The 143,783-nt window shown below is 42.9% G+C and overlaps 1 protein-coding gene, 1 non-coding gene and 1 pseudogene across 3 annotated transcripts; all 3 read right to left on the reverse strand.

Annotated features, from left to right (window-relative positions):
- Positions 1–2,903: 2,903 nt before the first annotated feature.
- On the reverse strand, positions 2,904–73,471 carry IPO7 (importin 7). 2 transcript variants are annotated; one of them, XM_056116041.1, is made up of 25 exons: positions 73,228–73,471; positions 49,781–49,862; positions 46,438–46,591; positions 45,512–45,670; positions 38,114–38,270; positions 36,093–36,182; positions 30,565–30,659; positions 30,365–30,449; positions 28,372–28,506; positions 25,926–26,025; positions 24,817–24,893; positions 24,576–24,692; positions 22,530–22,619; positions 21,913–22,078; positions 21,428–21,588; positions 19,855–19,983; positions 17,637–17,703; positions 17,431–17,556; positions 16,877–16,974; positions 14,476–14,571; positions 12,467–12,687; positions 12,171–12,376; positions 9,919–10,122; positions 4,977–5,093; positions 2,904–4,292 (listed from the first exon to the last, which is right to left on the reverse strand). In XM_056116041.1, the coding sequence occupies exons 1-25, from the start codon at positions 73,309–73,311 to the stop codon at positions 4,195–4,197; spliced, it is 3,114 nt and encodes a 1,037-aa protein (XP_055972016.1). In that variant the 5' UTR covers positions 73,312–73,471; the 3' UTR covers positions 2,904–4,194. The 2 variants fall into 2 exon arrangements, with proteins under 2 accessions (XP_055972016.1, XP_055972015.1); XM_056116040.1 differs by having other exon boundaries at positions 9,919–10,125; positions 73,228–73,470.
- On the reverse strand, positions 22,157–22,342 carry LOC130025632 (small nucleolar RNA SNORA23). The gene has a single exon (XR_008792762.1). It is a non-coding gene; the product is annotated as a small nucleolar RNA SNORA23 (small nucleolar RNA).
- Positions 59,203–59,348, reverse strand: LOC130025626 (uncharacterized; annotated as a pseudogene).
- Positions 73,472–143,783: the final 70,312 nt, after the last annotated feature.

Consider the following 143,783-nt stretch of genomic DNA (forward strand, 5'->3'; position numbering starts at 1 on the left):
GAATCTCGAAAATGGACAGTCATATGTAAGTAGTCATATCTAAGTTCTGGGTGCTGACCTCTGATGAGGTGGCAGTATGTGCTGCACTATTATAGTACTGATTCTTAAAATGCCTCGTCCGTTGTTAGCTTTTTTCTCTGTGTGTGTGTGTGTCAAGTGCTAATTTTTACTGAACAAATTTGCTTAGATGTGAGAAGATAGGGGGAAATGTATAGTTTTCTTCATAGTGGAAATAGAGAAACAGACAAGCAGGAGATGTTTTCAAGGGAGAGCACGGGCTTGAAAAGCAAGCTGCCTTGTCTGCTTTAGTGTCCCAAACAATATTTTTTTTTTCAGGGAGAAAAAGATCACTTAGGACTCCATTGGAAATTTACCTTCTTTTAGCAAGTATATAAGTACTTTGTACTTATTTAAGTATAAAGTAAAGTAAAGGCCCTCCCGTTGATCATCGATTTGCTCGAGCGGGCCCAGTAACGTCTCTATCATGAGACTTGTTACTGTGTTTGGCATATTGAATGCATCACGGGGAGCTTGCCAGGTTCTGCCTCACGGGCGAGATACTCTCAGTAGCTTGCTGGGCTCTCCGAGAGGGGCGGAGGAATCGAACTCGGGTCGGCCATGTTGGCTGTGTGCAAGGCAAACGCCCTACCGCTGTAAGTATATAAGTACATTTGTACTAAAGACTGCCACCCCAGCAGTACCCTTCCTCCATCATCCCCTCTGATCTATGTGGAACATATAGTACTAACATATAAATAAGTGAAAGGCCTAGAGTCTTATTGGATTAGGTGGAGAAGGGTAATGTGTTCATTAATTGTCATTTACAAATGAACTTAATCTTATGTTAACTAAGCAGTGTATACAAAGAACACCTGAAAGGAGCCTTCTCTTGCTTGAATCTTATTTTATCTGACAAATTTGTTAACTTTTTCATCTCAGATATTATATATAGTAGTCATCAAAAGCACCTTCTAGGGGCAGGTAGGGCGTTTGCCTTGCACGCGGCCGACCCGGGTTCGATTCCCAGCATCCCATATGGTCCCCTGAACACTGCCAGGAGCACTGCACTCCTGAGTGCAGAGCCAGAAGTAACCCCTGTGCATCACCAGGTGTGACCCAAAAAAAAAAAACCCAAAAGCACCTTCTATTATAAATAGATACATAACCTTCCTTTATAATAACGCACCATAGTGTGAAGTACTATTTTGCAATAGTAGCCAGCCAACCTAAAGGGTAAAACCTAGAATTCAGGATCAAAACTTAGAAACTATATAAAATGGACATTTTTATAACATGCTTTAATTTTATATATTCATTCTATGAACGTTTATGTAATGCCTAAGTGCTTAAGGCATTGTGCAATATCTTCCCACAGACCTGGGTTAGTTATGCTAATACAGTTCTCAATGACATTTTCCTTATGCTTGCTTCAAAGACTGCATCTGGGAGTGAAAAAGCAGTATATAGTTTATAAGGCTGTGGTTTTGCCACATCTGCTCTATACTCTGTCCTCTTCCATAGGTGAGCATAGCAGTCACTATCTTGATAAGATGTGTAGATTAGTAATCACCATTTTATAACCTGCAGAAAACAGATTAACTTCCTTTATTTAATGCTAATAAGAAGATGGGTGCCTTAAATATACAAAAAAAAATCATCTATACTTTTAATAGTCAAATACAAAATCCCAGACATCAGAATGAGAACATAAATTTTTAAAACTAAGCTGTTTGGGAAAACTTGGGGGTGGAGGTAGGAGAGTTGTGTGCTTTAGAAAAAAATCTACATGCAACAAGTTGTATTAGATTTATAAATACTGTCCATTACCCTAAAATTCTTACTGTATTTAGACATGTCAAAAGTCTATCCAGACATGATCTATCAGAACTTAATTTTGATATCAAGTTCAAGAAACACCAAAAACAACTGTGGTACATATCTGATCTATATGTAAGGCAAAAGTGTCTTTTAGCTGCTGTCCTATTGTTCCAGCCCTATAATCTAATTTTATTCTCTATTTAAAAATCTGTATGTGGAGATGTTTGAATTGTATGACACAAGATAAAACTTTGTCCTCAAAGACATGCCAATACATTTTTCTTGAACAAAACCTCAGCAAACGAAAACTGTCATATTGTGTATGGGGATAACTAAAACCTTTATTACATACGGTTTTTCAGTAACAATGTGAAAATTTGAAATATCAATTGAAAGAGCAGTGAAGTCTGAAATTTAAAAAAGTAGACTAAGAGGTAGGGGGAATAAAAGGTGAGGAAGACAAAAATGGTTAATACTATTCAGTATCTCCTCTTGTACACAATGTTGTATAGATACAACTCATTTTAATTTTATTGATTTTTTTTATATAATAGTGAAATCCGCTTAAGTAACCTAAGATATACAGATGGTGTCCAACTTGGGGGCTTGGGGAGTAGAAACACACTTGATTAACAGTTTTCACCCACACATTTTAGACAGTATTTTAATCTTTTTTTGCCAATATTTTCATAGGAAATTCATAAATATAGGAAATACTTTCACTCCTTCAGTGTTAAAATAGAAAACCAAACAGGGCCAATAGTAGTGGCTTAATTACCAGCATACAAGAAAAACACAACACCAATGGGTTTTCTTCATTATGCATTTTAAATATCAATATGTGCATGTTTCATTTTTACAGTTATAAATTTTCTGGTCTGTTATAGACAATAGCACTTAATAGTTCTGAATCCATTGAGATGTTTCAATTTGAAATATTTTGTGTACATATGTATATAAAAAAATAACCCAATGTATGACTCATCTGATAGATGTTAAGATTAATAAAGGCTTATTTTTCAACATGCAGTCAGGACAAGACAGAGGGAAGCAAACTAGCCTCCCTACACTGTCTTGTTACTGGCTTTTTCTTTTTTGCAGTGGTATCAATAGTGGTTTTTGGAGGGAACCATGTGCCTTCAGCATATCTGCTTAAGATCAGATACCACAAAAAGGATAAAGGAAATGGGGGGAGGAGGGTAGATAATGTCTAATTTAAAAATGGCATTTTGCATATTTTGTAGATATAGGATAAAAACAGGCCGATGAAGGGGAAATTTTATAGGAAAAACTGCAATCAAATAAGACATAATAGCCGAATTAAGTTCTTTTAATAGATTGCATATATAGATGTTTAGCCATACTCTGATCAACTCTTTTAAGTTATATATTTTATATAACTTAATTTTATAAAAAAGTTCTTCAAGGAATTTTATATCCAATTTACATGTTTCAAATACCACCTTTCTCATTTCTTACAGTAAGGTCTCGTATCCAAATATTCACTTGTACACTGAGAATTTTAAGAAAAACATAGGACACAGAGGGAGTTGCCATTTTTTAGCAGCAATGAAGTATCACTAACCCCTTTTAACATACCGAATTCAAGTCACTATAAGAGGTGAGTGCACCACAAAGTCACCAGGTACAAAATTGCTAAGTTCATTTTTAAATTAATAACTTGAAATTACCCATCCCCCCTCCCCATTAAATCCCTTCTTTTTATAAACAGCAAACATTTTGCTATTTTATACATAGGCTAGCAGGCTTGTTTCAATATGAAAGTGCTAATTCATTTACAGATTTTTTTAATCAGTTATGTAGTGCTACAATAAATGTCCAATAATCTACATAGGAACAATCTTTGATGAATGAAAATGAAGACTGAATAAGGCTATCGATTACCTTATCTTATTTACATATAAAGAATAGGTTTCCAATGGTGAGGAAGAGACAGAAATCAGACAAATACTCATAGGTGTAAAAATTACATCTACCTTTGCGCTTATACTGTAAATGAGACATTTTAAATAGTCCTGTAGCCCATGCCTATTTTTTCCTCAGAAAAAGAAAAGCTGCCTTCATGACATCCCCTCATTTCAGATTTCCACAGTGTCACTTGAACTTTCAGTCAGAATCTTACTTTCTTCCAAAAATAAAGAAAATACCCTCCCAAGATGCCCCCCATCCCGCCCCCCAATCCCTCTGGTTTCTTTTTCAGTGCCAAGTTGCATGATCAGGTCCCACCTCCTGGGTTTTTCTTGTCCATCTATTGATCAATTAGTTTAGAGTAGATAACATGAACCAGTTCTGGAACCGCTACTAGGAGGAACACAAGCTCTTCACTACAATCACAGCAGGAAAGAAAGTGATAACTCAATTCATCCCTGGTGCCGGGCCTCCAAAATTGAAAGAACTTGGCACAACTGGAGCACTGAATTTGTATCCTCCGTGCTTCTCAATCATTTTGGATTCTAGAAAACACATGTCAAAGTTCAACAGAGCATTTTTATCATCATAAGATTTTGGAGGACATAAGAAACAGACATTAACAAGTTTAGCAACTAGTATTAGCCAGGAAGTTCCAAAGTTGGCCTCTTGTTCTCCCTCCAAATGTGTAGGAGCAAGAAGAGTGTATATGTAAGGAAGACAAACCCTCCTGTTGTATGTATGTATATTACAGACTTGCTAATCAACATTCACTTCCCATTAAAAAAAAAACAAAACAAAAATCTTTAATTCATTTTGAGTGAAATATATCACGCAGGATCTAATATCCAAATAAAGCTAATAAATCTTCAGGTAAATTAGAAGCTTTCCTTATTAGGACAAATCTTTGAATATGACATTAATTTGACTAATGGTATTAGGACACAAAATTCAAAGACTGTATTATTCAAAATGTTCTTTTTATAGAACTTTCTACTATCATCACCAGGAACAAAACCAACTTTATTATAGTTACTACACACTGGAAGTAGTCTTCAACTATAATCAAAAAAGCAATGCCAAAATCAGAATTCACTTTATTCCTTTAGACTTCATTTCATTAACCTGTAACTCTATTTTATACAAGTTAAAATTATTTAATATAAAAATGTAAAGCTACTATCAAGTCATTAACTGAATTTAAGAGGGATTGTGGTCAATTAACATACCATGGGCTGCTCTTCTTTGATCAGCTAGAGTTGCTATATCCTGTAACTGTTTTCTTTGTTCTTCATTAAGACCATGAGTCAGAGCCTGATACCAAACAGGATTACGATTCTGTATAGCTGATAAAAAGTAAAAGGAAACAAGGCAATAAGAAGAGAAACTAAATTGTTCTTTTTTATTCTACTTACTCTATTGCATCTCCCATTCTGAAATTCTGCCCCAATAATAGTGAGTTACTTGTGAAACAAAAAGAAATAAAATGGAAAGCCCAATTTTATCATTCTTCTGAAATGAATTGAGGTAAGCATGACGAAAGTTGAGAAGTAAATTTATGCGAAGAAAAAGTTCTACAAGGAAATTAGACGCCCCACAGTATTGAACACATAAATGCAAAATTGTCTTACAGATACAGAAAATTTTAGTGCTCTGGACAGAAGATCAAATTAGTCATAACATTTCCTTAAACCAAAGCTTAATCCAGACCAAGGTCTTAATTCTTCTATAATTAAGCAAGGTACAGCAGCTAAAGGAAAAAAAAACACTTGATGCTAGCAGAATTTGGCTCATGAGCTACAAAAGTTTGAGATGAGGGAGCAATTGCTGGTGTAAAAGCTCCAAGTGATCTAGCAAGTCTGATTTAAGGATTTGGTAATTACACATTAACAAACTGCTCATTAACTATTATATTGTTTTCAATAAAAGGAAACTGGTTTTGGGGCCAGAGATGGTACTATAGGTAGAAAAAAGTTGCCTGGCTTCAAAGGACAGGCTCTGGGGTCAGAGCAATAGTACAGTGGGTTAGGGCATTTGCCTTGCATGTGGCCGACCCACGTTTGATCCCTGGTATCCCATATGGTCCCCAGAGCTCCTGAGTGCAGAGCCACCTGAGCATCGCTGGGTGTGACCCAAAATGCAAAAATGAAGGGAAAAAAAGTCCAAAAGACAGGTTCCTTAGCAGATAAATGTAAACAGTGACTTGGTTTTTATTTACTGTTCTGAAAAAGATGCTAAGAATTATGCTAAACGCACAATGCATACTTTGTAACTGTGACTTAAAAAAGTTAGGATGAAAGCACATCTATTCATAATACAGTTTAATATTTAAAATCTACTATTGAAACAGTCAGCTTTCAGGGAAAAAAATAAAGATTCTAGGACTGAAATAATAGTACAGTGGGTAGGGCATTTGCCTTGCACATGGACAACCCAGGTTTGATCCCTGGCATCTCATATGGTTCCCTGAGTTTGCCAGGGGTAACTCCTGAGTGCAGACCCAGGAAAAAGTTGAGTTCTATTGGGTGTGGCTCAAAAACGGGGGAAAAAAAGGATTCCTGTCACCCAAAAATTCTAAAGGAAATCAATGTTTTTCATGCCTGTTAACATAGACCAAGTAATTATTTTAGCTTTCAGATCTTATTACTTAAAAAATACATTTTGGGGACTGGAGAGATGATAGCACAGTGGGTAGGGCATTTGCCTTGCACGCAGCTGACCCGGGTTCGGTACCCAGCATCCCATATGGTCCCCTGAGCACCGCCAAGAGTAACTCCTGAGTGCAGAGCTAGGAGTAACCCCTGAGCATCGCCGGGTGTGATCCTAAAAGCAAAAAAAAAAAAAGGGGGGGGGGGCTGGAGAGATAGTACATCAAATAGAATGTTTGCCTTGTACAAGCCAACTTGGGTTCCACCTGAAAATGGCTGGATGTGACCAAAACAACAAAATACAAAAAATTAAATAAACATTGGGCTAGGAAGCTCAGGACGCACAGGCACATGCTTTGCATTTATGCAAAAACACACAAGTTCGATCCTGGCACTGCATGGCAATCTAAACAACTGGGGGTAGCCTACTACCTGGACATCTTTTGATACATTTGGCCGTCAGAAGTGAGGCCCAGAATTCTGGAGCACTATTTTCCCACCCCACCCCCAAAAAACAAAAACAAACCCAAAAAGGATTTTAGGATTTTAAGACTTAAGATGTGTATCCCACAGAATATATAAAATGCAGCAGGAAAGGCACTTGTCATGAATGCAGTTGACCCAAGTTTGATCCCAGGACCACATAGGGGCCCGCCCCTACCCACCAGAATCATATGGGGTGCTTCGGACTGAACCCGAATCAACCTCAGTTTAGGCAAGTGCCCTACATGTGGTACAATTCCTAGAACTCCCAAGAGGTTTTGGGGGTTTCTTGGGGGAGGAGGGGGCCACACCTGGTGCTCATGCTGCTCAGGGGACATATGAAATGCAGAGGATGGTCTCTGCAGTACAAGTACTGCTGTACTATAAAGCTCTGGGCCCCGTCAGTTTTCCTCCCTCCCCCCTCCCCCAATACCTTCCTTCACTCCAGCCTGCCATGATTTTTCATAGAGATACTGAAAGGTATCATGTATATCCCTGTAACTACTTTCAACACTCAGGCTTTTTTTTTTCTTTTTGGGTCACTCCGGCAATGCTCAGGGGCTACTCCTGGCTCTGCACTCAGGAGTTATTCCTGGCGGTGCTCGGGGGACCAAATGGGATGCTGGGAATCGAACCCAGTAAGTCGCGTGCAAGGCAAATCCCCTACCCGCTGTTCTATTGCTCCAGCCCAAGAAAGGTTTCTTACAGTGCAATTTAGTTGTGGTAAATATGGGGAACAATGAACAAGACAGGACATTTATGTAGAAAAAAAAATACAAAGAAATTTTACAACAGATTATTAAATAAAGCTGGTTTAGAACAAGTCTCTCAATGTTACTGGGCCTGCTTGAGCAAATCGGTGGACAATGGGAGGACAGTGACAGAATAAAACACATTAGTGGCCTAGAGCATATAGTACCATGCGTAGGGTGCTTGCCTTGCATGTGGCTGAAGGCTGACCCAGATTTGATCCCCAGCATCCCATATGGTCCCCCGAGTACCACCAGGAGTAATTTATGATGGCAGAGCCAGGAAAAGCCTTTGAACATTGTTGGGTGTGGTCAAAAAGCTAAACAACAAACCCCAAAAAGCAGATTTTAGAGAAATGACTTCACTTTTCAAAGTGGATAACGATCCTACCAAATAGCACTCTGTCATTGATATAGCTCAAAGGTAAGAATCTCAGCTACAATGTAGATTAGTTCCTGGGTTAGACTAGAAAAGGATCAGGAAGATAGTTTAAAAGAACTGCAGTACATGCTTTGCATACCAGAGGCCAGAGTTTGACCACCAATCACTCTACACTGAGAGAAAAATCTAAGCTACATCAGTTGTGGACTCAAGCCTCCAAAAGAAGTACACAAAGAGCACATGAATAACAAACTTTACCTAATTGTGTGTGTGTGTGTGTGTGTGTGTGTGCGCGCGCGCGTTCTACAGCCTAATGTTCAGGAGAACATATGGGATGCCAGAGATCGAACCCCGGTTGGCCAAATGTAAGACAAACCACTGTACTCTCACTAAGGCCCCTTTACTATTTTTGAAATGAAGAATCAGCAGCTTGCTCTCTCAAGCCTGGGTTCTCTCTCGAACAGGTATTTTGTCTCTTTCCCCTCACATGAAAGGAAATTCCGTTCAGTAAATCCTTGCTTCATGGCTGGGTGCTGAGAACCAATCAAAACAATTTTGTAACTGTGGATGTCACAGTGATTCAATTGAAAAGAAATCTTGCTTCAATATTTTAAAATACATTATGACTGCCACCCCAGTTTTAGCAAGCAACACACTGATCAGTCTACTACTGTCTTGAACTGACCTTCCACCAGCAAAAAGAGCCCTCTCTGAAGCGTCAGATGGTGGCCAAACATTTTTCAGCAATAAAATACTTTAAAATTAGGATATCTCTATATAGTATTTTAGACATTACCTAATTACAAACTAGTGCAAACTATACTCACACTGCCACAACTGTCACCATGTCAGTGGCCTGACGACACAACCTCAAGACCTGCAGAGACGCTAAACTGCAGAAAACTTCAGATGCATGTGCTTCGGGATAAGAACTCTGGGGTCTTTCTGGAGTGGTTTTTTTTTTAACTGAAATATATTTTGATAACTAAATAGGCCATTTTAGTTGTAACAAGCAATACAAAATTATTTTGTGCCTGCTAAGGGGAAGGCTTGTGGGTATTTGAGAGAATGGGGATAAAGGTGGAGGGGACTCTCACTGGTGGAGGGATGTTGAATGTCTGTAACAAATGCATCATGAACAACTTCGTAAACCAGTTTTAAATAAAGGGGAAAATTTTGTGCAAAGTTAACTTTTATTTATATTAAAGTGAAACAAGGTGGGGGGTCAGAGTGACTGAACAGGAGGTAGGGCACCTGTGTCGCATATGGCCCAGGTTCAATCCCTGGCACTCTATATGGTACCCCAAACTTCAGACATGAGTATGACCTAGAAACAAAGCTAAGCAAGAACTCTGGGGTGTTTTCACAGTCGAAGAGGAAAACCTACCCCCCACCTTCCTGTACTTCCGAGTTTTTACTGAACAAAAACTTGCTTAAAAGCAAGATTTTATTGAACGAAACTTGCTTAGACAAGAGACGAATGGAGTAAATAAAAGAGGAAATAGTACTCAAGAGAACACAGTGAAGTCAGTGAGAAAAGAAACAAAGACAAGCAAGCAAGGTATGTGTTGAAGGGAGAACGTGGGTAAAGGATTGGGTGCAGCACGCAGAGTGTTGCCTTGTATGTGGCCATGTCAGTTTTGACCCCTAGCCCCTAACACATGGTTTCCTGAGTCTGCGCGCGCGCACAAACACAGACACACGCGCAAGAACATTGGGGGTGAAGAACAAGCCCACAAACTTTTTACTTTCATACACAAAAACCACTGGTTTGGAACAAAAATATCCATAATGTGTGCATAAACATAAAAATCCCTCAAGGCAGACCCCCCAAAAAACCTAAAAACCAGATTGTAACAGAAAAATGAATCATAGTTTTATCTGAATTACATACAATAAGTTGACTTACTTTGAAATATAGCTTTAAATATCTGATACTCATCAACAGGGTTATCTTCATCATCAATGATTGTGGAATAACCCTCCAGAGCAGTTTCTTCAGCATCATCTTCTTCCCAGTCTTCATCATCTCCATCCTCACCTGCTTGCTTAGCTAGAATCTCTAAATATTCTTGCCCGTCTTCATCGATATCATCTTCATCACTACCCAATTCTTCTGCCAAGTGATAAAACAGGTGTTTTTATTAATAGTGAACCATTTTATTACTCGACAAACTTACAGTGAATTCAATCATATTTTTGTTTGGGGGCCACACCTGGCTCTGTACTCAGGAATTACTATCAGTGGTGCTGGGAACTGAAACCAAGTTGGCGGAGTGCAAGGCAAGCACCCTATCTGCTATATTACATTTCTCCAACCCCTGAACTCAAATCTTTTCAAGAAATAAAATTCTCACATAGGTTTGTGTAAACAGTGACTCGAGGGGTGGGGAAGAGTATTTGAATGAAACATGGACTGCTAGGAGCTACTCCCGGTGTTACTCGGTATTGTGTGCTAAGAAGAGAACCTCAAAATGCCAAGTACATGCTCCAGCCATTTCAAATATCCACCTGACTCCAAACCATGGATGGCTTTTAGTACTAAATCTCTATTGGTGCGAAAAAAAATTACCGCATAGCAACTCTGTATGTGCTCTCACTTTATGGTCCATGCCCAAATAATAATAGTAAAAAACTGGTATAGTACTTGGGGGGGTGGGGAAGTTCAACCCAAAGCTTCAAAAGTGAGTGCAGGGGCTGGAGCAATAGCACAGCGGGCAGGGAGTTCACCTTGCACACGGCCGACCTAGGTTCGATTCGCAGCATCCCACATGGTCCCCCCAAGCACCGCCAGGAGTAATTCCTGAGTGCGTGAACCAGGAGTAACTCCTGTGCATCGCCCGGAGTAACTCAAAAGGCAAAAAATAAAAAAGAAAAGAAAAACCCCCAAAGTGAGTGCAAGCCCTACTGTGCTAACCCCTCCCCCAAGAAAACCTTTTTTGGATATGTAAACCTCTGGCAAAATTAGTAAAGAAAAGCCAAAATTTGCAATATTCATATTATACTATACTTAATTACTATTAATTACTCTTTTTGAGGAAGGGTGGACTTGGGTTATCACCCGGTGTCATCAGAGAATACATGTACAGGATCAGCTGCAAGCAGGGAAAGCGCCTTGATCTTTGTACTACCTCTCCACCCCCTCACATTAAGTTCACTTAACCTTACGCTCTTGTAGTCTTTGCTGTCTTTTAGGTAATTATATTAGCGAGATTTAATTATTCTTATTGTGCAGGTGTATCTCAATGTTCTTGATTTGGGGGCTGTAACTGGCAGCACACGGGCTACTCCATATTGGCGCAGAGATGACCATTTTATGCCAGAGATCAAACCCAGACTTCCGACAGGCAAAGGAAGCATTCTGGTCTGTTGTACTATTGCTTCGGCCCTACATTTTTCTTTCTCTTAGGGGTATATTTGGTTCCTCTCAGCACTGCTCGAAGATAAATTCTAGCTTTGCCCAGGAGTCATTCCTGGTGGTCCTAGGCAATCAAACCGAGCTTGGATATGTTGCAAGGCAAGCACTTCATTTCTGTATTAGTCCTCCATACCAAACTGTAATTTTTAGAGTAGATTATCTGCTAACACTGAAAACTGCGTGCCTAGAACTGAATTACAGATTAGAACCATAATTGAAGGTTCTGTCTTCAAGGGCCTCGCACTGTCTACTTATAAGGTAGACTTTCATTTTTGTTCTATAATAAATATGCATGATTACAACCATGGGCTGGAGCGATAGCACAGCAGGTAGGGCGTTTGCCTTGCACGAAGCCAACATGGCTGACTTGAGTTCGATTCCTCCACCCCTCTCAGAGAGCCCGGCAAGCTACCGAGAGTATCTCGCCTGTACGGCAAAGCCTGGCAAGCTCCCCGTGACGTATTCGATATGCCAAACACAGTAAGTGTCACAATGGACACGTTACTGGGCCCATTGGAGCAAATCGATGAACAATGGAGGACCGTGATTACAACCATACTTTCTTTGGGAAAACTTTACATAAATGTTAATTCCAATAAGTTTTCTTTTTCTGGGGAAGAGAGGGGAAGTGTCTTTGAGTCACGTCCAGCAGTGATCAAGGAAATATGTAATGACAATTATCTAACCCAGATATCTTTACTATCTCTTAGGTAACTAATTTTTATCTGTCACAAATCCCTTACCCGTTTCATCATCATCTTCAGCTTCATCATCGTCATCACTGTCATTCTCATGTTCTGCATGGCAGGCATATGCTCTTTTTAATCCATTAAATAAAAGGATAAAGGCTGGCAAGATCTGTCCAGAAACCTGATTTAAAACTTGTGGTATTTGTTCCATGTCAATGAGAGCACATAGACCCAGAACACACATTTTTCTGTCATGAAGCCTAAAAAATACACAATAAAATAATTTTTCCCCTTTTTCATTAGCAGAATACCCTATAAACCCAAATAAAGGCCTGATTCATGTCACTCACCCCAGGAAACAGTCAACATCATTAAGCCACTGAGTAATAAAATGATTTGTGACTGGTTCGACATTATTAGGGAAACGAAGATTTTCTAAGGTGTTCAGAAGTAGATGTGGATTATAATACAAAGCTGCAATGGCAACTTGCAGGCACATTGTTCGCAGTTCACTTGTCTTTACTTCTCTTGTCAGTCTCTCCAAAGCTGCTTCCACAAATAAAGGAATGCACTGTAAAGAAAGAGCAAATATTCCAAAACTGTAAGCAATAGCTAGCTACCCCCTAAAATACAGTAACAAACGAATGTCAACCGAACCTCATCCTTATTAGATGATCCTGCATATCTTATTGAAGATGCATTTTTCTGGGAAATTTAATTTCAGAAAATGGTGGTGATCTGAGAAATCAGTACTATAACACCAGTCACGGATTCACAGTATTTCTTCCAATCACAGTTAAAAAGATAGTTATAACTGAGTTTCAGGTATACATTGTTCTCACACCAATGACTTCACCAGTGTCCACCATCCTCCATTAATGTCCTGAGTTTCTCTCCAGCCCCGAAGCCTGTCTCTGCAGCAGGCACGTTCCCCCTCCCTCATTGTCCTACTGTTCTGTTCTCTACCATACACTCTCCACCCCAGCTTCCACTGCTTTGGGCATTTGATATTCCCATGTTTCTTCATATTCCTCGTATGAAAGAAATCATTCTGACTCTGTTCCTCTCCCTGATTTCACTCAATAGGATACTCTCAATATCCGGATCCATCCAGAAAGCAGCAAATTGCATGACTTTCATATTTTCATATGGCTGAGTAGTATTCCATTGTATATGTGTACTATAAAAGCTTTATCGAAACACCTGTTCTTAAGACATTTGGGCTGTTTCCAAATCTTGACAATTGTGAGTAAAGCTGCAATGAACATAGGAGTGCCAATGTCTTTTCTGCACTGTGCTTTGGGACTGGCAAGGGTATTATTTCCATGAGTGGAATTGCTGTGACATACAGAAACTTAATTCTTAATTTTTTGAGTATTGTCCATTTTGTCTTCCAAAATGCTGGACCAGTCAACATTCTCACCAGCAGTGAATGAGGGTCCCTTATACTCCACATTCTTTATAACACTAGTTTTTTTAGATATATGCCTGTCTCTCTGGAGTGAGATGATATCTTGTCGTTTTGGTTGACTAACCTCTTTCAGGCAATTTAGCAACTCATACAACATGACAGTTAAAAAAATAAATTCTATGAAAATCATACGCCATACACCTCTAATACAATTTCAGCCTATTTGGAAAGTAATTATAACTCGAGCAAATTGATGAACAATGGGAGGACAGTGACAGTGATGATTAGGTTTGTCTGACTGTACAATTTGGGCTGGAGCGATAGCACAGCGGTAGGGCGTTTGCCTTGCACACAGCCAGCCCGGCTGAGCCTGGTTCAATTTCTCCGCCCCCCTCAGAGAGCCCGGCAAGCTAACGAGAGTATCTCGCCCATGCGGGAAAGCCTGGCAAGCTACCCACGATGTATTTAATATGCCAAACACAGTAACAAGTCTCAAAAAAAATGGAGACATTACTGGGCCCGCTCAAGCAAATCGATGAACAATGGGAAGACAGTGACAGTGACAGAGACTGTACAATTTTATGTGGCAAAAGATAATTAAAACAAACCACAGGGCCGGAGAGGTTGTACAGCAGATTAAGTGCTTGCTTTGCCTGCCCTAATCAGGATTTGTTCCTGAGTACCCCATAAGGTCGAAGCCAAAAGTGATCTTTGATCATAGAGCCAGGAGTAAGCCTGAGCAAGCGGGTGTGACCCAAAAACAAAAAGTATTAAAAAATATAAGTTAAAAATTTCCTTGGATGGAAACAAGTATAATAATAGCTGTCAGTCAAATTTCAATACACATTAAAATATCCCTAATATATAGCACAATTATAATCCTAAAAAATAAATCATGAAAAATTTATCCTCTGTAGACTCCAATATGAATCATCCTGTTTCACTGACCTGGTCAATGCCACGTCCTTTACACTGTAAAATGATGACTTCTAACAATTTTGCTGCGTGACACTCTGCATCTTCTCCTGCAACTCCTGTAAGGACCTGATCACAGAAATACATATTTTAATCTTCAATTTATATATCACCTAAAAACCTTTAACTGAAAATGCCCATCCCAGGTCCATAGTCTCTGGAAGATTTTGTAAGATATTCTAATTAGGACAGAAAGACAATGCAAAGGGCAGGGCATTTATCATATAGGCAGGCAATCTGAGTTCAATCCCCAGCACCTGGTATGGTCCCCCCAAGACTACCAGGAGTGATCTCTGAGCTCAGAGCCAGAAATAAGCCACCACAACCGCCGGGAGTGCCCCTACCCAAAGATATTCTACTTAGTATAAATGGCCGCAATATTAACTACAGGATTAGTCTAAGCACCTCAGAGGATGAAGTTATTTATATGTTACACTGCAGCATCCTAGTGTCTTGGTCTTTACACTTCAATGTCTCAATCTTTTCCTAATTTTGCACCCCCTCCTCCAACACTTTTGTTTCTGTGGCTCTCCTGCTCTTCCTATCAATTGGTCCTCTAGACTGATGCACAGCCCCACTCCCACCCCCGCTGGTTAAATAAATTATACTGTCCTCCCACTCACCAGATAATCATCTAGATAATTATCGTATGGTCTCCATATACCTACACCTGCAAGGATTTTCTTCATAAAATGTATCTAAATATTCCTATCCTCTCCAAAGTTTCTGATTTCTTGCAAATTCTAGCAAAGATGAACCCAGAGAGATAGGGCAGACAAAGCGCTTGTCTTGCCATGTAACTGACAACCCGGGTTGGTCGCAGGTAGGGCGTTTGCCTTGCATGCAGCCAATGGTTTCCTAGGCACCACCAAGAATGAACCCTGGGTACAGAGAAGTATTAAACAAAAACAAACAAAAAAAACACACAGGCTAACAAAATACTCAGATCTCAGGAATATAAATGTCATAATGCAATTATTAACTCAATTTTAAAGTTAAAGCAAGGCAAGAAACAAATAATTGTAAAAGACAATAATGCAGAGGTGGAGAGGTAATACAGTGGGCAGGTAGGCCTATCTGTCACCCTCCACTCAGATGCTGATCCATGTTCTACCAGGATTGAGCTCTAAGCAAAGAGCCAAGAGTAATCCTTAAGCACGACAAGGTGTAGCCCACCCTAATATTTTTTACACATTTTATTTGAAGTTTTTGATAGAGAAGTTTTGATAGAGACAGAGAAGGGGTGCGGGAAAGGAGGGAGAGGGACGGAGAGAGAATATTATGCTCAAAGAGAAGCCCTGAGTGGAAAGGGAACCCCAGTACATATCACAAGTATAAAGGTTTATGAAAGTACACATCTTTATTTTTATTTTTTTGCTTTTTGGGCCACACCCAGTGATGCACAGGAATTACCACTGGCGGTGCTCAGGGGACCATATAGGATGCTGGGGACTGAACCCTACCCAATGTGCTATTTCTCCAGCCCCCAAAAGTACACATCTTGAGGGGAGATGAGAGCTATATGAGCTTGGGATGTACTATCTCCCTGGCCCCTGTTATAACTTTACTGTGCACATGGGCTGAAGCGATAGCACAGCAGGTAGGGCGTTTGCCTTGCTGCAGCCAACCTGGTCCACCCGAGTTCGATTCCTCTGCCCCTCTCGAAGAGCCCGGCAAACTACCGAGAGTATCTCGCCTGCATGGCAAAGCCTGGCAAGCTACCTGTGACGCATTCAATATGCCAAACACAGTAACAACAAAGTCTCACAATGGAGACGTTACTGGGCCCGCTCCAGCAAATCTGTACAACGGGAGGACAGTGCAGTACTGTGAACATGGATAAAATTGCACAAACACATGTCATACATACTGTACGACCTTTTCCTTCTGATTTAACTTTCTGTACACCACCCCCAACCAACTTTTATCAAACGAATACATTTACCATCACTGTGGTACCATGCATGTTCACAAATACATCCTAGACCAGGAATACTCATGTTCAAGGTGTGTACTTTACCACTGGGCCTAAACTACATATTTTTATAGCATAATTTACGATATAGAGGCTGGAGTGATAGCACAGTGGGTACAACATTTGCTTGCACGTGGCCCAACTCGGGTTCGATTCCCAGCATCCTATATGGTCCCCCGAGCACCGTCAGAAGTGATTCCTGAGTGCAGAGCCAGGAGTAAACCCTATGCATCGCCAGGTGTGACCCAGAAAGAAAAAACAAAGAAACATATGCATATGTATATATATATATGTATATATGTATATATATAGGTGTAGACATACTGAAGCCTCAGAATTACATACTTTTTTATAGTATTAGTCTCATGCCATGTTCTAGTATATCTAAAAAAGACCTACCTTTTTGCACATACTGTATATCATTTCAAGATACTTGGTATCAGACAGAAGTGTGTCTGTATCAACTGTTACATAATTATGAAGTAGAGGCATCATATCTGTATTAAAAAAAAGTAAGTTAAATATCTTTTAAATATCTTAAGTTGCTTTTCCCCTGAAATATCAACTTAGAAGAGATTCATGGTTCTTAATATTCGCACTTTGAAAGTATATTCATCTATGACTTTACATTTATTAGTTGAACACGATTATAGATGATACCCAGTAGGAGGATGACAATGTTAAAAAAGGGGGAAACGTGGAGTTCATGCACAATTCAATCAGCTAATCAGTGGCTGAATAAATAGCAGTACTCCTATGTAAAAAAATTTAAAAAAATAAAAAAGGGAAAAAAGCACTAACTAAAAACATTTACTAAAAATGCTATGTGGAATCAGCTATTACCATAACCAAGTCAAAGAATTTCGTTAAAATACCACAGGTATATATTGTTGATTTACAGAAAGTGTAAAATGAAGGGGAATCCTCAGAATTTAAATAATAACTTTACACACCTGTGAAGTAATCAAAGCCATCTTGTTGAAAAACCTCAAATACCAAAGGAAGCAACTGCCACATCTGTGGAGACACTTGTTGACACGTCAAACTATGTGCTAAAGAGAAGATTTCCTCATAGAATTCTAAAAGAAAATATATGTTATTAGGACAGTGTCTGCTGATGTGAAATAGCATTCATTTTTTAGCAATCAAAGTTCTGTACCTAAGACATGCTGTTGTAAAACAGTTCCAATGACTTGTAAGCAGATTCCCTCAAGTTGTTGGGTTATCTAAAAAAAAAGGAAAAATTTATATGGAATTGCATCACACTGTAATAATTACTATTCAATGATATGAAATACTTAGCTTAAATATTTATATTGAATATTAAAAGTGCATTCTGCAACTACTGCATTCAAATATGGTCTATATTGTTAATAAATTGTTTTGTGTTTTGAAATGTAATCAGGGGTTGAAAGTTTATTTTTACTTCAAAAAAAAATCAAATAGCCAGGGGTTGAAATTTAATAAAGTATTGTCACTGTCACTGTCCTCCCATTGTTCATCGATTTGCTCGAGCGGGCCCAGTAAGGTCTCCATCATGAGACTTGTTACTGTGTCTGGCATATCGAATACGTCACGGGGAGCTTGCCAGGCTTTGCCGTGCGGGCGCGATACTCTCAGTAGCTTGCTGGGCTCTCCGAGAGGGGCGGAGGAATCGAACTTGGGTCGGCCATGTTGGCTGCGTGCAAAGCAAATGCCCTACCGCTGTGCTATCGCTCCAGCCCAATAAAGTACTACTACTTTATAAAGTAGTAGTGTGACAAATGACAAACAGCAGAAATAACATGTAAGTTAGCTAGGAAGAAAAATAAACTAATATCCTGAGAAAATGCACATAGTTGTAAAAAATAAAGGAGCCACAATCATTCTGCCAAACAATTTAAATTTGTAAAGAGATTAATTCAGTGGAGATATAATTGAAGTCACACTCTTACTAGATAAAAATTACTTGAAAGGCATTATTACTGCCACCACTCCTAATAATGAAGTCACCATCATTTATATAAGTGTAATACAATAAACAAAGCCTTCAAACCAATCAAAACTAAAATATAAATTCTGATTTAACTCTCACTTTGGTCCTCAATTGGATTCCGACTACCTGAAAACTCTCAGAATGTTTTATAGGACTCATTCTGGTAACTACAATAAAATTTACCAGGAAGCTAGCTCAACAGGTTAGAAGGCACATTTTGTATACAGAAGGCAAACACAAGCAAAATGTTTGGAAGTGAATAAACCCCACCCCGCTCTTCACCCGGTACTGCTTGGATGTGACTCACAACCCAAACACAACAGAGCCAAAAAAAAAAAAAAAAAACACTTTACCATAAATTTTAGGTTGAGGAGACAGTATACCTCCATATAAGTTAATAATAAAACTATCACAGTTAAAAGAAGCAATTTAAAATAGAAAACTTGCACCTAGAGAGATGGTGGGGATAAAGTAAACAGGTTCAATACTCAAAACAACATGGTACCTGGATTACTGCCACAAAATGATCCCTGAGTAAGTTTTGGCAATGTAGTGTGTGTACCGTAGGTAAGGTGCTTGCCTTGAACTAACCGGGGTTCGATCCCTGAATTCCATGATTCCCTGAGCCTGCCAGGAGTGATCCCTGGCTAAGAGCCAGGAGTAAGCCCAGAGCATCAATGGGTATACCCCCAACCCCCTGAAAAAAAGAAGGGAGGAAAGGAGAGAGGGAAGGGAGAGAAGGGGCCAGAGAGCTAGTTCAGGGGTTAAGTTGCTTACCTTGCAGGCTGCCTATACTTTTCCCATCTTGCCACCATATACAGTCCCTCGAACACCATGAGTGATCCCTATACTCAGAGGAATAAGTCCTGAGTGGAGTACCACTGGATGTGCTCCCAAAACAAAAAAAGGGAAGGGGGGTGGTGAAGAAAAGGGGGCCGGGGAAGGAGAACTTGAATGAATATATTTTCTTAGAAACAAGCACACTTCTGAAATCTGAGAAAGAGAAACAAAGAAAAGGCAAATATCCTCAGCCTCAAGAAAAGAATACAAGTAATTCTCCTTCCTATACCTTATGCTAGGTTGTCAATCATTATGTTTGTCTCATTTTGTTTTTGGGTCACACTCAGCGATGCTCAGGTTATCTCCTGGCTCTGCACTCAGGAATCACTCCTGGTGGTGTTCAGGAGAACATTTGGGATGTCAGGGATCAAACAGGTCAGGCACATGCAAGACAATTACCTGCTGTACTATCACTCCATCCCGTAGGTATTGAATTCTTACTAAAGGAACTCATTTAACAAGACAAAGAAATCAAGATGTCAGGGACCCTTCAGAAAAGCATTGAATAGTTGATGACTGGTACAAAAAAAATCCTGAATCCAGCAACAGAAATTTTACTTACCTCTTTATGATCCTCAACTACACTGAGAAGTGTGTCAATAGTATTTAGAATTCCCATAGCAGTAACAGCTTTGTCATCACTTCCCTCTTCATCTGGCCCTGTCTGGATGACTTGATTAAACGTCATTGCCTAAATTCAAAGAGAACATAATTTAGGTTTGTATTAGAGTTGCATTAATTCACTGCAGTCTAAACAGGTTCCCCAAAATAGTGTTTCCCTCATTCTAGGGAGGAATGGGTGCATTCTGAAAAGAATCATGGAAGCAACATAAGCTACATGTGCAACTGGATAAGACCAGGGGTTAAAAAAATAATTGAAACAATATGTGGGGGTTAAAACAATAATTTTTTGGGTTTGTTTTTAAAATTTCAGTCAGGAGGGGGTAGTGTTGGTGACGGAGATTCACTCCACGGGGAACTATACTAAGGATCATGGGATGCAGGCCCTTAACAGATTTTAGATCTAAAACGGAAGCATTTTGAAAGATGCTCTGACGAATAAGGGGTCTTGCTTAATTATGAGCTTAATCTATTGTAACGATTGGGTTGTGATGGGGATTAGCATGTTTCACAGGTGTGAGTGCCTAGGTTTGACCTTTTGACACCAAAGGTGGCTGGGTAGAGCAACTTAATCTTCTGCATTAACCTAGATATAAAAGTACATCTATATTCATTTGAAATTTCCTCACTAGCTTCAATATCAGCTGGTAATTTTTTTCCATAACTCTTTAGACTTTATTAAATCCATAGAAAATACCAAGAGTTAATATTCTTTAAAACCTTAGTATTGAGCAGAAAACTTCATTTAAATAAGAAATTGGGATTGGAGCAATAGCACAGCAGGTAGGGTGTTTGCCTTGCATGCAGCTGACCCAGGTTCGATTCCCAGCATCTCATATGGTCCCTTGAGCACCATCAAGGGTAGTTCCTGAGTGCAGTCCCCTATGCACTTTTGTGGGTGTGACACACACACAAAAAAAGAAATCATTGTATAAGGAATGCAAATGAATGTAATATATAATTGTTCAGTATCTATTAATGCTTTCCATTATCTTTATTTACACTTAGAAATTGGAACTGTGTAAAAAGACCACCTGTAAAACCAACTGCTAGTTACACAAATATTCATTTAAAATTATTTCTGGAGTTGGAAAGATAGTTCAAAGGGTTAGAGTATGTAAGTTGCATTCAGGAGCCTTAGGTTCGAAACCTAGCACTGTATGCTCCACAGAGGATAACTGGGAGAGTAGCTTGAGTGCACTGAGTGAAGGCAAATGAAAAAGAAAAGAAAAAACCCAACAATAATATGTATTTATAAAAAAATATCATATATTCCTCATCTATCTAATGACTTCCTTAATATAAATATATAATACATTAAGTACTTGGTTTAAAACCTGTAGGCCCTAGAGGTGGACCTGGTGCCAAAATATAGTATGCCTAAAATTCAACTATGAGTAACTTTGTAAGTCAGTGTCTTAATAATTAACACAAAACAAAACAAAACAAAACCACCTGCCATAAACTCTTTGAACAATTAAGCGGGTTGTTATTTTTTGCTTTAAAAAACATACCAAATGCTGTGTCATTTCTACTGCAATAGGAGTAACTTCTTCACTATACTCGCAGATCATTTTCTGAATTACATTGGTAAGATCATCATTTTCTGTTTCTCGTATAATATGAAGAAGAGCCTGCATTACAGGTCTTATGAAAGGAGTAATATATTCCTTGGCTGCAAAGAAGAAAAATAAGTTAGCCAAACCAGCGGAAACTTCTTAAAATCTATCCACTGTATAAATGAAGTTACTTTTACATTAGTTTTCTAAAATTATACCTTGTGGGCTAGAATGTACTACAGTGAGTAGGGCGTTTGCCTGACACGCGGCTGACCCAGGTTTAATCCCAGAGTCCCATATGGTCCCCCAAGCACTGCAAGGAGTGATTCTTGCAGGCAAAGCAGGAATAATCCCTGAGCACAGCCAAGTGTGACCCCGAAAAGCACACACACACACACACACACACACACACACACACACACACACACGCTATCCTTTACCTTTTTCCTGATTGCTGATCAATACTTGGAGTGCAATGGCAGCTTCGACTTTTACAGGCATCTCCCTGTCATCAATCAGACATCTTCTTGTCAGCTCTAAAGCTGTTTGTAGATTCTGGTCACTTTTGAACTTAACTTCACAAAAATAGTGAAGAACCCAGCATGCCTTTAAACAATTAAAATAGCAGTCAATTACTATAGATACTTATAGTCCCCAGAAGTAAAAACTTAAATTCATGAAGTTTTATGTGTGGGAATTTGGAGGCTGGTCAGTGGGAATTTATGTCCCAAGAGACAACACTAGACCAGTACTATGATCCCAAGTTTACTCTTTGGCTGCTTGATGTATGTGTGAATAACAAGATCTGAATGCAAAACACAAACAGATACTGCTATCATACACAGATGAAAACTGTGCACACATTAAAGCAGCCATTTAAGGATGTACATTTAAAAAAAAAAAGAAGCATGAAGTGAAATGCAGGCTATAATGTAAACTTTAAATTCCAATAACAAAATACATCAAACTAACATTGTCACAAAACAGAAGAAAAATTTAAGAAATTAGCAAAATTCAAGAAATATTATAAATCAATACAATTAATTGTAAAACATACCCTTGCTCTCATGTAGCCTAGTTCACTACTGAAGAGAGGGAATACATGATTCTGTAACATGTACTCCATCTGATCTTTATAGATCTTTTTCTGTAAATAGAAACAATTACTTTAGCAACAGTTCAAAATATAGTTTTCTCAAATACTATATTCCTGTGTTAAAAATGATTAATGATTCTGAAGATGAGACGGTTCAAAGGGCTGAAGAATTGCTATGGGAATCCTACATTTGATCTCACAGCATTCCCCATATACTGTAAGAAATGACATGCAAGCATGTGGCCAGAAATAGCCCCCAGAACTGTCAGATGCAACCTCAAACAAAAAACAAACAAACAAAAAAACTCATACATAACTATGTAAGATATAGCTATTCTGGTTTCTTACCTACAGTATCCGTATCAGATTTTCTAACCTATGACCATTATTTCAAATTTACTGAATATTGGGGAAAGATAGTACAGCAGGAAGGCATGTGCCTTGCTTGAAGCCAGCCCAGGTACTCCATATGGTCCCCCTAGAGTGATCCCTGAACACTGACATATATGACCCAAAACAAAAAGAGAACAAAAGAAAACCCTGAATATTCTTTCCCCCAATTGTAGTCATACTGTACTTCAAAAGTAATACTGTCTGAGTAATGATACGTGCTAAATTTTATTCTTCTGGGGAAGAAACAATAGTACAGTGGGTAGGGCACTTTCCTTGCATGCAGCTGGGCTCAATCCCTGAAACCCAAGCCTCAGAAGTAGGGATCCTTGAGTGCAGATTCAGGAGTAAACACTGAACACTTTAAAGCATGGTACACGGGGGCTGGAGAGGTAGCACAAGCGGGTAGAGCGTTTGCCTTGCACGCGGCCGACCTGGGTTCAATTCCCAGCATCCCATATGGTCCCCTGAGCACCGCCAGGAGTAACTCCGGAGTACAGAGCCAGGAGTAACCCCTGCGCATCGCCAGGTGTGACCCAAAAACCAAAAAAAACAAGTGCCAAAGAACTCACTGAAAAGTTCAGGTGCTCATGACAACAAATTATTTCTCTTTATTTTCTTTCTTTTTTTTTTAAAATAAATTAAGGAGTGGAGGTTGCCTGTACACAGAAAAGCTAAAAGATACACAAAATACATGCAAACTGATCGTAATGAAGCATTATAGAAGTGTGGGGCCACAGATGAAACTGGATTCTGCTTTAACCCCTGTCCAATCTTTCCAGCCCAAGTTCCATTCTAGCTCTAGAATGAATCCAAAAGAACCATTCTCCACATCCCACCCTTTTTCTGTGTGCGTGGGGGGGGGGGGGGGGGGGGGGCGCGGCGGGGAGAGGCAGAAGTAGGGGGACAGCCCACACCCAGTAGTAAATCTCAGGCCTTAGTCCTCTCTGTGCTCAGGAATTACTCCTGATATATGAGATGGTGAGGATAGAGCCCATGTCAGCCATGTGCAACATAAGCACCTGGCCTGCTCTACTCTCTGGCCTCCAGTCAAGCCATTCTTTAGAAAATGACTAGAAAACGCATCATAAAACATGATGCTCCCAGGCATTGGGAATTCACAATTTTTCTTTAAAAATATTATCTTTTTTTTAAAGAAGAAAACTTTTAGGGGCTAGAGTGATAGAACAGCATGTAGGGCATTTGCCTTGCATGCGGCCGACCTGGGTTCGATTCCCAGCATCCCATGTAGTCAGTCCCCAAGCACCACCAGGAGAAATTCCCAAGTGCAGAGTCAGGGTAAACCCTATGTATGCATCGCTAGGTATGACCCAGATAGCAAAAAAAAAAAAAACAAAAAAAAAAAACCCCAAAAAAACCAACCTTTCAGAAAATATCCTATAATAGAGACAACAAAATAAAACTTATAAAGGACTCAGAGAGCTTTAGTATACTGGGTAGGACACTTGTCTTGCATCCTGCCAAGCCAGGTTTGATACACAGCAGAGTAAGAAGTGTTCGGAGAGATCTCTAAGCATTGCTTGGAGAATCCCGCTCATATAAATAAGCCATGAACTGATTCATATAACAGTAACAATATAATGAGCAAAGAAATACCTTCAGAAGTATTTCAGCTAAAGACCCAATCATATGTAGGGCACCATCTTTTTTTCGAGGATCAGCATTTGGTTCTGTAAGAATCTGGTAACAAAATCCCATAGTCTTTTGCAATACCTATATTAAAAAGAGAAAAATAATAATCCTAAAACTTGTTTACAAACATATACATAGCTAACATTAAAAACTATCTGAACCGTAAACATTAAAGATAAAGTTATATAAATGTTAAATACTGCACCTCTTTTCTCTTGCTACAGGCTGTAAACAATAGAGTCTGCGCAGCAGTGGTAGGAGAAATGAAATCTTCAAACACATCTAGAAAGTGAAATTGAAACTAATTTAGTAAGCGGCAATTTCAATAAATATTTTCACATTAACTTAAAATGATGCTCTACAATAAGATTTTCATTTTCTGACCTCAAATAATGGTACTCAAGGCTGGAAATGTCAGGGGACCACATGTGGTTCTGGGATTGAACAGAGGTCTTATCAGTTGCATGCAAGCAAAACCCTTTATCTCTGTACCATAATCCTAATTTCATTAATTCTGTTGTTTTGGGCTTTTGCTTTACACCTGGGTTCAGGGTTTACTCCTGGCAACTCAGAGATCATTCCTGGAGGTAGTTCGGGGTACTGAACTGTATACAATCCAAGGCCTGAACCAGGATCAACTGCATGCAAAGAAAGAATCTTAATTCCTTCATTATCTCACTAGCCCCAAGTAAATTTTGAATTATCTTAATTCTGAAACATGATTTCTGACAGAGTATCACTTCAGATACTTAATACTAAAATATAAAATCCTCTACACTTTGGGGCTAGAGATAGTACAACTAAGACCCTTGCCCTGAAAGTAGCCAACCCAGATCCAATCCCGGGCACCACATATGGTTTCTAACCCCCACCCCCCCAGATGTGACCCTTGAGCAAAGTAAATTCTATAGTTTGCGCATGTGCTAGGAGGAGGACTTCAACAAGGATCAGAGTGACAGTACAGTGGGTAGGGCATTTGTCTTGCACTTGGCCAACCCAGGTTTAATCCCCAGCATCCCATATGGGATCTCAACATTAATAAATTCCTAATACAACTCTATGCTAAAAATAAATATTAGTTATCAACTGACATAACTAGAAGTATCTTCCACTAAGTCCCAAGAATGTATAGATAATATTAAAACAGAAAGAGGGGCCTGAGATGTACTCCCTGGTATGGTCTCCTGAGCACAGCCAGAATTTACTCACACAGCCAGGAATGTCCCTGAGCACCATTAGGGAGAGTCAAAAACCCAGAACCAAAGACAAGTCACCAATACACCGAAGATTCACTTTTACTATGAAATTCCTTACCGAACTTCATGCGTATATATTCATAAGGGTCTTCTTGCCAAAGTTCTTCATCAGCATCTGTATAGCACATCAATGGAAAAATAACATCTTGGATAATGCCCTGAAATTTAAAAGTTAAGAAAATCAGCCTGAAAATGAAACCTTAAAATTTCTATTAAAAAAAAAATAACTATCACATATATGTAAAATAGTAAATCTTATTTTTACGAATGCACTCTACGAATAACTACAGCATATATATTCTTCCATTCTGTACAACAATTATATACTGACAGGTATACATAGGTATAATTATGAATTGTAAGAAAATACAATTATGAATTTGAGTACTTCAAATCCAAGTTACAAAACAAAGACTCATACATATAAGCCAGTTATCCTCAAAACTAAACACACACACACACACACACACACACACACACAAAATGTAACCTCTTTGTTTACTCCAAATGACCTAACTAAAATATTGACTAATTCTTTTTTTTTTTTAAACTGTGAGAGCATTTACAAAGCTTTTCGGGTTTAAGTCTTGGTCATACAATGAAATGCCCGTACATTCACCAGTGCCAATTCTCCACCACCAAACACCCCAGATTACCCTTATCCCAAACCGTCCCCCTATCTGTGGGGCAAATGGCCTCCACATTACTCTACTTTGATTACATTCAATATCTTGACACCTGATTCACCACTATTATTTGGGATTTTATTATTTCGGATCTGCCAAAAAGGCAACAGTAGACAATTTGTTTTCTATTGTTGGTTGTGAATAACATATGTCGTCGCGCGGCTGTAGTAGTAGCCACGAGATTTTGAAATTCTGAAATTTTGACAATTAATTCTGGAGGGATTTCTGCCAAAACCTGCTGGGTCCCGAGATTTGTTACAAAGTCTCTGGGATCAAGCTTGTTTAGCAGCTTGATCAGGAGCCAGAGAGACCGTTTGTGGGTGGCAACATAGGGTCTCCTTGGGACCGGGAGGAAAGGGCCAGCTCCACCCCCATCCCGTGAGGCCCTGCGTGTCTCATCACTGAGGGTCCAAACCTGACTGTCCAATGGCCTCTGGAGGATGGTGGCCACGGGGCCACCAGGGGGGAGCAGGTAGAGGTCCGCACCCTTTCCTCCCTGCGGTGGCCTGGCGACAGTGACCTACTGCAAGGACCGGACACATTTCTGCCAAAAGCCAGCCAAGGCACGAAACCTATTCCCACCTGGGGTGGCCTGGCGCCAGTAACCGACTGCAGGGACTGGATGCATTTCTGTCAAAAGCCGTTGGGTTTCGAGATTTGTTTCTGAGTCTCTGAGATCATGGTCATTAAGCAGTTCAATCAGGAACCAGAGAGGCCATGCCTCCAATTATATAACTGAGCCGAAGGTGGTTTGTGGGTGTGTCTCCCACTTACCTAACTTTTGGCCGTTTACTTTCTTGGGAAACTTTGCCCTAAGTTTTTGGGGTCTGGCCAAAGGCACAGCAGCAATTTAGGGGTATCTGGAAGTCTGAAGGCGGCATCAGGCTGCTGATGCACTCACCTCACAGGTACAGACTGACCTGCTGGCGACACCATACCCCCAAATATTGACTAATTCAATGACAAATTTTAATAGATTGAGAGATAACCCAGGGGATGGAATGCTAGAAAAGTGATTGATGTGTTTGCCCTGCCCAACAACAAATCCGGTTTCAGTTCCCTGCATATGGCTCTCCCCTCTTCCATCCCCTCTCCCAACCCTGAGGAAATAGACATAAGACCTGAGCACAGCTGGGTATGTCCCAAAACAGTAAGAAGAAAACAAATGTAAGAACCTGGAGAGGCAGAAAGTACAGCCGTAGGAGAGGAGCTGCGACAGTGAGGCCAATCTCTGGGTTCTCGGGGCCATAAGCAAAGCTGACTGTGCTCCATCCAAAAAACCAAAAAATATGTAGTATAATTCATAAAAAAACAATAGTATTTTTCTCAATCACCAGAACTAAATAATACAAGTTAATAAAAAGCATCTTCTCAATCTTTTTTAAGAGCAAATGTTATTTCCACTCTATTTCCTTAAAAAAAAAAAAGTTTATCACTTGTTTAGGGTAGCATGGGGTGGGAGGTAGAAGAGGGATCCTGGGAACACTGGTGGAAGGAAGCTGACACTGGTGGCGGGATAGTTACTGGAACATTCTCTAAAATATGTGAACAGGCGGCCAGAACAACAGTACAGCAGCTAGGATGTTTGCCTTGCATGCACGCAACCTGGGCTCGATCCGTAGCATCCCATACAGTTAGTCCCCTGAGCATTGCCAGGAATAATTCCTGAATGCAGAGGCCAGGAGCAATCCCTAAGTATCACCAAGTGTGCCCTGCCCCAAACAAAAAGCAATTAAAAACAAAACAAACAAAAAACCCCTTGTGAATAACTTGGCAAATCACAAATCTTTAATAAATTAAAATGTGAAAAATTATTACTTGTATATGAGGCTTCAGATTCTTCCAGGTTAGGGCATGAGAAACTCCTTGATTAATGTAATTTAATGTCTGCTGTAAAACTCGAGGAGCCATATACTGTTTCTCCTTGTACTGATATAATACCTTCAGTAAAACCTTTGGGGGAAAAAATTTAAAAAATTAATCACCTATCACATGTAATTCAGAATACTCAATACTTACATTTAAATATGCAAAATGAACTACTATTTGAAGAAAACAGTAGTTTCTAAAATTCGATCCTATAGTACAGTCCTCTGAGCACTGCCAGAAGTGATTACTGAGCACAGAACTAGAAAATAAGCCCCGAGTAAAGCCAAGCATAACTTAACCTACCTCCAACTCCCACCAAAATTACACAGGACTATACCATTAATGTCCCTTTCTATAATTAATGTCAGTCAAGAGTTCTTATTCTGTTTGTTATTTAAGAAATCCAATCATTGGGGCTGAAGCAATAGCACAGGGTGTTTGCCTTGCACGCGGCTGACCTGGGTTTGATTCCCAGCAACTGTCACTGTCACTGTCCTCCCGTTGTTCATTGATTTGCTCGAGCGGGCCCAGTAACGTCTCCATTGGAGACTTTGTTGTTACTGTGTCTGGCATATTGAATACGTCACGGGTGGCTTGCCAGGCTCTGCCGTGCGGGCGAGATACTCTCGGTAGCTTGCCGGGCTCTCTGAGAGGGGCGGAGGAATCGAACTCAGGTCGGCCATGTTGGCTGCGTGCAAGGCAAACGCCCTACCGCTGTGCCATGACTTCCAGCAACGTCAGGGGTAATTCCTGAGTGTAGAGCCAGGAGTAACCCCTGTGCATCACTTGGGTGTGACCCAGAAAGGAAAAAAAACATCATTTGAGCTGGATATGTAGTACAGCAGGAGGGAGGGCTCTTGCCCACAGCCAACCCGGGTTTGACCCCCAGAAATCCATACGGTTGTCTGAGCACTGCTTGGAATAATTGTTGAGTGCAGAGCCAGGAAAATGTGGGGACCATTGTGGGGTATGGCAGCAAAATAGAAAATAAAAAGAAAACAATAAAATCACCACCCTATTCCATTCTAACTTATTTTCTGGAAGGCAGTTTTGGTTATTTATACAAATTAAACTATAAATTAAATATGGAGGCATAAATATATAGGCTTCTCTTTTAACAAGCCAATATTAAAGATATCAACAAAAATTTTTTTAAAATATTCTTTTGGGTCAAACTGGTCGTGCTCAGGGATTACTCATGGCTGTGTGCTCAGGGATCACTTCTGGCAGTATTTGGGGGACCATATGAAATGCTGCAGATCAAAGGGTCAGCCACACACAAGGCAAGCACTCTACTCACTGTACTATCACTCTAGGCCCAGATATAAGTAAAAAATTCTAGCAATTTAAAAATTCCTTGTTTCTAGAAAATTTTCATTCTGAATATCATTTTTGTTATTTTCAATGCATCATATTAACATTAAGATTTCTATTACTTTTAAATTAATAATACTGAACTGGGCCGGAGCGATAGCACAGGGGTAGGGCGTTTGCCTTGCACGGAGTCAGACGGCCGGGCCGGGTCCAATTCCTCCACCCCTCTCAGAGAACCCGCAAGCTATCGAGAGAATCTCGGCCACACGGCAAAGCCTGGCAAGCTACCCATGACGTATTCAATATGCCAAACACAGTATCAAGATGTCTCACGATGGAGACGTTACTGTGCCCACTAGAGCAAATCGATGAACCCCGGGAGGAAGGTGACCGTGACCATGAACTGTTATCATTTCTAACATGGTAAATACTATCAGTTTAAGAATCTGCATACAATGGAAGCTCAATAGTACAAATAATTTAAAAGTATATTTTCACTCCTGATACAATATCAAACAGAAGTTGACAAGGTTTAAAATGTTCCTAATACGTGATCTTAGATGCAGAAGAAACAAAAAAACAGAAACAAATGCTATTCTTCTACTAAGAAAAATTATTTTAGACTTACTTGTTGAACACCAACAGCAAAAGCCTTTAGAAATACTTCAGCAAATTCATTATATTCCTTGGAAACATTGCCAGGGCTTCCATATCTAAAACAGTATTAAAACATGCATTGGTTCTTCTCAGTACTTTATATTAACACTATAAAGTGAAAAGCTTGAAATATAAAATTAAAGTATCATATATCAATTGTATGGAGCTTACCTTTCAAAAAGTCTGGCTAATATATGTAAAGCCCACTTTTTGCATTTCCACCATGGTAACTCAGGTCTGTCATCTTCTTCAACTTGAAGTGTTTCCTTTAAAGAAACATTTAGTTTAATGATAAGAAGACATAACACAATTTTAGAAGATGAGCGTAAGGTAAAAAGGGCCACAAAAGCGAACACTTAAAAAACCTAAATATGTCTGCCTTGCATGCAAGCATAATCAGTTCTATAATAGGCACCGTAATACCTCATAGTCCCCAGAGTACTACTGGATATGCCCCTGGGGACAAAGAAGATGGGAGGCATCAGCTACCCCAACTTCAAACAGTACTACAAAACAGTAGTAACTAGAACAGCTTGGTATTGAAATAAAGACAGACCCTCAGGTATAAGATCAGTTAAACTTTAATTAAGAAGCAAAAAAACAGGAAGTAGAGCAAAGAAAGACCTCTTCAACAAATGGTGCTGGGAAAACTAGTAGTCAGCTAGATGCAAAATAAAAAAGAAAAGAAACTCAGACCTCTTTCTAATAACATGCATGAATGTCAAATCAAAAACAGACCTTAATATCAGACCTGAATTCATAAAGTACATAGAGGAAAATGCAGGCAGAATTCTCCATGGCACTGGAGTTAAAGGCATTCTCGGAGATGAAAAGTCACTGACCAATCAAGCGGAAAGAAAGGTAAAGAAATGGGACTACATTAAACTAAGAAGTTTCTGGGCCTCAAAGGTAAGGATAACCAAATAAAAGACAGCTCACAGTGAAAAGTAAATTATTTACCCAACACTTATCTCACAAGGTCAATATCTTGTATATTAAGTACTGGTAGAACTTTTCAAGAAAAAGATATCCAAATTGATCAACAAAATGGGGAGAAGATATAAAACGGAGGATTGCAGCTGGGACAGGGAAGGGACCACTCTGACAATGATAGCTGGAAATGATCACCGGACAAGAAGTGACTTAAAACATGTAAAGTGATAGGCACTGCTGAGTATGACCCCAAAACAAAAACAACAAAGCTGAGGGCCTGAATGGTACAGTGGCTTAGACTCTACTGACAAGTACAAAGTCCAAGCTCAAATCCCCTTCCTTAATAAGTATCAAGTAAAATCCTGGCAGATCTGCCCTCTGGTCCATCCCCTAAGCAAGACTCTTAACTGAAATATAGTTGAGTGTTGAGTCTTATGCCACTCAAATAACTAAGAGTTGAGACTATCAGTGAGCACATATGTAAGTACAAGTAAATGGAGTGCAAGCTTTGATGAGTACTATGGTTGAACATTCAAGCACCATCACCTGATGAGTAATCCCCAAGGAGCAACACAACAAAAAATGTGTGAAACCAGTCAGCTATACTTCACATGCTGGAGTCCTGGATTTGACCTCCATCATTATCACGAGGTTCCCTGAGCACCACATGCCAGGAGCAGCGGGAGTATGGAGCTGTGAGTAGCCCCTGAACAGGCTAAATGTAGAGCCAAAACCCAGTAAATAAATAGATAAAACAAAAAATTAAGGCGTGCAGCCAGCCCAGCTAAGGTCCCCGAAAACTGAATAAAAGCCAGTAGAAGAGACATTAGGGCTCTGAAGAGAACCCGGAAATGCCATCTTTGTCCCCTGGGTCAGGAGCGAACACCGCTGGCGAAGGCATGGCTGCTTCCCTCTGCTCAGTGACCCCGTATTTCTTCACCTCCCATAACACATGGTAAATATACAAAGACACCCTAACTGTATGTAGGTCTCTAAGAACACAACACACAAGAAACAATTCCAACAAATAAATCTTGGAAGTGAGCAGCACACTAGAGATGTCTCCCCACCCCATGCCAGGCTGACTTCACTGGGCACCTGGGGCGGGGGGAGAGGAGGTGTGTCCTTCTGCCTGCTCCAAATGAACCCCAAAAATCCATGGCCTTCCTGTACACAAATAATGAGAGGAAAGTGACATGAAAAAAATAATCCCGTTCACAACTGTGCCCCAGAAAATCAAATACCTCGAAATCAGCCTCACTAAAGAGGTAAAGGACCTCTACAATGAAAACTACAAAACACTACTCCATGAAATAAAAGAGGACACGAGGAAATGGAAACATATCCCTTACTCATGGATAGGAAGAATTAACATTGTCAAAATGCCAATACTCCCCAAAGCATTATACAGATTCAATGCAATCCCTATAAATATACCCATGAAATTCTCAAAGAAATCCATCAAGTACTCCTGAAATTCATATGGAACAACAAATGCCCACGAATAGCTAAAGCAATTCTTGGGAAAGACATGGGGAGGCATTACCCTCCCCAACCTCAAACTCTACTACAAAGCGGTAATAATTAAAACAGCATGATACTGAAACAAAGGCAGGGCCGCAGACCAATGAAACAGGATGGAATATCCGTACACACAACCCCAAATGTATGAACATCTAATCTTTGATAAGGGAGCAAGAAATGTGAAGTGGAACAAGGAAAGCCTTTTCAACAAATGGTGCTGGCATAACTGGACAACCAAGTGCAAAAAATTGGCTTAGACCTCGACCTAACACCATGCACAAAAGTCAGATCAAAATGGATTAAAGATCTCAACATCCGGCCAAAATCCGTAAGGTACATTGAAGACAAGGTCGGCAAAACCCTCCACGATATTGAGGCTAACGGTATCTTCAAAGATGACACTCCACTGACCAATCAAGTGGAAACAAAGATAAACAAATGGGACTATCTTAAATTAAGAAGCTTCTGCACCTCAAAAGATACAGTGACCAGAATACAAAGACAATCTACAGAATGGAAAAGGATATTCACCCAATACCCATCCAATAAGTGGTTGATATCAAGGATATACAAAACACTGGTTGAACTCCACAAGAAGAAAATTATCTAACCCCATCAAAAAATGGGGTGATGAAATGAACATCTTATCAGGACATCTTTTTTATGACATCTTATTATCTCATTCCTACTTTGGACAAACTTGCAGGCTATCGAATGTAGCCTGCCCACAGGGCAGAGTCTGGCAAACTCCCCGTGGCGTACCAAATATGCCAAATACCAATAACAATGATGGGTCTCATTCTCCTAAAGAGCCTTGAATATAATCTCAGGGTTAGGATGAAAGAGATGTTACTGGGGCCTGCTCGAGGCAATCGACGAATAACAGGATGATGAAATGAAATGAAACAGGCTACTTTAAAGTAAGATAACCCCCCAAAACACACCAAACTCCTGCAGATAGATGGCACAAAGCCCCATAACAATAATCTCTCTCAATGTCAATAGACTAAATGCACCAACCAAGAAACAAGAGTGGCAGAACAGATTAGAAAAAATGAACCCAACAATCTACTGCCTCTAAGAAACATATCTGAGCAAAAAGCAAACACAGACTCAAAGTCAAAAAGCTGGGAAACAATCCTTCCAGTAGACAGTCCCCCTCACAAAAGGCTGTGGTGGCCATACTAGCATCAGATGACATAGACTTCAGGCTGAAAATGGTCATGAAAACAGTGAAGGCCATTTCTTAATGATCAAAGCATCTATACATCAGAAAGAACTCATATTCCTAAAACATACATGTACCTAGTGAGGGACCAGCAAAATACTTAAGACTATTAAAAGATGTGAACAAAGACACCGCAACACAATAGCAGTAAGAGATTTCAACACCACTTTGTCACCTCTTGATAGATCAACTAAACTAAAGCTCAGCAAGAAAATACTGTTTTGAGGAAAGAAATGGAAGAAAAGAGTTAGTAGATATATATATATATTATATGATTTTTCATCCACAAAAAGCTGAATACTTTCTTCTCCGTGCACATGGAACATTCTTGAAGATAGGCCAGATGCTGAGACACAAAACATACCTCCATAAAATCAAGAAGATAGAAATTAATAATCAACTATTTTTTCAGAACATAATGCATTGAAAATGGAACTTAATCACACAGAAACAGAGAATCAAAATATCTGGAAATTAAACAGCTCACTACTGGACAACCAGTAGCTTAGAGAAGAAATCAAAAGATTCCCGGAAATAAATGAAAATGCAGACACAATCCACCAAAATTATAGGACATGGCAAAAGCCACAGAGCAGTATTAAAAGTAAAGTTGATAGCTGTGCAAGCATTCATCAAGAAGGAAAAAAGGGCCCACATATATAACTTAACTTCATAGTTTAAGATCTTGGGAAATAACCAACAAAAGGAGCCCAAACCAGGCAGGGGAAGGAAATAAAAGAAAACCAACACGCTGGAATCCCAAAAAATAATACAAAAGATCAACAAAGGCAAAGGCTGGTTCTTTGAGACAATAAACAAGATCAACAAACCACTAGCAAGACTCTCAAAGAAACAGAGGTGCCCGCATAAACCAAGCAGAAATGAAAAGGGGGAGTAGTATACATAGAAAGGAACAAGAGCAACCTGCTGGTTCAGATGAGGGATTCTCATTCACTGTTGGTGGGAATGGTGAAAGGTCCAGCCTTTTTTTGGGAAAACAATATGGTCATTCCTCCCCCCAAAAAAACCCCTAGAAATTGAGCTCCCCTTTGACCCAGCAATACCCACTTCTGGTAATATAACCCCAGGGCCCAAAAACACATTGAAGAAATGCCATTTGCACTTCTGTGTTCATTGTAGTTCTATTCACAATAGCTAGAAGCTGCTAACAACCTGAATACTAAGAATAGACAACTGGATAAAGAAACTACAGTACATCTATACAATGGAACACTACACCGCCACGAGGAAAAATTAAGTCATGAAATTTGCTTATAAATGGATGGTCACAAGAGAGGATCATACTGACTGTAATGTCTCAAAAGGCAAGACACAGACATAGAATGATTGTACTCATCTGTGGAACATAGAAAAGCTTAATGAGACTAATCCACGGATAGTAGGGGAAAAAGGGCCAGGAAGACTGGTTCACAGATGGAAGCCTGCCTCAAGGACTGGGGGGAAAGGCAGCTGGTATGGAGAAGGGACCACTATGACAATGATAGATGGAAATGATCACTCTAGATAAGAACTGCATGCTTAGAGCAGATAAAGGAAAAAACATAATAACCTGTCAGTAACTATTGCAAACCATAATGCTTAAACAAGGGGGTGGGAGGAGGGGGAGGGAGAAGTAAAGTGCCTACCACAGAGTCAGGCTGGGGGGAGAGAGGGGGGCAGCAGGAGGGAAACTGGGGACAATTCCGAGGTGGGAAATGTACAGAGGGATGGGTGTTGGAACATTGTATGACTGAAACCCAACCATGAATAACTTTGTAACTGTGTATATCAGTGATCAAAAAAAATTTTTTAATTTAAAAAATACAATTAAAATAAGCAATGATAAACAAATATAAGAACTTAAATACACACTTGTGATAAGTATATGCCTATATATATAAGAAATGGTTTCTCTCGCCATAAATTATATAAATATTCTTAAGAAATGCTCTAGGAAACCAAGTAAAATTCTCAAAAATTTCTTAAATTTAGCAATGTAAGAACATAAACTTACATTAGGTACATCCCTGTTCACAACAGTCTTCAAAATTTCTATCCATTCAGTCAGATTCTGTTGGTTTATCAGCTCCAAGGGTAGCGTATACTAAATAAAAGTCAAGAATCAATATTTTAAAATCTTGATCTCCCCAAAATCCTACTTTTATTTCTTTAACAGTAGCTACAAAAAGGATTTCATTAAATGTATAGCCTGTTTTTACTACATAAGGGAAAAAAATTTTCAGGCTGGAGAACACAACACATACGGTATTTGCTTTGTGTGTGACCAACCTATCTTCATTCAATCCTTGACATCCTATATGGTCCCCTGAGCACCCCCACAAGATAGTTCCTGAGTGCAAAGCCAAGAGTAAGTCCCAAGCATCACTGAGTGTGTCCCCCAAAACAAAGGTTTTTTTCCCTCCTTTTTGGGGCTGCACTGGCAGAGCAGTGGGACCTACATGGGGTGCCAGGTATTGAACCCAGGCCAGCCATCTGCAAGTCAAACACTCTAACAACTGGACTATCTCTGCATCTCTCCACGAGCAATGTTTTTACCTGGTAGTTTTGGTAAGTTATATACAATGGTAAAGTACACCAAAGACAGTGGACATACTTATTCTGATTCCCAAAGTACTGGTAAGCAACTTACTTTTATCATGATACGTGATTTGACAAGCACCATGGCTAGGGTTAAGCATGCATGTATAAGCAAAACTAAAAAACGTTGGATTCTGGACTGGAGAAATAGCTCACATGACAGGTGATATGTTTGCATATGAAACCAGGGTTCTTTTGGCACAAAATGGGCACCCCCTGCTTAATCCCCCATCTCCAGCAACACCAAGTGTGCTACCTCTCATCCCAGCAAAACAGAAAAAATATATCCAGGGCCAGAGAGGTAGTATAAGTGGGTAGGGCACTTGCCTTGCACGCAACTGACCCAAGTTCAATCCTGGGCAGACCATATGGTCCACCAAGCCCACCAGAAGGGATCGCTGAATGCAGAGTCAGGAATAAGCCCTGAGCACTGGCAGATGTGCCCCTCAAATATAAAGTGTCAAAATCTCTCCTGCAGAATTTGGGGGATCATATGCGATGCCAGGGATTGAACACAGGCTGGCCAAATGCAAGCAAGTTGTCTTACCTACTATACTATCTTTCTTGTCTCAATTAGAATCATTTTAAAGAAATTATACAGGGCCAGAGAGGAAACTTAAAGGGTTGAGCACATGCCTTGCATCAAGGACACCTAGTTCAAATCCCAACAAAGCAAGATCCCTGAGCACTGCCAGGTGAAGCCCTGGTGGTGGCTCTCAATACTGACAGGATGAAGTCCTGTACTCAAGTCTAAACAGTTGGACACAAGATCATATGGTCCATCTCTGGACATCCTGAGCACTCTTGGAATATATCCCTTCCATTGAATAAATAAAAATGTATTAGAATTGTTTATGTACTGGGTAAAGTGTACTTGGCACGCATACGTCTGGCACCGAACTGACAAGAAAATAATGCACTTGGGGCTGGAGCAATAATACAGTTGTCAGGGTGGGTGTTTATCTTGCAGACAGTGAGCACTCTGGAATGATCCCTGAAGGGAGAGTCAGAAGAAAATTCTAGCACCACCAAATGTGGCCCGAATGCACATCCCCCTCCAAAAATTCTTACACTTTATCTAGATCTTAGGGCTGGAGTGATAGCACAGCGGTAGGGCGTTTGCCTTGCACGCAGCCAACATGGCCGGCCCGAGTTCGATTCCTCCGCCCCTCTCGGAGAGCCCGGCAAGCTACCGAGAGTATCTTGCCCGCACGGCAGAGCCTGGCAAGCTCCCCATGACGTATTCGATATGCCAGACACAGTAACAACAAAGTCTCCAATGGAGACGTTACTGGGCCCGCTCGAGCAAATCGATGATCAACGGGAGGGCCTTTACCTTTACCTTATCTCTCAGGCAACCACCGTGGAGTAATAAGCCCCTAAACACTGCTGAGTGATTACTCCCCAACTCCAAAACCAAAATATTAAATAAATTACCTGAACAAGAGCATAGAAGATCTTGAAAATCTGTTTCTGGATGAGGACAGATTGATCAGACTGATCAGAAAGAAGTTGGATAAAACGGTCCTTCAGAACTGGCAGAAAATGCTGCATTGCTGCTACCAATGGACTTCGTTCCTCTGGCTTCTTGTACCTTTGGGTAGGAATACAAACTAATTCTGTAAGAATTTGTCTCCCAACTATATACAGTATAAATTTAAACTACTTGCTCACATAAATATATGCAAAAACTTAACCAACTTTAGATTACAAGAAAGGTCATCTAAAGGGATGACCTTTGGATGACAATGGGAATCATCCACAAGGCTCCTTGAGAAAAGCTATGACTGAGTATTTAATGTTTACTGAGTATGTACCATAAAGCCATCTCTTCAAAGCCCCTTTATCACCCACCCTTTCCTTTTACAGTTGAAGAAAAAGACACACATCTTCAATACTTGTGCCAATATAAATTCCAAGCAAAAACATCAGCAGTCAAAATGCAGGGTTTTCCCTCATAACCACTTCACTGTGCTGTCTCTTAATTATAAATACTGATACAATTGATGCACTATAACAGAACTTGTGAACAGTCAGTTGATCCATATACAACTTGTTACATCATTATTACCCTTGCATAATTTACACTCAAGAGCACCAATCAGAAGTTTTATCTATATGGCCCTGATAGTATAGCTAGTTCAGAGATTAAGATAAGGCACTTGGCTCTGCATGCAGCCAACTGGGGTTCAATCCCTACTACTCCATATGATCCAGAAAGCTGGCCAGGAGCAATCCCAAAGTGCAGAGCCAGGAGTCAGCACTGAAAACAGCTAGGTTTGGCCCCAAAAACCAATAAATAAATAAATAAATAATAAATAAATTTTTTTTTTTTTGCTTTTTGGGTCAAATCTGGCAATGCTCAGGAGTTACTCCTGGCTCTGCACTCAGGAATTACTCCTGGCGGTGCTTGGGAGACCATCTGGGATGCTGGGAATCGAACCTGAGTCAGCCTGGGAATTGAAACTGGATCAGCCATGTGCAAGGCAAACGCTCTACCTGCTGTGCTATCGCTCCAGCCCCAAAAGGTTTTATCTATAAAGCAGAACGTGTTTTATTTCTAAAAGTAACATAAACTAGCTCTTTGCTAATCCATCTATCAACAAAATCTGATATCTATTCCATTAGTTGTTGAATGCGGTTGCTATTGTTTCCATTTGGCCAAACCTGGTGGTGCCGAATCTACTGTATGATCAGGATTACGCCCTGTGCTACAGGAGGACTATGCAGTACTGAGGACTGATCATGACTCCAGCATGTAAAGTATGCTCACTAATATACCTGAATTAAATAATAATAACAACAACAATAATAATAATAATTGGGGTGGGGGTATGTGTTGGAGCCACACATGCCTAGGCTCAGGGGACCATATGGAGTGCTGGGGACTGGCCCTGTGCAAGGCAAACATCCTACCTGCTGTACTCTTCCCCACCCCCACCCTCATCAAATATTTTTTTGTAGCAGATGCAGCAAAGAGTTCAACTACTGCTTAGGGTGTCATTATTCAAGATTTCAACAGGAATTTCACCAAACATTATGTAAGCTTTATTACCCTTCTAATTATATGGAAATTTCTATTCATATTTTGTACCAAGGACATGGTTAAAGAAAGAAAGGATAACTTAGGGTAGGAGGAATGGGATGGAGCATATGCTTTGCATGTAGGAGACCCAGGTTCAATTGCCAGTACGTCATGACTTTCCCAATAATGAGCTGGAATAATCCCTGAGCGCTACTAGGTATGGGCCTAAAATAGAAAGTAAAAAAAGAAGAAAAAGAGAACTGCTGGCCAAATCCACCCATTTCTGTTTGTGTATTTTATATATGTACTTAGCATGATCAAAGTATTATGAAAAGATTGTGTGTGTGTGTGTGTGTGTGTGTGTGTGTGCGTGTGTGTGTGTGCGCGCGCGCCACTTCTGGTGATACTCAGGATTTATTCCTAGTTCAGCTCATAGAACAACTCCTAGCAGGGTTAGGGAGACCATATGGGGTACCAGGAATCAAATCCAGGTCAGCCACATGCAAGGCAAATGCCCGTCCCACTGTACTATCTCTCCAGCTCCTGGTTTTTTCAGTTAATCAAATTCATAGACATATAGAAAAAAACTAGCTTATATAATTAAAAAAAATCAAACAGAATAGCTTTGCGAAATATAGATTATCAGTTAATAAGTCACTATTTTAAAAAGTAAAACTTCCATCTTTATAGACTGGTTTTCCCTATGAGGAAACCATTTTTTTGATATATTAGCAGTTTTTAGAGTGGGGGTGGGGAAGATATTGAGAATTAAGATCTGAAGGATCAGAGAGATAGTTTATCGGGTAGGACACTTGCTTTGCATGTGGCAGACCCAAGTTTTATCCCCAGCATCCCATATGGTCCCCCCAGCACCACCAGGAGTGATTTCTGAGTACAGTCAGGAATAAGCCCTGAGCACCGCCAGGTGTAGTGCAAAAACAAACAAAAAAGATTTAATCTGAATAAAAACTTCCTACTGGTGTAATGTGAAACAATAAATTGCAAAGAATAAAACAAGAAAAACATTCACACTTACAATGACTGAAAATTTAATTGAGGTTTAAGAGAGAGTACAGTGGATGGAAATGGGAGTGTTATGTTTCTATAATGTTTGAACCCTGGCACCACATACAGACCCCCAAACACTAAAAATATAAAAAACAGCCCATGAGTACTGCTAGGTATGACTCCCAAACCAAAAATAAATAATGAGGTGACATTTTAAATATTAATTAATGAACCTGAAGGACTGTAAGAAGTAGTGGTGCCCAGGGCTGCTTGGCCTGGTAGAATTAGGTGCTGTGTGGTCCTAGATACAGAACTCAGAGCCTCACACATCCTAAACACAAGCTATCAACAATCCTAGATTACACTTTTAATTTTTCATTTTTAGAAACACACTCAACAATGACACATGGCACAGGAATTTAAACCAGAGTGAGAAGGATGTAAGGTAAGTAGTTCTTACCTTATACCATTTCACTTTTGAAAGCTATCTGTTTTTGTTTTGGGGCCAAATTCTGCTGTGCTTAGAGCTCACTCCTGGTTCTGTACTCATGGATCACTCCAGATAGGCTTGGGGGATCACAATGCCTGTGAGGGATTGAATCCGTGTATGCAAAGCAAGCACTTTACCCTCTATGCTACTTCTCCCTGGCTACCTGTTGGAGTACACGGAGCTTAGGTTTATCAGACTGTACCCTTCACAGTGCTCCCGAGTCACTCCCATTACTTTGTCAGTCTGTAACCACTTCTATGCTCTCTTCCCCAACCAATTTGTAAGGTCTCATCCTTCTTAGACACTGAAGCTGTATTGTAAGTTAATATTGCCTTTCTCCTCTCCTTATGTCTTTGAGCAGCTTACTTTAATGCAATGTCCTTTTGTATAGATACAGGAAGACAATTAATTAATATTATGCTTTATAACTTAGGAATTAATTGGCTTTGGATATTATTCACTCCTGGGCATCTGCCTTCTCAATTTAAGCCTCAGATGCCCTCACTTCCTAGCACCCCAAGGGCAGGGTCCCGACGTGGGACTGGATGGAACCAGGGCAAGCCGGTAAGTTATGTGCTACCCTGGCATCGCGATGGGCCAGGCCAAGGTGCCACGATTCTTAACTATAAGTTAAGAGGTTGATCATAGGCAAATGATGTCATGATCCAATAGTAATGACGAGACTAGGGCCCTGCTGCTAGGAATAGGAAAGATATCTGGCCTGAGCACTGCAGTCTGAGATCGAGATGGCCCTAGGAGAGCAATTCTATAAGCTCGAAGTATTTCTTACTGTGTCCATACAAAATGATTAATATTATGTATGCTTATATGTTGGTTGGACAAGGAGAGGAGAAACACGTCCTAGAAGCAGTTTTCCTGTGTGTCCTGACTAGCTTGGATGAGACTGAACTTTCTCCCCTTCAAACTGCCTTCAGTAAATGATTTCAGTATATTGAGGTAGTTTCTCTTATCTCACAGGAACCTAGCCGGCCTTAGGTATACAGTTCCCAGGTGCTAAACCAGGCCTGTCTTTGGGAAGTAGATGCCTGGCTCCAGGCTGGCTGATTTTGGGGATTCTAAGCTTTAGCAGACTGGTCTTTGTTGTGCTAATCTAAATGCTTGTAGCTTGTAAAAAGGTGAGGCCAGGATTACTGGCCTGCGGATGTAAAGAAACAATGTATGCTTTGCCTCAGTGTTCTTTCTGTAACTCCTTTTGATGACATCACTATATTGCGCCCTTTAGAGGTACTATGATCTATATAAGGGAGATTTCAGGGCTCTTGGGGGGGGAGGGGGGACACACGTGCACCAGAGAACCTGGGAAGATGGGGCTGAGGACAGAAGCGGAGAGAACAAGGGCGCATGTGCTTGAGAGATCCTGGGGCCTCCATGACATACATCTCTTCCATGTAATAAACTGCTGCTAAGACCAACCAGCCTGGCCCCCGTTTCCTTCCATCGCCTGACCATCGCCATCGACCTCCCTGGAGTGGGAAAGCGGCCTGACCGCCGGCCTTTTATTTTTTGTGTGTTTACACAGCTACCTTTATTATTTTTATTTTTATTTTGGGCTTTTTGGGTCACACCCGGTGATGCTCAGGAATTACTCCTGGTGGTGCTTGAGGGACCATATAGGATGCTGGGGATCGAACCTGGGTTGGCCGCGTGCAAGGCAAACAAACGCCCTACCACTATACTATCCCTCCAGCCCCATCCCTGGCTACCTTTAAAATGTCAGGGATGTAGCTCAGAAGAAGAGCACCTGTCCCGGAAGCCTGAAGCACTGGGTTAGATTCTAAGTACAACAAAAACCCAAATATTATCTGCACATATCTTCTGAGTTGATGAAACAGTAACAACTCATAAAAGCCATTTGCACTGATTATACAAACTATAATTCCCACTGTATTCTTCCTGATAATAAATGAGAATTGTATTATTATAAACCTTTCTCCATTTATCCCACCCATGTGATTACATTAAGAGGATTTCAAACCCCCTCTTGTTAAACATATCTCCCCTCTCTGGGAGTAGACTGGAAGTTGGGTGTTACTAATTTTAATCTAAGTTATAATAGGTATGGCAGCAATTTATGGTAGGAAACAAATGATTATCTTATAGCATCTAAAGTTTCTGAAAGCAAGAAAATGTAATACTAAATAAAAGTCTACTACCAGTTTACCAGTCCAAATTTAGCTTCAATTTCTCAAATATTATCTAGACCATTTAAGTGGGCTAACCATTACTCACCAGTATCTTATTTCCACCTCAATGCATTTTTCTCTTGGGGATCATATTGTATGACATGCCTTCCTCTTCAAATATCCCTGTGCTCCTTCAACTGACAATATTTCCTAAGGATCTAAGTTCCTGAAGAAAACCAAAACTTCCAATTTCTCCATGAATTGTCTTATTATTGCTTCAGTCCACACAGATCCCTTGTGAACACCTTATGCTCCACAACTAAAAACTGGCTGAAAATCAAGTGGAATTCCAAAATTGTAGCAGCCTCCCAGTAAAAAAATCCTTGTCACATACTCTCCTGCTAAGACTGTAGGACAGGAGAGACTTGATCTCAACGAAAGGACAGCATGTCTCTCATTTTAGTCACTCACTTACCAGAACTACAACTGGCACTCTGACAGAAGTTGGAGCAACATCTGGAACATTCCTTAGCAGGAAGATGGGTAGCTGGTGGGAACACAAAAAAACACCAGTACCAATGCTGTAAATGGTATATTTCTCTCCTGCTAACAACAAAAGCAGCAGTTCAGCAGCTACTTTGAGTTGAAACCCAAAAAGGGTTTTGGAGGCTAAAAACAAGTCCCAGAAGTAGAGGGATCACAATGGCATCTGTGTAGCTGTTAGGACTAGAAATAAAGTAACCTTCATGGTATAAGTTTTTCTCATCTTACTTCCTCATAATTTTCTAGCAGAATTTTTAAGTGCCTACCATTTTTATTACTTTCACCACTCAAAGGAGAGAACTCCTTGTACAATGACTTCCTCTTTCAGAGCTACACCTCATCTTCCAGGGCTAGATGTTTTCCTGTTTCCTAAACCACAGCAAAAATTATTTTTGTCCAATATATGTCCTGATAATTAGACGAGCCACAATTTACTCAACTACACACACGCAAACTATGAATTCCTCAGAATACAATGATTAAAAATGACTATATCTGGAGTTGGACAAATAGTACAAGGGCTAAGGCACTTGCCTTGCATGAAATGGAACCCAGTTTGAATCCCCAGTACACAAATGGTTTCCCCAAGCACTACGAGAACTGATCCCTGAGCACAGAGTCAGGAGTAAGCCTAGAGCACAGCCAAACAAAATATTCAAAGCATTATTCTTATTTTATCTGTAAGACCCTGTCTAAGGATTCAATTCCTAGCATTGCCATGCCAATAAAATAATTACTTGGATGTTTTTAAAACTTATCCAGAGATCGGGGCCAGAGAGGTAGCACAGCGGGGAGGGCATTTACTTTGCATATGGCTGACCCAGGTTCGAACCCTGGCATCCCATATGGTCCCCCAGCACCACCAAGAGTAACTCCTGAGTGCACAGCCAGGAGTAGCACCTGAGCATCTCTGGGTGTGACCTAAAAATGTTTAAAAAACAACAAAAACAAAAAGCAAACAAAAAAACTTATCAAGAGATCAAAATTCATGAGAAGCCAATCTAATCTGCTTCAAATTTTTTTGGTGTTTTGTTTTTGGTGCCAGGAATCAAACCTAGAACTTTCCACATGCAAGGCCAAGTGCTTCAGTACTGAGCTATCCTGGGACAATTTTCCAAATTTAAAATCGCTCACTCTCTACCCTGAGTCACATTAGGGTCCACTGGGGTCTTATAGCAGTATATATACTAAAGAATTCTTACTGAAGAGTTAAGAGACAATCTTTATTTAGGTGAAAACAATGCATTGGGAAGGTGGGGGAGGTGTCACAGCAGGGAGAGTTGGGCCATATCTGGCACTGTTCAGAGCTTACTCCTGCTTGCATTTAGGGTTTACTTCTTGCAGGATTAGGGGGAGCATATACGCTGCGAAGGACTGAACCTGGGTTGGCTGTGTGCAAAGCAAGCCCCCTTTTCACTGTACTATCTGGTCTGATTTTTTTTTTAAAGGGCATAAGGAATTTCATGGTTAGGTCAACAAGAGATTTCAGAATTTAAAAAGCTCTATCAACATATAATATGCTAATTTTAATACACGTACAAATATAATTTTAGACATTAAATCAAAAATTTCAGATTTTTTTATAATTCTCCAAACTCTTAAAAGGAATTGAGAAAAACACTTACTCGTAATTTTTCACAAGCTGATAAAGGCAAAGAAGAATTCCGAGCCAACAAGCACTGTTATCAGACTGAAGATAGTAGCCAATTTTGTCTACAATGGCAGTCCAACGGCTGGGATAATCATGTTTGATAATATGATGAATGCATGTTGTCAGCTGTACTCTGAAAGCAAAAAATAAACAGTAGGAAGAAGTGCCACCCAGATAAATTAACTCATATGAAGTAAAAGGCTATGCGGATCAGAGTAACTCAACAAAAACTATCTGTTCTTTCTGATTTTAAAAAAACCAATATACAGGTGATGGGGGGAGGGGTGGTGTCCAATTTTCAATCCCATTAACTGATAAGTTTCATTTAAAACATTTTTTGGGTCTGACCCAAAAAAAGCCAAAAAAAAAAAAAAAAAAAGCAGCATGATTTGTCCAGAAGTTCCCAGATTTACTTGGTCTAACACATCCATCTCGGGGAAAAAAAAATTATTATTTTAACTCAGCAACTCTTTAAGCAAACAAAAAGCACCATTCAATTTTACCCAAAACTACTATCCCCTTTATCCTTACTTCCACCCCAACAATATAATCTATCTTGGACTGCTATAGCATGTATAAATGTCTAATTTTAATGGTGCACTCCTAAAGCACATCATTATATATAAATATTAATGATAAACCAATTACTCTAATTTGAAAATGTTTGGTTTTATGAAATTCAACTGTATTAAGAAAACAAAACAAAAAGGAATTCTGTTAACAGCAATCACTAAATTTTTAGCTATAAAAACAGGTCAGTACATCTAAACGTCTTCCCTCTACACATTACCTAGCTCTTCTACCCTCAAGTCATATACCTGCCAATACAGCGAAGTTCAGAATATACACACACACACACACACACACACACACACACACACACACACACACATATTTTACCTGATGAGCTCAGGAGAGTGAATAATGGCTTCTACAATATTTTCTCGAATACAGTGTCGGTCTTCTTCTGGTATAGTATAAGGGGATATGTCCCCTGATGCTGCTTCCCGATCAGGCCAATACTGTGTTATCATATTTTTCAAATAGATAACACCTAAAATACACATAAATTTGACAATAGTATTTACTGTGAATATCCCTTATAACAGTCTACATCTTATCTTCTTTCAGACCAGTAATTAATAAAGATATCCCTTTCAAAAACAAAATACTGCAGGCCATTATTTAAAGTGTGAATAATCAAAACAGCTAGTAATTCCCCAAAGAGATTGTTACAAATAAACTATAAAATGGCTATTAATTTTTATATCACACTCATGACAGAGTTTATCCATTTTTCTGTAGGAAAGCTATTTATATTTTTGGGGTTGTTTTGTTTTGGGACCCATAGCAGTCCTTGGTGGTTACTCCTGTCTCAGCACTTGAGATCTGCTTAAGGCAAAGAGCAGGAGGTTCTGGAATCCTCTTGTTTTTGCGCCATACCCAGAGGTACTCTGGGCTTACTCCTGGCTCTGCACTCAGAGATAACTCCTGGAAGGCTTGGGAGACCATCTGAGGTGCTAGGGATCAGACCCAGGTCAGTCTCATGTAAGGAAAAAATTCGACCTATCACTTTGACATCTGCATTCAGAAATTATTACTGGCAGTGCTGTGGGGACCATATGAGATGCATGGCAAAAGCCATACCCACTGTACTAGCTATACTGTCCCAATTGGAATCTAACCCCAGACTCCAACATGCAAAGTTGGAGTGCTTCAATTCTTTGAGCCATCTCCTGGCACTATGTATATTTTACCAATTATTTTTCTACACAAAACTTCTAAGGACAAAATAATAAACATGCCTATGTCACTTCTAAAATTAATTCATGTAGGGGCTGGAGAGATAGCACAGCAGGTAGGGCGTTTGCCTTGCACGCAGCCGACCCGGGTTAGATTGCCAGCAACCCTATATAGTCCCCTGACCACCGCCAGGAGTAACTCCTGAGTGCAGAGCCAGGAGGAACCCCTGTGCATCGCCGGGTGTGACTCAAAAAGCAAAAAAAATAAAAATAAAATAAATTCATGTAAATCTATGCCCCAATGTGATATTAAGGGGCAAGACTGTGGTAGGTTATTAAAGTAGGCTTTGCCCTGAAGTATGGCAAAAGTGAAAAATTATAAGGGGGGATGGTGTGGGGGAGGGCGCGGAGCAACAGAGCTGACTCAGGTTTGATTCTCAGCATCCCACATGCCCCCCCAAGCACCGCCAGAAGTTAATTTCTGAGTGCAGATCCAGGAGTAACCCCTGGGCATTGCCGGGTGTGACCCAAAAAGAAAGAGTAAATTTTAAGAAGGGCTGGGGTTGTATACACAAATGTTTATTTGGGACAGAGAGAATAGCAGTTAAGGCATGTGCCTTGCGTGCACAGTTAATCCAGGTTCAATCCCTTGGCTCTGCATATGGACCCCACACCCTACCAGATACAATGCAGAACACAGAGACAGGAGTAAGCCCTTAGTATAACAGATGGGATTGTCTAAAAAAAAAAGGGGGGGGGGAGTGGCTCGGAGAGAATAAATAGTGCGAGGGTTAAAATGCTTGCCTTATGTGGTAGACTTCATTTTGATCCCCAGCACTGTCTGTGATTCCCAGACAATACTAACCCATGAGCTCAGTATCTCAAACTGTGGGCCCAACCACCCCCACCAAATACGGATTAGCTCTTAGTCATTGAGATAATTCAAATAGTTGCTGCATATACTTTTTATTAGCGGAACTTAGATTTTTATCCCTAAGACCACATGCCCCCCCCGAGCACAGCTGAGTGTTTAGAAGTAAACTAATCAATAAAAATTAAAGATCGAGGCCAAGAATATGGCTAAGTGATGAGTACTGATTTGATCCCTGGCACTGTCCTTGCATGTGTAAGATGCCAGGTTCAACCCCAGTACCACCTGGTATCCAAGCACCTCACAGCGTAGCTTTGTGTGCCATAATACACAAAAGGGAGCGCAAAGAGAGATATTAGAGGAAAAGGGGCTTGCCTCATATGTTGCTTACGAAGATCTGATTTCTGACACTGTATATGGTCCTCTGAACCCTGCACTGAGTGATTCCAGCAGACAGAGCCAGGAGTAAGCCCTGAGCACAGTCAGTAGGACCCAACATCTTATCCCCAAATAAACACAAGGCACAAAGGAATAGAGTATACATTCCTATTTGCTCAGCTTAGTTTAAGAGTTGTTTAATCCAGCACAACATGTAAAGTGAGAACTGTGCTACAAGCATTACATGATTTCATCTACTCCATCCACAATGCTTGAAATCTACTACAAAGACAAAACAAGGGTTAGGGATCGCGTAAATGGATGGAGCACAGCATGCGAAGCCTTGTTTCGATCCCTAGCACTGCTGAGAAGGAACTCTAAGCATCAAGTCAGGATGACCCAAAATGCCATTTGCTGTGCCCCCAAATCAAACAGGTATCGGAGAGTAATCAAAGAAAAACAAATGTTTCTTTCAAAATCCAGCAGCTGAGTCGAGTGACAGTATAGTAGGTTGTCTTGCACATGGACAACCCAGGTTGGATCCCTGAGCACAGAGCCTGGAGTAAGCCCTGTGTAGTGCTTGGTGTGGTCCCCAAACAAACAAACAAATTAAAACAAACAAAATTAAAAACTAGGACACAAGACTTCTTATTTTGGGGAAGAAGGTGGGTTTTCTTGGGGGGAAGGGGACACTTAAGTTCATACCTGGTGGTGCTCAGAGGAACATATGCTGTGCCAGGAATCAAACTCATGTTGTCTGCATACAAGGCACATGCTTTAACCCCTGTACTATCTCTCCAGTCAAAGAAATTGTGCTTTCTAAATGGTTAAAAGAATAATAGCTGGGGCTGGAGGAATACACAGAGGGTAGGGCATCCCATACGGTGCCCTGAGTACCGCCAGGAGTAATTCCGGAGAGCAGATCCAAGAGTAATCCCTGACTATGCCAGGTGTGACCCAAAAAGACAAAATAAAACAAAACACTAAGCAAATAGTGTTAAGGAACAATGGGATAAATTTTTTATCTTAGAATCAACCACCAGCGAAGCAAACAGGAAAACAAATGCTTCTCTTTAAAGTCAATGTAAATTCCACTACCAAATATCAAGGTTCATTCTGTTATAAACACATAAGGAAAAATAACTTTTAGGAAATCAAGTCAATGAAGGAGTATTTCAACATGTGTCTATTCAATTATAACCTTTAAAACAATACATTTACATATACTCAAGAAATAATCCAGAAAACTTGCCTGCCTGTCTCACAGGTAAATCCAGTTGTTCCGACATAGTAATCTGAAGCAGTGTTGAAACAAAATTCAGAGACTTGTGTGCCTACAAACAGAAAATACATTTTAAATTTCTGCAAATATTCTCAGTACTATATTCCACTGCTCATCTATCAAAGAGGCTCATCCAAAAAAGCAAAGCAGTCCTATTTCCTAGTATACATCTATAATGAACTAAAATATCAATATACTCTAACTCCCAGAACAATTGTTTGTATGTATTTGCCTGCATACTGCTGCATTTCCCATTTATCCTCAATTAACATTCAGTAGCTTAGATACAACCCCTGTGATACCTGTGTCCCTAATTTGTATTAAGTTTCCCATATAAACATTCTAGTAAGTGGCTAAACAAATTAAATCAGTAAAAATAGTCTAAGGATGTTTTCAAGATGTAAATACTTCATTAACATAAACGTCTTATAGAAGTGTTCAGTTTATGAAAAATAATTAAATACACCCCTTTGATCATTTGTGGTTTGCATGTTATATTTCAATACAAATTTAAAGTCTAATTTTCAACAGAGTAGCACTGTAGCACTGTCCTCCCTCCCTGATTTGCTGGAGGGGGCCCAGTAACATTGTGAGACTTGTTACTGTGTTTGACATATCAAATATGTCACAGGTAGCTTGCCAGACTCTGCCATGCGGGCGAGATGCCCTGGGTAGCTTGCCGGGCTCTCTGAGAGGGGCGGCTGTGCGCAAGGCAAACGCCCTACCCGCTGTGCTATTGTTCCAGCCCTTCAACACAGTAAAAGTACTAATACAAACTATTGGGACCAGAGCCACAGTACAGCAGGTAGGGTGTTTCCCTTGTATACAGTCAATTCAGGTTTGATCCAACACACTTATGGTCCCCAAGCCTGTCAGGAATGATCCCTCAGCACCCCCAAGCATGGCTCAAAAACAAAACAAAAAACTATTATGGTAATTTTAAATGTACATATGGATTTACAATACAACATACAGAAAAGAATGAGAGGCCCTAGAGATGATATATGTTAAGGCATTTGACAAGTATGTGCCTGCCCCCAGTCTGATCTCTGCTACCACATATGGTTTCCCAAGCAATACCAGGAGTGACCCCTGAGCTCAGAAAAAAGTAGATTCTAAACACGAACATTGCTGATGACCCCAAAACACAGCGCACCCCAAAATAATGAAATACACCAAAAATGCCATTTTAATATATTTCCAGAGTTATTCAAAAGTAGATGTACAAGAAAAAAATCCAATCCCATCAGAAAATGGGGTGACGGAACAGAAACGTTCTAAAAGAAGAAATCTGAATGGCCATTTTAAAGGCACATGAAAATATGTTCTTCATCACTAATTATCAGACAGATGCAGATCAAAACAACAAGATACCATCTCACACCACAGAGACTGGCACACATCCAAAAGAACAAAGCAACTAGTGTTGGCGTGGATATGGGGAGAACGGGACTCTCCTTCATTGTTGGTGGGAATGCCGACTGGTCCAGCCTTTTTGGAAAACAATATGGACATTTCTCAACTAACTAGAAATTGAGCTTTCATTTGACCCAGAGATACCAATTCTGGGAATACACCCTGGGGGCCCAAAAACACACAGCAGATACAACATCTGCTCTTCTATGGTCATTAATGACCGTAGCCAGAATCTGAAAACAACCTGAGTACCCAACTATGCAGCTGTAAGAAAAATGAAATCATGAAATTTGCCTATAATTGGATGGACATGGAGAGTATCATACTGAGTAAAATGAGTCGGAAGGAGAGGGACAGATACAGAATGACTGTATTCATTTGTGGTATACATAAAACATATACAGTAGAAGACTAATATCCATGGTCAGGGAAAACAGGGGTTAGGGGGACAGGTCAATAGTTAGAACGTTATAGCCAGAGTTCAGGTAAGGTAAAGAAACCAGTATGACAAATAGCTGGGAATGATCATGCTGGACAAGATCTGAGGGTTAAAAGTAGGTAAAAGGGTATTTTTTTATAACCTTTCAACATCAACATTGCAAATTATGATGCCCAAAAGGGGGAGGGAGAGGAGGGGAGGTGGGGAGAGAGAGAGAGAGAGAGAGAGAGAGAGAGGGGCGCCTGCACAAAACGGGGGGGGGGGGGTTGAGGGGTGAGGGGAGGGAACCTGGGAACACTAGTGCTAGGAAATGTACACTGGCGGAGGAATAGGTACTGGAACATTATGACTGAAATCCAACCATGAACAAAATCTTTGTAAGGGTCTATCTCTCAGTGATTCAATAAAAGTAAAAAAAAAAAAAAGTAAAAGTTATTGATAAAAAAGTAGGTATACAATTCTGTATGATTTGAATTATTTTTAGATCTGTGGGTGTTTAAAATTTTCCACATTATTATTCTTAGTTGCATGTAAATTCTTTTTGGGAGCAAGCATTATAACCTCTCAGTGTCTGCATTGCAAACCATAATGCCCAAAAGTAGAGAGAGAGAGTATGGGGAATATTATCTTCCATGCAGGTAGGGGGAGGATGGGAATGTGGGGGTATACTGGGGATACTGGTGATGGGGAATGTGCACTGGTGAAGGGATGGGTGTTTGACCATTGTGTGACTAACTCAAACATGAAAGTGTATGACTATATTTCACGGTGATTCAATTTAAAAAAAATTCTCCTTTTTGATAGCAGGGAAAACCATATAGCTTATCTTTAGGGTGCTGAAATTAGGAAAGATTAAAACACTTTTTGTTTTCCCTATTTTATGCTATATACATGGGTCACTTTTATAAAAAATGCCAATAAGTTACTAAAGACTGGGATGGTGCTCAGTATTAGAAGAGTAGTGTGCCTTGCATGTGCAGGGCCTTGTGTTCAACAACTAGAAATGAAAAAGTTATGTAAATCATTCCTATATTTCCACTGCTTCTGATTATTTTTAAGTCGATACAAGTCCACCTTATTTTGTTTCATTACCTCTCCAAGAAATATTATCACCTCCTATGTCATTTCCTTCCAGACAAATTTTTACTATCTTGCACACATTTATATAATTAATAATAATTGCTTTAGTTTCCTCTTCACAGATTGCCACCAAAAAGTTCAATCCCTTTAACACCACAATCAATGATCTCTCAGCAGAGGCAGCAGTAAGCCCTGACTGAGCACAGCTGAATATGAAACAAAAATTAAACCCCAAAACAGGTAACAACAACAAAAAAAAGATGCACTAAGCCAGAATACAACACTGAAAATGACAATGAGGTGTCATGATCTTAATAAGACTTTAGATGCCAGAGCAACACATAGCAGAAAGTACACTTGCCTTGGATGCAGGAGACCTAGTTGATTTTGTTTTTGTTTTGTTTGGGGGGGGGGGGGGGGATGACACCAAGTGGTGCTCAGAACTTACTCTTTGCTCTGTACCAAGGGACCACATAGGTTCCAGGGATCAAACCTGCAAAGGCTATGGGCAAGAAAAGAGCCATACCCACTGCACTATCACTCTAGCCCTCAGAGAACCAGTTTTGACCCCTCACTGTCTAATATAGTTCTCCCAGCACCACCAGGAGTAATCCTTGAGTACAGAGCCAAGAGTTAAGTCCTGAAGCATTGCTGGGATGTGCCCCCCCCCCCCCCGCCAACAAAAACTTAAAAAAAAAAAAAAAGTTCAGTGAAAGAAAACAATAAAGTAAAACATGTAATAGTTGTCACTGTCACTGTCCTCCCAATTCTTCACTGATTTGCTAGAGCGGGCCCAACAATGTCTCCATCGTGACACTTGTTACTGTGTTTGGCATATCTAATACATCATGGGTTGCTTGCCAGGCTTTGCCATGTGGGCGAGATACTCTTGGTAGCTTGCTGGGCTCTCAGAGGGGCGGAGGAATCGAACCTGGGTAAGCAGGATCGACCACGTGCAAGGCAAACGCCAAAATCAGAGGATGCTCTGAAAGAACAAAGGAAGACCTCCAAAGACGAGCAACAGTATAGCTTGCCTTGCACACCGCTGACCCAGGCTGAATCCCTGGCACCCATAGTCACCCAGGCCCACAAGGAATGAGTGAGCTCTGAGCACAGGACCAGGAGTAAGTCCTGGGCATCGCTGGGTATAGCCCCCAAACAAAAACAAGACAAAAACTCAGAACAGAAAAATAACATCTAAATTGAAGCTCCCGAAAGTAGCAGGTGGATAAAAGAAAAATACCTGCCCTCTCTAGTGCTCTTAAACAGTTATGATCACACTTCTTTAAATTTTATTTTCAAAGAGTTGTTCACAGTAATTGATTACATTCAATATTTCAACACCAATTCCACCACAATTACACCTTCTCATCACCATTATTTGGAGTTTTCCTATCACCACCCAAGCCTGCCCCAAAGGCAAATGATGCTAAATTTATTTTGTATTGTTTGTTATGAATAATTGACTAAAAGTGATCCAAAAAGATTTTCTTAGAGAAAAGTGTGAAAATTGTTGAATCTCATCTAGCCACTAAGCCCCTGTATCAGAGAGATCTGATCACACTTTACCACTATCAATTTCATTCAACATGGAATTCACATACAGCTTTTCCACTTCCTTATCTCATCTGACCCATAAATGCCAAAATAAACCAGCACTCAGTAGAACATCCTTTTCCACTCCCCAGTTGATTTCTCTCAATCCTGGATTTTAAGTACTATATGTAAAATAAATTATTTCCCATCCAGCTCATTCTAGCATCCTTACCTTAACTCCTTTCTATCAAAGGATTAACCTAACCTTCCTTATCATAAGCTTACATTCAATACCTGAAAATCAGGACCAAGGAAATACTTCAAAGGCAAAGTAGCAGGGGCTGGAGCAATAGTACAGCAAGTGAGGGGTTTGCCTTGCACGTGGCTGACCCGGGTTCAATTCCCAGCATCCCATATGGTCCCCTGAGCACCACCAGGAGTAATTCCTAAGTGCAAAACCAGGTGTGACCCAAAAAAAGCAAAAAAAAAAAAAAAAGGCTGTAGCAGATGTTTGATCAACTCTACAATGTTTAGCAAGGGTAAGCACTGAACTGTGAAATCTAAACAGCTGGGAAGAGTGTTGCCCCCACATACCTTAAGCACTGCTTAGGAGGTCTCCCTGTACTTCCCCCCCAAAGTAACAACTACCATCTTTAATAATCTTTAATATTTAATATATTCTTTATTTCAATACCTGAGATCTTAATTTTACTTTGCAAAACCATGTATAACTCCCTTCATTGCCATTTACATCTTTATTTTCCTTATTTCCTTCCCTTTACTGTAGCAATGACTAGGGGCCAGTGGTCCCACATTTGTCTAGTATTCCACCAGGCCCTCCCGTTGATCGTCGATTTGCTCGAGCGGGCCCAGTAACGTCTCCATTGGAGACTTTGTTGTTACTGTGTCTGGCGTATCGATACGTATTCCACCAGAACTTTTTTAAATTGTTAACTCACGGGCCAGAGAGATACCAGGGCTGGGGGGCCAGGCTGTGGGCTGGAGCCATACCCCAGAAGATGAGGATCCCCACAACATGGCTAAGATCGGTGACCAAGGCACCCAAAGGGTCCAGTGACAGCACGCAGGAATGTGGCACGCCAGCTGGATGTCCTTGGGCATAAAGGTGACACGCTTTGCGGTGAATGCACAGAGGTTGGTGTTGTCAAAGAGCCCCACCAGGTTTTCATCATTCCAACACCACACCCCTCACCAGAGACAGCGCTTCCCACCACCACAGTCCCAAGGACACCCCCACCTCATGCCCACCAGACCACACCCACCAGTGCTCAGGAGTGACATCCAGAAGTGTTTGTGGGAACATACACAGAGCAGAGCTCCAGCAGCGAAGACCTCCAGAACCAACCACAACCATGCTGAGACCACTCTCCACACGCATGAAGGTACCGGCAGAGGAACAAAGGCATGCGGATTCCAGGGCTGAGATCTCCAAGCCTGCTCAGGTCGGGGCTGAGCATCTTCCACCCAGATCCTCCATCTTCCAGTAGGCAGGGGTCACACCCACCAACTGCCCCCTGGCGCTGTGTAATCCCATTAACCGCCAAGACCCAGAGACTATAAAATCCAGCTCCTGGAAGTGCGCGGCCACATTTGTAGCCGCACAATATTTTATTATCTCATTCTTACTCTGGACAACCTGGCAGGCTACCGAATGTAACCTGCCCACACGGCAGAGTCTGGCAAACTCCCCATGGTGTACCCAATATGCCAAATACCAGTAACAATGATGGGTCTCATTCTCCTAACCCTGAAAGAGCCTTGAATATGGCACTTTTTAAAATCTCAGGGCTAGGGTGAAGGAGACGTTACTGGGGCCTGCTCGAGGCAATCGATGAATAACAGGATGGTCGTGATTGTCGTCGTGGTCGTCGTCGTCCACCAGAACTTTTTTAAATTGTTAACTCACGGGCCAGAGAGATACCAGGATAGGACACTTGCCTTGCACTGAACCAAACCAGGTTCAATCCCCAGCATATATTGAGCCTCACCAGGAGCAATTCCTGAGTGCAGAGCCAGGAACAACCCCTGGGCGTAATCACTGGGTGTGCCCCCCCCCAGCATAACAAAACAAAAAATATAACTCAGTGAACCCCCGTTAAAATAAGAAACCTTCTGCTGGATCACAGTGTGCATATAGGAGGCCCAGGTTCAATCCCTAATAAAACATGGTATCCGTACCACCAGATCAATCCCCAAGCACTAGTGGGTATAGCCACAAAAACAAAAACAAATCAGTATTTTCTACTGATTCCCCCAATCTATAAATATGGCCCAACATTATCTTACCTTCCTATTCTTTAACCTCCACTGCCTCATCTGTTCTTCAGGTTTTTGCAGTCTCGGTATATGATCTGACTTTTCCCTGTAACACTCCTCCCTAATGTTCCACCAGTGTTCAGACCATGTAGCAGTGCCAGGGCTTCTGCATCAAAAACATGGACTCTGGTTCTTTCAGCCATCTCCCCAACGCTAAAGACGTTTTTTCCTTTTTAAATATTTTTCTTTGGGGCTGGAGCGATAGCACAGTGGGTAGGGCGTTTGCCTTGCACGCAGCCAACATGGCCGACACAGGTTCAATTCCCAGCATCCCATATGGTTCCCCGAGCACCGCCAGGATTGATTCCTGAGTGCGTGAGCCAGGAGTAAACCCTGAGCATCGCTGGGTGTGACCCAAAAAGCAAATAAATAAATATTTTTCTTTTACTTTTGGGCCACACCAGAAAATGCTCAGGAGTTACTTACTCCTGGCTCTGCACTCAGGAGTTGTCTTTCTGGCGATGCTCAGGGGCCATATGGGATGCCTGGGATGGAACCCAGGCAAAGCAAGCACCCTACCCACTGTACTATCACTTCACCTGATATTTTCTTAACTAAGCAAGCTAAAACAGTACTCCCTATTACTCTCCTCATCTTCAAGCTCAATTCCTTCACTGCACTTACTACTTAGTATTTAAAGATTGGCTTTATATCTGTCTCTTCTATAAATATGGCCTTAAGTTAGACTTTCAGCAGTAACTTCATTGTGCATACCCTCTCTGCATAGAGTACATGGAATTTGTTACTTAATAGATTTTAAATGAGTAACAAAATGAATCAGCAACAACCCGATCAAGAGATAGTTGAGTGGGTAGGGTGCTTGCCTTACACGTAACCAATCTTGTTTTGATCCCCTATACCACATATAATTGTCCAAGCCCTGCTCAGGAGGGATCCTTGACTGCAGAACCAAAAACAAAAGCAAAAAAGATCAAATTAAACACTTTAATGTGGCTCAGTAGTAGAGCTCATGACTTGCATTTGTGAGGCCCTGGATTTGATCCTTGGCACCACCAATAAATAAAAAAAAGACACACTGGTCACCACCCACAAATGAGCTCTCTGGTGAACCTGCTTATTGGCCATGATCCCAGAGACTCAGAAACAAATCTTGGAACCCAGCGGCTTTTTGCAGAAATGCACCCCAACTTTGCATTAGGTTTCCGGAGCTGGGCCACCCCAGGTTTTGTGCCTTGGCCTGTTCCCCCTGGCAGCTCGGTCACCGCCATCTTCCAGAGGCCTAGAGACGGCCAAGTAGGAGCCCTCAGTGAAGAAAAACATCGGGCCTCATGGGATGGGGGTGGAGGCAGCCCTTCCCCCCCCCATGAGATTGAGTTGCCGCCCAGAAACGAGCCCTCTGGCTGTTGATCAGGCTGCTTATAGACCATGATTCCAGAGACTCAAAAACAAATCTCAGAACCCAGCAGCTTTTGGCAGAAATCCCTCTAGATTTAATTATTCAAACTTCAGAATTCCAATAGCAACATCATATGCAATTCATAATCAGCAATAGAAAACAAATTGTCTAATGTTGTCTTTTCAAGGGGCTGGAGCAGTAACACAGCAGGTAGGGTGTTTGTCTTGCACGCGGCCAACTTGGGTTTGATCCCCAGCATTTCATATGGTCCCCTGAGCACCACCAGGAGAATCCCTGAGTGCATGAGCTAGGAGTAACCCCTGTGCATCGCTGGGTGTGTCCCAAAAAGAAAAATAAAATAAAATAATGTTGTCTTTTAGACAGGTTTGAGTGTTGGGGTAAAATCCCAAATAATAATGGTGGTGTCGAAATATTGAATGTAATCAAAGTAGAGGATAATGTGGAAATCGTCTGTCACACAGGTGGGGGAGCGTGTGTGATGGAGGGTATTCTGGGATTTTTGGTGGTGGAAAATGTGCACTGGAGAAGGGTCGGGTGTTTCATAGTTGTATGACTAGACTTAAACCAAAAACTTTGTTACTGTTCTCACAGTGATTAAAAAAAAAAGAATTATGTACCATGTCCAAGAAATAATTATCTCAGTATCCAAGGTTGATTCACCATCTCTAAAGAGTCATATAAAAGAGCACCTTAATAAAATATAAATCAAAACATCAGGCAATTATCTCAAAAAGTAAAATAAAAAAAGACACACTAATAGTTCAAATCAGGAAAAAACATGGGGGAAAGGGAAATCCATTGTACTCAGGAGTTACCAATGGCGACTCTCTGCTGAGGATTGAGGGGCTGGGGACAAGGGGGGACTGTATGTGACATCAAGGGATCAAACCTGAGTTAGTTCAGAGAATGGCAACCACTATCTCTCTAGCCTGGAAAATTTATTATTTGTATTCTCTTCCCACCTGACTTGTGGAAACCCCGCTCCTTTTTCTTTTAAGGTGCCAGTGACCAAACACAGGGCAACACACATGAACAGGAAATGACTACCACTGAGCCAAACCCTTATTTTGGGTGGGTGGGTGGGGGGGGAGACTCACACCCACATACAGTGTTTCTGGGACCCTGCAAAGCTTATGTTCCAGCCCTCTATATCCTCGGGCTAAAAACCATCTTGTAAACATTAGATAGGCTCTTAAATTTCTTTTAAGTTAACACCATCATTTCTAAGACTAGACCTAGGTAGGTAAGGTAGGTAAAGAACAGGGGCTGGGGACAAATGCAAGGACTTATTATACCGAATGTTTGGCCTGCCCTGATTATTACAAAATCAGAAGAGCAAGAACAATTCATAGAACCTTCTGATATTCTTAGAAATATAAAACTATTACATACGTAAAAGGTCAGAGCCATAGAAGAGCAAGTAGGGCATTCGCATTGCATGCTATCAACCCAGGTCAATCCCTGGCATTCCGTATGGTCCCCTGAGCCCACCATGAGTGATTCCTGAGCATAGAGCCAGGAGTATACCCTGGGCATCGCTGAGTCTGGCCCCCAAACAAAAACAAAAAAGGGGGGTGGGGGAGTAGAATAGTGCTGGAGAGGTAGTGCAGTGAGTAGGGTGCTTGGGGTGATTTCACATTATCCTATTACACATTATTCACATTATCTTATTTTAGAGTTTTTATTTTAAATTATTTTGGTTTGAGCACAAGTGATACTCAAGGCTTACTCCTGGCTCTCTGCTAAGGGTATCACTCCTGACAAGACTCAGGATACCATATCAAGTATCAGAGATTGAGCTGGGTGCAAGCTGCATGCTTATCCACTGTACTACCTTACATTTTTACAGGTTTTTTTTTTCTTTTTGGGTCACACTCGACAATGCACAAGGGGTTACTCCTGGCGCATGTACTCAGGAGTAACTCCTGGCGGTGCTCAGGGGACCTTATGGGATGCTGGGAATCTAACCTGGGTCAGCCACGTGCAAGGCAAATTCCCTACCCACTGTGCTATCTCTCCAGTCCCACATTTTTACAGTTTTATAGTAAATTACAGTACATAAAAATATCACTAACATCTTTAAAATTTAATTCATTATTCTCAACAGTTAAACACTGATATAGCCATCACAAGATGCTTTTATGTTTTATATGAGTCAATGCAGAAATGTAACTTCTGGATACTGGCACTAATTATAGGTCGGCTTCAAAATCCTGGCTTCCGGCAGTCAGAGAACCAGGAGAACTGAAGCAATAAATGGATCATTACACATCATTAAATAGATCTCAAACTACCAATACTCCAGTTTAAAAGCTAACACAAAAATACCTTTCTAGACAGCTTCTCTTACCTGCTCATTATTTGTCATCAAACAAAGATCAATTTTCACCCTTTTTTTGGGGGAGGGGTCGGGGGGCAGGTAGGGATAGGGGCAACATCCAGTGATGCTTGGATTACTCCTGGCTCTTCATTCAGGAACTGCTCCCTCAGCGCTCAGAAAACCATATTGGATACCAGGAATCAAACATGGTTTTCAGCCTCATTAAAGACAAACAACTTATACACACTGTACTACCTCTCCAACCCCTCTATGTTCACCCTTAATCCACACCACTGAAATTCAACTGTCCTAACTCCATCAATTCCCCTTACCTTACTAATACTTATTTCTTGGAGGTGAGGAGATTTGGACCACACCACAGCATTAAGGAATTACTCCTGGCAGACATGAGGTACCATGTGTGGTGGTGGGGAAAGAACTACAATTGGTCATTACAAGGCAAACAGTCTAACTGTTGTACTAATGAACACTTGGTCCACAAGTGAAATTTAAAGTTAAACCTTAAAAGAATCATAGCCGGAGAAATAAACAGCGGGTAGGGTGTTAGCCTCCCTCATTCAGAAAATTTACATCACACCCTCACTTTTTTCTAATAGCTTCTCTTTACTACAAAAGCAGTTCATGCTATAAGATTGATTAAATTCAAGCTGGGGAGATGACTCAAGCGGATGGAGTGCATGCTTTCCAGTGGGTGCCCTGGATTTGTTTTCTAACTTTGCATTGTCCAAAACACTGATGGAAGAAGCTTCCAAACACCACTGGATGCAGCCCCAATACAAAAAAATTTATGAACTCTTTGAAAAAAAAAAAGAAAATGATCTACCACTAATCTTCATATTGGAAATTCCTTTTCTTTGCTTCTTCCTACTTTAGGAAGCACAAATTCTCCCCCAATTTCCTTTCCTTATTTCTCAAGGCCTCTAAAATGAACACAATCCCAAGTATAGATCTCCTGTACACACCACACCTGATTCCTACTTCTAATCACAGGCAAAAGAAAAACCACTTTTTTCATTGCTGCTTAGTTCTACATCCCAATATCCTGACAGATTTTTTTCTACTAGTTCTACTAGCTCCCTTGCCATAATCCTTTGAAAGCCAATTTCCTTCAAATTCAGTTTCTCCTGTCTAAATGCACATTTTTCAATATGCACCTGATAGCATTAAGGTTTAAAGCCTTTTGTTTGCTTGTTGAACAGCCCAGCACCAGGCAGTGCTCAACACAGGGTGGAACCTGGGAGATGGCACTGCCAGGAATAGAATCCAGGGCCTCGCAAATGTAAAACATACGCTCTAAATGCCCCTTCAAACCGTTAACATTTTTAAATTTAATTTTTTATTAAAGTACCATGATTTACAAAGTGATTCATAATTGGGTTTTAGACATACAATATTACAGCACTAATCCCACCACTAGTATCAACGGCCCAAGTTCTTCTCCATATCCCCCTATCTCCTGGCTGCCCTCAACAGGAACCTTTCTGAATTGTACTGTTAAAGTTTTAGATCTTTGAAAGAGAACTTTTACTTATTTCTCTCAACAAAATTAAACAAAAAAAAAATGTTCAATTTGAGACTGGAGCGAGAGTACTGGAGTAGGATACTTTCCTTGTACAAGGTCAACCTGGGTTCAATTTCCAATACTCCATAGGGTCCCCACAAGGCCCTCTGCCCAAGTACAAGTTTTATAAAACATTGTATCAGAATTAACAATAAATGAAAAACTCCAGCCTTTTAGGTTGGTTTTTCTGTTTGTTTGTTCCTGGTACTTTTGCAATGCCAGGAATTTTATCCAGGGCCTCATAAATGTAAGTTATATCACCTACCATTATTAAAGTTTACCAATTCTACAAGTAGGGTTCTTGCCTTGCATGCTGCTGACCACGTTAGAATTCCGGTATCTCATACGGTCCCCAGAGCACCACCAAGCATGATCCCTGAGTACAGCCCGATGTAACCCAAAACAACCCCTCCCCCTCAAAAAAAATAGATTTTGGGCTGGAGCTATAGCACAGAGGGTACGGCGTTTGCCTTGCACGTGGCCAACCCGGGTTCGATTCCCAGCATCCCACATGGTCCCCCGAGCACCACCAAGAATAATTCCTAAGTACAGAGTCAGGAGTAACGCCTGAGCATCACCAGGTATGGCCCAAAAAGCCAAAAAAAAAAAAAAAGGTTTTGACAGAGGCAAATTCTAATATTTTACTTGTATATGAAAGCATAATGAGGTTATATTATCATTTAGTGGTAGAATCAGACTAGGCTGAGAATTCAATTTCCTACTCTCTTAAACTAAACAATAAAATTGCATGAACTCCAAATAAGGAGTCCTTTGTTTGTTTTGGGGTCCCCACGGCTTGAGGTGCAAGGTAATTCCTAGAAGTGCTTGGGGGACATGAAGAATCAAACCTAGGGGGCTGGAGCGATAGAATAGTGGGTAGGGCATTTGCCTTACACGCAGTCGACCCAGGTTGGATTCCCAGCAACCCATATGGTCCCCCGAGCACCACCAGGAGTAATTCCTGAGTGCAGAACCAAGAGTAACCCCTGAGCATAGCCATGTGTGAGCCAAAAAAAAAAAAAAAATCAAACCTATGGCCTCACAAGGTAAGTACTCTACCACAGAACCTCATCCTCAGCCTCAATTAAGGTTTTTTTAAGCCTCAATTATGAGGGCTGGAGCAATGACACTGTGAGAAGAGACCTGCCAGGATTGACCCCTCAGGATGTCAGCTGTATCCCCAAAACCAAAAAAAAGGGGGGGGGGGAATAAACTTGGCAAAAGCAAGTGCATTTCTCATACAAAGCATAAGAGAAATCTACATTTCTGCCTCATTCTATAATACACTAAACCTGGGCAGCACTGTCCTCCCATTGTTCACCAATTTGCTCGAGCGGGCCCAGTAACATTGTGAGACTTGTTGTTACTGTGTTTGGCATATCGAATACATCACAGGTAACTTGCCAGGCTTTGCCGTGCGGGCGAGATACTCTCGGTAGCTTGCCAGGCTGAGAGGGGCGGAGGAATCGAACTTGGGTTGGCCGGGATGGCTGTATGCAAGGCAAACGCCCTACCTGCTGTGCTATCGCTCCAGCCCAAAACCTAGGTAAGCGCTCAAATTTCTCCTAAAGCATTCTTCTTAAATTCTTTTGATGGGGGTCCAGGACAGGAAGATGGAGTCACCTCCCCTGAAGTGCTGGGGCTACTAGAATGAGACTACGTGGTATTGGGGATCAAACCTTGGGTCTTATGTACAGCAAACATGCATCCAGCTCTCTGAGCTATCTCCCCGATTGTATGTGTTAAGATGGAAGAGAATATTGATGCTGATATGTACAATTCTATTACAAACTTGACAACACGTATTTCTGGGGTCATGATGGCACTGGAGCTCTAGAGAGGTAGAAAATAGGAATTTCTTTCCACGTAGCCCTTACAACTTATTCCCTAGAACAAATATTGCTATGAACTGAGAGATACCCCTCATGGTTTGAGCACACATTTTGCATATGGACATAACCAGAGTTCCAAAAGTGCATGATCCTTTAAATACTACCATGAGTGAGCCCTGAACACTGGTGGGTCTGCACCTCCCCCCACCCGCTAAAAATAAACAAACTGCAAAAACATCAAGTCAGGGTTTTTCCCTTTTTCTTTTCTTTCTGATATTACATTCAAAACTCCAGCTTTGGGGACCAAGTAATAACTCAGTCACAACTTTTATGAGCTGAGCATGATCCAGGCAGTGGTACTATTTGGGATCCCAAATGACAACAAAATATGCAATTTCTGGTACACCATAAACAAATGTGTGTAACAGCCAACTCAAGAGTGTGACTCATGGGTACAGGGATAGCACAGGAGGTAAGGTGCCTTGAACGCAGTCTACCCTGCTTTGAACCATGGCATCATATAGGATCCCCTGAACAACATTAAGGAGTGACCCCTGTCCCCAAGAGTCTGGAGTAAGACTTTGAAAAAAACAAAAAAATTCTGCTGGAGAAATAGGGCGTTTGCCATGCATGGGGCTGACCCGGGTTTAATCCCCCGCACTCCATGTGGTCCCCCAGCACAGCCAGGAGCGATCCCTAGGAGCAAAGCCAGGAGTAAGCCCAGAGCACAGTTGGGTGTGACCTCAAAACAAAACAGTGTGACTCCTGCCAAGCAACATGAGGTGTAGTAGCATGCAATGCTATCAAGTATCTGGTTAAATGAGAAAAAAATATTGGAGAGGACTGTTGAGGGTAAAAATAAATGTAAGTAAAACTTCAATTGTGGGGGGTGAAGCAATAATACAGCTTACCCGGGTTCAATCCCTGAGTATGGAGTCAGGAGTTAACCCTGAGCACCACCAATGTGGCCCAAAAAAAAACCCTTCACTGTGGTTACAAAGATGTGACTCAACAGCAGAGGGCCTGCGTAGAAAGAATGAGTGAGGTTGTATATTAATAATCCCCAGGACTATAGCTGGAGTGCCATCCCCTACACTACCACTAGGACCACAACCAAGTGCTTAGGTACCAAAAATGACAACATAGGGAGGGGTAAGTTGAATGAAAATTTATCAAGGGTATCATCTGTGAGGCCCTGAGTTCAATCACAAGCACTGCATGACACGCCCAGACCAAGCCCTGGTGGCCCTCAAGCCAATGGTCCTAGTAGGTTCGAACATACACTGGGGGGGCTCTTTTGTTTTGGGGCCACTGTGTTCAGGGCTTACTCCTGTCTCTGGGCTAACTCAAGGACCATTTCTGATAGGAACCAGGCGACCATATGGTGTGTGAGAAACAGAACCCTGGCAAGGTGCCCTATCCTAGGTACCATCTCTCCTGCCAAAGGAGTAGGACCTTATAAAGAAATAAAAATAGGGCTGGAAAGATAAAACAGCAAGTAGGGTGCTTGCCTTGCAGGCAGACAACCTGGATTCAATGCCAGGTACCACATATGGCTTCCCAAGCACAGACAGGGGTGAGCTCTAGTGCAGAGCCAGAAAACCCTGGGCATTACAGCTCGCGTTCCCCTCCTCCCACCGCACTCGCCTGTCCAACCTCCTGCCCACCCCTGCTCCAACAAACAAAACACACAGATACGATCCCTGCACGCACACACGCGCGCGTGCGCACACACACACACACACACAAATCTTGCATGCATTCAAGCCCCAGCACAATCTCTGGCACCACATGGTTCACCACACACTGCCAAGGTGGCCTGGGTAACCCCCAACACTGCAAACCCTCTCAATGAAGTGCCAGTGCAATTGCCCAAGAATCTCTGGGAGGGAACCTGAGCACTGTTTGGGAAGTCCCAAAACCCACAGACTTTCCGGTTCAAATGTTAAGCTTCATGGAGCCAGATGTGGCTCAAGTTGTAGAGCACATGCCTAGCAGGTGACAGGTCTGGGAAAGAATGGCTGGGACCACACGCTCACTCACCCCAACAGAGCTGAAAGTGCTTAACAAGTGACAAAAAGCACTATAGCCACTGTCCTCCCGTTGTTCATCGATTCGCTTAAGCGGGCACCAGTAATGTCTCCATTGTGAGACTTGTTACTGTTTTTGGCATACTGAATATGCCACGGTAGGTTGCCAGGCTCTGCCGTGCGGGCAGAATGCTCTCCAGAATACTCTCGGTAGCTTGCCAGGCCCTTCGAGAGGGGCGGAGGAATCGAACCTGGGTCGGCTGCATACGCCCTACCTGCTGTGCTATCACTCCAGCCCAAGTGACAAAAAAATAAATCAAAAACATTTAAAAACAAGGACTTTGTGCATACATTGTACACAGGAGGCTCAGGGTTCTACTTTCAGCGCTGCATGGTCCCAAGCACCAATACTGTAGTAGTATACAAGACATGCATCCCAACTCCCACCCATGAATCTTGCTGTAGAACCCTCCCCCATTCAGGATAGTTGTACTTTTAGAAAATGTAAACATCCTGAATCAAGGCTTCCGGCAGTGCTCAACGGACAATTACAGGGTGATGGAGGCTAAACCCAAGTCAGCCATGCAAGCGCCCTACTCACTGCACTATCTCTCCAATCCCCTATACTTGCCCTATTTCTTTTGTTTGGGGGGGTGGGGAGGAGACAACACATGTGGTGGTAGATCTGGAATCCAGATCAGCTGCATTCAAGGTAAGCACTTAACTCTCTACCGCCAAGACATTGCTTTTTGCATAGTACATGATTACCCATTCTCAGAGACAAATCTGTCTATGATAGGCATTCAAAAATGTTTCAACTTGGGGCTGGAGCAATAGCACAGCGGGTAGAGCATTTGCCTCACATGCAGCCAACCCAGGTTCGATTCCCAGCATCCACCGCCAGGGGTAATTCCTGAGCGCAGAGCCAGAGCCAGGAGTAACCCCTGTGCATCGCTGGGTGTGACCCAAAAGGAAAAAAAAAAAGTTTCAACTTTATTTTTATTTAAGAGACCATACCTGGCAGTGCTCAGGACTTACTCATAGTGGGGCTTGGGGACCATATAAGGTACTAGGGATTGAACCCGGTAAGTCACATACAAGGCAAGCATCTTAACCCACTGTATCCACTCTCCAGTTCCTTAAATTAAAGAGAACAAAAACAAGAACAAAAATTAGATACTGAGCATGTGGCAAGCCTGTGTTTTATCTGTGGTACCACATGAGCCCCTGAGAACCCTGAATACTGCCAAGAGTGACCCAAAACACTTGAGTTGGAAAGTAATGACCCAAAAGAGTAATCGTTGTCATATATGATTAAGTGTTAAAACGATTAATTTTTCATGCACATTATAACCATGAAAAGACAATATAAAAGATGGCATTTGTGAAATTTATGATTTGAGAAAATGTAGTTGGGTTTTTTTTGTTTTGTTTTTGCGTCACAGGGCTTCCTTCTAGTTCTATGCTCAGGGATCACATCCAGCAGGGTTCAGGGGACCACATTCATTGTCAGGGATACTCAGGTCAGCCTTAATAGCTAAAACCAGCTAAGTTCTTACAAGTTCTTAACAAAAGGGATAAGCTGTATAAGTTAAGGCTTGATAAGACAAGTTTCTACTGAAGGAACACTGGCAGTAAAAGCAAAGATCAAAGACTGTTGTTGTCTATTATAATCTGCCAAAATCCTTACAGATTTTAAATCTTTGCCTTAGAAATGAAGAAACAAGCATTTCTAAGTCTGAATATGAATATGCAGGCAAAGACATCTACCAGGACTTGTATCTCTAGAACCGAACTGTCTTTGAGTCATGTTTTTGGGGGCCAGAATCAGTGCTCAGGTGATCAAGTGATAACGGGGATTAAAGCCCACATGCAAAGCAAATGATAAGAGTCCTCTGAGCTACCTCCGTTAATGTCAACAGTCAAGACTTTGAATGTAGGAGGTCCAGATTTGATCCCCAGCAGTACATGACAACCCTGAGTACAGAACTGGGAGTACCCCTCCAGACAACACAGAACTCTTCAAAAAAAAAATTTTTAAGTGCCTTTTTTAGTTTCCAAGCACTACTAGATATGTCCCCTCCAAATACATATAAATGCTGTGAGTGAAGCGCTACTACAGTGGGTAAGGTGCTTGCATTGAAGGCAAAGCCAACAGGTATACCATATGGTTTCCTGAGCACACCACCAGTTCATGGTACCACCACACAGCACCAGAAGTAATTCCTGAACATCGTCAGGTATGGCCCAAAACCAAACATGTATTAATGCTGAATGAATATAAAATATAAAAAAATAAAAAACATTTGAATTGCTGAAACAAAATTAAGGCCTTTTTTTTTGGTCACACCCACTGATGCTCAGGGGTACTCCTGGCTTTGCACACAGGAATTACTCCTGGTGGTGCTTGGGGGACCATATGGGATGTTGGGAATCAAACCCAGGTTGGCCACGTGCAAGGCAAACACCCTACCCGGTATGCTATTGCTCCAGTCCCCAAAATTAAGTTTTTAAAAATTATTTTTTCAAGTCGGAGCAATAGTATAGTGGGTAGGGCACTTGCTCTTCATGCAGCCAACCTGGGTTTGATCCCCAGCACGGCCTAGGATCCCCCAAACCTCACCAGGAATACTTCCTCAGCAGCCAGTGCAGCTCAAAAACAAAAAGTTTTCTAATTTCTACTGCCAGCATGATATAGTACAGCAGGTAGGAGACCATGCACGCAGGCGGCACAGATTCAATCTAAGGTACCCCATATGGTACCCCAAGAATGGCAGAAGTGATTCCTAAGTGCAAAGTCAGGAATAAGCCCTGAGCACACCAGGCATGGGCCAAAAACAAAAAACAGAATAAAATTATAAGATGAATATTTTCAATACTTCATTTTTTTTCCATTTCTCTTCTCATTTAATAAATATTTACTGACATTCTCTAATGTGCCAGGCACTGTGCTTTAATTGTGGGAAAAACTTTCCATACTATAATAATGCTACCTACTAGTGATGTGTCCAAAGAACAAATACCCATATTCTTCATAACAGAGAGTTGATACAAAGACTTATATCAGCTCCAACAATCTTCTCAGCACAACTATTAAGTTTGAGACAGGAAATATATGGTATGTTGATTTATTAAATCAACTGGTATTTACACAGTAGCTCATGTAATCTGAAGAGGGCTTAGAAGACACCTCAATTTTTTTTTACATGCATCATCTCATTAAAGCCATCTTATTTCATACTATTACTACTTGCATTTTATACATAAGGAAAATGATGCCTATATGTTAGAACTACCTTCAGAGAACACAGAACTCTTCAAACAAAATTTTAAGTGGCTGTTTTTTAAAGTTTCCAATACTGTACGTTTATGTGATTTACTCCAGTCTAGTAGTAAAGCTCACTACCTGAAGGTACTTCAAAAATTGGAACACAACAATAGGTTTCAAAATTATAATTGGGGAGCTAGAGCGGGTAGGGTATTTGCCTTGCATGCAGCCGACCCGGGTTTGATTCCCAGCATTCCATATGCTCCCCTGAGCACCACCAGGAGTAATTCCTGAGTGCAGAGCCAGGAGCAACCCCTGTGCATCACTGGGTGTGACCCAAAAAGAGGAAAAAAAAATACATACATATATAATTGGTTCTGGGCTGGAGTGCTAGCACAGTAGTGGGTGACCTTACACATGGCACATGGCTAACACGGGTTCAATTCCAGGCACCCCATATGGTCACTGTGCCCTGTCAGGAGTGATCCCTAAGTGCAGAGCCAGTAGGAGCAAGCCCTGAGCACTGCCATGCGTGGCTCAAAACAAACAAACAAACAAACAAAAAAATCAACGAAATTGTAATAGTGTCTTTTGTTTTTGTTTTTTGTTTGTTTGGGGGGTCACACCCAGCAATGTGCAGGTGTTGCTCCTGACTCTGCACTCAAGAAATTGCTCCTGGTGGTGCTCAGAGGACCATATGGGATTCCAGGGGTCGAACCCAGGTCAGCCGCAAACACCCTACTCACTGTACTATCTTTCTGGTCCAAGTGTTTCAATAAAAAGGGGGTGAAATTCATAATACAACATAAAGTCAAGTCAGTGCAGAATGCTCAGCTGTACCTTGAAAATATCTGCTGGAGTTCTTACTATGAGGACCAAAGCCATAGTACAGTAGATAGGATGCTTGCCTTGTACATGGCTAACCAAGGTTCGATCCCAGGCATCCCATGTGGCCCGGCCCCCCAAGCACCACCAGGAGTGATCCCCAAGTGCAGAGCCAGGAGTAAGCCCTAAGAACAGTTGGGTGAGGCCCAAAAGCCAAAAAAAAACAAACAAAAAAAGAGTTCTTACTGTGATCCGTACAGTCTAATGGAATCTCAAAATATTTTTTGTATGTAATATTTAAAAGAAAGATATCCTAAAAAACCTGACAGGTGTGCTAGTAACAATGATGGAAATGAGAAAAGACAAGACTTATAAAAGGAATTCCAACCAGATTGGAATGGTTAACTATAAGCACTCTGAGTTAGGGGCACTTTTTATATTTGATTATCTGCACTACATTTTGAGAACACATTTTTTAACTAGTTCATTATAATTTCACTTAAGAGATTCACGCAAAGCCAATGATTTTTTTCCTTTTAACTAAATTAATTAGGATGTAGTTTCACTAAATGAGACATAATGGAACAACTGGTTCATCTTATCTTTTCTCCAAAGCAAGAAAGAGCCTGCCAGAGATAAAATGTTATTTTTTCATTCTTACAACAGTGAAGTATCTTGGCATCAAGTGTCATTTCAGAAATCAAGGCTCTGCTACAAAAACAAAAGTATTTAATTAGAAGTCCCAAAATTGCAAGATTAGAATATTTACTAAATAGAAAGTTTATCTTAGAAAGTAAACTATAGTGGAACAATAAATACAGTGGGTAGGGCATTTGCCTTGCATGCAGCCCACCTAGGTTCAACCCCTAACATCCCATATGGTCTCCTGAGCACCATCAGGAGTAATTCCTAAGTGTAGAGCCAGAGGTAACCCCTGAGCATCACAGGGTGTGACCCAAAAAGAAAAAAGGAAGGAAGGAAGGAAGGAAGGAGAAATTTTAAAGCCTAGGTGAGAATTGGGGAGAGGAATGTGATTAGCTAATAAATAAAGAAATAAAGACCAGACACCAATCTTTCTCTGACAAAAAGTCAGTGTTTCCTTCCAAAGTATTTCAAAACACTTGGTGAATGGTGCATTAGTTAAGTTAGAGAAAATACTTTGAATACTATTTGGGTATTCGCTAATCACCTACCACAAGTCTATGCAAGATGTTAGTGCAGGGACCAGAAAGACAGTACCACGAGTTGGGCTCCTGACTTACACACAGCTGACCTGGGTTCAATCCCCAGCACCCCAAATGGTCTGCAGAGCTCCACCAGGAGTAATCCCTGAGCACAAAGTCAGAAGTAAGCCAGGAGCAGTCAGTGTGGCTCAAAAACAAAAACAGATGTTAATTGATATAACTAGACCAAGATGAAGAATTAATTAAATTTCAGATTTGCTGTATAATCTATTCCATTTTACAAAAAAAACCCACCAACTTTTTAAAAAAATAACAACTTTGGATAAAACGTAAATATGCTTAGAGTAAATTATACTAGGCATCACTTTTTTATGGTTACATACATGCATTTTTATACAATAATGTTCATCTTAACTTGTGACTATCACAAAATAAAAAGTGATTCATAAACACTCTCCATGATTTAGTGTTGGTTGACTCTTCTGTTTCAATTTACTATTTAGTATCTGAACAAAATCTATAATCTATAAATCCTCCCAAGGTGACTTTGAACCTAAGAACTTGGATATCACTATAGGTTTAAAGTAGGTGTCATGTACATACAAAATAGATAACTTTCTTTTCAAATAATTTTACACTGTCTAAAAAAAGTGGTCAGAATAAGTTCCTTGAGGGCAGAAATCTCTGTACATATAGAGGTTCATCAGGAAGAATCCTAGGTCTAGTAAGTCAATATAAAAAATGTTACTAAGTTGATTTACCACCAATTAGGAGAAGTGTAAATTAACTCAGCTTGAACTTTTTAATGTTAACAGTTTTACACTTATTCAAACGGAACTTTGTCACAGACCTAACCAATGGCAGGTGGAGAGGTACTAGCGTCTAAGACTTCACTTAGTTTCATAGAAGACAGCCTCGTAATTTCTTCAACACTGTCACTAAGTAACCCCTTATCAAACATCTGCTGCATGTTCGCTAAGATGATGATCTCCCATTGCTTTTTCTTTTTTTTTGAAGTACAGTAACTCTTGATATAGGGGACACATTCAGCAGCATAGGAAGTCACAAAGGTCCTTTTAAGAAATACTAATATACAAAGCTGCAGAAATTTAAAACCAAAGCATGGAAGTGAAGACACTGTAATAAAAATACCTAAAACAAGGCAATTTCCTAACGAGTGACTCCCCCCCACCCGGTGCGGCCCCCTCAGAAAGGGAGTGGAAAACACAAGCAAGCCCCTCGGTCCATTGATCTGGAGATGGCACGTTTCAAGGATTTTTCATTCAGTACTAGAGCAATCTCTCACTTGACAGTCACAGCTTCCCCGAGTCCGAACTGCATGAATGGGGAAAACTCAGCCTCAGCAGGTACAGCCATCTGCCCAAGGTCACTCAAGAAAATAGCGGTGAGTGAAGCTCTACCTAGCCCAGGGAGTGCACTTGGCCTGACATTTCCCACTCCTCGCCCAGCGCCCGGGCCGCGGCATTCTCCGGGGCATCGGGGCACCGAGGCGGGGTTGTGGGGCGAGGTAGGGGGGGAGGGGGGGGCGGGGGCTGGCCTCCGAGGGCTTTCCCGAGCAGCTCCGCGGGAGGAGCAGCTGGTGCGGGTCCCCGGTGAGCCCCCCGCCACTGACAAGCTTGACAGGCGCCAGCTCCCCCACCACACACACACACACACACACACACACACACACACACACACACACACACAGACACACACGCGCACACGCACGCGGCCCGGAGCCCCTCCAAACGCGGCGGGCGCCGGCGAGACCGGCTCCCGGAAACGTCTGAGCAAAGCGCTCCGAGTTTCGCCCCCTCCTGGGCGCTGGGAACGCGCTGGGAGCGAGCCAGAGGGCAGCCGGCCACCCGGGCCGGCCATGTGTCCGAGCCGTCACGCCCGCCTCGCCGGAGCCGGCTCCTCGTGCCCCGGCCGCCGCCGCCAGCCGAGGCCCCGCTCGGGAGCCGACGCAGACGCGGCCGCGGCCGCCCGACCCCACGGCGCAGGCAGCCCGGGGCGGCCCGGCGTGGCCGCGCCGGCAGGTCCCCGCCCCACCCCTCCGCCCGGGCCTCGCCGCGCCGCGCTCCGCTCCGCGCCTCCGGCCAGGCCCGAAGGGCCCGGCCTGCCCCCGTCAGCCGCTCGCCGGCCCGCCAGCCCGCGCCGCTGCCTCCGCCCGCCGGGCGTCCTTACTTCATTGAGCTGGCGCTCCGCGGCCTCCCGCAAGGCTGGGTCCATGGTGCCCCGCAGGGCCTCGATTATGGTGTTGGGGTCCATCGCGGCGCGGAGGCGGTCAAACCCTCAGCTCGGGTGCTACTGGGTCAGGAACAGCGCCGCTCACTGCGCACATGGACCCGCCGCGCTCCGCAGCGGCAACCGGCGCGAAAGGAAAGAGAAGCGCCAAGGCCCCGGATAGAACCTCTTCGCCCCAGCGTGGAGGCGGGAGATGCGGCGGCCACTTCCTGTCGTCGCGCCCGCGGAGCACCTTGGGAGATGTAGTCCGCCCGCGGCGCCCTCCGCCCACGTGGCCCTGGGCTGGTGGCCACGGACATGTCCTGCGGAAAACATTTTCAAGGAGGCAAAAAAAAAAGGGTTTTAAGCGCCTCGGAATGGAAAATTGTAATACTCAACCCCAAACGCTTCACGTAATGGGCCAAATGTAACCATAAATAGAATCTAACGCAATGTGTGATACAATTCACTGATAGTAACTGAAGGAAACCTTTTAAAAGCAATTTCAGATGCTTCTAAATGCAATAAAAAAATGTTTGCAATTTGAGCCAGCGAGATAATATGGGTCAGGCAATTGCCTTACATGCAGCTAACCCCAGTTCGATCCCGAGAAGCCCCAGGCGGGACCCCTACACAGCCAGGCATTAAACCCAGAACACCTTTGGGTGTGGTGCCAAAAACACAAAATCAAAACCAAAATAGGTTGATAATCTTTAACTTTGTAATACCATTTAAGAAGCTACCTCTTAATGGAAATTACTCAAAATATGAATAAAATATGTGTGGCAGGTATTTATCCCCTCAGAGCCTGGCAAGCTCCCCATGGGGTATTCGATATGCCAAAAACAGTAACAAGTCTCACAATGGAGACGTTACTGGTGCCCGCTGGAGCAAATTGATGAACAATGGGAGGACAGTGCTACAGTCAACAAGGTATTTATCACATTACTTATTGATAGTCAACCAAATAAACTTTTTACTGAGTATCCGAATTTTGGCAGGAACTAAATCACCTCTAAATGCAGAGTGAAAACATAACCCCTTTTAAAATTCATCTTCCTTTTTTTTGTTGTGGTTTTGGTTTTCGTTCTTTGGGTCACACCTGATGCTACTCAGGACTTACTCTTGGCTGTAACTTAGAGATCATTTCTGGGGGGGCTGGCTGGCATGGTGTCATGGAATCTAATCATCTTCAACAGCAAGCAAGGCAAGCATCACTCCCCACCCACCCACCCTGCCCAGCCAAGCAGCAGTACTGTGGGTAGGGCTTTCCTTGACCCCAGGCCCCACTGGGTTCCATTCCAGCATCCCATTTGGTACTGGAACACTGCCAGGAGAGATTCCTGAGCATTGCCAGGTTTGGCCCCAAAACAAGCAAATAAACAAAAAAGGAGACTATACACTGAACAGTTGTCAGTACTTTCTATTAGCCAATATCTAGCTAGTGTAGTATTGATAATAAGCTAATTTTTGAAAAAGTAGTATGTGAAAATGGTAACTATGATGTGCCTTATAATAATAATAATAATAATAATAATAATAATAATGTATAAAACAGTCATATGCCAGGCCAGAGAAAAAGTTCAGTGCACTGGAGCATGTTCTTAATGTACGATGTGTGGGTTCAATTCCTGGCAGCACATGGTCCCCCAAGTAACACCAGATATGCCAGATATGGCCCTAAAACCAAAAAAGCAAAAAAGAAACAACATGGGTCAGAGCGATCCCAGCATCCCATCTGGTCCCCAAAGCCTGCCAGGAATAATCCCTGGATGTAGATCTAGGAGTAAGCCTTGAGCACTTTCGGGTGTGACCTGAACAACAACAACAACAAAAATAAATAAACTACAATATTTCCCCCTGAATAATACTTTGCTGCTCCCACAGGGAGTTTAAGGTTTATTGAGCCACTCGTACAGCAGAGCAACTGAAGTGCGACTAATAATTCTATATTGCTTTTCTCGTTCCTTTATGTCATTTATATGGTTTATTTAGTAAAATCCTTTTTTTTTCTCCTTTTTGGGTCACATCCGGTGATGTTCACGGGTTACTTCTGGCTTTGCACTCAGGAATCACTCCTGGCGGTGCTTGGAGGACCACATGGGATGCTGGGAATCGAACCCGGGTTGGCCACGTGCAAGGCAAACGCCCTACCTGCTGTGCTATTGCTCCAGCCCCCAGCAATGTCCTTTTTGTATAGACACAGGAAGACAATTGATGTTATGCTATGTAACATGGGAATTAATTGACTCCAAAATAATATTTACTCCTGGGCATCCATATTTACTTAAGCCTCAGTTGCCCTTGGTTCCTAGCACTCCAAGAGCAGGGTCCTGATGAGGTACTGATGGACCCAGGGCAAGCTGTGAGCTACCCTGGCATTGAAATGGACCGGGTCAAGTGCCGTAATACTTAACTATAGGTTAAGAGAACGGTCATCGACAAACTCTGTCATAACCCAAAAGAGGTAACTGAATAAGGACCCTGCTGGGATTAGGAAGACTAACCTAGCCTGAGGACTGTGGTCTGAAATATATAGTGAGATGTCCTCAGGAAGAACCAAACTTTAAGCTTGACATATCTCTTACTATGCTCATACAAAATGACATTGCTAGAAATATTAGAAGTAATTTTACTAAGACTATTTAAGTGGATTACTAGCTAAGGAAAGAATAAAGCAACACACCCTGGATGGGATCCTGCCCTTGAGTGATCTCCTAGTAATCTGGAGTAAACTACTTAGTTGAGATTTTGTCCTTGAGTTGATCTCCTGGAAGAGCAGCCTTTACCTCTCTTTGTTGATTTGTTAATGTTCAACCCCACCTTTGTATCCCCACCCTACATGATTTCTATATAAACTATGCTATAAGGGGCTGGGGAGGTTACAAAGTTACAAGGTGACTTGAGTTGCCTGTTGAGTGAGACGAAAAACTCAACATCCCCCATACGTATTTTTTAGTTTTGTTTTAAGTTTGATAAGCTTTGACTCATTCTCCTATATATTTTCCCTTCTACATATTTTTTAAAAGTAATATACCTTGACCAATTGGGATCATTTAATAAAATACATTAAAAAATAAAGAATGATCAAGGCTACAGATCAATAGACTGAGCTTTGTGTGCAGGATGCGTGGATTGGATCCCTGGCACTGGAGATGGACCCTAAATACTGCAAAGGGAAAAGCCCCCTCAAGCACAGAGCCAGAAGTAGTCCCCTAGTATCACCTAGTGTGGATCCCAAACCCCAAAACAAAACATACCATGATCTCAAATACTTTGGGGCTGAAGAGATAATACAGAGGGTAAGGTGTTTGCTTTGCATGAAGCTGACCCCAGTTTTATTCCTGCCACCATATAAATTTCCCGCAGCAGAGTCAAGAGTGATCCCTAAGCACAGTGCCAGAAGTAAACCTGAGCACAGCCAGATGTGCCCCCCAAATAAACAAATAAGAAAATCCATTTATAATATCAATAACTCTAGGAAAATACTTGACAGCATTTTACATAAAATAAAATAAAAATAAATAAAATGAAAATGGAAAAAAAACAAAAGGGAACTTTTTCAATATGCTAACTTTCTTTTATGAAAAATCTACAGCACATAATGGGGGGAAAAGCAGAACTTTTTTTTTAGGAGGGTGATCACATCCAGCAGTGCCCAGGGCTGATTCCAGCTTTGCAGGCTGGGAGGACCAAGTATGGTGCCGGGCATCAAACGTAGCTTGGCCATGTACAAGGTAAGTGTACAACCTGCTGTATTATTACTGCTTTGGCCCCAAAACTGTATATGCAGAAGAACTATTTATGTACAGAGATACTTCAAAAGAATCTAGGAAAGAAACTACTAAAGCAATTAAGTTCTTTAATAAGATTGTAGGGCAAAAGGTCAAAATACCAAATTAATTGTCAAAATTTAAGTAACAAACAGTTGAAAAATAAAAGAAAATAAGTATAATGAGCAATCAGAGAGACAACTCAATAGGATAAAAACATGTGGGAGGCCTGGATTTGAACATGGTCCTTTGGGAGTAACCCTGAGCATAGAGCCAGGAACAGTTGCTGATACTGTCGGATGTGCTCAGTCCAAAGAAATTATATTTACCCAAATTAAAATCACCGATTATGTAGATTATAATCCACACATGGATTAAAAGTAATCCATACAGACATTTTTTTTTGTGGGATGTGGGGGGCTTTAAAAGCAGTGCTTAGGTGGTCTGGTGATCCTACAGCATTTGATTTAGTACAAGGGCCCAATAATGTGATGCCTCTTGACCCATCCTGGGGACCTCCAAGGCTACACCAAGAGACGCTCAGGAGTCTCCAGGTCTGATCCTGAGATGCTCGCTGGACTATGTGGTGCCAGGAATTGAACCCAGTCAGTACATGCTAGGCGTGCCCTAAAGTGCTCTACTACTACTCAACTCCCCTGCAGACATGTTCTTTAACTGCATATTAGCAAACTGAAAGTTTCAAATTCATTTAGGGGAGAAAAAAGACTAGAAAGTTATATTAATCAAGACATCATGATATTGATTGTCATAGGGTCAGATCAATAGGACAAAAGAGGTAGTCACACATAGATCTGCGTTTATAAGGATAATGATTTTCAACAAAGGGGACAAGGAAATATAATGGCACTTGTTAATCGCTGCAATCAGTGACAGGGCCCTGAGTCAGAGACAGGAAGCTACCTTGTAGGCGGAAAGAGTGAAATGGTATTTAATCTTCTTGGGCTACAGTTGGTGGGCTGGAGAGATAGCACAGCGGTAGGGCGTTTGCCTTGCACGCAGCCAACATGGCCAACCCGAGTTCGATTCCTCCGCCCCTCTCGGAGAGCCCGGCAAGCTACCGAGAGTATCTCGCCTGCACGGCAGAGCCTGGCAAGCTCCCTGTGACGTATTCGATATGCCAAACACAGTAACAACAAAGTCTCCAATGGAGACGTTACTGGGCCCGCTCGAGCAAATCGATGAACAACGGGAGGACAGTGACAGTGACAGGGCTACAGTCGGTGGGGCTCAGGGTTTACTCCTGGTTCTGTGCTCAGGATCACTCAGGTGCCAGAGAGCACTACCAGAGTGCTAGGGCTGGAGCGATAGCACTCCCAAATTAATTAAAATTAATTAAAATCAATAACACTTCCTGCCTTTGAGGAAGTGTTATTGATTTTAAGGGCTTCAACTTTTTCTTCTATTACTCTCTTGCTGTATGATCACGTATGTAAAGCAATTAGCATAAGTCCTGAAATACCATGAAAACTAAGGAACTACTCATGGTAAATGAGTTGAAAACTATTGTGTTTTTAAAAAATTATCTTAGTACTTCCTATAAATCTGTAATTTCATAATAAAACATCTTACAATAATAAATTTGATAACTGAAGAATGTAAGTAAACATAAATGCTAAATGTCACGTAGCATCCTGGATGGTATTTTCTTTCTAGAAAAGAAATAAGTTTAGGGACTAGGGAGATAGTACAGTGGGTAGGACACTTGCTTGCCTTGCATGTAGCCGACCTGGGTTCTATCTTGGCACACCATATGGTCCTCTGAGCACTTCCAGGAATAATTCCTGAGCATTGCCAGGTGTGACCAAAAACAAAAAGGAGGAGGAGGAGGAAGAGGAGGAGGAAGAGGAGGGAGAGGAAGGAGAAGAAGAAGAAGAAGAAGAAGAAGAAGAAGAAGAAGAAGAAGAAGAAGAAGAAGAAGAAGAAGAAGAAGAAGAAAAGAAAGAAAGAATTTTAGGGCCTGGAGAGATAGCACAGCGGGTATGGTGTTTGCCTTGCACACGGCCAACCCAGGTTCGATTCCCAGCATCCCATATGGTCCTCTGAGCACCACCAGGAGTAACCACTGTGCACATTTTGGTATGACCCAAAAAGCAAGCAAGCAAGCAAGCAAGAAAGAAAGAAAGCAAGAGAGAGAGAGAGAGAGAGAGAGAGAGAGAGAAAGAAAGAAAGAAAGAAAGAAAGAAAGAAAGAAAGAAAGAAAGAAGAATTTTAGGGGGAAAATGATTTCTGGGTGGGGGGGATGTGGACTTTAATTAATTAAAAGTGATGAACCAGGCATGGGAGCAATAGTACAGCTGGTGGAATACCTGCCTTGCATGTGACTGATCCAAGTTTGATCCCCAATGTCCCATATGGTCCCCTGAGCCCTGCCAGGAATATTCCTGAGCACAGACCCAGGAGTAAGCCCTGAGAACGACTGAATGTGGCCAACATACCCTATCAAACAAACAAAAAAAAGTGATGAACCAATCTGTCATCAATTATAATAATTGTTCCATATTAACATAAATTGTTAATAATAGGAAAAAATATGAGATATGCAGGAACTCTGTACAAACTCTAAAATAAATCTACAAATTCAGAATTATTATAAAATAAAAGGCTTACTTCAAAAATAATAAGGGCTGGGAGAATACAGTGGGTAGGGCACTTGCCTTGCACATAGCTAACACAGGTTAGATCCCCAGCACCTCATATGATACCCTGAGCCAGGGCAGGAGAGATGCCTGTGCTAAGAACCAAGTGTAAGCTCTGAACATTGCCAGGTGTGGCCCAAATAATAAATTTTTAAAAATGACGAATAAATATATTCATCAAGCAAAATAAGAGCTTATATCCAGAATAAGTTAATAATTCTGGGCTTGAGAGATAGTACAGTCGTAGTATATTTTCCTTGGGTACCACATATGCTATCCTGAGCCTGGTGAGAAGTGATCCCTGAGCACAGAGCCAGGAGTAAACCCTGAGCACAGGCAAGTTTCGCCCAACACAGGACCTCTCCCCACACAAAAAATAAAATAAAACAATACTTCCTGCAAACTACAAATTCTTCCACACCTGGTTATGCTCAGAGGTCACTCCTGGAGTTGCTTCTGGGATCTTAGGTGGTGCTAGCAAGTCAGTCAGGGTCTGCTGCCTGCAACTCAAGCACCTTAATCCCTGTATTAACTCTCTGGTCCAACACAATTTAATTTAATTTATTTATTTTTATTGCTGGAGTGATAGCACAGTGGGTAGGGTGTTTGCCTTGCACACCCAGCCGACCCGGGTTCGATTCCTCCGTCCCTCTCAGAGAGCCAGGCAAATTATCGAGAGTATCTCGCCCACACCGCAAAGCCTGGCAAGCTCCCCATGGCATATTCGATATGCCAAACCCAGTAACAACAAGTCTCACAATGGTGACGTTACTGGGCCCACTCAAGCAAATCAATGAACAACAAGAGGACAGTGACAGTGAAAGTGAATTTTATTGCTGGTCAAATATTTTTTTAATTTTTATTGAGTATCTGTGATATACACCACAACAAAGCTATTCATGATTGGGTTTCAGTCACTCAATTATCTAACACTCATCCCTCCACCAATGCACACCTCCCACCACCAGTGTCTTGTCTCACTCCCACCCACCCCCCAACACCACCTCCCTAGCCTGCCTCTATGGCAGGTACCCTCTTCTCTCTCTCTCACTCTCTCTCTCTATTTCTCTCTCTCTTTTCTTTTGTGCATTATGGTTTTTAATGCAGGTATTAAGAAGTCATCAGCAGCACAATTTTAAAATACGAAAGGGGGCTAAAAGATGCCTCAAAGAACTGGAGCACATACTTTGCATACAGGAACACTAGGGTGATTCTTGGCATTAAATAGTTCCCAAACACCCCTGGAAACAGCCTCTGAGCACCACCAAAAAACAAAACAAAATAAAATGTACAAAAGAAAGACTATAGATCAGTTGTAAAGCACTTGCCTTTTATGTTGTGGCCCTTGGCTCCATACCTAAAATCTCACACACACACACAAACACACACAATACAAAAGACATAAATAGACATTTTACTGAAAAGAAAAATAATGGAAAATAAACATTAAAGGGTGTTCACACAATCAATTATCAAAGAAATGCTGGGGTTGGAGTGATAGTACAGTGGGTAGGGAGTTTGCCTTGCACACAACTGACCTGGGTTCAATCCCTGGCATTCAATATGGTACCCCAAGCACCACCAGGAGTAATTCCTGAGTTCAGAGCCAAGAGTAACCTATGAACATCACCTGGTGTGGCCCAAAAACAAAACAAATAAATAAAAATGCTAATTAAAAACCACCACAAATAAATGTTTCCCATCCAAAAAACTTCTAAGAGAAAGTGGTTGATAATACAGAAGAACTCTCATGCACTGAAAAGTAGCTTGATATAATCACTGGGAAAATGTTTGGTAAGCTTACTACAATTAAGCATATACCTATTATCCTAAATATATGTCCTGAAGTTTTTAATGATTATACCCATCAAAAGACATGTATAAGAATGTTTGTAGTAATTTTTCTTGTTATTTGCCAAATTGAAAATGATGCAAATATAGACCAATGGAATGAAGAAATTAATACATACAGTGGAATATTACAGTGCAATGAAAATGAACATTACTGATATACAGACAATATAAATAAAGGGCCAGAAACATAGTACAGCAGATAGAGAATTGTCTTGCACATGGCTGTCCCGTGTTTGATCCCAACATCCCATATGGCCCTCCTGCATTGCCAGGAATAATTCTTGAGTGCAAAGCTGGGAATAATCCAAGAACACAGCTAGGTGTGGCCCCCTTAAAATAAAAACAGACAATATGAATGAACCACCAGAACAATGTTAAATGGAAAAATCACATACGAATAGAGAATATACTATAAGAGCCTATGTTACATTAAGTTCAAAAACACAAAACTGAAAACTGGCTATAGAAATCAGAATGGCAACCACTCCATAGGGGATACTGAGTGACATGTAGAGGGCACAAGGAATCTTCTGGAATGATAAAGATATTCTACAGTGGCCAGAGAGAATTAAGGTGTTTGCTTTGTACAAAGTTAACACTGGTCCAATCCCCAGCACTGATATGGGGTCTCAAGCACCTCCAAGAATGATCACTGAGCACTGCTGGATGTAGCTCAAAAACCAAAAGAAGAAAAAGAAAATTTTCTACATATTTATCTGGATAATAGTTACAAGAATTAAATACACATACAAAAGATTATGTAGTTCTGGGACCAAAGAGATAGTGCAGAGGATAAAGTGCTTACAATGCATATAGCTGACCCAGGCTTGATCCCATCATCATATAAGTAAGTTCCCATGAGCATTGTCAGGAATGATCCCTGAGCATAACTCCAGGAATAAATATTAAACACAAAGTTGGGTGCACCCCCTCCCAAATTACCTAGTTCTGCAACAAAGGGACAAAGGCAACAACACAAGGACTGATCCACAAAACTGAGTTGCAATGAGAATTTTATGGGAGGAGATGGGTACACTGGTGATGGGTTTGATGTTGGAATTATGTACATGGGAAACCATTTTTTTCTCTTTGGGTCACACCCAGCTATGCTCAGGGATTACTCCTGGCTCTGCATTCAGAAATTACTCCTGGCAGTGCTTTGGGGACCATATGGGATGCCAGGGATTGAACCTGGGTCAGCCGCATGCAAGTCAAATGCCCTCCCTACTGTGCTATGGCTCCAGCCTCCCCCAAAAAATTAATAGTATTGTAAATCACAATTTTTAGAAAGTTAAGTAAAGGCCCTCCCGTTGATCATCGATTTGCTCGAGTGGGCCCAGTAACGTCTCCATTGGAGACTTTGTTGTTACTGTGTCTGGCATATCGAATACGTCACGGGGAGCTTGCCAGGCTCTGCCGTGTGGGCAAGATACTCTCAGTAGCTTGCCAGGCTCTCCGAGAGGGGCGGAAGAATCGAACTCTGGTCGGCCATGTTGGCTGCGTGCAAGGCAAACGCCCTACCGCTGTGCTATCGCTCCAGCCCTTTAGAAAGTTAAAATTTTAAAAAATCTCAATTACCTAGTTTCTCACTTGGATTCTTCCTACCTCATACCATATACATAATCTATATACATATAGATTAGAGACATTAATTTGAAAAGCACTACTGCAATACAAATAGAAGGGGATATGAAGATCGTCCAGAGGGCTAAAACACATGATTTGCATGCAAAGCCCTTTGATCTCCAGAGGACTACTGCAAGTGACTCCTCAAAACAGAGCCAGAAGTAACCCCAGAGTACAACTGGATATGGTCCCCAACAAAAGCTCACAGAAGTTGTCTATAGAAGTAATATGAGGTGTAAGGCTTGCATACAAATGACTCAGCATCAAATATGGTACCATGAGCAATGCTAAGACTATAATCCCTGAGCACAGAGTCAGGAACAAGGCCTGAATAAAAAGGGAAATGTGTAGCCCCAAAACCCAAAAGAAAAGGTATAAGGGCCTTGAGGACACTACCATCATTCAGCTATTTTGTGCAACCAAGGTCAACTAGAACGTGTTCTTAGCTGTCACCCTTGTGGTGAGCCTGGGCTGAGTCTCCATTAAACTGTTGCTGACAAAGTTCTTTCTTCCTTCTCTAGCTAGACTACAGAACTTCTGTGATTATGAAACAAATGAATAGGGGGAAAAAAGTCTAACAGAATTTATTTTTACTTAGAGGAAGAAAAAGGCTCTTAAAATTCAAAACCAAACCACAGTACCTCAATAAAAATGGGAGGAAAACAAAAACATAAAAAAAACTCCCCAAACCAAAAATGTGTTTAAGTGAAAATGAAATTTTCCAGCTAACAGGAAACACCATATAAAAAGGCAACAGATGGCAAAGTTTTGTAAACGTATTTACTCCATTTAAAATCTACAAAGATTATACAATGATCAATTCTAAATATTATTATTTACTATGTATGTTGATGTTCTGACTGGGTAAATTTTTCTTTAAAACAAATATACAAGTTTGGAGAATTGTTTAAAAAAAATCTACAAAGATTTGTTAAGAAAGCTGAGGGATGGCTCAGTGTCTACCTTCCAGGACCCTCAGAGGTGCAGCCAAGCATGATACTCCAGTACTCCATAACCAGGCAGGTGCAAGCACCATAACAAAAGTGCAGTATCTCACAAGCACAGCAATTAAAGTAAGTGTGCAAGACCATAATCAAGCATGTGCGACTCCCATCATCAAAACAACAAACAAGTGAAGTGAGGGCCAGTGAGACAGTACAGGGGGTAAGTAAGCTGCTTGCCTTGCATGCAGCTGAGCCAAGTTCCATCTCCATATGGTCCCCTAAGCATTCCCAGGAGTAATCCCTGAGTGCAGAGCCAGGAGTAAGCCCTGACACCACTGTGGCCCCCAAACAGAAAAACAAACAAAACCAAAAAATTCCAGTAGTAAAGTGAAAAAAAAAAAGAGTCAGTCAAGTAGGTGGAGAGGGACATTGGGAGAGGACCTTAGGATATTGGTGGCATCGTGAGATCCATGACACTCTGGTGGTGAGTGTGGTGCTGGATATTATATACTTGAAACTATTTTTGTTGTTGTTGCTGGGGGTAGGGGTGTATAAGCGTATAAGTGGCCCAGGAGGCCTCTCCTAGCAATTCTAGGCAACTGGGTCTGCAGTTCAATGCCAGGGACAGGGGATGCAGCTCTGCACGGGAAGGCCTACAGTCCTGGGGTCACAGGACCCCTGAGAGTACTCAGGAACTTTCAGAGCTGCACCCATCAATATTTAGAGACTATATGGTATTAGAGATTGAACTGGGGTCTTCCATATGCAAGGAATGTGATTAATTCCTGAACTCTCCCTTGCCTCGTGGATTTCTATTATTAATAGTATTGTAAATTATGATGCCTAAAAATTGGAGAAAATTATTATACAATATATATGTGGAATACCTACAAATCAGTCTAAAACTCCATGGAGCCAGATAGATCACTCAACAGGCTGGAGTTTATGTTTGAATGCAAGAAGTCCAGTTTCAATCTTCAACACCACATGATCCCCCAGAACTTCTAGAAATGACTCTCAAATACAGAATTGAGAGTATCCCCTGAGCACCATTGAGTGTGGCCCCCAAACCAAAACAAAACTTAAAAAGTACAAATAAGGGGCTGGAGCAATAGCACAACAGGTAGAGTGTTTGCCTTGCATGCGGCTGACCTGGGTTCGATTCCCAGCATCCCATATGGTCCCCTGAGCACTGCCAGGAGTAATTTCTGAGTGCATGAGCCAGAAGTAACCCCTATGCGTTGCCAGGTGTGACCCAAAAAGCAAAAAAAAAAAAGTGCAAATAAGACTATTTGTCAGGAGCTGAAGTGATAGAACAGTGAGTAGGGCTCTTGCTTTGCATGCAGCCAACCCAGTTTTAATCCCTAGCATCCCATATTGTCCCCTGAGGCCCACCAGGAGTGATCCCTGAGTGCAAAACCAGAAGTAAGACCTGAGCACCATAAGATAAGGTATGACCCCAAAAGTTAAAAATTAAAAATTTTTTAAAAATGAAACATTTAAGAAAGGTCCCAAAGCAAACGGAAGCATGTTATTAATGGAAATCCATGCAAGGGGAAATATGAATAACTAAATAGGAAATAAAGAAATGCTCAAGAAGCCGGAGTGATAGGACAGTGGGTAAGGCGCTTGCCTTGCACACAGGGGATACAGATTCAATCCTCAGCAACACATACGGTACCCTGAGTGCAGAACCAGGAGTTAGCTCTGAGCAGAGCTGGGTGTGAGAACCCACCCCCCAGAAAAAAAGGTATGATTGTGGATTTCAAATTTATAATTATGCTGATCAGTTTTGCATCACATATTTAGGGCTAGGTTATTTCCTGGTGACCTGAAGCATTTTGCCATAATCAATTCATTCTCTTTTACCATTTTTTTTTGAGAGGGGGGTCACACCCAGCAATACACAGGGGTTACTCCTGGCTCATGCACTCAGGAATTACTCCTGCAGTGCTCAGGGGACCATATAGGATGCTGGGAATCGAACCCGGGTCGCAGCGTGCAAGGTGAATGCCCTACCCACTGTGCTATCGCTCTAGCCCCTCTTTTACCGGTCTTTAAAAATCAAAGTCTTTTTATATGACATTTAAAAATACAGACACATAAAAATATATATCTTACAAAGATAATGGTTACTTAAGAATATATAGCAAACATATTAATGTAGTTGCCCATGAAAGAGAAGATGATAGTGAGTGTAAGAGAGAAAAGGGGAAGAGGAGTTTTGCAAATGATACTAAGACTACTAAGACATATGCAACAAACTGAGATTATAGTTAACTCAACTTTTTTTTTTTTTGCTTTTTGGGTCACACCCAGAGATGTTCAGGGGTTACTCCTGGCTCTGCACTCAGAATTACTCCTGGCGGTGCTGGGAGAACCATATGGGATGCCAGGGATTGAACCTGGGTCAGCTGTATGCAAGGCAAACGCCCTACCCACTGTACTATCGCTCTAACCCCTCAGTTCTGCATTTCTGAGATCCAAAAAGTAGGTAGTAAAAGAGAAAATAAAAAGAGAAGGAGAGAAAGAAAAGTGGATAGAAAGGAAAGAAGAAAAAAGCAAGGCTAGGGTCAGGAGTAATAGCACAGTGGTTAGAGTGCTTGCCTTCCAGGCAGCTGATCTGGCTTTAATTCCCAGCATCCTATGTGGTCCCTCTGCCCCTGACCCCAGCACTAGGAATGATTCCTGATTGCAGTGTCAGGAGTAACTTCTGAGCATTGTCACGTGTGCCCTCACCCCTACAAAACAAACAAACAAACAAACAAACAAACAAAAAAACAAAAAAACTAAGACTAACTAAGGATGAAAGGAAAGAAGACAAAAGCATACAAGTAAAAACTACACATTTTCAAGGAATTCAGGAAAAATTTTTATATGATTCTATGTCATAATTTCTGAATTTAGGGGAAGAGAAAGCAATACTATCCTAAAACACAATTAGGATGGAAAATGCTGCAGGAAGGAAGTATAGTTACAGTCATGGAAAAACTTGGTATGTTAAAGTAGGAATGGGAGGAAAATAATGAATGATAAATTGGGAAGGTCGATTATTGCCAAAATGTAAGAATGTTGGATTTTGTGCTGTTGGTAAAAACACATGTTTTTTAAAAAAATACTAAATAGTGGTCTTAAAGCCCAGAGTTAAGGGTCAGAGAGATAATACAGTGGGTGGGGTGCTTGCCTTGCACGCGGCAGACCCGGGAATAAGCCCTGAGCATTGCAAGGTGTTGCCAGAAAATGCTCATATTGAAACCAGAAAGACTTGGTTTGAATCTGAGTTGTACCATCTTAAAGACTTGTGCCCTGGTGCAAATTATTTAATTTCAATGAATTTTCAGTTTCTCATCGCGAAAATTAAAATAATAATGGTATTTATCAGGATGAGTTCTGAGAAATTAAAGAATGCACATCACGTTGTAAGCCCAGTATTTGGTATAAAATAAACGTTGAGGATATGATCGTTATTTTTGTCATCATCACTATCTTCATCATGGCTATTATTAAAACTAGGCAACTACTACTAATAAAAGATCACTCTTGTAGTAATGTGAGGGTTGACTTGAAAAGGGTAAGACTAAGAGCAAATAAACTAGTTTAGAGTTGCAGGGGTGGGAGCGACAGTGCAGCAGGTAGGGCGCTTGCCTTACACGCAGCCATCCTGCATTTGATCCCCAGCATCCCATATGGTTCCCCAAGCACCTCCAGGAGTAGTAATTCCTAAGTGCAGAGCCAAGCGTAAACCTTATGCATCCCCGGGTGTGGTCAAAATAAACTCCACAAACTTTTTTTTTAACAATTTAAAAAATAGATAAACTGGGGGCTGGAGCAATAGCACAGCAGGTAGGGCGTTTGCCTTGCACGCAGCTGACCCAGGTTCAATTCCCAGCATCCCATATGGTCCCCTGAGCACCGCCAGGAGTCATTCCTGACAGTGCATGAGCCAGGAGTAACCCCTGTGCATCGCCGGGTGTGTGTGACCCAAAAAGCAAAAAAAAAAAAAAAAAAAGATAAAGTGAGTTGCAGTTGTCTAGTTGAGAAATAACAGGAATCTAAGTGTTTCTGGGGGGTAAGATTAGTGAGCAAACCTCTCACTTGAGGAAGTCAAGTTCATGGTCTTCCATATTCCTCTCAGGAATCACTTTATTTCTAGCTGTAGCAATCAATTCTGTGCAGTCTTCAGCCATCTTCATGCAAATTAAGCACAATTTGACAGCACCTCATTTCAGTTATGAAATTAAGATCTCTTGCAAGCTCTCTCTCTCTCTCTCTCTCTCTCTCTCTCTCTCTTTCTCTCTCTCTTTCTCTCTCTCTCTCCCTGCCCTAGGACTACTCCTTCTCAGATTACAACTCTTAGGATCCTGTGGGCATCTGCTTTGGTATTTGCACAGGTATAACCCAGAAGTAACCAGGCAGGTTTAAGCCTGTGGAACAATTTTTAGAATGGACAAACAAATGTTTTTCCTTCTTTCCTCTCTGGGATGATCTGGTATGCATTTCAAACCATTCTTAAGGTCGCTCACAAGATCTATCACTGAATTTTAAAATTAGTGAGTAACTCTGTAACCCATCTTTGTGTGTGTGTGTGTGTGTGTGTGTGTTTGGGGGAGTAGGAAGGTTGGGACACATTCAAAGGTACTCAGGGTACTACCAAAAAACCGTTGTATATGCCCTATACTATCTCTCTGTTCCCATAGACTATCTTTGTATTGACTTCTTTCCATTTCTGATTGCATCTTGCACCTCACGTCTGTCTTCTGGAATTACATTCTAAAACGGTTTTACATAAAATGAGCTAAGAGGTCCGAAGCAATAGTAGGGAGCTTGCCTGCCTGCACCAGACCTGGTTTGACCCCCAGCACCACATATGATGCCCCAAGCTTGCCAAGAGTGATCCCTAAGTGCAGAGCCAAGAATAAGTCCTGAGCACAGCACAAAAACAAACAAACAAAAAACCCAAAAACCTGCCTCGGAAAGCATCAAATATTGATGTTTCCATGCTGCTGATAACTGGGCAACTGATACCTCTGATTTGCCATGGCACCATACTAAGAATCTCACCTGCAGGTGTGTGGAATAACTGCAGGTGAAAGAGATGTGCCTTCTGTGTATTCAGTAATATGGGACTTGAAGAGTATGGGACAATGAGTACAGTGAGGATGGTAGGATCATTCAATTTTTAAATTAATTCCAGGAGAACTGAATGGTTTGAAATCCTTAAAAGGAAATCCTCTAAGTCACTTGACAATGCTTTCTAAGTGGTGATAGTGAGAGGACCTCTATTACAGCATTTCAGGAGCCTCTCAACAATATGACAATAACGTGTGTGTGTGGGGGGGGGAACGAGACATAATACCATGGGTGCGGTATTTGCCTTGCACATGCAGCCGACTGGGTTCAATTCCTGGTATGTATACAGTCCCCCAAACCTTCCAGAAGTGATCCCCGAGAACAGAGCTAGGAGTAAGCCCTGAGCTCAGCCAGGTATGGCCCCAAAACAAACAAAAAAGATAACCAGGTGACTAAATATGAAACTGCACTACTCAGGAGCCACACCTGGCTCTGTGTTCAGAGTTGTTCCCAGCAGTGTTCAAGGACTCATGCAGTGCTGAGGTTCAAATTAAGTCCTCCAGCATGTATTCAACCCACTTAGACACTTAGATACCTCTCTGGCTCCAAGTGCAAGAATTATTTCGGGGGGGGGGGGTTGGGGAGCTTATACCCAGCTGTACTCCTGGAGTCATATGTCATATGTAGTGTCAGGGATTAAAGCCCTACTTGCTGTACTATCTTTCAGCCCCAAATATGAGAATTTTGGATTCCTGGATCCTCTTAAATCCTTCAACTTAATAGGAGACTTTCCTCTCTTAAAGAACCTTAAAAAATTAACTTTAACATCATGCTAAGCTAAATGAGTCAGAAAGAGAGGGACAGACATAGAAAGATTGCATTCATCTGGGGAACATAAAGTAACAAAATAGGAGACTAACACCCAAGAATAGCAAAGATAAATACCAGGATAAATACTCCATGGCTTGGAGGCCAACCACACACGCCAGGGGTAAAGGCAGCTCAGATAGAGAAAGGAGCACCAAATTAAGGGTGTTGGGAAGATCCACCCAGGATGGGAGATGCATGCTGAAAGTAGACTATAGACCGAACACGATTGCCACTCAATTCCTCTTTTGCAAACCACGGCACCCAAAAGGATAGAGAGAACAGGGGGGAGTGCCCTGCCACAGAGGCAGGGTGGGATGGGTGGATGAGGGATGGGAGGGATACTGGGATTAGTGGTGGTGGAGAATGGGCACTGGTGGAGGGATGGGTACTCAATAATTGTATAACTGAAACCCAAGCACAAAAATTTGTAAGTCTACAACTGTACCTTATGGTGTTTCACTAATAAATTTTTTTTTTAAAAATTAACTTTAAGCAGATATCTTTGATTCTTTGGGGGACAAGGGACCCACACCCAGCTATGCTCCACAGAGCTCTGGTTCTGCATTCTGAGATCATTCCTGGAGGGCTTGGGAAACCAAACAGGGTTCCGGGAATCCAACCCTGGTCAGCTGCATGCAAGGCAAGTGCCCTCCCCACTATACTGTCATTCCAGGCCTACTTTTTACCCTTTTTAATTGTCCTTCATTGCCTCCAGTCCAATACTGAACACAAGGGTCACATCCAGTACAACCCAGGAAAAGGAAATGTTTCTTACACCAAAGAAAATAAGGGGCTGGAAATAAGTGGCTAAGGTACTTGCCTTAGATGAACCCGATCAGGTTTTGATCAGGGTTCAATCTCCAGCATCCCATATGTCTACTGAGCACTGCCAGGAGTAATTCTTGAGTGCAGAGTCAGAAATAACCCCTAAGCATGTCCCAGTTTGGTTTGACACCAAGAAAGAAAGAAAGAAAGAAGGAAAGAAAGAAAGAAAGGAAGGAAGGAAGGAAGGAAGGAAGGAAGGAAGGAAAAGAAATTATACCACAAAAAAGCATTTAGCTAATGTATCCTTCCAGAAACCAAAAGAGTGAATAAAAAAAATTTTTTTAACATCCCCAGAAGTACTGAAAGGTCACCAGAATGGTGCTCAGAAAGTCATGCCGTGCCAGGGATTAAATTCAGGGTTCTGTGCACATCATGTATGCTCTCTAATCCTCTGAGCTATGTTACCAGTCAGACTGCATCCTGAAAATGAGGCAGATAAGTCTAAAGAAGTGAGAATGCACTGATATGAATGCTGTTGCCCAAAATTCAGATTCAGTGAAAGATTATATCTAGAACTGGTCGTGCTCAAAAGGAGAGAGAGGGTAAAAAAGAATGTGCCCTGCCACAGAGGCAGTGGGGCGGATGGGGAGGGTGGCGGGAGCATTGGTGGTGGAAAATGGGCACTAGTGCAGGGATGGGTACTTGATCATTGTATGACTGGAACGTAATCACGAAAGTTTGTAAGTCTTTAACTGTACCTCATGGTGATTCATTAAAAAGAAAACAAAAAGAGAAAAGTAGGGGCTGGAGCAATAGCACAGCGGGTAGGGCGTTTGCCTTGCACACAGCTGACCGAGGTTCGATTCCCAGCATCCCATTTGGTCCCCCGAGCACCGCCAGGAGTAATTCCTGAGTGCATGAACCAGGAGTAACTCCTGTGCATTGCTGGGTGTGACCCAAAAAGAAAAAAAAAAAGAGAGAGAGAAAAGTATTTTTTTTTGTAGGAGTACTGCTATTATTTCAGCCACTGATTAGCTGATTGAATTGTGCATGAACTCCACCTTACCTTTTTTTTTCCATTTTTATAATTTTATTTATTGAATCACCATGAGAGCAGTTACAAAGCTTTTGGATCTAAGTGTCAGTCATACAATGAAAAACCCGTACCTTCACCAGTGCCCATTCTCCACCACCAAAAATCCCAGTATACCCCCATCCCACACCCTCCCCCTGCCTGTGGGGCAGATGAATTCCACATTACTCTCTCCCTACTTTGATGACATTCACTATTTCGACACCAGACCCACCATTATTTGAGATTTTACCCCAACACTCAGCTCTGCTGAAAAGGCAACAATAGACAATTTGTGTTCTTTTGCTGGTTATGAATAACATATGATGTCATGTGGCTGCAGTAGGGCCATGTGGTTTTGAAATTCCGAAATTTTAACACTTAAATCTGGAGGGATTTCTGCCAAAAGACACTGGGTAAAGAGATCTGCTCCTGAGTCTCTGGGATCATGGCCGTTGAGCAGCTTAATGAGGAGCCAGAGAGGCCGTTCATGGGCGATGACTTGGGGTCTCGTTGGGGTGGGGAGGACAGGCCCGGCTCCCCCCCTCCGCCCCATCCCGTGAGGCCCAACAAGTTTCGTCACTGCGGGCCCAAGCTTGACTGTCCAATGGCCTCTGGAAGATGACAGCCACCAAGTCGCCAAGAGGGAGCAGGCGGAGGGACAGCACCCATTCCCCCTTGGAGTGGCCCGGCGACAGTAACCTACTGCGGGGTCCAGACACATTTCTGCCAAAAGTCACTGGGTTTCGGGATTTGTTTCTGAGTCTCTGGGATCAAGGCCGTTGAGCAGCTTGATGAGGAGCCAGAGAGGCCGTTCGTGGGCGATGACTTGGGGTCTCCTTGGGGTGGGGAGGACAGGCCCGGCTCCCCCCCCCCATCCCGTGAGGCCCAACAAGTTTTGTCACTGCGGGCCCAAACCTGACTGTCCAATGGCCTCTGGAGGATGACAGCCACCAAGTCGCCAAGAGGGAGCAGGCGGAGGGACAACACCTTTTCCTCCCTGGGGTGGCCCGGCGACAGTAAAGTACTGTGGAGTCCGGATGCATTTCTGCCAAAAGCCACTGGGTTTTGAGATTTGTTTCTGAGTCTCTGGGATCATGGCCATTAAGCAGCTTGATCAGGAGCCAGAGAGGCCATTCGTGGGCGATGACTTGGGGTCTCGTTGGGGTGGGGAGGACAAGCCCGGCTCTACCCCCATCCCGTGAGGCCTTGTGTGTCTCGTCACTGGGGGCCCAAATGTGACTATCCAGTGGCCTCAGATGGATGGCAGCCACTGGGCCACCACGGGGAACAGGCCAAGGCACGAAACCTATTCCCACCTGGGTTGGCCTAGCACCGGTAGCCTACTGCAGAGACCAGACGCATTTCTACCTAAAGCCACTGGGTTCCGAGATTCGTTTCTGAGTCTCTGGGATCATGTCCATTAAGCAGTTCAATCAGGAACCAAAGAGGCCTTGCCTCCAATTATATAGCTGAGCCGGTGGTGGTTTGTGGGTATGTTTCCCACATACCTAACTTTTGGCCATTTACTTTCTTGGTAAACTTGGCCCCAAGTTTTTGGGGTCTGGCCAAAGGCACAGCAGCAATTTTGGGGTATCTGGAAGTCTGAAGGTGCCATGAGGCTGCTGATGCACTCGCCTCACAGGTACAGATTGACCTGCTGGCGGCACCATACCCCCGAGAAAAGTATTTTAAAAATACATTTAACATTTAAAAAAATAGAGCTGGTTCATCAATTCAGATAAGGCTAGTTCTCCCCCTCCCCCTCAGCCCAACCCCACCTTCCCTTTTCCTTTGTTGTGATGTCTGGGGGGACAAACACAAGCTTGATAGTATTGCTTATCAAGGGCTCAAACACTGGCTACAGTTCTTGCATCTTTAGCTGCCATGTTCACACGTGCAACTCTAGTTGTGGTGCTCTAGAGAGGATACACACACTCTGTTGCAGCGACAAGTGTCCTGGAGAATAGAGGCGCCAGACTGATTCAGTGCATGTGTGGAGGTGCTGGGGATTAAACTCTCAGCCTTGGTCTCTTGAGGTAGACTCTTTGCCGCTGAGCTATCCCCAGAGCCTCAAAGTAAAGATCTTTTGAAGCCTGGACACGAGGAACATGTCAACACATCAATAGTCTCTAACAATTCAAGTGGCTATGATTCTGGAGAAAGTAAGATAAAAGCAGTTTGCCTTCAGTACAAAAGCATTAGTATTCCTTTATTGTCTTGCTCCAAGGCTGATTTATTTTATTCTCCCACTCACTATATTTCAGTCTGCAGTAACCCTGATCTCTTAACATTTTGCTGAACATCACACACATTAAATATATTAACGATATCATACTAACTGGATCTGAGCAGGAGTGAAAAACGTCCCCCAATGCAGGCTAGAGAGAGAAAGAGAAAGAGAGTAATAGATAAAACTCATGAGGATTTGGGGCTTATTATATTAATGATCATCGATTCCTCCGCCCCTCTCGGAGAGCCCGGCAAGCTACCGAGAGTATTCGATATGCCAAACACAGTAACAACAAAGTCTCCAATGGAGACGTTACTGGGCCCGCTCGAGCAAATCGACGATCAACGGGAGGGCCTTTACCCTTTACCTTTACCTTTATATTAATGAAATGTTTGGGGGGGGGGTTCAATAATCTGCATCATTCCTTAAAAGTTAAAGAACAGGACTGGTGGGGCTGGAGCATTAGCACAACGGGCAGGGCGTTTGCTTTGCACGTAGCCAACCCGGATTCTATTCCCAGCATCCCATATGGTCCCCTGAGCTCTTCCAGGACTAATTCCTGAGTGCAAAGCCAGGAGTGCATCCCTGTGCATCACCAGGTGTGACTCAAAAGGGAAAAAAAAGAACAGGACTGGAGAGAGACTACAGAGGATTAGGTGCTTACTTTGCATGCGGTCAATCCTGGTTCAATCTCCAGTACCACATATGGTCCCCAATGCCAACCCCAGCACTTCTGAGAGTGACCCCAAGCACAAAACCAGGAGTATGTCATGAGCACTGCCAAGTGCAGCCCAAAACAAACAAACCAGAAAACAATTTAAAAAGACAAGTTGTTCCATCTTGAACTAAGAAAGAAAGGGGTCTGAGAAACAGTACAGTGAGTAAGGTGCTTGCCTTGCACATGTCTGACCCAGGCTCAATCCCTGGCACCATATAAGGTTCCCCCATGTTTGCCTGGAGTAATCCCTGAGTGCAGAGACAGAAGGCCTGAGCACAGGAAGGAAGGAAGGGAGAGAGGGAGGGAGGGAGGGAGGGAGGGAGGGAGGGAGGGAGGGAGGGAAGGAGGGAGGGAGAAAAGAAGGAAGGAAGGCAGAAAGGAGAGAAAGAGAGAGAGTGCAAAGAAAAGAAAAGATGCTTTTTTCTTTTAGTAGGGTAGCAGAGAAAGGGACCATTCATGCTGGAAAATTGTAATTTTCCAGGTGGAAAGATGGGTGTTGGAACATTGTATGACTGAAACTTAACCATGAACAGCTTTATAATGCTCTATCTCACAGTGATTCACAATCACAATCACAATCACAACTATCCTGTTATTCATCGATTGCCTCGAGCAGGCCCCAGTAACGTCTCCTTCGTCCTAGCACTAAGACTTTTAAAAAAAGTGCCATATTCAAGGCTCCTTCAGAGTTAGGAGAATGAGACCCTTCATTGTTACTGGTATTTGGCATATTGGGTATGCCACTGGGAGTTTGCCAGACTCTGCCGTGTGGGCAGGTTACATTTGGTAGCCTACCAGTTTGTCCACTGGGTTTTATAGTCTCTGAGTCTTGGCTGTTGATGGGATTACACGGCACCAGGGGACCAGTTGGTGGACGTGACCCCCGCCTACTGGAATTTGGAGGATCTGGGTGGAGGATGCTCAGCCCCGATCCAAGTAGGCTTGGAGATCTCAGCCCCGGGACCCGTGTGCCTTTGTTCCTCTGCTGGTACCTTCATGTGTGCGGAGAGTGGTCTCAGTTTGGTGATGGCTGGTTCTGGAGGTCTTTGGCTGCTGAAGCCCTGGTCGGGGCGGGGAGGAAAACTCAACCTGCTCCCCTCCAAGGGGCCCCGGCGAGGACAGCCAGGCACAGTGATTCAATTTTTTAAAAAAAAAGAAAAGGAAAAGAAAATAAGCTTGGCAAACTTCTTTAAATGAACAGAATAACAGAGACTCATGGTAGAGCACCTACCTTGCTCTGGGTTCAGCTCCCTGCCCCACCAAGTAAAAAGGGGAGTAGATGAGAGGAAGAAAAAAAAAACAGCAATGGCATGGGAAGAGCATGTTTACTACTAAAAACTTCTGAAGTAGAAGAGTATATCCTTGTGGTATGGCTAAGAGATCAAGTATAAGCTAGATCTTTTATTCAACAAACATGTTAAAATTGGGTGTGTGGGGGTATGGTGCCGCCAGCAGGTCAATCTGTACCTGTGAGGCGAGTGCATCAGCAGCCTCATGGCACCTTCAGACTTCCAGATACCCCAAAATTGCTGCTGTGCCTTTGGCCAGACCCCAAAAACTTGGGGCCAAGTTTACCAAGAAAGTAAATGGCCAAAAGTTAGGTATGTGGGAAACATACCCACAAAACACCTCTGGCTCAGCTATATAATTGGGGGCTTGGTCTCTCTGGTTCCTAATTGAACTGCTTAATGGCCATGATCCCAGAGACTCAGAAACAAATCTCGAAAACCCAGCTGCTTTTGGCAGAAATGCATCAGGTCCCTGAAGTAGGTTACCTGTGCTGGGCCAACCCAGGTGGGAATAGGTTTTGTGCCTTGGCCTGTTCCCCCTGGCGGCCCGGTGGCCACCGTTCTCCAGAGGCCACTGGACAGTCAGGTTTGGGCCCGCAGTGACGAAACATGCAGGGCCTCACGGGTGGAGGGGTGGAGCCGGGCCTTTCCTCCCCACCCCAATGAGACCTCAAATCATCGCCCACGAACGGCCTCTCTGGCTCCTGATCAAGCTGCTTAATGGCCATGATCCCAGAGACTCAGAAACAAATCTCGAAACCCAGCGGCTTTTGGCAGAAATGTGTCCGGACTCCACAGTAGGAGTCGCCAGGCCTGTCACCAGGCCACCCCAGGGGGGAAAGGGTGTTGTCACTCCGCCTGCTCCCCCTTGGCAGCTCGGTGGCTGTCATCCTCCAGAGGCCATTGGACAGTCAGGTTTGGGCCCACAGTGACGAAATTTGTTGGGCCTCACGAAATGGGGGTGGAGCTGATCCTGTCCTCCTGGTCCCAACGAGACCCCCAAGTCATCGCTCATGAATGGCCTCTCTGGCTCCTGATCAAGCTGCTTAATGGCCATGATCCCAGAGACTCAGAAACAAATCTTGAAACCCAGCGGCTTTTGGCAGAAATGCATCTAGACCATGCAGTAGATTACTGTCGCTGAGCCACCCCAGGGAGGAAAGGGTGTTGTCCCTCCACCTGCGTCCCCCTAGCATCTCGGTGGCCGTCATCCTCCAGAGGCCATTGGACAGTCTGGTTTGGGCCCGCAGTGACGAGACATTTTGAGCCTCACAGGATGGGGGTGGAGCCGGGCCTTTCCTCCCCACCCTAATGAGACCCCCAAGTCATTGCCCACAAACAGTTTTTCTGGCTCCTGATCAAGCTGCTAAATGGCCATGATCCCAGAGACTCAGGAGCAAACCTCGGAACCCAGCAGGTTTTGGCAGAAATCCCTCCAGATTTAATTGTTCTGTCACTGTCACTGTCCTCCCATTGTTCATCGATTTTGAAATTTCAAAATCGTGCAGCCACTACTGCAGCCACACGACATCATATGTTATTCATAACCAGCAATAAAAAACAAATTGTCTACTGTTGCCTTTTCAGCAGATCTGAGTGTTGGGGTAAAATCTCAAATAATAATGTTGGGTTTGGTGTCAAAATATTGAATGTGGGGCTGGAGCGACAGCACAGCAGGTAGGGTGCCTTGCACGTGGCCGACCTGGGTTCGATTCCCAGCATCCTATATGGTCCCCTGAGCACCACCAGGGGTAATTCCTGAGCACAGAACCAGGAGTAACCCCTGTGCATCGCCGGGTGTGACCCAAAAAGAAAAAAAAAATATATATATATATATATGTTGAATGTGATCAAAGTAGAGAGAGAGAGAGTAATGTGAAAATCATCTGCCCCACAGGTAGGGGGAGGGTGTGGGATGGGGGTAAACTGGGGTTGTTGGGGGTGGAGAATGGGCACTGGTGAATGTACGGGTGTTTCATTGTATAACCTAGACTTAGACCCAAAAGCTTTGTAACTGCTCTCATGGTGATTCAATAAATAAAATTATAAAAAATGAAAAAATAAATAAATAAAATAAAATTGGGTGTGACAACAAATTTTGATTCCATACTATGATTGCTTTATTTGTGCCACATCCAGCAGGTGTTCCCACTCCTGGTTTGGTGCTTGGGGTAGCTCCAAGGAGTACTCAAGGGAACCTTGTGATGCTGGGTTCTAACTCCTGTATGCCAAGCATGTGCTTTATCCCTTTGAGCTATCTACCTCTCTGGCACCACATCCTAAAGATTTTAAACAGAATTGATACCGTTAGAGAATTAAGATCTCAGAAACGAGGAAAAGATAGGCAACATATCTATAGAAGGAATAGTAAATCATTTGTTTTTATTTTTTGGACCATACCCAGTGGTGCGCAGAGGTTACTCCTGGCTCTGCACTCAGGTATTACTCCTGGAAGTGCTCAGGAAACCATATGGGATGCCAGTGATCCAACCCAGGTTGGCCATGTGCAAGGCAAATGCCCTACCCGCTGTACTATCTCTCAGGTCCAGGAATAGTAAACAATTAGACACCTATTTTGCACAGGTCTTAGCTTAGCTCTTCAGTACAGGAAATGAAGACAACATAGTTATGTATCTTCTTCATTATCTAATAAAAAACTACCTTTTTATTTTTAAATGTTTTTGCTTGAGGCCAAACATGATACTCAGGGCTTACTACTGGCTTTGTATTCAGAGATCTCTCCTGGTGGACTCAAAGTACCATATGGTGTGTCAGGGATCAAACCTGGGTCCATTGAGTGCAGGGCAAACCCCTTCCCCATATTTATTTTATATTTATGGTTTAGTTATATTTGTTTTAATTTATTAAAAGTTCTAGTATATTTAAAGCCTTAATATACTGATAGTATTCAATATATTAAAAAATACTGAAAACTTCCCAAAAGAATATTGAAAATAGGAGCTATGAGGAGAGAAGGAGCTATTTCTTGCAGTGAGATATCAGGAATGGGAGGAAGGAGAAGGTAACATCTGAGTCAGATTCTTTTTTGCTTTGGGGACCACCATTAGCTATGCTAAGGCCTAATCTCTCTCTGTGCTCTGGGAGCCACAGATCATGCATTTTTAGGGACTGAACCCGGGCTTCCTCTAAGTAATTAATGCATTATGCCCATTAACCATCTCTCTAGCCCTCTATGTTGGATTCTTTATATACAAAATTGATAGATGCACTATCAATTAGGCATTGATATGGATGTGAAGGCAGAATGCTACAAGTAGAATATGCTTGCAACAAAAAATGCACAAAAATGGGAGCACATGATTTGGATAATATGGTAGTCAGAATCTATGGCTGCAAAAGATCATATTACTTTAGGTGATAAAGATTTCTTTGGAGACTCAGTGGGAAAATAAAGATGACAGGACTCTCAATCACATAGGATTTAAGCTTCATCAGGGATTAAACTGGACTCAAGACAACGCAAAGAATCAGATGCTTGTCTCCATCACTTTGTGTGGTCTGTCTCTCTGTAAAAATGGCCACCCTGCACCTACAGCTCCTGCGGCTTCACTTAGTATGCTTCTGCACATTCAAGACTTGTCTCTTATCTTCTGCAGTACTGTAACTTTGTTATCTGCATTCCTTTCAGTGTCTAACCCTGATATTAACTACTTTGCCATCTGGCCCTCAAATCCTATCTTTTCAAGGAAAAATTTGATTGAATAATTTGATTGATTTGACTAATCATCATTCCTACCGAGCAAAATCTCTTGAGCTACTGCAGAGACTACTAATCAAAGGGTATGACACAAAGACGAAGATCTTAGAGCTGTGGGGAAGACTCAGCTACAATACTAGGGATATCAAGTAAAACAACCTGGCCTCATCTTAGATTCAGCTAAGAAACAAGACAGTGGGACAAGCCCCAGAGTGGTCAATGATATATATTTCTGCCAGGATACATAATTTAGATTTATTTATCTAGGGCAATAAACTTTCAATTAATTAAATTTTGGTGGGGGGGGGATGGCTCCTAATGGGCTCCAGGGCTATGTGGGGTGCCAAGGATGAAACCTGCTTGGCCATATACAAGACAACAAGCATCCCACCAGCTGAACTATTACTCCAGCCACTATAAAAAAAAATTTTTTTTGCTACACCTGGGGATACTCAGGAATTACTCTTGGCTCTGAGCTCAAAAATTACTCAGAGAGAGAGAGAGAGAGAGAGAGAGAGAGAGAGAGAGAGAAAACACCTACCATAGAGGCAGGCAAGGGGTGGTGGGTGGGGGTGATGGGAGGGAACCTGGGGACACTGGTGCTGGGAAATGTCCACTGGTGGAGGGATGGGTGTTGAAATATTGTACGTTCATGATATCATGAACGGCTTTGTGGTGCTCTAAAAAAATAATAATATGGGCTGGAGAGATAGCACAGCGGTTAGGGCGTTTGCCTTGCACACGGCCCACCTGGGTTCGATTCCCAGCATCCCATATGGTCCCCTGAGCACCGCCAGGAGTAACTCCTGAGTGCAGAGCCAGGAGTAACCCCTGTGAATTGCCAGGTGTGACCCAAAAAGCAAATAATAATAATAATAATAATAATAATAAACAAATTAAAAAAATAAAGAATTACTCCTGGTGTGTTTAAGAAACCACATAGAAAGCTAGGGATTGCAGCAGCTTGGAGCAGATAAGTGAAAGGACTATGCGTTAATCCAGGCAATCATTTCTGCCCAGAGGGGAAAGGGTGTTGCTCCCTTCCACCCTCCTCCCTCTGGAAAGAAAGATGGCGGCCACATGGGAGCCTTGTGGACAGCAGGTATGAGCCGGGGGAGTGGGGGCGACTAAAACCTCATGGGTCGGGGGGCGTTCCGGTCCGTCCTTCACGCCCTACCGAGGTCACCAGTCACCCCCCGCGAGCGGCTCTCCAGCACGGCCATGGCCCTAGAAGCACAAGGACTTAATGCAGAACCCAGCAGCTTGGAGCAGAAAAGTGAACGGACTATGCGTTGATCCAGCCCATCAAGTCTGCTGGAGGGGAAAGGGTGTTGCCCCATTCGCCCTCTCCTCTCTGGAAAGAAAGATGGCGGCCACATGGGAGCCTTGTGGACAGCAGGTATGAGCCGGGAGTGTGGGGGTGACTAAAACCTCATGGGAAGGGGGGCGTTTCGCTCCGCCCTTCACGCCCTACCGAGGCCACCGGTTGCCCCCCGCGAGCGGCTCTCCAGCACGGCCACGACTCCAGAACACAGAAACCAATTTCTTAACTATCTGACTTTCAGTAGAAATACTTCCAGGGTCAATAGGTAAAATAGCAGAAATCCAAAACCAACATTTAATTCTTGAACCCAGCTGTAGAAAGCAAATCACTTCACAATGCTTTTTCAGCATGTCTGATTGGGGGGGTGGGGATAAACTCTAAATAATAGTGGTGAATCTTATTGAAACAATGAATCTAATCAAAGCAGATAGAGTGTTAACTAGAATTCATCTGCCTCACAGGGGTGGGGGGTGGGGTTTTATTGGGGTTCTTCATGGTAAAAAATAAGTATTGGTAAAGGGAAATGTGTTTGATATTTGCATGACTGAGACATAAACCTGAAAGCTTTGTAACCTTTCCCACAGTGATTCAATAAATAAATAAAAAAAAAAAGTCATAATCTTAAAAAAAAAAAAAAGAAAGCTAGGGATTGAATGCAAGGTAAGCAGGCTCTCCTTTGTACTATCTCTCTAATCCCATATCAGACTTTTTAATGTAACTTCTTTCCTCTCAGGAATTCTTGGACAGCCAGGCCAGCAGTTCAATGACAGGACCTGATGATGCAGAGCAGTGAGAGCCGTGCAATGTTAGGGATCACCAGGGCCACCTTGGCAGCGCACAGGGAATTCCACGGTCAAGTGACACTCAGGAGACCATGTGATGTTGGGGATCAAATTGAGTTGGCTGCATGCAAAACATGTGCCTTAAAAATCTATCTACTACCTCTCTGACCTCTTTTTATTATTCTTAAAGATCAATAAGGACTATAATATAATGTGTTAACTGAATACAAAGAAAAAGTGAACAAAAAGAAATTTATAATAAAATAAATTGTATTTCAATATATAAGCGGTATAGCTCTACACTAGAAATCATAAAGCAGTAGTCAGATACCTCCAACAACCTATTAGGAACATTCTGAATGTTACTGCTACAAATCTGACTATAAATGAATAATATTAGTCCATATGGTAATTCTGATACCACCAGAGTTGCAATCAGTAATAAAATTTGGGTAGGAAAGTTTGGGCCACACCAAGTTGTGGAGGAGTTACTCCTGGTTCTGCACTCAGTAATTACTTCTGGTAGTGCTTGAGGAACCATATGGGATGCCAGTGGTCAAACCTGGGTCGATGCATGCAAGGAAAGCATACTACCTGCTGTGCTATCTCTCCAGACCCTCAGTAATGTAATTTTTTAATGATTTATGGGGCTGAAAGAATAACACACTGGGTAGGGCATTTCTCTTGCATATGGCTGACCTGGGTTTGATCCCCAGCATTTCACATTGTTTCCGGAGCACCACCAGGAGTAATTTCTGAATGCAGAGCCAGGAGTAACCCCTGAGAATAGCTGAGTATGACACAAAAAGGGGGGGAAAGTATAAAAAATGGTTTATTAAGGGCTGCGTAAATAGTTCCAAGTTTGCATTCCAACACCACATGGTTGGAGCACTGAGCACTGTCTGGAGTGATTCCCAACTGGGGGTAGGCCAAGAATACTACTAGGCTTGTTTTACTATGCCTAGCAAAGTAGCATAGTAACCAGGTACTCAGTTACATTTTAGTGTTTTGTTCTGGGGTCACACCCTGTGTTGCTCAAGGCTTACTCCTGGCTCTGTGCTCAGGGATCACTCCTGGCAGTGTTCAGTTGACCGTAGAGGGGTGCCAAGGATCAAATCCAGGTCAGTCACATGCAAGGCAACACACTCTCTGCTATACTATTGTTCCAGCCCTAAGACCTAACATATTCTATTTCAGACTCTAGTTCTACACATGTGAAATAGAGATATGACTGATTTGGAGTCCTGTGGTGAAGGAATCACTTCCACAGATACTGCTCTTCTGGAGCTTTGCCTAAAGCTAATATTATATAAAAGGGTCCAGTATACACTCAAAAAATATTTTATTTCGACAAATTCAATTCATTATCATTTATTGAACTGGAAATGTAGCTTAGAGCCATGAGTGGCATGCATGAGATAGGTTTGATTGATACAGCTACATAGGGACAGGAGGGAAATAGGCAGGGTGAAATTAAAAACAATAGCCCCACAGAAAAATTCCTGAGGCAGGATTGACTCAGGATATACACCTGCATTAAAAAGATCAAACATCCTGTTCTTCCCTAACACTTGTTATCCTGTATGTCTTAAACCCAATGCAGCACTCTCAGCCATTATCCCCTTAGTAAAAAGAATATAAAGAGGGGAGCAGAAGTGATAGTACAGTGGGTAGGGCATTTATCTTGCATGAAGCCCTCCTGGGTTTGATCCCTGGCATCCCATATGATCCCCGAGCGTTGTCAGGAGTAATTCCTGAGCATTGCTGAGTATGCCCCCTCCCGCCATCCCCCTCTTCCCCCAAAAAAGAACACAGAAAGAGAAGGTGTTCTATTTTCTGGGACTTCCTACTTAAGAAATACCCCATGCAGCAAATCCTGTGTCTGCCATGCTCTTCCCTGCCCTTCCATTCCTTTTCTCAAAATTTCTACTGAGGAGCTGGAGAGATAGCACAGCGGGTAGGGCGTTTGCCTTGTACGCGGCCGAACCGGGTTCGATTCCCAGCATCCCATATAGTTCCCTGAGCATTGCCAGGAGTAACTCCTGAGTGCAGAGCCAGGAGTAACCCCTGTGCATCGCCGGGTGTGACCTCCAAAAAAAAAAAAAAGCAAAAAAAAATTTTTTTCTACTGAATTTGGTCATCTTGTCTTCCTTCTTTCTTCCATCCTTTCCTTTCATTCTTTCTTTCTTGTTTGTTTTTGGGCCACACCTGGTGATGCTTCAGGGGTTACTCCTGGCTCAGGAGTAACTCCTGGTGGTGTTCAGGGAACTGCATGTGATGCTGGGATTCGAACCCAGGTCAGCTCATTCAAGATAAGCGCCCTGCCCACTGGACTATCTCTTACTCACCCCGTCCTCTCTTTCAAACTTGTCTGAGAATAAAAACCTAATAAGATAATAATAAGATCTCTACCCCCAATCCCAGCCCCCAATGTGTAATGTACACTTACTACTTTCAAACACTAGGATCTCCCAGTGGGAAAAAGGGGTTGGAGAGATAGAGCAGTAGGTAAGGTGTCTGCACTGGCATGCAGCTAACCCATGGTCAATAGACCTAAAAGGCCTGTCGTTTTTGTTTTGTTGGGGGGCATGCAAGGTGGTACTTAAGGATCACTCCTGGCGATACACAGGGCTTCATGTATGGTGCCAAAATCCAACTGGGTCAGCGGCATGCAAGACAAAACAAGGACCTTAAACCCTGTCCTATTTCTCCCTCGTTTTCTTTTATAACTACCCCCTTCTCCTACTTTGTCACTGCCACTACTGTGAAGGTGGGGGAGGTGGGCGTGGCACTGGCTTGTTTGGGTGCTGGCGGGGACTCCACACTTTCAGTACAATGCTCACACAGAGTGGGGTGGGGTAGAAGTGGGTGTGTTATTTGGGGTAGTTGTCTCAGATATCAAAGCAGCCTGCACCACACTGGGCTGGGAAGATGTAGGTGGTGTGGAAACAAGCCTTTCCTGTGAGTTATTATCCCTAAGCCCAAAGTTCGTCATGTTCATGAGTCTTGCCTCTTCTGAAGATTGTTCTGGTCCAGATACTTGTCTTCTTAAAATATAATTTCAAACATGAAATGAATATATTTTTAATCTCAAAAGAAAGAAGAAAAGCAAGAGAAAGAAGCAAGCAGGCTGTAAAAGGTAGTACAGCAAGTAGAAAGCTTGTCTTGCAAGCGGCTGACCCAGGTTCATACCCTGGCACCACATATGGTCCTCCCCCAGCACTGCCAGGAATGACTCTTGAGCAGAGCCAGGAATAAGCCCTGAGCACCGCTGGGTGTGACCCCCCAAACCAAAAAAAGAGAGTAAGAATTGTGTTGAGGGGCTGGAGTGATAGCACAGCGGGTAGGACTCTTGCTTTGCACGTGGCCGACCTAGTTTCGATTCCCAGCATCCCATATGGTCCCCCGAGCACTGCCTGAGTGCATGAGCCAGGAGCAACCGCTGTGCATCGCCGGGTGTGACCCAAAAAAGCAAAACAACAACAACAAAAATTGTGTTGAGCCCAACTGGCGTGGCTCAGCAGCAGAGCACTGGTTTGCAATGCGTGAGGCCCTAAGTTTGAGCCCCAGCAGAGGGGAGGGGAGAGGAGAGGGAAGAGGGAAAGAGTAGGACTATTTTAATTACTATTGCCTGCAGTTTTGGAATTTAGGCAAATCCACTGGGCCCCTGGGCAAGTCCCTTTGATCTTCAAAATCTACGCGGTCATCCAGACACTGCCCTGTCACCTTTTCAAGGTCAGTGGCTTCCACCGAAACCTGCCCGTAGCAGACGGTGCTTGGGCCCTCTGTTCCGATGGTAGATTTCCGTCTAATCTTTCTTCCCACTCCGCGGGAGACACCCAGAGAGCGGCCGCCCCAGCCCGGCTCTGCGGGAGGGGAGCCCCGGCCACTCCCGCTGGGTCCGGCCGGGTGCGCAGGGGCGGAGCGGCCGGGCGCGCTGGGGCCACGTCGGCCGTCGCTGACTCACCGCTTCCGGTCAGCCTAGTCAGCGGTGGCTCCCGCCGGGCCCGGCGGTGCCCACGCCGAGCGTCCCAGCTTATTAGAGCCGGGGCCGCTCGCCGGGCTGCATTCCTGCGCCGGCCCCGTGACTCAGCGGCTTCCGCGGCCGCCACTCGCCTTCCCCCGCCCCGAGGGGCCCTGCCCCGAGGCCTGCAGCGGCCGGGCAGCTCGTTGGGGGCCCCGACGCCGGAGCTGCCGGCCGAGCTCTTTGCAGGGCAATGAGAAACGTTTCAGCCTACCGGGCCCAGCACGGGAAGGAAACACTGCTCAGCCCGCAGAGCGGAAAGGGCCTGGGACTGGGGAGGCCTCCAGCACCCCCTCCCCCACTGTCGTCTGTAGAACCCCCACCCCACCCCCGCCCCAAGGGTCGACGATGAGGCAGCTTAATGACCCCAGGCGCGACCCCCTTGCACCCGCCCGCGCATCCCACCCCGGGTCATTGGGTCTGGCCAAATCTCACTTTGCTCGGGGACAGGAGGAAAAGCCATACCGTACCCGCCTCGGTGGTGGTGGTGGTGGTGGTGGTGGTGGTGGTGTCGTCGTGGCATGGTATCGTAGGAACTCAGCGAATCGTATTTGTGCTTTCCTTTTGAAATACCCTTTTGACATCGCGTCCCCTCTCAAGCCGCCGCAATGATGCAGGATTTCTTAACATCTCGGTGCCTCCTTCGAACTTGTTTTGCTGCATTCCCACAACTAACTGTCGCAAAGTGTCCTTGCACGGGTTTTGTTGCAAAAAAGTAACATCTTTGGAAGTCCGAGAGATAGTACGGCCGGCAAGGTGCTGGGTCAAGTGGGGAGCAAATGCTGTAGACTCGAGAAGAGAGTGTTTCCACCTCTCAGCCCTATCCATGGGAAAGACCTGGCCTACATCAGGTCAGTCTCAAATAGAAAAGAAACTCAGGAGGAGGTGAAACGGTGAAGCAAGGGTGCTTTTAGTGAAATTTATTTAGAAAGATGTGAGGGGAGAGCAAGGGAGAAGTGTGTGTTCAAGAGAGAACACGGTTGGGGGGCAGGGGGGGGGCGTTTGCCTTGCACTCCCCGGACCCGGGTTCAATTCCCAACATCCCATATGGTCCCCTGAGCACCGCCAGGAGTAATTCCTGAGTGCAGAGCCAGGAGTAACCCCTGTGCATCACCGAGGTCACGGACTTCTCTAAAGTGGAAATAGGCAAATAAAACGTCTTTAAGGTAGAACAGTGCAGTCTCTGCCCCCGCGCCTGGGTGTTCCTTCCCGGAGTCCCTTGGAGGGGAGCGGGTTGAGCTTTCCTCCCCGCCCCGAGCAGGGCTATGGCAGCCAAAGACCTCCAGGACCAGCCATCACCATGCTGAGACCACTCTCCGCACACATGAAGGTACTGGCAGAGGGACAAAGCCACGCGGGTTCCGGGGCCGAGACCTCCAAGCCTACTCGAATTTGAGTCGAGCATCTTCCACCCAGATCCTCCAAATTCCAGTAGGCGGGGGTCACACCCACCACCTGTCCCCCTGGCGCCGTGTAATCCCATCAGCGGCCAAGACTCAGAGACTATAAAATCCAGATCCCGACATCTTATCAGAACTTTTCTTTATGACATCTTATAATCTCATTCCTACTTTGGACAAACTTGCAGGCTATCGAATGTAGCCTGCCCACAGGGCAGAGTCTGGCAAACTCCCCGTGGCCTACCAAATATGCCAAATACCAGTAACAATGATGGGTCTCATTCTCCTAAAGAGCTGTGAATATAATCTCAGGGCTAGGATGAAAGAGACGTTACTGGGGCCTGCTCGAGGCAATCGACGATTAACAGGATGATGAAATGAATGAAATGAAGGTAGAGCAAATCTGAATGTCTTTTGGGAGAAGCTTTTATACAATTCTTCCAAATGGGTTTTATTTCCTGCAGTTTTGCAGAGGTAAAAATTAATCTGGGTGTTGTGACAGGAAACCGTTACACGTATTTGATGGTACTTTCATGATTAAAGAATCATTCTTTGGTAGTTTCTCCTTTTCTGAGGGATCTACTCTTCTCGGGGTGGGGCCTTGGATTTCTGCATCTGGGTAGTGCCTCTATTTCTCCTCTTCAGAGACTTCAGGATTTGAATTTCAGAGTTGTGGTCTTCCTGTCCTTGGACTACTTCAGGGCTAGGAAATTTTTTTTTAAGTTTTATTATTCCCCAAAGTACATTTACCAGGACCCCCTTACCTATCTGCCTACAACACTTCCCCCACAGTCCACCTGGCTTCTATCCTTCACACTACATATGTTCCCCTGCATCCTGCCAGGAGTTGGCCAAAAAGCGAAAAAGTAAAAGGTAACTGTACTGGAGAGACAGTACAGGGGTACTTACTTTGCAACTGGTCATCACCGGGTCTAGCCCTAGGTTGTATCCCTGGCACCCCAAGCACCATACCTGTTGTACTATTGCTCTAGCTTCATACAGAGCTACTCCTCTTGGCTCTGTGCTCAGCGGTCACTGCTGGCCGTGGTCAGGGGAGCACATGCGGTTCAAAAGATTAAATCAGGGTTGGCTGTGTGGAAGGTCAGCTCCTTAAGCTTCCCTGTACTATCTCACCAGCTCCCCCTCCATGTAATTTCCTGATTGATTAAACTTTCTTCCTGTAAATATACCATTAAAAAAATATTGAAATGTTCCATCACCTCTTTCTATTGCAAAGACTCTATTCCCTGAGAACAGAATAAAAGCTACATTTCTCAGCACAAACTCAGTCCAGATCCTAGATCTGATAATAGCTAACTTCTACAGCATTATCTTTTTCAAAGCATTCTCTACTGCAGCCATGCTGATAAGCTCTAAAGTCCCATAGATAGTTATATAACTTCTAGCTCTTTATTTTGTTTGTTTTGGATCATACCTGTTGTACTCTGGGCTTTACTCCTGAATCTGTGCTCAGGGATCACTCCCAGCAGTGCTCGTGGGGTTGGAGGAACTACAGGTGGTACTGGGAATCAACCCAGATCAGTTGAGAACCAAGTGGGTCCCTCGTCTGCTATTCTATCTCTCTACCCCCTTTCTCTTAAAAATAAATTTCTGGGGTGCTCTTCCTTCCAATCTCTGCTCATCAAGAATTCCATTTAGGGGTGGGACTTGAAAGAATGATTAGATGAACAGCATGGTAAGATGAGTCTGATGGTTTCCAGCACAGGTTGTGATGGCAAGATTGAAAAATGGGATGATGGAAGAGGCCAAAAAGAGGTACATGTATAATGCTGAGATGCTTTCTGGGTTGAGTGAAAGGTATAAATAAAAAATGATAAGAGTGGGGACCGAGCAACTCTGAAGCAGTAGGTCGAGTTTCCCTCTCTGCCCCAACAGAGCCACTGGCAGCTAGAAATACCCAGAACCCAACCACTGTGATGCTCAAGGCCTCTTTCCACAGGCTTGGATGAGCCTCACCCATGAGAGAATCTGCAGAAAAACCTAGGTATGCAGGACCCGTGATTAAAATCTCCGAACTTGCTTGGAGTGGGAATGGGCCTCCTCCCCGTATCTCCCAAGTTTACCAGTAGCTTGACAGTCACACCCACAAACTGCCCCTGGTGCCATACAATCTCATCAATGGCCATGGTCCAAAGACTCAGAAATAAAGCTCCCGGAAGAGAGCAATATAGCCTCACTCATGAGTAAATCTGCTGTGTAATCGTGTTCTAAATTTTAGAATTCCTGGAGCCTCTCATACTCTGTACCACTGATGTGCTATGAGTAGTACACAACATGTGATTGGGTTTAAAAAACATGTTTGTAATCTCTTATACAAGGGCTTAATGACTCCAGGATAAAATACAATAATCTTCACACAATTTTCTCTAAGGAAACTTTATTAGACCATTTTTAGTGGATTATTTGTAACAAGCAATACAAAAATTAATTGTTTTTTTCTGCTTTGGGGGACACATTTTGGGATTTGGGGTAGAAACATTTGAAATATGGTGGTAGGAAGGTGCAATGTTGGTAGAATTGGTGTTTGAATATTAAATGTAATGAATTATTGTGAACAACTTTATAAAAATAAAGTTTAGAAAAAAAATATGGGGGTCAGAGTAATAGTACAGCAGGTAGGCTCTTGTCTTGCACATAGTCGACTCAGGTTCAATTCCCGGCATCCCATATGGTCCCCTGAGCACCAGCAGGAATAATTCCTGAGTTCAGAGCCAGGAGTAACTCCTGAGCACCACCAGGTGTAGGTCAAAAACAAAAAAGAAGATAATAAGGACCAGAGATAGTTTAGTGGGTAGGTTCTTGCCTTGCATGTAGTCAACCCAGGTTCAAACCCTGACACCCTATATGATTCCCGAGCCAGCTAGGAGTGATCCTAAGAGTCAGGAGTAAGCCCTGAGCACCAACAGGTGTGGCCCCAAAAATACAACAAAAAAGAATTTAATATTTCATTTAGTGGGCTAGAGAGATGGTAAAGCACCTGTTGTGCTATCCCTCCAGCCCCATGCTTTTATGTTTTTAAGCCACTCTGAACTATTAGACCAATGTCAAGATTTGACATATAAGACAAGATTTTTATTTTTTATTTTTATTTATTTTTGCTTTTTGGGTCACGCCCGGCGGTACACAGGGGTTACTCCTGGCTCATGCCCTCAGGAATTACTCCTGGCGGTGCCCGGGAGACCATATGGGATGCTGGGAATCGAACCCGGGTTGGCTGCATGCAAGGCAAACACCCTACCTGTTGTGCTATCACTCCAGCCCCAAGACAAGATTTTTAATAATTAAAATAACTACTGCTACTTACAATTATTGTTTTTGTTTTGACTTTGGACCACACTTGACAATATTCAGAGACTACTCCTGGCTCTGTGCTCAGGAGTCACTTGTGATGTGCTTGGGAGACCTTGAGATGCCAGGGATCAAACTTAGGCCTACTGCATGCAAAACATATGCTCAGTCTTTGAACTGTCACTGTCACTGTCCTTCCATTGTTCATCGATTTAGTCGAGCAGGCCCACTAATGTCTCCATTGTGACACCTGTTACTGTGTTTGGCATATTGAATACGTCACAGGTAGCTTGCCAGGCTTTGCCGTGGGGGTGAAATACTCTCCATAGCTTGCCGGGCTCTCCAGAGGGGCGGAGGAATCAAACCTGGGTCGGCTACGTGCAAGGCAAATGCCCTACCCGCTGTGCTATTGCTCCAGCCCCAGTCTTTGAACTATTTACTGTTATTTGGGGGGTGGGGAGGGCATACCCAGTGGTGCTCAGGACTTACTCCTGGCTCTGCCCTCAGGGATCACTTTTGGCAGGCTTAGAGGACCATATGAGATGCCAGGGATTTAACTTGGGTTGGCCTTATTCAAGGTAAGCACCCTACTCACTATGCTATCTCTCTGATTCCATAACTACTATTATTGAAAGCCTTTCATTCAACTACCTTCTTGAAATAGCCTAGGATAAAAATCATGTATTTCAACTTTACAAAATAAGAAAAAGAGATACTAATTAACATGCTCAGGATACATAGCTGTAAAATAGAAGATTTAAGATTTGAAGAATTGGAGCCATAGTACGGCAGGTAGGGCATGTGGCTTGCATGTGGCCGACCCCAGTTCGATTCCCAATAGTCCTCTGAGCACCGCCAGGAGTAATTTCTGAGTGCAAAGCCAAGAGTAACCCCTATGCATCCTGAGTGTTATCCAAAAAGGAAAAAATATTTGAACAGGGTTCTTATAGGCTCTAAAGCTTGTTTGTTCTTAATACATTATGCTACTTTTCTTATGTAATGGTTGAATGAATGAAAGAATGTATCTAAGCACTTTTCTTGTTTCAACTTTTCTTTTAAGTATATCCTCCCTGGAGGTTTACCCAGAAGTAAAAACCAGTCAATCTTTCTTGACAACTATATTAATTTCCAAAAACTGAAATTCAACTCATACTATCTTGCACAATAATACAGTTTGTTGGTTAGCAAACCAAGTAGTCCATCGCTGTATTGCTGGTGTTAGGATAGGATGAATGTTGTAACAAATTTTGCCTTTCCAGTTTTGCCTTCCTTTGAGTTATTTCATTCCCTGGTGGGCTTTTGCTATGTGGTGACAAAGATCTACCAGCAGCTCTTGATTGTATTCTATCAGATTTATAACAACAGATTTCTAACTTGGACCAGTTACCTTCTCCCCAATGGCTCTACTAACATTCCCAGGTAATATTTCCCAGGCCCAGTTTGAGTCATGTGTATATTCCTGACACAGTCAGTAACCAGGAGGATATTGTGCTGCTTTAATAGGTCTGGGTTAAATCTTGGAATGGAGGGCATAGACATAACCCAAAGGTTAAGGAACTTGCCTTGCATGCAGCTTCAATCGTGGTCTCCACTATGATTCAATTGCAGGTACCTCATGTGATTCTCTGAGTACAGCCAGAAGTAGCTTGAGAACAGAGCCAGGTGTGGCCTCTGAGCACTGTGAGGTGTGGCCTCCTCCCAAAAGTAAATGGAAAAACTGGGGTTCAGATCAACCCTAACAGAAATCTGAACTGTGAACGGGAAAGGAAAAAATAAGTGCCAGAGAGCCAGAGAAATAGTACAGCAGGTAGGGCACTTGCTTTGCATGCAGCCAGCCCCAGTTTGATCCCAGCACCCCATACGTTCCCCTGAGCCCCACCAGGAGTGATCCCTGGGCGCAAAGCAAGGATAAGCCCTGAGCACTACTGGGTGTGGCTCTCCTTAAGAACCAAAAATTATAATAAACCAAAAAGGATGTTGAGAAGAAAAACAGATGTCTGTTACATGCACATTTGCTGTATTAGAACTCAACAGGCTCTGATCCAGATTGACAAGAGACTGGAGGTGACACTTGGCCTCTCTTCAAAGGCTCTCAATGCCCAGGGCTGTGCTATTCCTGATTTGGTCCCAAGGGATGCCTGTTCTTTAGAGCATTGCATAATTAAGGATTCTACTCATGGGGAATGGTTCATGCCTGAATTGAGTCCTGTGATGGCTTACAGCCACTGAAAGAAAGAGACAGTTCTCATGCTGCAAGGGGACACAGTGTCAGTGGCAGAAGCACTCAGCAGGCCAAATCTGCCATTGGAAATATACAGTGACAAATAACAAGCAGTGAGTCCACGTAGAAAATAACTTGCTGCCTTTTCATTTAATTTACAGTTTTTGGTTTTGGGGGTCACACCCAATGTTACTCAGGGCTCGCTCCTCTAGGTACTCAGGGAGAGTACTATGGAGATCAAACCAGAATTGATTGCATGCAAGTAAGTGCCTTACCCGCTATACTATTCTCCAGTCCCCTGACTTGTTTTCTTTTCTCTGTCTCTCTCTGTCTCTCTGTCTCTCTGTCTCTCTCTCTTTCTCTGGCCTACACCTGACAGTGCTCAGGTATCTCCTCTGGCAGTGCTCAGGGGATCATACAGAATGTGTGAGCCTTGCTTCGCTGCCTGCAATGCAAGCACCTACCTGCTTTACTATTGCTCCAGCATCTCTTTTCTTTTTTCTCTTTTTTTCTTCCTTTTCTTTCCTCCTCTTCTCTTTTCTTTCCTTTACTTCTTTTTCTTTTTCTTTTCAGCTAGGGGCCATATCTGGCAGTGCTCAGAGCTTCATAAGTCCAGGCTATGCACTCAGGGATTACTCCTGACGGGTTGAAGGGCATCTGAGGTGCCTGGGATCAAGACCAGGTGTGGGTGCTTTCAAGGCAAGCATCCTACCTCTATTTTATCTCTCCGGCTCTGACTTGTTTTTGTAACAAAGACAGAATTTAGGGGCTGGAGAGATAGCACAGCGGGTAGGGCATTTGCCTTGCACGCGGCCAACCCGGGTTTGATTCCCAGCATCCCATATGGTCCCCTGAGCACCTCCAGGAGTAACTCCTGAGTGCAGAGCCAGGAGTAACACCTGTGCATTGCCAGGTGTGACCCAAAAAGCAGAAAGAAAAAAAAAACCAGAATTCAGAGTCAGCAGATACTCAGGGTTTTTGATGAACTGATAGGTTAGGACAACAGATAAAAGGAGCTCAGCCACCAGACAAAGGGCCATCAGGCCCAGGCAGTGAGGATCTAAAAGGAGCAAGCATGTCCCAGATTCAGAGGGCTCAAACCCAAGGCAGGGTGTCAGGATCAGAACGTGAAGTCCTAGACTGAAATGCATTACCTGGATCTGAGTTCAAGGAAGGATTTAGTCTCAAGAATGAGAGCAAAGGGGCTAAAGAGATAGGATAGCAGATAAAGTTCTTGCCTTGCATGGGTTTGATCCTGGCACTCCATATGGTCCCCGAGCCCTACCAGAAGTGATCCCTGAGTGCAGAGCCAGTAGTAAGCCCTGAGCACGGCCAGGTATGGCCCCAAAAACCAAACAAACAAAAGAATGAGAGTGAAGTCATTTATCTGATAGAACTGGAGAATGCATTCAGACTAGCAACAATCTTAATAGAAAATCCTAGAGTGAGGGATCAAAGTGGCATAAATTCCTCCTGCCTGCTTGCAAGATTCTGTCCTGTGACTAAATCAAGGCAGCCTGCAGGTGGTATTGAAAGATCTCAGCTGAGGGGAAGAAGGAATACCAAAGGTGGGTCCATAACAGGATCTAACAAATTAAGCAATGCAGAAGGCATTGCTCACTGAAGTGCACAGCTTTAAGAAATTAAATTTAAAAAAAAAAATTCACCTGGAACATATTAAGAAACAAAGCCAATTGGAAGATAGAAAGACACAATTATAGCATGATGTTAAATAATAATACTTTCCAAATAATACTTCTTATTATCAGAATTTAGAATTATCGGCATCTCCTATCATCAGGACATGTGTCAGATAGTTTAAGCATGGCTTGCTCAAGGGGCAGATCCTAAATTGGTTCAGAAACTTGTATGTCTCCCACTTCTGGTCTGAGAAAGATAATGAAGTTATAGAGCTCCACAAACAGGCAACAGGTTAGGGAATTATGGCCTTGAAACCAGTTTTGCAAGAGGCATTAAAGTAGCTCATTTAAAAGACAAGATAAACTTCTCAGCACTTGCCATTGGTTATGGCATTCACCCCTAATGCTTTTGGTCACTCTCTACCAGATTAAGAATGCTCTGTATATCCCTAGCTTGCTATGATATTTATGATTTTTAAATTATGAATTAATATTACATTTATATTGAATGTGCTATGTCTATTCAGGTGATTTCCTTTACACATAGACAATTTTTATTACAATCCACTGTTTTGTTTTGGGGCCACACCTTGCGGTGCTCAGGGGTTCCTCCTGATTCTTGCATTCAAGAATTGCTACTGGTGGTGCTTGGGGGACTCATGGGATGCCAGAGATCAAATCCTGGTCATGCAAAGCAAGCTCCCTACCTGCACTATTCTTGCTCTGGCTCTATAATCTACTTACTAATGCAGATGGTTAAGCATTATCTATAATAGAATACTTTCCAACATAAAAATGATAATTAAGCATGGAAGGTTTTAGTAATGAGGGTTTCTTTATTTTTGAGCTACACCCAGTTCAGAGCATACTCCTGTTATGCACTCAGGAATTACTCCTGGCAGTGGGGACCATATGGGATGCTGGGGATCAAACCTGCTTGCTGTGTGCAAGGCAAGCTCCCATCTGCTGTTTCATCACTCTGGTCCCAGTGAGCGTTTCTTTGAAGAGGACTATCAGGTGTATGTTTTCTCACACTCTGGCTATGAGCTATAGGAGGGAGAAGAGATGAACATCTTGTGAGGTATGCTGACTGAAAACAAGAAAAGCAAACACACAAAACAAAGCTTGAGGTGGCCAAGAACTCAGTGAAAGAGTTCTTGGAACAATTGGTCTCCACCTCTTGAGTTGTGGGTTGGGGAAACTAGGTGAGAGGGTGGTCAGAGGACCATGGGGGACAGATAGAGGGGCTGGGAAGGGAGACTTTACAAAGTATGTCTGAAAGGCATTGTAAGAAAGAAGAAAATTGTTCCTTGGTCTGGATAAAATGTTAAACAATCTTGAGTTCCCTTTTCAACTCTGCCTCGAATTAGTAGTGCAAACTTGAAAAACCACTTGACCTCTCTGGGTCTCAGTTTACTTTTCTCTAAAAGGAAGAATTAAGGTTGGAATATAGCTGAGCTGTAGAGTCCTTGCTTTGAAACATAGAGGCCTGGGATTAGATCCCAGACCTGACCCAGAAAAAAAATGTGGGGCGGGGTGTGGGTGAGGCAGGGAGAATTGAACCATACCATCTTTTTTGTTTTTGTTTTTGGGCCACATCAGGTGGTACTCAGGGTTTACTCCTGGCAGGCCTCAGGAAACCATAGGGGGTACTGGGAACTAAAACCCAGGATAGTCACATGCAAGGGAAATACCCTACCCCTATCTTTCTGGCTCTTGGACTAGACTGTCTTTAATGTCCCTTAAAGGGAACTTACATAACTTTCTTCTTCAATGACTGTATTCAGCTGAGCTCTATGGTTACTCGTGGCATTATGATAAACAAACATCCCATTACCAGGAGTGGGAAACCTTTTTCTTGCCAAGAACTGTTTAGAAATTTTTAACATAGTCTGAAGTCCATATACAATACAGGCAGACAGGCAGCTGATGAAAACATGTGTCTGTCCCATCATGTACTAGACCAATATATATTCCCCTTTTCTGCATCAAACTAAATTCTAGAAATGCAGGTCTCAGCGTTTAAGACTCTCCCTGTTTCCTACCACCTCTTCTCATAACATGTATCTAACCGAACTGAGGGTGATCTAGAGCAGTGGAAGAAGTGTGCTTGTGTGGCTTGTTTTGGGGGGTGAGGAGAAGTCACACACCGCAATACTCAGCCATTACTCCTGGTTCTGCACTCAGGAATCACTCCTGGAGGTGCTGGGAGACCATATGGGTTGCCTGGGATCGAACCCAAGTTGGCCGCATGCAAAGCGAATGTCCTCCCCACTGTACTATCACTCCGGCTTTTTAACGTGTATTTAGAAGAGGAATTAATTACAGTGTTTTAAAAGAAAAATTCACCTCTAGTACCATAACCTAACACATAAGTACTTTTATTTGGGAGTATTCCTCTTCTAACCTTCACCGCCCTGCCCAGTGGTCCCCGATGCAATCAGCAGTCCATCCTTTTTGTGTCCATACAGCAGCACACAAGCTCAGGAAACTGTACAAAACAAGAGTGGAAGCTTGGGGAGCTTCCAATTATTGCACAATAAGAGCAGGCAAGGAACAATCTGGCCTTTGATACAACAGTCTTTTGGGGAACAGAACTACACTTTGTAACCTCTCTTTCTCCTTAAGTCCTTCTGCTCTCAACCCTTCACCCCACTTCCTGATCCCTGAGCAACAGGAACTCTTGAGGCTTACCAAAGCTAAGCTACAGCAGCCTCTGATCTATACAACATTCACCTTGAAGCGACTTCTGGATGATTCATTGAGCAAACATTTCAGCAGCCACCAGAGAGCTGTGTCAAGCCCATAAACTCAAGGACAGTGGACTGGGGAAAGAGCTCAAGGGGTACAGCACATACATGTTTCAGGCCTTGAGTTTGATCCCTGGCAAAGCATGGTCCCCTTGAGCACTGAAGGCTGTAGTCCTGGTGGCCCTGAGCACTGAATCATCAGGTTAGTGACTCAGGCCTGAGCATCACTAGTGGTGGCTTTGCCCTCATACCCCCACCATCATGACTGGGTGTGGCCCCCATAAAAGAAATCACACAGAAAAGTAGTGTCAAGGTTCTACAGAGAAGCACTGGCCACTCACTGTTGTTGAGTCAGGAATGAGGCAATGTTTACAGACAATGAGGACCAGATTTTTCTTCTTTTTTTTTTTTTTTTTGAGGGGGGTGGTGTTAACCCAGAGGTGCTCAGGGCTTACTCTGACTTTATGGTTAGGAAACATTCCTGGCAGGGCGGGGGGTGTGGGGGATTGAATGCGATGCCAGAACAAGGTCCAATGCATACAAGGCAAGAGTCTTATCCAATGTACTATCTCTCTGGGTCCCTATTGCCAACTAAAATGTCTCAATCCCTATGACTTCAGTCCTTTTGACTGATAGGAGCATGCCAGAGTTCAACCCCAGCAAAGTCAAGAATTTTTTAAATTTGTTTGTTTTGGGTTTGGCGTCCACACCAGGTGGTTCTGGGATTGATGTTGGGGTATACCCCATGATCGTACCAAGGTCAACTGCATGTAATACAAGCACTTTAGTATACTCTGTATTATGTTTCTGGAAAAAAGTAGAACATTTTGGGGGTCTTTGTCCATCCCTATTTAAGCAGAGATAAAATTGGTTCGGACCTTGAGATGCTGACCCTTAAAGATCTAGTTTGGGGGGCCAAAGCAATAGTACAGTGGGTAGGACGTTTATCTTGTACACGGCCAAACCAGGTTCAATCCTTGGCATCCGATAAGGTCCCCTGAGCATCACCAGGATTAATTTCTGAGTGCAGAGCCAGGAGCAAGCCCTGAGCATCGCTGGGTGTGACCCAGAAAGCAAAAAACAAACAATAAAAAAAAATCCCAACCTAGTTTGGGTTTGGAGAGATGCTCAGTGAGCAGAATGCTTATTTTTGCATGCAGGAGACTGGCTCCCATTCCTGGCACCAGATGGTCTATATCCCCTTGATACTATTTTTCTCTGTGATTTCTCTTTTTTGTCAGATGAGTACCACTGGGAGTGACCCCCAATACAGGGTCAAGAGAAGTTTCTGAACACCACCATAGCACTGTAGAGAGATAGCACTATCTTCCTGTTGTTCATCGATTTGCTCGAGCACCCAGTAATGTCTCCATTGTGAGACTTGTTCTTACTGTGTTTGGCATATCGAATATGTCATGGGTAGCTTCATATCGAATATGTCATGGGGAGCTTTCCAGGCTTTGCCGTGTGAGCGAGTTACTCTCAGTAGCTTGCCAGGCTCTCCGAGAGGGGCAGAGTAATCGAACCCGGGTCAGCCGGGTCGGCTAGTTCAGCCGTGTGCAAGGCAAACACCCTACCACTGTGTTATTACTCCGGCCCAAGCACCACCATGTATGAGCTAAAAAGAGAAATGAGGAAGTGGGAGCCAAAGGGCAGTGCAGCCAGAGAAACAGATAGGTAGTCCTTGGTTTATAGACTCCTCAGAGCTCCCAGTGTGTGAGGAACACCATATAATTTGTAGCTGGGATGAAACATGCTTAGATCTATGTTTTATAAAGAGCACTCTGGTAATAGTATGAGTAATGGTTTGAAAAGGACAAGATGAGAGTCAGAAACAGGAGGTTAAGATATTAAAGTTGACAGAAAAGCATACGATTTCATTATCAGAAGAGAGAATGGGGGAGATGAACTAGAATAGAGAAACTACTGTCTCTTTGGAGTCTTTTTTTTCTTAATGTAGGAGTACTGCTATTTATTCAGCCACTGATTCGCTGATTGAATTGTGCATGAACTCCACCTTACTTTTATTTTTTTTCCATTTTTTATAATTTTATTTATTGAATCACCGTGAGAGCAGTTACAAAGCTTTCAGGTCTAAGTCTCGGTCATACAATGAAACACCCTCACCTTCACCAGTGCCCATTCTCCACCACCAAAACCCCCAGTATACCCCCATCCCATACCCTCCCCCTACCTGTGGGGCAGATGATTTCCACATTACTCTCTCTCTACTTTGATCACATTCAATATTTCGTCACCAGACCCACCATTATTATTTGAGATTTTACCCCAACACTCAGATCTGCTGAAAAGGCAACAGTAGACAATTTGTGTTCTATTCCTGGTTATGAATAACATGATGTTGCGTGGCTGCAGTAGTGGCCGCGCCCCGATTTTAAAATTCTGAAACTTTAACACTTAAATCTGGAGGGATTTCTGCCAAAACCTGCTGGGTTTCGAGATTTGCTCCTGAGTCTCTGGGATCATGGCCATTGAGCAGCTTGATCAGGAGCCAGAGAGGCCGTTGGTGGGTGATGACTTGGGGTCTCGTTGGGACGGGGAGAACCAGGACCGGCTCCACCCCCATCCAGTGAGGCCCAAAAGTTTCGTCACTGAGAGCCCAGACCTGACTGTCCAATGACCTCTAGAGGATGATGGCCACCGAGCCGCCAAGGGGGAGCAGGCGGAGGGACAACACCCTTTCCCCCCTGGGGTGGCCCGGTGACAGTAACCTACTGCAAGGTCTGGACGCATTTCTGCCAAAAGCCGCTGGGTTTCGAGATTTGTTTCTGAATCTCTGGAATCATGGCCATTAAGCAGCTTGATCAGGAGCCAGAGAGGCTGTTTGTAAGCAATGACTTGAGATCTTGTTGGGGTGGGGAGGACAGGCCCGGCTCCCCCCCACCCCATCCCATGAGGCCCTGCATGTCTCGTCACTGGGGGCCCAAACCTGACTGTTCAGTGGCTTCTGAAGGATGGTGGCCACCAGGCCATCCGGGGGAACAGGACAAGGCACGAAACCTATTCCCACCTGGGTTGGCCCAGCACCGGTAACCTACTGCAGGGACCTGACGCATTTCTGCCAAAAGCTGCTGGGTTTTGAGATTTGTTTCTGAGTCTCTGGGATCATGGCCGTTAAGCAGTTCAATCAGGAACCAGAGAGGTCATGCCTCCAATTATATAGCTGAGCCGGAGGTGGTTTGTGGGTGTGTTTCCCATATACCTAACTTTTGGCCGTTTACTTTCTTGGTAAACTTTACCCCAAGTTTTTGGGGTCTGTCCAAAGGCACAACAGCGATTTGGGGGTATCTAGAAGTCTAAAGGCGCCATGAGGCTGCTGATGCACTCGCCTCACAGGTACAGATTGACCTGCTGGCAGCACCATACCCCCTTGGAGAGTCTTATTAGCAAAAATACATTCTTTGTGGGGATGCCATTGTGGAGATGGGAAGAGACATTGAATTTTTTTGCTTATTTTAAAAATGTATATTTATTTCTTTTTTTCTTCTTCCAACTCTTTGTTGTTGCATCAGAATGTTTTTTCAAGTGTGCATTATTTTAACTTGTTTACAAAAGCATTTTGTATTCATTGTAAAAATATCAAGCAATTCAGAAACATTTAATTTAGGAAGTAAAAGTCCTGCATATAGCACCCTCTAACTCCTTAGATAACAATTATTTTACTAGTAAAACACCTTTCTCCCAGTGAGAAATCCACTATTACCCAGAAAATACTTCAAATGACTCACAATCAGATTTCAAACAACCGTGCAATGCTCAGCTTCCCTGAATGATGCACAAAGAAAGATTTTCAGCAGAAGAAAATACACAGAAACAGTTGAGTGAAAGAGATAAAAAAAAAATGTTTAAGGAAAAGATTAATTCTAAATTATATTTTATGCTCAGGGTATTTTTAGCCAGAACCTATCTAGGGTGCCTCACTAAGTGGGTGGTTAGTGTTTGCTTTAGTAGAATAAGTGAGCTCCAGAAGTTTATCTTCCTTCTTGGTTAACTGTTCCCATGTTATGGTTTTCTTATGAAAAGAAAAAGCCTTGTTCTGAGGCCAGAAAGAATTTTCCATTCCCAGCAGACCTCTTGATAGTGAACAGCAACAAAAAATAGTTTATTATTTTTGTACTCTTTTGTATGTATGGGATAATAATTTCTCTCTATGGAAGGATGAAGCAATTAGGTAATTTTTTTCTTGCTATAAAAAAGTTAAGACTTGGGGCTGGAGCAATAGCACAGCGGGTAGGGCGTTTGCCTTGCACGTGGTCAACCCAGGTTCGATTCCCAGCATCCCATATGGTCTCCTGAGCACCGCCAGGGGTAATTCCTGAGTACAGAGCCAGGAGTAACCCCTATGCATTGCCGGGTGTAACCCAAAAATCCAAAAAAAAAAAAAGTTAAGACTTGAGACCTTATATACAATAATTATTCTTTCTAGACAATTCTTGGAAAATTTCTTTGGAGACAACATCTTCCATGGAAAGTATTCTGGGGTTTAATAACTATGTTTCTCAGAAAATCTGAGCTATTTGAATCTCATACATAATAGAAACCCAACTCAAACAACCTTAAGTGAAAAGGGGAAGTTAGTGTTCCAGTCCTCTAAAGTCCGATCAGGAAAGTTTGAATTCAAGGATAGAGCTCCAAAGGCAGAAAGTTGTCACTCTGTGTATCCCCCATTCTTCTTTTGTCTGTTCTCTTTGCACATTTTCTCTTCCCTTAAAAAGGCTTTTCTAGTTAACAGTAACCCGGTAGCTAGTTGGCCTAGTATCTGAGATCTGAAAATTGGTTCAATTGCAAGTTCTTCATGAGAAGACTCATATTGTTCAAATTCAGATCTGCTGTCTCATTTTGTTCCTTCACAGGAGTAACAAGACTGAGGAAGAATGCCTGGCCTATGATCTTTCTCAGACCATAAGTAAATGGTGTGCTTGAAAGACAGACATTTCAGTTCATTCGCTGTGTGAGGCCCTGGGTTTCTCCCTGGCACTGCAAAACAACCAACAAATAAATGGGACATTTTACTTTGATATTCTATTTTTTTAATAATTTTTTTATTTTATAAAGTAATGCACAATATTTCATTGCATTTAATATTCAAACACCAATCCCACCACCATTATACCTTCCCACCACCATATTTTGGATGTTTCCATTCCATACCCCAATCCCGGCCCAAAAGCAGAACTGAAATAATATATTGTTGTATTGTTTATTATGAAAAACCACTGAAAATGCTACAAAGAAGTATTCTTAGAGGAAAGAGTGTGGAGATTGTTGTTTTTTACCGAGGGGCCATTAAGCCCTTCTATAAGAGATCACTAACATGTTGTTAAAGGTTGAACCTTGTATGCTATATATATATCTGTAAAAAAATGTATACTTCCTGCTAAGATTGGTTGCCTCCTACTTTGAACCCTATCAAATTTAGTGCGGTAATCTTGTAGTATGGGCAGGGTGTGTGGTTTAAAATATTGTGCGGCCACATTTGCAGCTGCGCAGTCCAGGAATAGATTCACTCATGGGTGATGCTCTGCCCGAGTGTGTGGAGAGTGGCTTTGAGTGTGGCAGCAGCTGGGTTCTGGAGGTTTTCAGCTGGGGGGTTGGGTCCCTTGGAGTGGGGAAAGGTCTCACTCCCCTGCGTTCTCTCTCAAGGGAGAGAGAACACAAAGGACAGAAAAGACTATCAGGACTAGAGATCTGAGTTCAATTCCCAGTGCTACATGGTTCCCTAAACATCTCTAGGTGTTACTCACCAAGCCAGAAGTAACCCTTGAGCCCTGTCAGAAGTGGTCCAACACTCACCAACTCTATCTGAAAAAAAAAAAAAAAAGCAGTTTATTTTGGAAGGACTTGATTCTTTCAGATTCTTTGATGCTGACTTTAAAATTCATTTAGCAGAACCATTAAATAAACTACTATTAGGGCCAGGTGTGACTCAGTGGTGAGCACTTGCCTTGCTTAAGTGAGGTCCCAGGTTCCATTCCTCAACACTTTTTTTTTTCTTTTTGGGTCACAACCGGTGATGCACAGGGGTTACTCCTGGCTCTGCACTCAGGAATTAGTCCTGGCGGTGCTCTGGGGGACCATATGGGATGCTGGAAATCGAACCTGGGTCAGCTGTGTGCAAGGCAAATGCTCTACCCGCTATGTTATTGCTCCAGTCCCTCCTCAATACTTCTTGAAGGTAGAGGAGCACTGAATTTGGAGTAGCCCCTGTGCACAGTAGGTATGCCTTGAATTAAAAGTAAATAAAATAATTAAATAATTGTTATTATGTAGACTTGTTTGTTTGTCAATGTCTCATGTATTTTTTCTTTTTCCTAAAATTAAATCCAAAAGGAGCCTAAGAGCATTGTATTATTACATGTTACAACATTTATGGCCTAGCTGTCTGAAGTGAATAGATCTGTTTAAACTGAACATGTGTTTAACTAAAAAGGACAATTTGTTTTGACAGAGCCAGGATTCTAAAATTTAACATTATCAATATTTTCTTTACTGAAGAAAATCATGAGTTTTTGTTTACTTATTTTTCAATCATGAGTTTTTAGGATTCATTATTTATATTTTCTACATTGCTTCTGTTGGATAACACTGGGTTTTGTTTGCTGCTCCCACAGTGAGCTTAAGGTTTATTGGGCCACTCTCACAACAGTGCAACTGAGGCACATTCAAATCCACCAGGCACTAATAATCCTAGACTGCTTTTCCTTTTCTTTTATGTCATTTGTATGGTTTATTTAGCAATGTCCTTTTTGTGGGCTGGATCGAAGGCACAGAAGGTAGGGTGTTTGCCTTGCACACAATCGACCCTTGTTTGATTGCTCTGTCCCTCTCGGAGAGCTCTGCAAGCTACCAAGAGGATCCTGCCCGCACGACAGAGCCTCACAAGCTACCCATGACGTATTCAATGTGATAAAAACAGTAACAACAAATCTCGCAATGGAAATGTTACTGGTGCCTGCTCTAGCAAATTGATGAACAAAGGGAGGACAGTGCTACAGTCCTTTGATGCTATGCTATGTCACATAGAAATTAATTGACTCCAAAATAATATTTATTCCTGGGCATCCATATTTACTTGACTTAAGCCTCAGTTGCCCTTAATTTCTAGCGCTCCAAGAGCCGGGTCCCAAGGAGGGACTGACAGACCCAAGACAAGCTGTGAATACCCTGGCATCAAAATGGGCCAGGCCAAGCACCATAATACTTAACTATAAACTACAAATACAGTCATGGACAAACTCTGTCATGACCCAAAAAGAGGTAACTAAATAAGGAAGGACCTATCAGGGTTAGGAAAGACTAACCTGGTCTGAGGACTGTGATCTGGAATATATAGTGAGATGTTCCCAGGAAGAGCCAAACTTTAAACTTGATATATCTCTTACTGTGCTCATACAAAATAACATTGCTAGAAGCATTATAAAAAATAAATTTACTATAACTGTTTAAATGGATTACTATCTGAGGAAAGGAGAAATCAACACACACTGGATGGAATCCAGCCCTTGGGCGGATCCCCAAGTACTCTGGAGTAATCTGCTTAGATGAGATTTTGTCCTTGAGTTAATCTCCTGAAGGACTAGCCTTAACCTCTCTTTGTTCTTATGTTAATGTTCAACCCCACCTTTGTATCTCCACCACACATGATTCCTATATAACTATGCTTTAAGGGGCTTGAGAGAGAAGACTTAGAGAGAAGACTTAAGATAGAGGACAACCGTGAGGGGGGAAAGAGAAGGATGAAGACGACTGGAAGTGACTTGTGGCTGGCAGAGAGACTTGTAGGAGGTAGACTGGACTCTGGGAAGGAGATGCTGAGAAGGAGATAGTGAAGACCAGATGCTGAGGAAGGTCGATGACGAGATGGTGAAGCCAAGGAGGAGAACTGAGACTTTGGAGACTTTGAGGTCTGCAAGGAGACTAGGATGATGGAACTCTGATGACCAGGACTACAGCCAAAACGATGACTATGACTGCGTTGTAAAGAGAGAGATTGGACGACACCGGGAAGGAGAGAGAAATAAAACCGACTACCGACCAGATTGAGGCTCGGTTCCTTCACCCACCCACCCCCCACCCCCGCCCGTTTCCCTCACCCCTCCGTCCACCGAATGCTATCTCTGTGTCCAGCCTGTGCGGGCCCAACACAGTCACTTTCTTTATCTTTATCTTTTATGGCAATTTACAGCATCTTCTGTAACTTTCTTTTTTTTTTTTCTGCAAAGGAGGTGTATGTTTTGAGTGACTGTGCTCAGGGCTTATTGGTGTTCAGGGGACTATATGGAATCTCAGGTATCACACCCGAGTCAGCCAGGTGAAGGTCACTGTACTATCTCTCTGGCTCCTTCAGTTTATTTACTTATTTATTTTGCACCCGGTGGTATGCAGGTTTAACTCTTGGCTCTATGCTCTGGAATCACTCCTGGCAGGCTAAGGGAACCATATAGGATGTTGGGGATCAAACCCGGATCAGCTGCGTACAAGGCAAGTGCCCTATCTACTATGCTATCACTCTGACCCTATACTTGTAATTTCTCAACAATTTACTTGGAAAATTTAAAGTCCTCAGGAAAGTTGAGGCCCTGGAACCTAGATACCTATATACCTATATGCCCTTCATCTAGATTGCCCACCTGCTAACCTTTTACCGTATTTTCCCTTTATTTTCCCTGGATCCCTTCATTGTCATTATTATTGTGATGATCAGGGAATCCCATCAATGGCGAAGACCCAGAAACTATAAAACCCAGCTCCCGGAAGAGAACAGCGCAGAGTCTCCTGCCCCCATGCCTGGCTGTCCTCACCAGGGCCCCTTTGAGGGGAGCAGCTTGAGTTTCTCTCCCCGCCCCAACCAGAACTCGGGCAGCCGAAGACCTCCAGAATCAGCCACAACCATGCTGAGACCACTCTCCACACGCATGAAGGTACCAGCAGAGGAACAAAGGCATGTGGGTCCCAGGGCTAAAATCTCCAAGCCTTCTAGGATGGGGGCTGAGCATGCTCCACCCAGATCCTCCACCTTCCAGTAGGCAGGGGTCACACCCACCAACTGGCCCTTTGGCGCCGTGTAAATCCCATCAATAGCCAAGACCTAGAGACTATAAAACCCAGCTCCCAGAAGCACGCGACAGCATTTGCGGCCGCACAACATCTTATTATCTCTTTCTTACTTTGGACAAACTGGCAGGCTACCGAATGTAACCTGCCCACACGGCAGAGTCTGGCAAAGTCTGGCAAACTCCCTGTGGTGTACCCAATATGCCAAATACCAGTAACAATGATGGGTCTCATTCTCCTAACCCTGAAACAGCCTTGAATATGGCACTTTTTAAAAAATCAGGGCTAGGAAGAAGGAGACGTTACTGGGGCCTGCTCAAGGCAATCGAAGAACAACGGTACGATCGTGATCGTGATCAGGGAATCACGCAAATGATTGACTGTTCAGAAATTTGCTGTGGTTCTTAAATTTTATGTCAGGTTGTGGTGCAAACACACATTTTCATGGCAGTGCTCCCCAGGTGGCACACCATCTGGTCATGGTGCTCTCATATCTTTCGGTGGTGTTAACTGGGGTCATATCCATTTAGTAATGCTGACGCATATTTGCCAGGAATCCCTATTACCCTGGGAAACCACAGACTGCCGTACTGCCACTCTCAATGGATGGGACTGCCAGAACCTCATTCAGCACATGTGATGGCACCAGGGATTAAATTGGTGGCTTTTAAACACACAAGACAGCTGTTCCAAGCCACTGAGCTATTCTACTAATAGCCCCCATATTTCTCTTTTCTCCATTTCCCCTCCCCTCTCCATACACTCAGTTTCTTCACATTTTGGGGAAGCACAGCCAATGCTACTCAGGGACTACCCTTGGTTCCATGTTCAGAAATCACCCATGGCAGTACTAGGAAGGCAATATTTAGTGCCATAGATTCAACCAGTGTTTTTTGTTTTTGTTTGTTTTTTTTTGTTTTGGTTTTTTAGCCTTACAAACCAAGTGCCTTAAACCCTGTACTAACTCTCTAGCCCCCATATACTTAGTTTGCTTATGTTTTGGGGTCATACCCAGCTATGCTTAGGGCTCCTGGCTCCTGGCTCTGCATCCAGGGATCTGGCTGCCTCAGGGGACTCTATGGAAAGCTAGGAATCAAACCCAGGTCAGCTGCATATAAAGAAAGTTCCTCACCCTTAGTACCATTGCTTTTGCCCTACACACTTATTTACCAAAAAAATCTGAACCAAGAGCCGAAGCCATAGTACAGCAGAAGGGTACTTACCTTGCACGTGGCCAACCCAGGTCTAATCCCTGGCATGCCACATGGTCCCCCAAACACTGCCAGAAGTGATTCCTGAGTGCAGAGCCAGGAGTAACCCCAAGCATCACTGGTTGTGACCTCCAAATAAAAACAAAAATCTAACCAGTTTTTGGAGTTATTATAGCACTTCATACATAAATTCTTTAGGATGCATCTCTTCAGAACAAGAATTCCCTTATATACTACCACAGTATATTTATCACATAAAGAAAACTTATCACTACTTCATTATAATTATAATCTACACTAAAATTTCCCCCACTTGTTCCTGAATCTCATAGTTGATTTAATTGAGGGTGAAGTGGGTGTGGTTTGGGTCACATCTGCTCAGAACTTACTCCTGGCAGTCTTGGGGAACTATATGAGCTACTGAAGATCAAACCTGGGTAGGGCACTTATAAGGCAAACACCCTACTTCTTGTCCTAGTGCCCTAGCCCGAGTTGATTGCTTTTAATGTGCTGTTTCTTTGTGCTTTTTTAAAAAATGAGTGTTGAATCAAGGATCCCATATGGTATGCAGTTTTTCTCTCCTCCTTTCCTCCCTCCCTTCCTCCTATCCTCCCTCCCTCCCTCCCTTCCTTCCTTCCTTCCTTCCTCCCTTCCTCTTTTCCTCCCTTTTCCCCTTCCACCCTTCCTCCCCCCTTTCTCTCTTCCTCTCTCTCTCCCTCTCTCTATTTCCTTCTTTCTTCTTTCTTTCTCTCTGGGCCACACCCAGCTATACTTGGGGGTTACTTCTTGCACTGGGTTTAGGGGTCACTCCTGGCAGTACTCAGAGGAACTATACAGTTCCAGGGATCAAACCCTAGTCTGCTGTGTATAAGACAAGTACGTTAACCACTGTAGTTTGCTTTAGTTTTATTTTTTGTGATGCTAGGAATTGAGAATTGAATCCAGGTCACATACTCTACTGGCTGCTTTTTTGTTTGTTTGTTTGTTATTTTTGTTTTTGCTTTTGATTAAGTATTATTGTTAACATGTGAGTGCAGGTGTGGGGGGCACACTCAGCAGTTCTCAGAGTTTACTCCTGGCTCTGAGTTCAGGCATTACACCTGTCTCAGGAACTTATATGAAATGTCAGGAATAGAAATGGGTTGGTGTGCAAGGCAAGTTTCCCGCCCACTGTACTATCTCTCTAGTCCAAATATTGTTAACTTTTATTTTATTTTATTTTTTGGAACATGGGCTAATTTACAAAATGTCCCTTCTTTTGGATTTGCTTCATTTTTTTTCTCACAAGACAATTCAGACGATGAATTTTTTTGGCAGGAAAAGATACATGAGTGGATGCTGTGTCCTTAGTACATTGCATCACATGATGTAGATCTGTCCTGTTGTGGGTGATGTCAACTCTGCTTATTTTGTGTTTTGCTCTGTTTTGTTTTGAAGGCAACACCTGGCAATACTCAGGGGTTACTGCCAGCATGGATTTGGAGATTGCTGCCAATTGTGCTGGGGTATTATGCAGTGCTGGGGACCAAACTTGGGCTGCCCATATGCGAAGTATGTACACTAGCCATCTGAACTAACTCCCCTTCCCAAATTTAATTCACGATCAATTGCTTCGAGCAGGCCCCAGTAACGTCTCCTTCGTTCTAGCCCTGAGATTTTTTAAAAAGTGCCATATTCAAGGCTGTTTCAGGGTTAGGAGAACGAGACCCATCATTGTTACTGGTATTTGGCATGTTGGGTACGCCACGGGGAGTTTGCCAGACTCTGCCGTGTGGGCAGGTTATATTCGGTAGCCTGCCAGGTTGTCCAAAGTAGGAATGAGATAATAAGATTAAAATAATGACTAGTTTTCTTCTTTGCCACTGATAGTGTTTAGAATGATATTTTCATATGTTTGATAACTATTTTAGTGTTGCTAAGAAATGCTCAGGGGGCTTGGGAAACACTCATTTCTACTTGTTTGACTGAGCAGATTTTAGGACAAGCAATTGCTGGGCAGTGCTCTTGGGACCATTAGTTCTATATGGATGATAATTCTTTATTTTATTTTATTTTATTGCTTTTTGGGTCACACCTGGCATTGCACAGGGGTTACTCCTGGCTCATGCACTCAGGAATCACTCCTGGCATTGCTCAGGGGACCATATGGGATGCTGGAAATCGAACCTGGGTCAACCGCATGCAAGGCCAATGCCCTACCCACTGTGCTATCGCTCCAGCCCCAGATGATAGTTCTTTTTTTTTTTTCTTTTTGGGTCACACCCGGCGATGCACAAGGGTTACTCCTGGCTCTGCACTCAGAAGTTACTCCTGGCAGTGCTCAGGGGACCATATGGGATGCTGGGAATCAAACCCTGGTTGGTCGCGTGCAAGGCAAACACCCTACCCACTGTGCTATCTCTCCAGCCCCCCCCACATGATAATTCTTTAATCCAGTTTTTCTTCAAACAGATCATGTGGCCATCTGTGACTTCCAGGATATTCATGGGGGGCGGGGGGGGGGGGGGGGCGGGGAAGGGCACAGATGAAAATTACATAAATTGGAGGGAGGGATTACCATGTGAGATTAGGAAGCCAACTGGTAGGAAGGGGACCATAGAAGGAAAATAGATTTGAAAGGGAAACATGATCAGTCCAGAAGCACTGCTTTAAACTACATAGTCTTGGGGCTGAAGAGATAGTACAGCAGATAAGGTGCTTGCCTTGCAAATGCAGTCAACCTGGGTTTGATCCCCAGGACCCCATAAAGTCCTCTAAATTTTCCAGGAATGATCCCTGAGGACAGAGTCAGTAGTCCTGAGAACCACAGGGTGTGGCCCAACACTCCCACCAAAAAAAAAAAAAAGCAAACAAATGACAAAGAAAGGACATTGTCTTAAATAAACAAGGTAACTCTTAGCATGACAGTCAGTATGGAACAATTGGGTTTTCTAGCAGAGTCAGGATTCAGGACAAACAAGCAAGGTACCCACAGAACAAAATATAAAAAGGAACTCAATTTCTGGGATAGCCCTAGGGATAGCACCCCTCTCATCCTGATGTTGTGCTGGAGCCATAGCACAGCAGGTAGGGCCTTTGCTTTGCACGCGGCTCACCCGGGTTCAATTCCTCAATCCCTCTCGGAGAGCCTGGCAAGCTACTGAGAGTGTCCCGCCTGCACTCTCACCCACACAGCAGAGCCTGGCAAGCTCCCCGTGGTGTATTCGATATGCCAAAAACAGTAACAAGTCGCACAATGGAGGCGTTACTGGTGCCCACTCGAGCAAATCGATGAACAACCGGAAGACAGTGCCACAGAGCTATCCTGATGTTGGTCGGCCCCTGTGAAGTGGGGAGGAGAAAATGGTCACTTTCTCTGCCTCTTCAAAACAAAACAGTTTTGGGCTGGAGCGATAGCACAGCGGGTAGGGCGTTTGCCTTGAACGCAGCCAACCTGGGTTTGATTCCCAGCATCCCATATGGTCCCCTGAACACTGCCAGGAGTAGTTCCTGAGTGCAGAGCCAGGAGTAACCCCTGTGCATTGCCGGGTGTGACCCCCCTCAAAAAAAAAAAAACAGTTTTGCCTCTGCCACCCAAGACCCAGGGTTACTGGGTTGTTGTCTCGCCTCACAGATAAGAATTTCAGGAGTAGACAAGCAATGAAGTAGCACTGTAGCATTGTCCTCCCATTGTTCATAGATTTGCTTGAGCGGGAATCAGTAACGTCTCCATTGTGAGATTTGTTACTGTTTTTGGCATATCTGGTAGCATGCCGGGCTCTCCAAGAGGGGCGGACGAATTGAACCCGGGTCAGCCACATGCAAGACAAATGCCCTACCCACTGTGTTATTGCCCCAGCCCAAGCAGTGAAGTAAAACAGATTTTATTTGGAGGGCTTTTGAAGGTGTGGAAGGGGTAAGAATGAGAATGAGAGAGGAACACACTCAAGAGAGAACGTGGCTTCTCCAAAGGCGGAGAGAGCCCCTACACGAATCCCAGCATTAAACACGAAAGCATGAAAATACACATCTCAAGAGGGGAGATGCGGGCAACACATGTGCTCAGGCACCAAATGTACTAGACCACGTGGGCGCAAGCAGCACACGGGCTCCGGCAGCATATGTGCACCCTTCTTTTGTTCATGGTGGCTTTTATAGGCTCTTCTCGGGTTGTCTTGATCTGGAAGTTCTGGAGTCTTCTCTGGGCTGGCTCAGATTTTAATCAGATTAAGGGAGAGGTTCAAGGGTTTGAAGAACTTCATGGGGAGGGGTCCAACCTCCTCAGGGTCTGCTGAAGATCTTATCAGATCTCTTTTCTGTATCCACAGGGTGGATCTGTTTTAGGATTTTCCTCCCAGAATTTCTGTTGACTTTAGTTTTATTGCCTGTCTACCTGCCTACATCAATCCTAGTCCCAGTTCTGGCTGTTAACTCTCTTTCAGCTCAGATGTTTAAAACATATGAACTTGACTTAGCCCCAGCTTGTGAAATTATCTATAAATTTCTCCAAATTAATCTTAGAAATAAAAACTATGTGTCTTATTGAGCTCAATAATATAAAATGCTTTTCAATAACATTCTTAGGTCCTTAAGTAAATTTTTTGTTTAAAAATTTAGTGAGGAGGCTTTTGGCAGAAACGCATCCAGACTCCGAATTAGGTGACCAGCCCCGGGTCACCCCAGGTGGGAATGGGTTTCGTGCCTTGGCCTGTTCCCCCTGGCAGCTCAGGGTTCGCCATCTTCCAGAGGCCAATGGACAGCCAGGTGGGGGCCCACAGTGAGGAGACATGTGGGGCCTCATGGGATGGGGGCGGAGCTGGCCCTTTTCTCCCCAAAAGATCCTGAGTCTCAACCCATGAACGAGCCCTCTGGCTACTCAACAAGTGGCTTAAACCATGATCCCAGAGACTCAGAAACAAATCTCAGACCCCGCAGTTTTTGGCAAAAATCCGTCCATATTTAATTATTAAGATTCACTACTGTGGTCGAGCAACATTGCATACTGTTTATTATCAGCAATAGAAAACAAATTGTCTAATGTTGCCTTTTTGGCAGATGTGAGAGTTGGGGTAAAATCCCAAATAATAATGGTGGGTCTGGTGTTGAAATATTGAAAGTAATCAAAGTAGAGAGAGAGAGTAAAGTAGAAACCATCTGCCACACAGGGAGGGTAGGGGGTCGGGTGGGGGGTATACTGGGGCTTTTGGTGGTGGGAAAAGTGCACTGGTGAAGGGATGGGTGTTTCATCATTGTGTAATTGAGACTTAAACCCAAAAGCTTTGTAACTTCTCTCATGGTGATTCAATAAATAAATTTTAAAAATTTAAAAAATAAAATAAAATAAAAATTTAGTGAGGAGAGACTGGTGTGATAGCACAGCAGGCAGGGTACTTGCTTTGCATGCCTTGGGTCGATTCCCAGCATTCCATATGATCCATGAGCCTTGCCAGATGTGAGCTCTGAAACCATCATCCTACACCAACTAGTCAGGTACTAAGTATTGCCAGGAGTGGCGCCCGAGCTCACAAGCACCTCTGGGGAGCCCCTTCTCCCATATAAAAAATTAATCTTGAGGGGCCCAGCTCTTTCAAGAACATTAAGGGATACGGTAACATGTTATGGTTACCCTAAAACTTTCTAGTCTTTTGCGGTTTTTGTTTGTTTTGTTTTTTGAACCTCAGAAGCAACGTTCAGGAGACCTCGGGGTTCTCACAGCTAAATTCAGGCGACTGGGCCAGACTGCTTTAAAGTCAGAGCCAGATACTACTGCACTGCTTGGCCCTGCTATGACAGAGACCTCAGTTCCCCTGGATGGTTTTCTGAGGGTTCTGTAGTACTGAAATTGAGCCAGGATTGAACCAAGGTCAGATATTCCCAGCCTGCTAAAGTCTGTTGGTTTCCTTTGAAGACAGAAACCAGGGCAGAGCTCCCTTTGGTACGTGGTCTGGTTTTACCAGGCACAGAAACCAGGGGCTCAGGGCATAACTAAAAGATGGCAGGGGGCTGGAGCAATGGCACAGCGGGTAGGGCGTTTGCCTTGCACGCGGCCAACCCGGGTTCGATTCCCAGTATCCCATATGGTCTCCTGAGCATTCCCAGGGGTAATTTCTGAGTGCAGAGCCAGGAGTAACCCCGAGCATCTCCAGGTGGGAACCAACCCCCCCCCCAAAAAAAAGTTGGCAATGAAATAATGAACATGATGGCTTTAATTCATTTAATTTTTTTTCACAAGACAATAATTCTCTGAAGATTTAAAATTTTTTAATCTTTAAACAGTCACTCCTTCAAAGCTCTTGCACTTAATCATTTGGCTGTCACTTATCAGTCACCACCAATTCAATTATGAAAAAATGCCTGCTGGGTCTGGAGAAACAGCAGGTAAACAGCTGACCTGAATTCAACTCCCCAGCACCAGAAGTCCCTGAGCATAGTCAGTGTGCTCCCACCCACCAAAAAAAAAAAAAAAGAGAGAGAGAGAGAGAGAGAAAGAAAAAATTCCTGTGGACTAGACCTATAGTGTATATGGTTGAGTGCTTGCCTCGCATGTGGCTAACCTGGATCCTATCCCTGGTATCCCATATGGTCCCTTGAGCCCTGCCAGGAGTGATCCTTGAATACAGGCAGAGGTAAACCCTGAACTATAATAGGTGTGGCACAAAAACAAACAGAGAGAGAGAGAGAGAGAGAGAGAGAGAGAGAGAAAGAGAGAGAGAGAGAGAGAGAAGAAAAAGAATAATGCCTGCTGTGTTCCAGGTTGCCAGGTGTGGTCCATACTGGAATACAGTGGGAACCAGTTTCCAAAGTAGGCAAGGTGTTTGCTTACCTGGTGAATAGATCTTACCTAGGGACACAGACAGTAGTTAATACATAGTATAATTTTAAATGATTTATAAGGAAAATAAGACAAGGTGTTCTGAAGCAGAGTGCTGGGAGGAGAGCAAGTTTTAAGAGGGCAGTCAAAGGGGCTGGAGAGATAGTACAGCAGGTAGGGTGCTTGCCTTGCATGTGGCTGATCTGGGTTTGATCCCCAGCATCCCAAAGGGTCCCTGAGCACCACCAGGAGTAATTTCTGAGTGAAGAACCAGAGTAACTTCTGAGCATCGACAGGTGGACCCATAAGCAAAAAACAACAAAAAGCCCTGTCAGAAAGGACTGGTCTTGGAGCTGGAGCAATAGCACAGTGGGTAGGGTGTTTGCCTTGCACATGGCCAACCCGAGTTCGATTTCCAGAATCCTGTATGGTCCCCTGAGCACTGCCAGGAGTAATTCCTGAGTGCACGAGTCAGGAGTAACCCCTGTGCAAAGCTGGGTGTGACCCAAAAAGAAAAAAATGAATGGTCTTGCCTGAAACCCAAATAATGAAGAGGCAGCTACTCCAATATTCGGGAAGAGACTCCCAAACCATGGGGCCAGAAGGTACAAGACCCTGAAGAATCAGAAAGTGTTCATGTTTGGGGTATTGAGAATGTGGGAGGTCTCTCCATTCCCTTGAAATTCACTGATGGGAGCCCAGTGGCAAGTATATTGCAAGACTGGGAGTTCTAGTGTCACTGTCACAAAGTGAAAGACCTGGTATGAAATAAGCAGAAGTCAAGAAGAAAAACAAAGTTGAACTGGAGTCTGAAAATGTACTAGGTGGTCTAGGGAGAGAGAGCTCAAGTGACAGCACATGCCTAGCATATGTAAGTTTCTGAGTTTGATCCCCAGCATCCTATGCTCCCCAAATACCAGTGTATTAGCCCTGGTGACTCCTGAGAAGTGCCAGAATTCACCGAGTCACTCCTCTGTGTTCAGGGAATTGCTTTATAAGTAACTATTTCCTGAAATAAAACAGACAACAGTCACTTTGCTCTCTGTATTTATGTTTCTCAGGAGATAGTAGACTTTTTCACTTTGCTGGTAAACTACTTTTTTTCTCTTTTTGGGGGGTCACATCCAGCAATGCTCAGGGGTTACTCCTGGCTCTGCACTCAGAAATTACTTCTGGCGGTGCTTGGGGGACCATATGGGATGCTGGGGATTGAACCCGGGTTGGCCACGTGCAAGGCTAACTTTCTACCCGCTGTACTATTGCTCTGGTCCCTTTTTACTTTTTTTTTTTTTTTGGTGGTAGACTACTTTTAACCATGCATAAAGGCAACAAAAATAGTTTTCAAGTGATCATATCTTTGGAAGTCTGGCACAAAATGTGACTTAATTTAGGTCATGTGATGAGACAGCTGTAAATTGCCACATTCCAGCTTACTGCTTCAGCATTGTATATGAGTGAGACAGAGTAGCTGGCTTAACTTTGTCTGCCTTTTCCCCAGAGAGAAGCTGGCACACAGACAAATCCCCCAAAAAACCCTCACAAAGACGTGCTGGCAGACCTGTGTCTCTCAGAGATTCTGTCTGGGCAGCCTTCTTCCAGACATGCTGGATAGGGCCATGGCTGTCTATGTCTGCAGGCCTGTGGGAAGATCTGTCCATTTTGGAAATTTGCCATCAGTGAACTTTAAGTAGTTTTTTTTTTCTTTTTGGGTCACACCCAGCGATGCACAGGGGTTACCCCTGGTTCATGCACTCAGGAATTACTCCTGGCCGTGCTTGAAGTACCATATGGGATGCTGGGAATCGAACCCGAGTTGGGCCGTGTGCAAGGCAAACGCCCTACCCACTGTGCTATCACTCCAGCCCCCTGTTTTGTTTTGTTTTGTTTTTTTAATTTTTCAGTCACACTCAGCAGTGTTCAGGGCTTACTCCTAGCTCTGTACTCAGGGATCACTTCTGGAAGACTTGGGGACTATATAGGGTATCGGGATTGAACCTGGGTCATCTGTGTGCAAGTGCCCTACCCATTATACTTCGCTCTGGCCTCTTTTAAAATAGTTTTTTGGGTTTTTGGGGGGTATTTTTTGTTTGTTTATTTGCTTTTTGGGTCATACCTGGTAATGCACAGGGGTTACTCCTGGCTCATGCACTTAGGAATTACTCCTGGCGCTGCTTGGGGACCATATGGGATGCTAGGAATCAAACCCAGGTTAGCTGTGTGCAAGGCAAATGCCCTACCCGCTGTGCTATCACTCCAGCCCCTAAAATAGTTTTTTTTTATCAAGTACTTTCAGCAAGTCAGTCACTGAACTCTTTAAAACAAACAGAAATAAATGAGAGATTTTCTGATATTAATACTGTAGACACAAAGATATTGTAGTGAGGACCACCATGCATGTGTTTTTCATACAAGGAGCCCAGATTTGATCCTTAAACTACCTGGTTCTCAAAATTCTACTGAAAGACATGTGCCAGGAATGGCAAAACAAAGAAAAAAAAGAAAACCAAGTGTTTTAATGGTTGGAGGAGTAGATTTGGATGGAGATATGGGAGAAATACTCTTTTTTCTTCTTTTTTTTTGGGGGGGTCACACCCAGTGATGCTCAAGGGTTATTTCCGGCTCTGCACTCAGGAATTTACTTCCAGCGGTGCTCAAAGGACCATATGGGATGCTGGGGATTGAACCCGGATCGGCCACAGGCAAGACAAATGCCCTATCCACTGTACTATCAGTCTGGCTCCAAGAAAGAAACACTCTTAATTTTGAATTTTACTTTTTTGTTTTTTGGGGCGGGCACACCCAACAGTCCTCAGGGCTTACTTCTGAGTCTGCTCTCCCTATCACTGTACTATCACTCCCGCCTTCTACTAAGAAAATTTTTGGCAATGCTATTTGCAGCTCAACAAAACCTTTTGAGCACTCGCTTATGCCAGTCAATCTTCTGAGCTTTGAGGAGACAGACGTGAATAAAACAGGAAAAATTTCCTGTCTTCATGAAGTGTTCATTCCAACCAGAAGGAAGAGAAAATAAATAACATCCCTATAAATATATTGTAGGAGGCATGATAATTGATGATGTCCCATAAAAAATGTTATTTCTTGTTTGGCTTGTTCATATTTGGGCCATACCTGGTGGTGCTCAGGGATTACTCCTAGCTCTGTGTTCAGGGATCACTCCTGGCGGGGTTGGAGTGACCATATAGCCTGCTGGCGTCAGAGGGTGGGGGGAAATCAAATATGAGATTGCTGGATGCAAGGCAAACCAGCACCTTACCCGCTGTACAATCTCTCAGGCTGGGGGAAAAAAAATATTTTTAAAAATACTTTTTTAAATTTTGATTTGTTCAGATAATCTCGACTCTAAACACTAGAAAATGTTAGAGGTCCTGGTATTGTAGTACTGAGACAAAAGAGCCACAGGGTCAAGTCCCAAAGCCCTGATCTGTGTACACTCAGGTTCATCCCTCAATCCATGCGGTACAAATGAAAAGGCAGACTGAGCCGCCTGCCCTCATTTGGGATGAGACTGACGTCAGTGCAGTCTGGCCCAGCTGCTTGTAAACTGGAGCCCAGGGTTTTCCCCAAGTTGTATAGAGGCAGGATTCACGTCGGCCAGATTTTGAAGGTGCCGACCCAGCTTGCCCATGTGTGTGCTCTGCTTCTTCTTTAAGAGTCCTTCCAACTGCTTTCCAAGGAACTAATCCCAATAGCCATTGCTGGCCTGCCTTGTCTGACAGCTGCCTGAACACTGGGGCTGAAAATTTAGTTCTGAATGTCTAATCCAGCCACCACATTCCAATCTATTTTTAGCACAACATCCTCCTTCTTTGGCTCCCTGGGAAATTGTTCTTCTGTATTCTCTTTCTCAACTATTTCCATTCTCTGTTCAGACAGTGTCTCCTCACCTGGGAATGCAAAGCAGGGAGGTTCCAGTTTCTGCTGGTCAAAGAAAACACGTGGTTTTCACTAAATCCTTCTATTCAGAAAAAGAGGTAAGACTTGATATGATAGTAAAGATATATACCAAAATTTGTAATCCCTTAATTGTTAGGGGATACAAAATGGTGATGATGGGCATGTGCTGGATTTAGAGTTTTAACTCTGGCCTGACATGGCCCCGGCTCCAGCCATGTAACTCCTCACCCAGCACAAGCAGGTGTGACCTAAGCACTGCTGGAGAAGCCCTCCTACCCACCCCAAAATTCTAGGGCTAGAGAGATAATACAGTGGCTAAGGCACTTGGGACCAACCCTGCTTTGATCTCCAGCACCAGCTATGACAACAACTACCAGGAGCAATCCCTGTGCTCAGATTTCTCCTGTGCTCAGGAGTTAGCACTTTAACCCAGCTCCCCACTCTCCCCTTGCAAAGAACAAATAAAAAAGTTTACTTCACTAAAGAATAATTTTCAGGGTTCCAGAAATATTGTTCAAAGAGTTGAGTACAGACTTTCTGTGTGAGATGCCCTGGTTCAGAGCACATGTTCACCCCCCAACATCCAACACCACCAGGAATAATACCACCCAGAGCAATACTGGGGGGATCAAAACTCAAAACTCACAGTATTCTTCAGTTTTATTCTTACTTTCTTTAATCACTTTAAAGAAGCGTCATTTTCTTTTCTTTTTTTGGGGGGGGGGGCGGGCTCACACCCAGCAATGCACAGTGGTTACTCCTGGCTTTGCACTCATGAATTACTCCTGATGGTGCTCAGGGGACCATATGGGATGCTGGGAACGCTGGGAACCAAATCTGGGTCGGCCGTGTGCAAGGCAAATGTCCTACACACTGTGCTATTGCTCCAGCCCCAAAGCACCATTTTCTTATTGTTTTGCATCATATTTTAAATAAAAAGTAGCTTTGTTTAAATCCTTTAATAAGGAAGGGGGGTGTGGTGCCACCAGCAGGTCAACCTGTACCTGCGGGGTGAGTGCATCACAGCTCAACGATGCCTTCAGGCTTTCCAATACCTCAAAATTGCCACTGTGCCTCGGGCTGGATCCCAACAACTCAGGATCAAGTTTCCTGAAAAATTAAATAGCCAATAGTTAGGTATGTGGGAGCCACACCGACAAAGTACCCCTGGCTCAGCTATACAAGCTCATTTGTCTGTCTCGCTTCAGAGACCCATCCATACATCATCCATACATAAATCTTGAAAGAGATCAAAAGCCTCAGTTAATCTCAGACCCATGCATGGCTGAACAGACTAGGATAAATTGGAGGGGGGCAGGCTAGCCTGGTGACTGCCCGAGCAGAGCCCCTGGCAGCTGCTTACTTCCACAATCAAAACTTGTTATCATGCTCCAGGCCAGACTCCACTGTCTCATGCTGGACCTCACCAAGATATTAACCTGTTGAAAATTTGGATATGCGAGTTTTGTGACTGAAATCTCCTGGCTTTTTTGGGGCCGGGATAGACTACCTCCCCTCACTTTCCACTACTTCCAGAAGCCTTGGCAGTCATGTTCACACCCCAAAGCTGTCAACCAGTTAAAAAAAGCTACTCCATCTTTTCCTTCCTGATAAAAATACTGAAAGTCCTGAACAAAGATGATTACTTCTTCATACCCGTTATTGCAAAACATAATACACAAAAGGAGAGAGAGAAAGAAGAAAAGTGCCTGCCATTGAGGCAGGCTGAGGGTGGGGAGGATGTTGGGAGGGATATGGGGACATTGGTGGTGGGAAATGTGCACTTGTGGAAGGGTGGGTATTGGATCATTTTATGACTGAAACCTGAACACAAACAGCTTTGTAATGGTCTATCTCAGGGATAGTCAATAAGAAAGTTATTTTATTTTATTTTGCTTTTTGGGTCACACCTGGCGATGCATAGGGGTTACTCCTGGCTCATGTACTCAGGAATCACTCCTGGTGGTGCTCAGGGGACCATATGGAATGCTGGGGATCGAACCCGGGTCTACTGTGTGCAAGGCAAACGCCCTACCCGCTGTGCTATCACTCCAGCCCCTTAAGAAAGTTGTTTTAAATGAAAACAAATCCTTAAATGAAAGGTGTCGCTCAGATCCTGTTTGACTATTTCAAAGATTTTTCTTTTCACCTTTGGAATCAGAATCATAATTTTATGCCTGTGTCATTTTTTCCTTTTTTTTCCCCTCAGTGGGGGATGTGGGGGGTAAGGGAGTGTGTGGTTTGGGCCACACCCTGCAGTGCTCAGGGACCTTTCCTCAGAGTGACCCCTGGAGGAATCACTCCCAGAACCACTCTGGTTTCAGGAATGTGTGTGGTGATTGGGATCAAACTGGGGTCAGTTGCATGGAAGTTGCATCTCCTTATCTCCTGTTAATTATCTCTCAGGTCCAGCATCACTTTTCTTTATCTTTATCCTATCAGGTGATTATTGAATATTTTATTGAATATTTTAAATTTTTGGGCTGGACACTGTAGATTCCTTAGAAACCTGAATTTTGCCCTTTTTTTTTTTCGCTTTTGGGGCAGAGTACTTGCTTACATATTTGAAGCTGTGAATTCAGTTCCCAGCGCCACCAACCATTGCTGAGTGCCACAACCAAGTGTATGATCCATGGTGAACACTGCAAGCAAGCAACTGTGTATGAATATATCAAGTCTGCAACCCCCAGACATCACAATAACAGCAACAAGAAACAGAAGGAAGCAGGGCATTTTGTACAGTTTGATATAGAGCTTTGTTCCCCTCAGCAACTGCTTTGTTCTGCTAAGCAATTAATTTGCAGTGCATCAAGTTAATCACATCATTTTTTTTTTTACAGTATCAGGAATCAAACCCTGTCCCCCTCACACAGGCAATGAATGTGCTTTGCCACTGAGCCACAGTCCCCAATTCCTCCCTTGAATCTTTTTTTTTTTCTTTGTGGGTCACATCCGGCAATGCACAGGGGTTACTCCTGGCTCTGCACTCAGGAATTCCTCCTGGTGGTGTTCAGAGGACCACATGGGATGCTAGAAATCAAACCCTGGTCGGCCACGTGCAAGGCAAAACCCACTATTGCTATTGCTCCAGCCCCGTCCCTTGAATCTTTTTAAAAACTTAATTATGTGTATTTCAAATATTCATTCGTCTATGATCATATTAGCTTCAATTCTAAGGCTTTGTTGTTGTTGTTGTTGTTGCTAATTCTAAGGCTTTTATTTTTCTCTTAAGTTCTTTTTTTTCTTTATGAATGCCCAATGTAGTCAACACATTTTCTTCATTCTAGTTGATTAGAATTTTGATGTCTTCCAGTCTCCATAAGCTCTGGAATCTCCATTAAGTTCAGTTTTCCAGTACTTGCTATTTCTTTTTTATTTATTTATTTATTTATTTATTTATTTATTGAATCACTGTGGGAAAGGTTACAAAGCTTTCAGGTTTATGTCTCAGTCATGCAAATATCAAACACATTTCCCTTTACCAATACTTATTTTTTCCCATGAAGAACCCCAATAAAACCCCACCCCCCACCCCTCCCCGTCCCTGTGAGGCAGATGAATTCTAGTTAACACTCTATCTGCTTTGATTAGATTGTTTCAATAAAAGATTCACCACTATTATTTAGAGTTTACCCCCCCCCCCCAAATCAGACATGCTGAAAAAGCATTGTGAAGTGATTTGCTTTCTACAGCTGGGTTCAAGAATTAAATGTTGGTTTTGGATTTCTGTTATTTTACCTATTGACCCTGGAAGTATTTCTACTGAAAGTCAGATAGTTAAGAAATTGGTTTCTGTGTTCTGGAGTCGTGGCCGTGCTGGAGAGCCGCTCGTGGGGGCAACTGGTGGCCTCGGTAGGGCGTGAAGGGCGGAGCGAAACGCCCCCCTTCCCATGAGGTTTTAGTCGCCCCCACACTCCCGGCTCATACCTGCTGTCCACAAGGCTCCCATGTGGCCGCCATCTTTCTTTCCAGAGAGGAGAGGGCGAATGGGGCAACACCCTTTCCCCTCCGGCAGACTTGATGGCCTGGATCAATGCATAGTCCGTTCACTTTTCTGCTCCAAGCTGCTGGGTTCTGCATTAAGTCCTTGTGCTTCTGGGGCCATGGCCGTGCTGGAGAGCCGCTCGCGGGGGGCGACTTGTGACCTCGGTAGGGCGTGAAGGACGGACCGGAACGCCCCCCGACCCATGAGGTTTTAGTCGCCCCCACTCCCCCGGCTCATACCTGCTGTCCACAAGGCTCCCATGTGGCCGCCATCTTTCTTTCCAGAGAGGAGAGGGCGAATGGGGCAACACCCTTTCCCCTCCGGCAGACTTGATGGCCTGGATCAATGCATAGTCCGTTCACTTTTCTGCTCCAAGCTGCTGGGTTCTGCATTAAGTCCTTGTGCTTCTGGGGCCGTGGCTCAGTACTTGCTATTTCTAGGACATATGATTTTTGCTCTACCCCATTGCAGTCTTATCGTGGTTTGTGCAGATTTTCAACCTTTGAGCAGAGGAAGCTCCTATGCTCTAGAGCTTCATTTTTGTTCTTCTCTGGTGTCTTATCCTGCAGTTTCCAACTACATTGTTAACCTTGAACTCCAATCCATTTCTCCTTGCCTCAGTTACACTGCTGTCCAACTGACATTTCTTGCACTTTGGTCCCCAAAGTATCCTAGGTAGACAGTCATAATAATCATGTAAGTCATTATCTCAAGGATCTCCGCTGGCAATTATTGCTCAATACCTAAACAATTACTTCAGATATTTTGCCCATTTTCCAGTTGATTGCAGAAAGAAGTTAGCAATTTCATTCCCTTGACTGGATATGGAAATACCTCAAATTGACTTTTGGATTTTGTATAATATTTTAAGCCCTTTCAATTGTTTTTTCTCTATTTTGGGTGGGAAGAAGTTTTGGGCCATACCCATACTCAAGAGTTCTCAGCGATCATTTGCTGTCCCAGGGATCAAACTAAGGTCGCCACATGCAAGGCAAGAGCATTAACCCTTATACTATCTCTCCTGCCCTCCAGTGGTTTCTCTTGGAAAGAATGAAAAGTGACTTGAGTATGTCATCTTGGTCCTAGTAGTGTTTTATTTATTTATTTATTTATTTATTTTATTAGATGATGTTGGGGTGGAGCGATAGCACAGTGCTAGGGCCTTTGCCTTGCACGCAGCCGGCACGGCAGAGCCGGGTTCGATTCCTACACCCCCCTCAGAGAGCCTGGCAAGCTACCGAGAGTATCTCGCCCGCATGGCAAAGCCTGGCAAGCTACCCGTGCTGTATTCAATATGCCAAACACAGTAACAGTAACAAGTCTCACGATTGAGACGTTACTGGGCCCACTCGAGCAAATCGATGAATAATGGGAGGACAGTGACCGTGATTAGATGATGTTGAGTTTATTTCAGCAAATTGTAAGTTTATATAAAGTTGTAAATAAAAAAATATGTTCATTTTTATTTATAATATACATTTATAAATGTCTTTTCTATTTTA

The sequence above is a fragment of the Sorex fumeus genome, unplaced genomic scaffold, assembly GCF_029834395.1.
Source record: "Sorex fumeus unplaced genomic scaffold, SorFum_2.1 ptg000030l, whole genome shotgun sequence".
Classification (NCBI taxonomy): domain Eukaryota; kingdom Metazoa; phylum Chordata; class Mammalia; order Eulipotyphla; family Soricidae; genus Sorex; species Sorex fumeus.

What these genes read in the sequence shown, in the direction of transcription:
- IPO7 (XM_056116040.1), bottom strand. Translation starts at nt 73,311, where the DNA reads ATGGACCCCAACACCATAATCGAGGCCCTGCGGGGCACCATGGACCCA. An exon ending in TAGTTGAGGATCATAAAGAG is followed by an intron (nt 17,704 to 19,854) that starts GTAAGTAAAATT and finishes CTTTTTTTTTAG; the next exon opens with ATAACCCAACAACTTGAGGG. An exon ending in ATTTAAAGCTATATTTCAAA is followed by an intron (nt 5,094 to 9,918) that starts GTAAGTCAACTT and finishes ACTTTTTATCAG; the next exon opens with CTATACAGAATCGTAATCCT.